Here is a 112710-nt window from a genome sequence, read left to right as displayed (position 1 = left end):
AGTAATTTCATGGGGTGCTTAATACAAGTACAATCTTTTATCCAAGTAAGCTTTTGATAATAATTTGGTACGTTACTTTTGGATAAATGCAAATGAGCCTTTAAGCATGGTCATGCTTCAAGCGTTTTGAGACAGTGTCGGAACAATGAAGGGAACAAAAAGCCGACCCGCTCCACCTACCCACCTATAATTATTTTTGTATATTTATAACTACAGTCCTTGCTTTTATTTCTTGTAATTATACATTGTAGATTTTAATTTGCAGTGTTGAAGTTGGCCATCGCAAATCCAGTTAAATTACAAGTCAGCTCACAAGAAACAGGGGATGTACAGTAACAAAGGAATCGGTCTTTCACAGTTCATGTGATTAGCTTGTGAGTTGACTTGATCCTGGATGACTCGTGATGGACTTGTGAGAAATTGTTGGAATTGTGAGGACTCGCAATGGACTCTACTTAATCACTCTCAACTTGTTGGAATGTCCTATCCCACAGACATGGGAAAATCCTGAAATTTGAAGCTACAATGTATCAGGAAAAGTCATGGAATTTTGTGATTGTACAAGGAGTCATGGAAAGTTGATATTGCAAGGGAAAAATCATTGGGAAAAGTCATGTAATAACTGCAACTGCCTACTTACTGGCCTCCCAGACAAAGAAATTGACAAACTCCAACGCATCCAAAACTCCGCTGCCCGTCTGGTATCCCTTTCCAAGAAATGCAACCACATCACTCCAACCCTCAAATCCCTCCACTGGCTGCCCATCCGGCAGCGCATTCGCTACAAAACCCTTCTGCTTACTTTCAAGGCCCTAAACGGAACTGCTCCAAGCTACATTACTGAGCTGCTACAACCACACCATCCTCCCAGATCTCTCCGTTCATCTTCCCAGGGATTCCTCACAACAACTATACCAAGGACCAAATCATACGGCTCAAAGGCATTCTCACACGTCTCTCCCAAGTTGTGGAATGCCCTTCCATCCCCACTTCGAACAGCTCCAACCATAGACAACTTCAAATCTAACCTCAAATCCCATCTGTTTCAATTGGCCTACTCTCATTCACTGTAATTTTTGCTTACCTATGTTTGCTTTGTTAAGCGCATTGAGATTTCCCTCGGTTATGTTTTGCGCTATATAAGACTGTCTTATTATTATTATTATTATTATTTTGTGATTGTACAAGGAGTCATGGAAAGTTGATATTGCAAGGGAAAAATTCATGGGAAAAGTCATGTAATATTTTGTGATTTTACAAGGAGTCATGGAAAGTTGATATTACAAGGAAAAAAGTAATGGAAAAGTCATGGAATCCTGCACAACCCATAGTGATGATGCGTAATATTTGGCAATGACAGTCTTCCAGTTTGCATTCCACTTTACTATACTTCCTCTTCATAATGTCTGCTCTATACTCATTGCATGTTTAATGCACCATTCTGATGCTTTTGTGCTGCGCAGTGGTCTTGTGTCAAAACTGGTAGACTGAAAAGGGAGTGGCGTCCCTTGCCTCATGATGATGACTGGCCAGTGTATAGGCTCCTAGGGTGCCAGTCCAGCTTAGGAATTGGTCATGGAATATCTTTTAATTTAACCCTAAATGGGCCGGGTTATTTTGACCATCTCTCAGCCGGGGGGATTCCGCCCCCCCCCCCCCCCCGCCCCCCCCCCTAAGATCTCGGCCATCGAGTGACGAAAAATGTTGAAACTCAGCACATGCATAGAGCAACTCTTCCTAAACAAACCCAAGAAATTTCATTACTATAGGTCAAAGGGTTTTGGAATTATGGCTAATTAATTATTCATATGGACAAATGGCAATTCTGCTCAGTGTACACGACGTATATGCGAAAATTCAGTTTTCACGGCGCGTAGCGCCGGAAAATGTTTCGCTACGCGGCAACCTGTGGTCTGATTATTATGTTTTTGGTATCAAAAGATGCGCAAAGCTCGAGGCTAAAAAGTCATAACAGCTTGGGTCACGAAAAAAAATTTTTTAGAGGCTATCGCGGAAAATGTTGAAGGGGGGGGGGGATTCCGCCCCCCCCCCGGCCCCTTTAGGGTTAAAGATTTCTGTGGGAATCCTGCCTATTGTTTGTGCACAGGTCAGTAACCAGAACCATAGGGCTGGGGTCAAACATACATTCAATCATGCAATCGGTCATACCGGGTGTAGTCAGTCACAAAGTCGGGGAGTCAGTCAGTCATATAGTCAGTCAGTCGGGAGTCAGTCAATCAGACGACAATAGGCTAGCACATTGGGTATAGGAAAATGACCATGAAATTGAATGAAAGTAAAGAAATTCAATTGAAATAATCGTAAAGCATGGATTGTCTAAGAAATTAGCTATGCTCTAAAAATGTGAGTTTGCAATCAGAGGTTAGTTTAAAGTTCTTACGAATCACGTCCTGATAATTTACCCCAAGAAATGTACTTCCAAAAAAAAAAAAAAATTTAAAGAAAAAATGTTTGTATTCTTTTCAGATGAATGAAAATTCCACCGGCATATTTAAATTATATTTATATAAACAGCATTAAAGTTGGCTGCAACTATTCTTGTATATTTGTATTCAAAAACTTTTATTTTTTAAATTCCATTTTTTTTTATTACAAGATATATACAAAAAAGCAGCGTGTACGTTATTATTATTATTTACAATCCTAATCTTTTGTAATGCAAAGCGTCTATTTTATATGCGAGTGACTATTATAAATAATATGTATTCAGTGTACAGGCTTTTAGGAAATATTGTGAATTCCTATATTTATGGTATAGTTGTGAGTATAGCTTATTCCTTTTGGAAGAGAAGTATGAAAATATATACTTGAAATAAAGCAGCGGATGCTGTTTAAAAATGCATTGAACATTTCTTGCTATTTTTGTTAGTTTGTCTTTGTCACATATAGAGTAGCTCTAGATAACCAAATATGCAGAAATTCTACAATAATATAAAGGGTTTTCCAACAAGTAAATCTTTACTGAAAATAGGCTTAGGTCTTTTACAATCTTGATAAAGTATCACAAAAAGGCAACAAAATAGTTATTCAGTATTATACAAGATTCAGTGAACTTATTCATCGCCCCTCCCCTTAAAAATGGAGAGATATCTTACGCCTCGACAATTAAATTTCAATCTTTGCAGTCCCGAACCAGAATAGTATTCTTTTAATAAATTATATGTCTCAAATCTATTTCTCGAAATCAACCAACCTCTCCCAAAACAGTATGCACGAGTATTAGAAGGAAACCGTTAGTTCCTTGTGCAGTATGCGCAGGCGGTCCGAGCATGGAGGAGTTTTCATCTTATGAAGAACTCTCATCCAAGATGAAAGGAAACAGTCGTCGAATGCGCTTTCAATGGCCACACCTTCGTCTCAAACGTTATGTACACAATGTTTAGTATCCAAAAATGTCAAAGCAATTTTCTCAACCTGTGCTTCGTCTGCGTTCGGCTTCGGTTCGTCTCCGGTTCTTGAATTATTCAGGAGCATTTATTCCTCGAACCGAATGAACATTATTATGTTTGGCGACAGACTATTAGATTCTATGATCAGTGACAGAAAATAGATCCAATCTTGAACATAAATCTCCAGGTCAAGGGCCAAACATCGTAAAACTGTATTCTCAAGCCGAACCGGAGACAAGGTCTATGTTTTCAAAACCTTCCATGCCTTTTGCAAAAACACGTATACAAGGTCGTTATTAAATATCCATACAGTAAAAGTACATGGTTCTCTTGGATGGTATGCATAAGGCAGACTTCCTCCTTCAGCTTGATGTGGTTTTCCGCTACACCGCCAAATAACGGAAACCTCTCCATCTGCTCCCGATCTAACGGACGTTACCATATTCCGTCCGGTTGCTGACAATTATCTTGTTAACCTTATTTTATCCTAACTCTTACTCCAAACGCTACAAAGAGTTCAAGTTATGATACAGGCATTTTCTAGAAAAGTATAGTTAAACAATGAGATCGGATGGTGTAGAGTCCTCTTTTTCATAAGCCCTGATAGTCCGGTTAAAAAAATTCTTCAAGACATATTGGATTCCCTCAAAAGAGGCTAGTCTTTTTCCAACGCATAGGCACTATACCTTATCTTGAAACCTTTCCCTATACAGGTATATACCTCAAAGTGTTTATCGTATTCGTATAAGTTATTGTATTTTATGTTAAGTTCTTAAAATAATGTCTGGATTATGGGTAGAGTATAATTATTAAAATATCCAAAGTCAAAAGGAAGTTGTTTAAACCACGCCACTCATCTTTCTGTGGGGAAAGTATTCATACGCACGGTTACTTTGAAATTTGATGGAATGCTTAAGTACGAAAATTATCACAAAAGATGGAGCTCCTGACGTTTCAATTTCGCCCGGAATCTGTCTCAGAAAGAGGATTTTTCTTAATATAAAAAATACTTAAAGTATAACTTGTTTAAATTTGGTGTCAGTGTTAAAATGACAAATGGTTTTGAGCTCTTGCCCACCACACCACTTCACTCGCCACCCTCTCGCTTAGCAAAGCTCTACTGAGCAGTGAGAATTTGTTTGCTTCATTAAACCACCGCGCGAGCATTGTTACTGTCCCTACCAATCACCAGGGTAGGGCAGAGTTGCCGTCGATGATGGGCAGTCAAAATCCATCTCCGCTGGCGATTTTTTGCCCAGCTTGCCCTTGATACTCCAGCGAGATTTCTTCCGTGGTTCCGTCACGTTAGGCGGTTTGGTTCTCCGGGGCCCGAGGCGTGGGTGCAGTTCGGCAGGCACCCATTCTCCCGCTTCGCAATCCACGGCCGACGCCGATCCGCTCACGTTTTGATGACTCTTAACCATCGCTGACCTGCTACGCTGGGGAAGCTTCCCGTACGGGCCATCGGTGGTGTTACGGGCGGGAATTTTGGCCGAGTAGCTACGCTGCAGCCTACCGTAGGTACTCATGTCCAGGTCCGCTACTCCACGCGGAGCGGTCGGTAGCTCCATCCGTTGGGATGGGGTCCTGTTCAACCTGGAGTAGATCCCATCGTCCGCCGGTGTGGAGGACGTCTTGGGAGGCCCGCAGGACGCGTACACGTTGCTGGACACAAGTCGCCGCGGCAGATCCGGCCTGATGGGTGTCTCCGGTCTGCGGTCTAACACCGCGAACATCTCGGCATCGCGCGGGCTAGAGCCGAAGGAAGACGCTAAGGTGGGGGAGTTGGCGGAGAGGGAGCCTCGAGACGAAGCATGAGATGACGCCCTGGAGCGCTCGCTGCTTGTACGAGATGATGCAGACCGGCCGTCGAATGGTAACCCTCCTGCTGGAGAGTTGATGGGTGACTGTGGCTCCAGCTCATCGTAATCATCATCAGGACCCTTGGGGCTGTCTGGCTTGGCTCCCTGCTCGAGGGTAAAGTAAAATGGATCGAAGCTTGGGGATCCGGATGCACTCTGTCTCTGAGGAGAGCTGGATGGACTTCCCATGAATCCCTTACGGAGATCTACAGAAGAGTTACTGGGATGGAAGTTCATGTTGGAGTCAGTCTGCTGGAGATGCAAATTGGGTTCACTTTGGTGAACAGTCATGGGGGAGGCAGACCTTTGTTGGACGTTCATGAGAGACGAGCTTCGCTGGGTAGACATCGGGGACTCGCAGCGTTGAACCGTCATCGGGGAATCGGATCGTTGAACCGTCATCGGGGAATCAGATCGTTGTACCGCCATTGGAGAATCGCATCGTTGAACCCCCATGGGAGAGTCACTCCTAGGTACTGTCACAGGAGAACTTCCCCGTGAGAGGTTTGGCGGTGTCCTGCTCCTCGGAACCGGGGATTGGCTCCGTCTTTGGTCTTGTCCTAGAATCATCGGTAAGTAGCCAGCTGGTCGGTTCCCCGTGTTACCGGTCGGTGCGATCGTATCAAAAGGATCTGCGTAATCATCCTCGATCATAATACCACCGTTGTAGATACAGCTCAGCGCTTTGCCACTGCGATTCTGGGTCTTGGGGTCATCTATAAGATTTGATTGCGAGTCCCGCACTCCGTGGGGACGCCACTCGGCCATGAGACTCCGGCGCGATGTACCGCCCGGTACCGGCGGGCCACCACCGTAGTTGCACACCATGGCCGCCACGCTGGCCGGCAGTGGGGCGTCCATGGTCGGCAGTGGTGAATGCACGGATAACGGCCTGTGGTGGTAGCTGTGCACGCTAGATCTCGTGCTGCCTCCTCGTTGAAACATGTCTGGTAGCGGTGGAGGTGTCTTGATAACTTTTGAAACAAACAATAGAAGAAATGGCACTTTTAACTAGTTATTTCTCCAAACTAAGTGCGGAAGTGTTCTGAAACGATTAATGTTGATAATGCATGAACTGCTCATGTAAGGCACAGACTATATACTATCCCGATTCTATTTTTAAAGCATTCAGCAAAACCCCACGAACTGTGCTGACAAATCGAACATCCTGTTGGATTCTACTGAGAATCATCAGCGTTAAAAGTCACGTCAGCGACCAAGCCACAGACTGTTCGCGTGGTTGGCATCTTGCTCTAAAGTCGGTCTTTTCAGGTCGATAGTCCTGCGGTTTGCGCACGAAGGTCTAGTGACACGAACGTTTTGGGCTTACAGGATCATTTGCTTTTCATGCCTGTTCTTCGTTTCCAACAATAACACCACTCAAAATCCAAAAAAGAATGTTCCAAAACTATTCCACTGTTCAAGTTTCAGCTCATGGATATTACATATTTTGAGGAAACCACGCACATGCTTTTGATTTCATTAATTCCTGTGAATGAGTACCCTTAACGAGATATTTTTTCGTCATAATGTTATACCTTATAGGGCGACTGGTAGATTAAGGACACATTTTAATGTCTCCCAATGCCACACTCCTATTTAGAGGCAACATTTTAAATGTCGCAAATAGGCTAGATCGATTGCTGGTGGTCCAAAACACAAATGTACCCAAACTGGTGGGGGTAGGATAAGGTAAAATAGGGGTTATAGGAGTCATGAAAGTTTGAAAACGTTTGTGCACAACGTACCATTCTCGGCAATATAAATATAACTCTTTATTTCCAACGATCGGTCAGCTGACTGATCTTTGGAAATCATGATACATTTCTTGATTTCTTATAAAGGACAGAGAGCTAGATGGAAGAATGTGACGGGGTGTTTATACCAGTGCGATCTTTAATCCAAGTACACTTTTTGATAGTAAATCGTATCGCCAGCTTACTTTTGGGATAAATGCAAATGATATTATATGCCTTTAATTCGAATGTTGCATAATGTACAGTATATCGCCTTTTTGTTCTGATATTACTGCTGACGATGGAAAAAAACACCATTCATCGTTCGAAGAGAAAGTTGATCGGTGTCAATTTCAATGCATAAACATCCATACCGAAATTGATAAATATTTTGTCAAAGTTCTTCCTCTTTTGAAAGGTATTGCTGTGGTAACATGACACATCAGACACAGAAATAAACATTTTTGTGAGTACATTTTTCCTTCTTTGAAAGAGAACTCCGATGGAATATCGGTGTTTTTCTTTTCAGAAATTATCATAACATCCGCCGCCACATTCATCTAAAAATTGCACGGGGGTTTTTTTTGGTGACACTGAACATTGATAAAAGAACATTACTGCAACGTGGCATTCAAGTTACGAACCTTGTGCTCCTAAAAAAAAACGGGAATATTTCCTCCTAACGAATGTTCAATTTTGACTGTTTGTTTAGTTTTTTTAATTCAAATAAAGCTATATTATTTTGATTTTGGGCGTCTGCAACCCTCTGAAAAAGGACTTTCATTTTGCGCAAAAAATGAACCCGCCCTGCTAGAGCCGAATCATTGTCTGGCAGTCAATCATTCGAATCTGTAGGAAGAATTAATTCCATGACTATGAGTCGGTGGAATGTTTCGTTCGATGCCTCATTCAAAAGTGAATAACTTTTAATTTGCTAAGGAAACAACAGTTTGAAAGAAAAAAAATCAACTTTTCGACGTGAAACTCGAAAATAACGCCACGGAGAACCATCTTTGATCTTTAACCACTGTAGTGCAACAAAGCCCACCATTGTGAGTCTCTTCTGTCATTATTGAATCAGTAGAGATGGTTTTCATTGAACCAACTTTTGGCAGTGTTGTAATCACTGTCTTGCAATTGCATTGGTCCCCTTTTTTCGAGCTTGAGGACTTTTTTTATTTTTGCAAACGAAATCTTGCAGACTACAATCTTAAGTCGACTGTGGGTTTTAAAGGCATCTATATAGGATCATTTGCATTTATCACAAATGTAACAGCCTGTCAAAAAAAAAATGGTACAATCAGAAAAAAAAATGGTTAAATATGAAATTTCAAAATAAGTCATTCTTACTTGGCATAATATTAAAGAACAAAGACTGGGCTTTCCAATAGCGTTTGTTTGATCTTATTTGCTTTTGTAAATTCAGAGATATAATCAATTTAGTGCGATACACCAAAATCGATTTTGTGCCACTTTTATGCATGGGCAGAGTTGTTTCGAGTACTGTGCTATGCTGTCTTGAAGCTCACAAAAGATTGCAACTTGGCAAAAGAAACAAACTCGATTTTTGTGTTCCGCAGTAAACTGGAGTTATCTCTGGATTGACAAAAGCAAATGAGATGAAACAAAAAGTATTGGAAAGCCTGGTCTTTTTTCTTTAATGTGATGCTCAAAACGACTTACTTATGTTGAGATTTAATATTGAAAAAAACTCGTTTTCGATTGTACCATTTTTTTTAGACAGGCTGTATACCGAATTATTATCAAATTATTAATGGATTAAAGATCGCACTGGTACTAAACACCCCGTGAAATAATTCCGTCTGGCTTGCTGTCATTTAGGAGAAATCAAGAAATGTAGGTGATTTCCAACGATCAGTCAATAATTGAATGGAACTAAAGAGTGCTATGGACGAAGTTCGTGCTCAAAAGGTTGTGCGTGGTTTTTATCTGGATCTCTCATATCATTTTTGTTTTTCTTTAAATAGATTCTTGTGAATTATGTTCGATGATATGAAAAATAAACCAATGAACCAATAAACTGTTTTCTAGAAAAAGTGTCATATCCACTGAGCTGAAACTTTAACAGGTTAGGTTTTCAACACTCTTCAATGGATTTTGAGTGGCGCAATTAGTGGACACGCAAAATTTATGAAAACAAACGATCCTATCTGCTTTTAAGCGACCACTCAAATTCGCCCGATGAGCCTGCACGTCAGGTCATGAAATCATATACAGCTCAATTTTGAACAGACTGCAAAAGTGGCGTCTGAATGTATACCTACCCATAAAAGACAATGCTTTTGAAATGATATAGGTGAAAGTGATTTAAAACAAAAGCTGTTTAATGCGTACTTTTAAATCCAACAGAACACCCTTCACACAATGGAGTCAGATTTACAGTCATATTTTGCATATTCTCTTCACAATTGAAATTTATTATACCTTGCTATCTTGTTTGTTTTCCCAAATGAAATATGATCCAAAAATGTCCAGCTTACCTTGTTCGATAGCTGCGCCTTTGCCCAGATCCTCCACTGTTTCGTAAACGTTGTCTTGCCGGCAAATCTTCGGTTGCCTATTGAAAAATGAAAGCAAAGCGGTGGCGTTTTTATAAGCAGGACAAGTTGCATTGTTATGTGTGTCAACCAGGAAACCGATTAAGCGATTGATACTGGGTATTCGATACCGGCAATATGGTGAGATGGGGTATCGAGTATTCGGTTATTCGTGCATGTAAGCGTGATACGGTATATATTTTCCTCATGTAAATTAACAGTCTTTCAAATGGACGGTCGATCTTGGAAAAACCTTTTTTTTTGACATGACTTTGAAAGTGTGCGTGTGTGGTGTGCACATGTTTATGGTGTAAATCGAGGACACACAAAAAGTCATGTGAAGCATCATCGAGTAATTGAGGACAGGAACCAAATCGAGGACGACCTCGATTAGAAAACGTGTACAAAACCGATGAGAACTGTTGCAAAAAAAGTATAAACAAAAGACCGATGATGAGGAATAGTAGAAAATCCTCGATTTACACCATAAACAAAATGTGCGTGTTGGTGCGTGTTAGTGGGTTTTTTTGGGGGGGGGGGGTTCTCGATATTCGATACTTCGATTGTCGAATATCCGATTGATGTACGATTGAAACTCGTTATCGCACTGCCCTTATAACCCTCGTACACTGTACTAAAATAACATTTCCTGAACAATTTATTTCCTTGTGTAAGTGTTCGGCTGATTAGTGTCACATTTCACAATCGTTGCCAGAGTTATATAAAACAAAATTCCCCAGGATTTTCCTTCAATGTTTTGGTCAAGGAAATTTGGCCTATTTCTACAAATGTTGTGCGGTTTATCATGTGGCCAAACTGCAAGTCATTGTAAATACCACATTACCTCAAAAAGGGATCTCTGAAGACCCAATTTTGATAATCTATAAAGTCCAATAATTCAATTTCTTAACAATAGGGGGCCTATACTTTTTATCTCAGAACTTCTCCTATCACGTGTCCGAGTGGGAAATCTTCAAAGTTTTGACAATCGAGATGAAGGAAAAAAAATTCACGTAAAAGTCTGCATGTATTGTGTAGAACGTATTCATGTATTTAAAGGATGAAACAAAGGTTCAATAAACAAACACAAATACCGGTAAAATAAATTATCAATTATTATGCAGTTGCGCACGAGTCCAATTAGCACGAGGAACACGGTGGGTCCTCAAATTCGGTCGTAGTTTCAATAAACACAAAACTCATCTACCTCCCCCCCCCCTCCCCAAAATGTAAGCTTTGAAGTATGCCATGATCTATCATGTTTGTCAAATTTTGATGCGAAACGGAAAGTGATGAGATTGTGAAGCAAAAATGAATCATGACCTCGTCAGAAGAATTCAATACATCTGAAAGAAATTATGACCTATAATCAACACGTTCGGGCACTATACAGAATAGAAGAGCGTCGCCCGATAATGAATTAAAGAGTATCATCCTGAAAAACAGATTTCCTTTCTAAATTGCTATTTTTCTAGCAATGCAGAAGTTATTCACTTTGAATGAGACATCGACCCCCCCCCAAAAAAAAAAATTCAGCCAGTGTTTAGTTATTGAATTATTATCAATTTTGTTTTATTGGCTGCCGGACAATAATTCCGTTCTCTGAAGTAGGCTGGTCCCCCTCCCCCACAACAGGTATCGACAATGTATGGACTGGAAGCCAGATCTGTTTTGGTCCCCCCCCCCCCCCCCCCCCCCCCCCCAACTAAGGGGGAAAACAGAGGATTTCTTTTGGCATAAAACATACACAAGTTGAAAAATGTTTCAACAGAAAGGGAAAAAAATCGAATTTGTTGAAGAGCACGGGAAACGCAACTTTAATATTAAAAAAGTACCGAAATTGAAAGTTGGGTGACATCACCTATATATTTCAAATTTGAATGATATAAATGACGTCTGACTTGTACAGAAAAAAAATGAGTTGATTAAATAAACATGCATGAACAGTCTGCCATTTTATATAGACGTGTTGACTTTGTTGCGTTTCCTGTATATGGGATTCAAAACCGATGCTACAGAAGATCATAACACCTGTAATTGTTGATGTGACATGTGTTTCTCGAATCAAGCCATATTGACCGGCGCCACAGTTTGTATTTAACGGGAAGTATTTGTTTAAAAAAATTTATAACAAATAAAACAGGGGTTGTATTGAGGGTAGCATTTGTTTAACTGTCATTGCTTCCTCAACCTTTTTAAAGGCTTTGATGAACAATGAATCAACATGTGCAGAAAAGAAATGCATAGAACAAGATTTCAAATTCAGGTTCAGAATATGTTCTCAATTTGCTACATTATATGAATATGTTGTCTTTATTGAACGATTAAATACCAACATTTTTTAGTGTTCTAAATATTCAGGCAAAAGTATTTGATGACGCACGCTACGAAACTGAATAGAAGTCAAGGATAGCCTTTCACTTTCTGTGCATTGTATGCTTGTTTTAACACTCCATATGCCTAGGCCTATTGACAGAAACAAGATTTTTCTTTGTAACCCAGGGAACAAAGAAACAATGCAAAAATTGTGGCGCGGATCAATTAACACTGTGTATCTGTAATGAACCAATATGGCACAATATGCCGCATTATGTGGTTTGATAAAACAGAAACAGTGAACATCTTCGTATCTGACGTATTCATTTTTCATAACCTTTTCTGTTGACGTACTTTTCGAAACGTCAGTTAACTGGTTCTTCTCAGAACTACACAACTCACAAAGAGATATCATTCACACGGTGTTACCGCAAACCTCCGATTCACTTTTCTAGCATGTTTTTCCCTTATTTCTTTAAACCATTTCCTTTTTCTGTAAACCTTTGTAAACCAGTTATTTAAAAAAAAAAATAATGTGGGACTTACCGTGTCAATGCCAATCGGGACGATGACACTTGTCGCTTTAGTATGAGTAACAGCAATACGACGACGACCAGGAGCAACACCGCGATGGTACCCACCACACCCCAAAACGGCGCCGTCGGATAGAACCCATTTCCCGCTGGCTTGGCTGCGTCATCGTCGCTCCGCTGCGGCGACCCATCCGCTACCGGGCCGGTCTCGCCCGTCGCCGCCGGCCGGTCGTCGCTTTTCCCGGCCGCGTGTCGTGTCGTTGACCCGTCGGTTGATGTGGGGATGACCGTTGTTTTCTGCTTGGTGTGAAGTGAAGACAGGGCGGTGGTTGAAGTGGGTGGGGGAAGCGTACCAGTTGTGGCGTTAGTCTCTAGTGGCGTAGGTTGGGTCGTACGTGGTGTGGTGACAGTAGCTGTGCTTATATCTAGGCCTTTTGGTGACAAAACAATACAAATATATGATTCAGTTTGGTGACTTATATGTACGTCTAGACGCATTTTATAAAGCTATAACGGCATTTTTTAAGAGACTTAAATTCTAAAAATATTCTGGTTAGATTTGACTAAAAGCAGTTAAACTTGCACTCAGCTGACTCGTTTGTGAACATTGTTTTTCTAATCTCACTCGTTTTATACGAGGGCCCAATTAGGGCTCTGGAAACTCATTGCTTTACTGACTTTTCCTGCAGGTTTAATTAAAAAAAATAATTAAAAAAAAGGAAGGAAGACGATGTCAAGAAACAACAAGCAAGCAGAGAAAAGGTGTCTGATTGTCCTGAGTTGTGTTAATTTGGAAGGAAAAGATCATTTATAGTTGGTAATTAAGGTGCAATCATATAACATATTCAGTTTTAGGGACAGTGGAACAATTGAAAGCATTCTTTGTTCAATAAGCTATACTCGCTCTATTATAACACCACCTTTTGATTCGACCAGTCTTGCCAACGACCACAATCACGTGACCCATCCCCAGATCTTTTCTTTACCCCTGTCCCCGGACGTCCCGTACAATTATACACCCCCCCCCCCCCTCCCCACCGTCTGGCTCTACAGCTGTTGAGGTTGTTCTGCCTCATCAGCTTCCCCGGCATGTTTGGGGAAAGCCCTGGCTTTTCAGGATCTGACCTTTACTTAAAAAAAGTAATGAATCATTGAACTGCGCCCCAAGCCATGTAGGCCTACGCTACTTGTGAATATGTGGTGTCATCTTAAAAAGAGGTCCTTATCTTATACAAACAAGTATCAAATGTGATTTGAAGCTTTGCATGGTGGACAGGCACAATAAAGTATATGTATGCGGGTACACCATGAAATACATGTATCTTTCCCTTGAAAAACTTGTAGTTCTGAAGAAAATAAACGGAGGTGTGAATTATTCTCAGAGAACAATTCTGACTTTCACAGACGAGAATGCACGGTGCAACCGCAACCTTATGTCATATACAAACTAAAAGGTTTTTCTTTCTCTCAAATCGATCTTCTGCACTTCAAAAAATATCACCATCACTATATTCTTTTAGGCATCTGATGTATTCATTTATCTGTTCACTCGTACAATAATTATTATTTACATATAGTCTGAGGATCCGATAGTTACGTGTGCAGAGCCACTGTCCAACTCTGATATACCTAACATGGACATTTTATGCGACCCCGAAACTGTGACGTCATTTCGATCAGAAATGTGGACTAAGCTGTTGATTGGTCAGTTTTTCTTTAGGACGCCATGTCAATACAACAACGGGTTACCAAATGCACCCGCTGAATGGTCAGAATCTCCAGGCCAAGACGCAGTCTTGTTTTGCATAATTTACCGCCGAATCTGGTCGCATAAAATTATCACAGACCCAAGGGGATATTCCATAGACTACAATTTGCATGGATCCGTGTACACTTTCTTGGAAAATCAAGTGTTGTTAAATTTCAGTCGATAATTATTAAAACAGATACTTCGAAAGCAAGCATAGAGTTGTACGGTTTTCTATATACTGTAGTTGTTATTAAACGTTCAGCGGACGCCCATGGCTTCCGTATAGGATAAGCGGTCAACCTAGTTCAGGGACGTGCTTAACACACAAGTTCGCTATACACCTTTATACAAAGCAAAACCAGGCAACCAGCGAAAAATCTGTTCTCGAAGCCTTGTTGTCAGTAAATTTCATAGAACATATATAGACTTACTTCAGTTTCATGAAAATTGGCTCGGTTGGGCGAGGACAAAAACTAACAAAGTGGCCAAAAAATGCTGTCCATTTTTTTTTGCGACGATGCTATACCAACTACCGCCTTTCCCCACTATAATCATTCACGAAAAACTTAGCTGATATAAGGTGTTACTTGTAATTAGTTTTCGTTTTGAAAGCAACGGGTCAAATCGATATATAAATGAATATTTATCCAAGACCATTGCAGAATCTCACCATGGAAGACATAAGTTTCCATTTTAGTTGGCACTAAGAAATATTGTAAACATCAGTCATCATGCACAAACAAAAGGTGCTACATGGACATGTTTAGCAAAAAAATACCAATTAATCACATAATAGATATACATTGCTATTCTTAATAGGCCTAGTCCTTAAGCGGAATAGAAACTACAAGTCATGCAAATTATTAGCAGGAGCGATCATTGGATGATGTAGGCCAACTCTTAACCATAATTACTTGCAAATTTTGATTTAATTGGGGCTCTGATATCAAACTTTTTGTTGTAATATGCAGGGTCCGACACAGATACTTTCCGCTTAACATGATTCGTTCTGGCCTCGTTCTCACGATCGATTTCTCACGCACCAAGCCAGCCACTTCCTCTATTCGTTTTTGTTGGACACATTGTTGTTTTGTTTCTAGAGTTCGCACTTTCCGTTTCGTCAACTCACCGAGAGTTTAATGAACCTCTAAAAATGCGTTCACATAAGGGACATCGATCTTTCAAAACTTAGTCAAGGTCTATGGGAGTTTCCAGGCGGTGTGCATTACTTTGTAACATTTTAATGTTTATTATTTTGGCGACGATATATGTTTTAAATTTTTTTGTACCTCCATGGAAATAGTTTTCGATGAAAAAAAGAAGCCATAGGCTAATGGAAGCCAGTGTTTCTGATAATGTAATTCTCTTTGCTTGGTAATAAAATATATGACTTATATTTTATTTTTCACTGGCACCGGACACAAATGAAGGGCCATTCGGAACCGTGGAAAACAGGTACTCAGCAAAAAGTTATGTTTAGCAATTTCCGAACACTTTCTTGCTATCACTTTGTAAATATGTTCAAATACTAAATAGTAACATGTTTTGAGTATTGATGGATTGGATGGTGTTTAGCAATAGACCGAAGACATGATGACGTCACGCTTTGTTCACATGTGCGCTTTCCTATGGGAGCCAGGTGGAGACGATTGGCTCTCCATATGGCTCTCATAGGAAAGCGCACATGTAAACAAAGCGTGACGTCATCATGTCTTCGGTCTATTGAACATTGATCTTTAGGAATTGGACGCGTAATGTTTAGCGTCTACAAAAATGATAGCAAGACTGTGTTTAATTGCTAAACACAATTTTTTGGAGTGTATAATTCACACTTCACCCCACACACCTTCACAGTGCATCAGCAGCAACGGTCACGACTGTTTCATGCACTGATATCTCATGTCAAATACGTGTATAACACATAAGTGAAACATGATTATTGGGGCGCTATATATTCAGCCCAATCAATAGCGCAGGAAATATCCGTCTGTTTGTATCGTTTTCTAATCGGAAGCTTCATTGAACCGCGAGGGGGCGCTATATCCGGGAGTTAAGAGGTTGCTCGTTTTCTCGGAGTTGAGGGACCTTTATAAGGAGATTTTGCAGTTTGAGCTTCTGGAATTTTTCTAGCGATGACCAACGCTGCATGGGAAATCGCCAAACAGTCACGACATTCCCCCTAGGAATTAAACAGAAAGTGATGGATGGAGCAGCCAGCCATGGTAACTTTTTATCGTAAAGTTGCAAACCCCGTTTTCGACAAGAAATGGATTAGGCCTATTTTTCCCCTAACGAAATTTTGAATTTACATGTTTTGTTTTAACGGAAAAACTACTTTATTCCGAATTTGGGCAGTTTTTACAATTGCTGCCTTTTTGTCTTGTAGCCAATAATTCGGGGGGGGGGGGGGGGAGGGGGTTTGAAGAAATAATTCAATAACCAAAATAGCACGGAAAATCCATGCTATAGCATCATTAAACATCTCAGAGATCTGGGTCTATCATTTGATGTTTTCTTTTACTTAATTTCCGTTATTTTGGGTTTGTAGGTCACTTTATCTACCAGTCTGCAACACTATAAGACCTTCAACTATTTATCACCCAGTGTACCTGTTGCTGCTCCAATCAGATTGTTGGTGCAATCGCCTGTCCGACATTCGCAATCTCCCGTCCACTGGTGACACACCAGACCGGCCGGGCATCTGCATTCGTCCCAGCACCGCGGACCGCACAGTCCCTCCGGACACCGGCCCACACACGAGTACCTGGGGAAAATAGTGAAAGTTTAAGAAATTTCACTTCCATCATTTTCATTGGGGTATTTCAGGGACGAAATTCAAAGAGATTTCACTTATGTCAAGTCACGATGATTCAAATTCCTGTGGTAGATAACATCGTTGCAGTATTTCAAAAAGAGTGACAAGTCGTTGGATTGGGTCGGAAACAGTCTCATGAAGAAACCAAACGAACGGCACGCTTCGGGGGATGAACTCTCACTACTATAAATAACTGGAGACTGGAGTTGTCATGATGACTTTCTCTTATTTCGTCGCTTTATGACAATGTTGCCACTTCCAATTGCGGCATAATGGGACAACATGACTGTGGAGTGCCGTGGTCCATTGGTCCTGGTTCAAACCCAGCCTGGTAACGTGATGCTTGTGTTCTTGAGCAAGATATTTTACTACAATTTCCTCTCTCCACCAAGGGGTACATTATAAATGGGTATATGTGAGAGTAGAAACCAGATTGTGCTGATCTCGAGCTGCTGCAGAAAAAAAAAGTGGTTTCGTCGCCTGATGAATAGGGCCAGGGGTAATACTTAAGAGTAAAGCAATATAATAATCGCCATAATATTACTTTTTTTTACTTCCCATATTACTCCACTCCTTAAAATTGTAGGGTCAATAGGCCTACACGTGCGGAGAGTTGCGCCCCTGATTTCCACAGGCTCCACCCCTCCCCTATACTTCAAACAATTCCACTTCATCAGTAATGCCATTGATCTGTTCTTACTTGTTTCCAGTCGTACATTCACACAGCCCGGTCGACCGGCTGCAAGTCGAGTTGTCTCCGCACTCACACTGAATCGAGCAGTCATCTCCGTAGTATCCCGACGGGCAAGGAACGTCGCAAAGACGGCCCGTCCAAGCGGCCGGGCACCGGCACGGCTTACCGTGAGATCGGCAGGTTCCGCCGTTCAAACAGCCGCAGCTCGACGGTGAGCCATCTATTCGCAGTGGACGAAATCGAAGAAAAAAAATTGTGCATTTGATCTTTGTTTTCCAAGAGATGAGAATCCATCTCATTCGGCATTTCTTTTTCCTTTTGCTTTTAAAGAAAATAAAGTCATGTTCTTCACTCTGATTTCCGTCCGATTTTGGACACAACAGCTAAGATATTTGATTGAGGATTTTTCTCTTTATGTCCTTCTTTTTCACAAATTTTTGCACCTTTTGCAGTTGGACTCCATCAGCCGCTTTGTTCCACACCAATGCCGAATTTTTCACTGCACTCACTGACTTTGCAATATTTCATTATTTTTTTACAGATTCTTGTTTGGATTTTCTTCGGAGAAGAATCAGAAATCGGAGAGATTATATTCTTAGGATTGATTAAAATCAATCCTAAGTCAGTAGTAATATCAATGCTGTTGAATGGACACGCTTCTCCCAATCCCTTTTTTTCGAGCATTAAACTCCTACACAGGTATTAACCCATCCACACCCTCCCACCAGGATCCGCCCACAAGTTGGAATCGGACATACCTGTCACGATACATGCCCCGGTCACTTGATCACACTCGCCCGTCTTCTTACATCGGCACTTTTGACGACATGTTGGACCATAACGATTTCTAGAGCAACGCGCTGTACAACTGCCACCGTCAAAAAAATATATATAGCAAAAAGTTATTCCTGTACGAAAACAGAACATCAGCGATTCGTTCAGTTATTTTTGCCTTCCGTGCGTATTGACTATTGATTGATATTGTTTTAAAACAGTTGATATAAATAAAACAGAAGATATCGATAAAGATAGGATAGATGCATGATATAAATAAATGAACCAATACATTACTATTTAAAGAAATAATTAAGAAAATGCGGGGGAAAGGTATCAGAAAACTATCGTAACTGATATTGTAACGAAGAATAAACAAATATTTCAATGACGGGCTGAACAAAACACACTCAGTGACTGAGCACCGCCCTCAAAGATGGCTGCCGTGCATAATGTCTATACTGGACGACAAATCACGTGACCACATTGGAACTCACTTTTCAGGATGGACGCATTCGCAGACGCCGGTTATCGGTTCGCACGTAGCGTCCGGACCACAGCGGCAGCTCCGCTTACAGCCCGGACCGTATGTGTGATTATCACTGTCCCGACATGACCTTTGACACTGGGGGCCGACCCATCCCGGTTTGCAGGCGCAGGTTCGGTTGTTCGGCGAGCATTCGGCCCCGTTTCGGCACGGACAAGCTGACGAAAAACGAGGAGTGAAAAATCACCCAAAAGAATTGGTCATTCAATTTCTGCAAATTTTTACCAGTAATTCGAATTATAACAGTTAGACTGGGGACAAAGTCCTCCTCGAGAATAGAAAAACATTTATTATGTATGCGTAATTTGAAACCACCTAAATTCTACGAAAAGAAAATCAATCAAGCGACCGAAGGACTGAGCAATAGGGTTGAAGAAACACAAATAAGACAGAAGAGAATTTGCCCTCATAAAAAGTTTTCAAAGAATCGGATGTTGTTGCTTCAAAAATGCATATTGTAAACTTTCATGAACATTACAATTTTAGCCAAAATACAAACTGAGGACACAAAGTACCAAGGTTGAGTTAACACGACAACTTCTTTAGATCAGACGCAGCTGTATTTACAACGACGTCACGATGACGCTGGCAATTCAAGTTCCCTATTTCCCCTCAAAAGCATAATGTAACATGTTTATTGCATTAAACCACGGGGTGTGGATTGTAATGCAGTTCGTTGATCGGGAAGTGACGGGTGCTTGCCGTGGCGAATTTCCACCGAGTCTTTTTCATGCTTCCACGAAGTTTTGAATTAAGAAACCTCACTGAAATTGTTTCATCCATACAAAGATCTCACACAATTTAAAATGCATCGGGGATCGGGATGGTGCTGACATCTTTGACTCATTCGGTTGAATCACCCGATTTGGGAATTCCTATTTTTCTATTTTAGCATCCATCATTCAATGCGGATATGCTTGGTTTGACCTCGCAGTAAACCACCCAGAGGACGGAACGGAACTTTATTTCTTGGGTTCAGCTCACTCAACAATGTCTTACTCTACAATCACAAAGGAGACGTGTTCAGCTCAGTTGGTTTAGATGTTTAGCCGGGGCCGGAGAAACTTTAATCGCTAGCTCATTGCACACTGGTCCACCCGCCATTGAATGAAACTACGCCATTTTTGGGTGTATACAAACACTATACAAAAATCCCAATCCTGTTTATTGAAGCAGTTAAGTACTTAATTTAAAATTAAGCCTACGTTTTAACTGTTGCAAAATGTGTTTATTCCTCACTAAATACCTTGGATTCACGTATGTTTATATCCCAAATGGCGTCATTTAAAGCGCCCTCTTACGCTCGACAATCAGGCCTATTTCATTTCACGTCTGTACTCTCTAAACTCCAAAGAGTGAAATTAGGGACTAGACGTTTTAGAGTGAAAATCACTCTCATTTTCGATTTAAATAGCCTGAAAAAGAACCACTTCGGACGAAGCTCGAGTGAAAACTCGATCTTTACGATTGAAGACATTTCACTCTTAAACGTCTAGTCCCTAGTTTTCGATTGTGGGAGTGAATCTTCACTCGACTGGAGTGAATTTTCACTCTTCTGAATTTAGAGAGTAGGACGTTATTATGGATATGCAGCAGAAGAGAACTTTTTTCGCTAGCTATTCACCCAGTACACATGAAAGGGAAATAACGCTTAATTTTAGATCTGGATGCATCATGATAAGGGGAGAACATTATCCATTAGCTCACCAATATGTCCGAATGTTAACTCACCTATGGGACATGTTTGGTTGGGATATAGCGCCTTGCAACAGGAAGTGAATGTGTCCCAGTCTTGCTTTAGATAGACCTCTGCATCACTGAAAAAAAAAACAGAAATAGGAACATTAAAATTTGAGTCTTGTTAATTTTACAGCTTTCTCCATACTCGTGCTGTTACCTGCATCCGTTTTTTTTACCACGATCCAACAATAATGATTGTTTCCGACACAAAATTCACCATTCTCGGCTCATTTAGCACCCAAATCTTATTACATGCTGTACGATTTTCTTTGAACCGATCGTGAAATCCATGGCCGCATAATAGAAAAAACAATTTAATATTCATTTCGCATCAGCATTTGATTATTTAGATGAGCTTATTTTCCCAGATTTGTATTTAATGTTTCTGAACTGGAGATTTTTCAGGTGCAATTCACTCGAGAAAAAAAATCGTCCGAGTCCAGTTTTTAAAACTTTTGATTGGAAGTTTAAGTTGAAACCCTTCCGATTTAGCATCCAGCTATCATTCTTCAAAGAAACTTAACAAAAAAATCCTGAAAAATTATATACAAACAAATCACAATAATCCGGCTTATCAATTATGTGTAGCACCTTTATAAGGGTCTAGGTGCTGCAGCGCATATTGTAACCATTGCCAGAAACACCAGGACAAACCCCTTCTCTTAGCGATCAGTGTTAATGGGTTCTTTAACGTGCATTACATGCACAGCATACGGGACCTACGGCTTGACGTCCCATCTGAAGGACGAAGCAATAATGGTAAAATGCCTTGCTCAAGAGCTCAAGCACCATATTCCCCGTCAGTATTCATTAACCCATGTACTAAGGCACACGAGTGGAACACCGTATTCCAACCATTGACCCACAGCACCCCACCACAGCACCCAACTTACCCCTCCCCCACACATACTCTAACTGACCCACATGCTGTCCCTTCACCTCGATCACGTTGAGTTCGCTTGTGATCCCCTTCCCCCAAAGCGCAGGAGGAAACCACAAAGACCGTCATCTTCCGGCAACCCTACATGTTGGAAGGCAACTTAAAGGTCGCGCGGGGGTTGGTAAAGTTCAACATGTTTAGGGTGAAGTTTAAACTCAAGTTTCGTTTTTAGACGTAAAAGGTTTATCCTTGGATGCAATTTGGCCATCTATCCACAAAAAGAAAAGGCAAAACCATTTGCCACACCATTTCAGTTGAATGCGGTTTTTTTTGGCAAACATATTTCATGTTGAGACGGGGTATTTGTTAATACATGTACAATTTTAAGATTACACCTAAAACCTTACACCAAAAACCTAGGAGAGTATGAAGCCCAACAGTTTGTTATGTAAAAATTGATTCTTGGTAATGACCAACGCAAGTCAGGCCCTACGTTCCTAATAAGCAGGTCTAGGCAGCCACATTTTGGACAGCAATTCATTTAAGTAGTAAAAACTTAAAGATTGTTCTGTTCTGCTGAGCAAAAACAAATATAATTTATGTCATGTCGTCATTGAAGGTGGCATTCTCTCTCAAGAAATGAGCCCTTCCCCCTCTTCCTGCAAATCATGAGACCCCAGTTACGCCAATTGAAATAAATATTCAACATATTGAACATGTCAACCAATACCGGTATCAATTGCCCCGCTTAGTTGATTTATTCCGAACCAAAACAATATTGAAGTTAACTTCAATAATTGGGTTTTGCTCTTTTTAAATAGATTTTAGTTTAGGTTTAAAAATACCATCATTATACAGCCATATGCTATTAAGACCACGTGAGGATCATTCAGCTCTGCGAACAAAGCGCCCATCCCACATAAAAAAAATATTATTGGTTATGAAAGCCATCATGAAACAGTCGTCTACTACACCAAGACCACGTGATGTACATTACACTCTTCGAACAAAGCGTCCCTCACACTATCTAATTGTCTACAGCGGATGCAGGTTGTTTAGCAACGTTCTCATTTACTAAACGAGGATTTCCCTTTCAGGTACATTTCGGTTTACCATTTCAACTTGTGAATGACAGATAAATAAACACAATATTCTGTAGGCCCCATGTCTTTGTTTTGACAAAATAACAGACTGTAAATGTGCGTCTCTTCCGTGAGTCTGGCTGTGTTTTCAATAAAAGCAATTAAGTGACTCCCTTTGTTTTGATAGATGGGAACATTATTTTTCTTTTTTCTTCGCGAAGTATTTTTCCCTATGCAGGCCTGACTGTTTCGGTGGCTACTGTTATTAGAATGTGTGTAAACATTGTGATCATGCAGAATGCATCAAGAAAGTGTGAATTTGGATGATTTTTAGACGCGCAACCCAGTGTTACACAATTTTACATGTCATGCCCGATTTTCACAGAAAATAGCAAAATTCATAAATCAGTAACTTTTTTCCTTATCATTGGATTGCTTGAAGTCTGGATATCATGTCTATTCGTTGTTACCGATAGACAGCTTTATCTCTCGCCCCCTTCACAATTTAAAAGCTATTAATTTGTTTTCCCTTGCGAATGACCAGATTTATGATTCAGACGATGTCATTTTGCTGATAAGGCGTTCGTTCTTACCCGTTACTATAGGGGATTTGGCTAAATATAAACCATCCCAACTCCCAATCCCCACCCTCTCTTGAGACCTGACAGATGTACTATATCTGCTATTTAACTCTCTTTTTTTTAACCGAACACATTTTTAATTTTATACTTTATTTTTTATTTTACGAAAAATGCTTTTTTTTTTACTTCTTTGGGTGTCAACCGTCTCAAAAAGCTTTTAAGTGGGGTTGCTTTTGCGACTCTTATGGTATACACAAAAGATACAACTGAATTAATTCGTTTGCAAATAATTTTAAATTTGTAAAAGTAAAATTATTTGCAAATTGTTCGATGTCTCTTATAAAGGTGAATAGGCCTAACTTTTGTATTGCTAGAAAAATACACAGCAACATGAACCAAATCTGGTCGGCCTATTACCGTTAATAATGGAACGTTATTCTCTACGCATTTTTGTATTTGAGATAATAATACACGACGTCTTTCTCGGGTGATCCTGTACGTTATTTCAAATGGAGTTGTCGAAAAACACATCCGTCGAGAAAATAATAGGGCGGATTCTCACGATCAATCTTAATTATTTAATAGAAAACGGAAATATTTTGAAACTTATCTTAAATTTTGTTATCTGAAGTGGGAAGTACCATGACCGACTTATCAAGACAAAACTCTTTCTCATATTGTTCTCCGATGAAAGCAACGACTTCAGAAGTTATCTCGTAATTGTTATCTTAATTGAAAAGAAGGAAATCCATCGCGATATCTGGATTTGGAATGAAATATTACGATGGCACTGCCAAAAACACTGGAATAGTGTACAGTGCCTTTACATGATTACCCCTGACCATTGGGCTAATTTCTTCATGGTGTGACCAGTGTGATGTGTCATTGGACTTATATGAAATGCACACTCGTTGATTATTGTGTTTGAATAGCAAAAGTCAGGCCCTTCCCTGCCTGACGAGCAGTTCTCGGCGCAGGCGCGAATCAAGGGGGGGGGGGGGGGGGGTGTTTGGGGGTCAACCCCCCCCCCCCCCCAGCTCTGTCAAAAAAAATCTTAGACATTCATTTAAAAAAAATAATGTGTCACGTGAGTGGGTTTGAGTCCATATAAGGTAAAAGAGACCAGATTTTATGGGAGTTCAAGTTTCATTATGACACCGCTTCGATGTGGACTTCCTGGGAAGCCTATATACATCAAAACAGGCTAAATGACAAACAAATTTTGCTAACTCACGAACAGAAGACAAGGAAGGAAATATCATTGCCTTCTAAGCCTTGAGAGGAAAACCCGGAGTTTCACCCGCTGGGTTGGAAAACAAAGTGATCAAATGACTGACAGACCAATCTTCTTTTGTTTCATGCAGTTCGATTATCATTCCGTGACAATTTGGAAAACTGAGTGATGTGGGCGTTACCATCTGAACCGATATCATCGTCTAGCTAGCGAGTGTTTAGCCATCTCATTGCCTATCAGTAACCCCCCCCCCACACGCCCCCCCCCCCCTCCCCGTCTGGGGACTAAGGAAATGAGAGGTTCTGGATGGAGCGCTGCCTCCTGACTGATAGTGTAAGTACAACGGGCAGAAGAGCGAATAGGTCGCATAATTAAGACAGAACCTTTGTTTTCATACAGTGGATCCTATAGGGGGCAATGTAAACAATTCTGTATTGTTTTCATTCATTTTCCCGTATTTTTTTTACTTTTTAAGGTATACAAAATGCTGTATTTTGACTCATTGTTAACACGCAGAGTGTAATTTTTTTCACAGTGTCGCGCATGTTTTCCAATGTATTTTATATTTCTTTGCCGATTCGGCTTTTCTTTCTTTTTTTAAAGTGAATTAAACAAATAATTTCATGAAAAATCTTATCATGGCCTGCAACATGTCGATTTTATTGCAGATTTTAATTTACATTTTCCTATTTTATTAACTAATCATGAATCATATCGGTTTCTGTACCAAAATATGGTAATGTGTTCCTACATCGCCTATATATTTGTATTGGTTTTTACGTTATTGTTACACATAAGAAAATTAAACAAAGTCTTCTGAGACAATTATTTTATGTATAAGAACATGCTTCTCATCGTCACAGTAAATATTTTTGTAAGAGGAATGGAAACGATTTTATCCAATTTTAAAGTTACATTTTGAATTCGGGGTTCAAGGCAAATGATGTTTTCGTCTCGAAGTCCTCGCCTGAATGTCATCAACCGGCAACATAAATCAGCGGATGTTCACCTCGAGTTGACTGATAAACATGATTGTTGGAAGTTGGCAATCTCAAAATATCCGGCATAGACGTCAACGTCATGGTGTTTGCTACACAAAACATGACATTACCTTAACGATGTTTCTAATAAATATATTGCGCTTGCAGACACTGTTATGGAGTTTCTATAACAATTACGTTTCCTCTTGTTTTGATTTGTTTAGACGGATCCAATAAAATTCTATTTATAGCTGTTTATGTGTGTAGAATCGTTTGTTTGTTGTTTTGTTTTTAGAATTTTCATTTTGTTTATTTTCATTTCATTTCTTATTTATTTAGGATATCTCTACTTCTATTCTATTTTATTTTATTTATATATTTCCTTAAGGACTAGACAAATATTTCAAAGTTTTAAATTCAATACATTTTTTTATTTCTTGCGCATGATACCAATCAACCTAAGTCAATGCCATTAGTGGGTTTGGGGCTTTTTTGGGCTAAAAACGTATACAAGTGTCAAATAATACACATTTGTATTTAATTTATAATTCCTGTCAACAGATGATATTGATATTGTACCCAAACTGACGATCAAATCAAAGTTGTTAATTACGATATAAAATCGAAATGGGTTGATCTTTTTTTTTGAAAACTAAAGATTTCTTTTCCTTCCAGCAGTTCCGAAACGAAATACTCACTTTAACGATCGTTACCAAGCAGTTTCTGGGTTTAATTGGTGTTATTAGGAACTTCCAACCGGGGAAGAAAATGTTACGTCAGTGGAGAACATTCCTACCTGCAACCAACGGCTGTACTCTGAGACGAAGTAGGACTACTTGGTTCCAGCGATCCCCGCACGCAACACGTCCAAGTAGACGACACGAACAGTAAAAGTATCCAATTGAATCCCGCCATTTCTTGTGACAATCCACCAATCTTCTCAACTTAGCACATTTTCCCATCAATTGCAAAGCGCAAGAGAATCCCAGTCGCTGTCTATATCGGTATTCGTTGACAGTGAGCAAACTTCCTTAGAACTCAAAATTCTGTCGAAGCGTCCGTCTTCATAACTTGAACTGACCGCCAGTGTTGCGAGTGTGTTGAAAAATATTTGAAGTACGTCATGTTCTGGTTCACGTCAGAACCCACAACCACCTTCCGCGATCCGCTGCGGTCACTTCCTCGTACTAAACTGGTACCAACTCAAGGATGTTTGATAAAAGAAAACAACATGAATTGGTTTTAAATGATGGATCACGTCGTGGTTAAATTCCGTGTAAATTCTGAAGTTGTCCACCGCGCGTGCCGGCGAAACAATATCGCACTGAAAAGATCTAACTTTTGCATTCAGGACGACCAACTACTGCTCGGTCAATGTCAACGGCTATTTCATGTCATCGGCTAATCGATGCTTTGAGTCATTGAGCCAAGGGAAGAGGTGCTATTTTCCCTTCAAACGGTTTTTAAATGCGTCTGTGAAGTTTTAAATATAGAGTCTTGCTTTTTCTGGGTCGTCCCAAAGGGAACATAGACTGTGAATCATATGTCATGCTTCGCGTCAAGGTGGGAAAGACACTGAATGTCAACCGCGTGGTGTTAAAAAAAAATGCACGTGTAGCTCCGATCTCTATATGGAAATCGATGGTTAGTTGACATTGGTGTGAATCATAACCGATTGAGCGCATTAAAGGTAAACATCTTCTAGGCAAGTATACAAATTGCCTGTACACTTCATACCAAACATCAGTCAGTGTTAGTAAAAGGTTGCATTTGTAGGGAAGTTGATATGACCTTTATAATATAAGCTACGACATAACTATCTGCAAAAGTCTAGATTTTCCTTATTAAAAGTCTTAGGACGAAATTCCCAAGTTTAGTACAACCCAGCTCTGCATCATTTTGGTCAGCATAAATGTTGGTCTAGGTGAAAATATTGACAATTTTGTTGAGGAGCAGTTTTCGATTTCGAGTCTGGGGATTCCTGATACTTAAATGTTTATTTTTGGAGAATTTTTTTTTTGATTAAAACAAAATGGTTGATAAATGAAACACAAATCCCTCCCCCACCTTCACTCTAATATACCTAAACCCAAGGACGCCGCTAACGACAACTCTCTTTCACACATTAAAGGAAACGCAAAGCATTGCGGGTATTATCTTCCACCATGATTGATGCATTACATGCAGACCCGTCGAGTGTTGACCCCAGGTCACGGGTTGAGCAAGATCTGACCAATGAGATGTCGAATATTTTTTGCAGACACCATAACGCCCTCAGCACAGCGCCCTCACTCGCCCAGAGTCAACCTAATAAGTCAGTAACGGCGCATCAGCTCTGAGAAATCTTCATTTCCGACAATTTGATCCACTCTATCAAATCAGGCTTTAGAACATTTCCGCTGATTGCTAAAAATTCAAGAAAGAGCGTCGTGTGAAGTCCACATGGCTGGGGGCTCACAACTCAAAACCCCTCTCCCGACAGACAATTAATCTTGAACTTGAGTTTTATCTTGAGTTCCTCTGAGCGATTTGCTGCCAAGGCTACTGGTCCAAAGATAGGACGGCCCCTTGTGTGCAACGCGAATTCGAGATTGATGGACCAATATAGGGATTGCTTGCAAGAAGATAGTGGCTTATTAGATTGGAAGTGTATCCGGGGGACTTGTGTTCTTAGTGTTTTGTCAACATGAAGCAGACGACGTCTTCACATTTGTTTCCTGTCGAGATTACAAGGTTAAGAAAAAGTCTCGTCTGCCGCGAGTGTGCAAATTGGTTGGGCCATGGTTGGGCCAACGGTATATGGTGGACCACATTGGGCTATATGGACTTCAAGTTTTATTGCAACGTACAACAAGCTTATTTTGAGAAGTTTTGGAACTTGTTATTCTACCGGCATTTAGCACGATATTACCTTAACTGATTAAATTGTAATTATACCAATTTTTGAAGATTTTTTGGGGGTGAAGATTAAATTTTGAAAAGTTTTAGCAACCTTGTCCCAATTTTTCTCGGGTAACTGACGACTTGATTTTTCAGCCGCAGAACAATGTTCTGATGGGCCAGAGATACTGACACCTGGGTCAAGACGAGCAGTGGTAGGGGGGCACGGGCCTAGCACCTCCCCGCCGAAATGTAGACATGGTTTTTTTTTTCTCCGGACAGTTAGCCTCCGTAAAATCAAAAAGCGGGGGAAGGGGGGGGGGGGCTGGTATTCATCTTCCAAGTGCGAGCACTCTTCAAAACTGACCATTATTATGCATACTATTATGCATGGGGACTGGACGCCATCTTCCCATGGGGGCGCTGTTCAAAACGTATATCATGCGTACATCGCATAGGTTCTTTATGTCTATGGTACATCGACAATTATTACCGCTTTTCGCTTTCCAAGGGACGTTACAAAAAAACGAGTTTTGGTGACAAATACGCACAAAATCACGGGGAAAAGGGACATTATGTTTTTCCAGCTAATTATGGTAACTCATATAGCTGTGCTTTTCTCTGAATGCCAAATTTTCAGTGGGAAGCGACTAGGGGCGAACTTTTTACGGGGGACATGCGCCCCTTTTTAAGGGGAACATGCGCCATGCAGGACATAAAACTTTATGTCCTGCATGGGAGTAATGGGAGTAAATCATTCTTTTTTGACCGGACTAGATTTTTTGTTTCCTTTGAAAATCCTATGGAAGCAGCTTTTATAAGATGCCTACACATTTCCAGATAAAAGCAGAAAAAAATTATGGGTAAATTGTGTGATTCTCGAGTAAAAAAAAAAAATAATATTTTGCCCCTGTAATTTATCTGTCGTCTGTCAAAAATCAATTGTTTTATGTGGAACATTACTAAGAATACTAAGCAGTGGGAAGCCTATTGTATCCATTTGGGGAGGATGCGCAACTCTACGACTTCTCCTAATATGTGCCCTGCAATGGCGCCCTCTCTGTATCAAACTTTTACTGCAAAATACAACTGGCGCGTGGCACACAGCGCCCTCTCGATCTCAGTGACAAATTATCGATCGCACTGGATGTACAGGACAAACCTTTATCATATCATTGTCATATAATCAACGTAATCTGTATATATATAAATCCCTATATGTGTAAACACATTATATGCCTTCTTTAAAATAACCAGTGTTTGGGGGTCCACTGTCATTTTTTTAATGTAATAATTTTAGTTTTGCCGCCCGTTAAAAAGCATCTAGCTTTTTCTTGTTGGATAAGCTGAAACGACTACGACGGACGGACGCTGATGATCACAGACGAGGTTTTCCGCCATCCAGGGACTCAGAAATTAAGTACTCGGCACTATTCGTCAGCTAGACACTTTCCAGGAATCCAGCTGAATGATGTAATGCGAGACATGCAAAAAGGGTAAAATACATCATAACACCTGCCGACGCCCAGTATTGAGCTGTTAACGCTGTCGTTTTTATTTGACAGTTGCAATAAATGACCTAAATGACTGAAGGTCGATATTGATATGAAGGGTGTGGTAGTGGTGGAGTGGATCTAGAGCAAGCAATGTCATGAGCAATATTTAGATTCTTTGACGATGAAATAACTGCTATTAAAGTGCTAGATTATTGACCGCCTATTCGTAAAATTTGTCGAATTCATCATATGCCATGGGCGTGGGCCTTATAAAGGGCAACACAAATAGTGGTATGAATTAGACAGAAATATAAATTACATGCATGTGTACATATATACTTATATTCCCTTTTGCAATTCATGATGAAGCCGCTAGTGGACACCTAATCACGCCCCAACTCACGGCATTCATGATATGTAAAGAGAAAAGCTTTGTGATGTGAGAAACAACGAGCAAGCTGAGCAATAGATTAATCTATCAATGTCAAGCAAGCAGGCGGACGAAGAAGCAGACAAAAGCCTGCCCGATGAATAATAAGGCTAAAAACTGGCCTACCTCTCAAAAATTAAATTGATCGTCTTTTGAAATTATTTTGTTGTACGAGTATCTTGATTTAGGCCCGGAGAGGCATTGGGGGATCCGGTTTTTTTTCAGAAATAAATTTCTCTGGTCCTCGAAATTTTAATACATTAATTAAACATTCATATTGGCAAATATCTTTTTGGTTTTTTGTTTTATTCCTTTGTAAGAAATCGGGTAAGAGTTAGTTATCGCGGTATTGTTTCCTTTTAATATCCATTCCCAATATTATTTGTGCCTATCCACTCGAAAAACCGCGACCTTAAAACAAGAGGAAGAAAAATATAGAATTTCGGTTTAGTGGTCGGAAACATTTTGTTTTTGACATCATTGGTGACGCTCAGGAAGTTTTAGGGAAGCATTTGCGTACGTGCTTTCTGGCATGGTGGCAGTAATGGGCCTCCAAACTTTTTGCCCTAATAATTTTAGAGCGTTAAACATGTATGTATTTTGGAAATATCGTTGGTAATCGGCCACATTCCCGTGGTATCACTTTCCGACAATTTACACAGCGTGAATTTGTGCGGGTGCCAGGGGTTTCACTGGAAGAGCTCGCTTTGTGTAATGATAGTCTTTGCTCAAAACGTTCACTTCAATATCATTATCCGGATGCACGCACGTACGTACGCCGGATGTTACGACTAGCGTCTTGAGTCAAGACTATGAAGATGATTCATTTTCTAGATCATTGCGTTTGGATGATCATTGGTGCGTAAAGAAAACAAGACCGCGAAGATCCTGCATCGCGAATCGCACGAGTGATTTATTTCAGAGGTGACGTTGGTCTTGCCCGAGAAGAGAATATCATTCACTGATTCAGAGTTTCTCAGTGTTAAGTCTTTAGTGTTTTTAGAGCATAACCTGTTCGATTTAATGTTGTCAGCAAAGAGGGAGTACACCTTCATAACCTTGGAATTCAACTCCTGTACCGTATTGAACATGGTGTAGGCTTCTGGTGTAGCACCCGTTGATACACACGACAGCGTGCGCCATGGGGAATGCCTACCGTGTGATGCTGCTGGTGTACGGCGTGGGTCTCATGGCGGTGACCGCTAGTAAGGGTGGTGCTGGCCCTCCGAGACCCGTGGCACCGCTCAACGACCAGCACGATTATATCTGCTCATTGTGAGTTTCAGAGGAAAGAATGTAGTATCCAGACGCCACTTATAATGGTTGTTTACAAAGTCTATGTAGAGTCAAGAACATTAAAAAGTACTATTCCTATCAAAATTGGGGTAATCCTTACTTTTAGGACACCTCTATTTTTTACGAGTTCTGTTCAAAACTGACTTTTGCAGATGTCTGTCCAGTACCAAAGTGACTTTTGCAGGCTAAAGCAGTCTTTAGAAGTCAAGAAGGTGTCATTGCAAATTGTTCAGATGTGCCACGAAGTATCAGAATGTCAATTTTGAGTGTCATTTGGTCAACTGTTTTGGTGAGTCTTTCCCTTCCTATATAGGAACGGGGTCCTAAAAGTAAGGATTACCAAAATGGGAAATGTTTCTCAGTCCCAGACATGCCAGATTCATGTTTCTTTTCAACATTTTTGCAATGACTGACCTTCATTCAGATGATAGGGAGTGATAGGGGTTTCACATGCACAGATGTGTGTAACCTCTGCTCTGTGCGTGTAAAATTGTCTGTTTATCAGCCCATTTTCAAGGAAAATTTCAGTTGTACATGTTACTTTTATTTTCTAAATCGACCCCTGAAACATGAAGGTCTAGGGGCCTACATGTATATGAAGAAAATTGACGTCAACATTATTTTGCGTATAAGAAAGGACTTCCCAACCCAGTTCTTCATGTGAAATGAATTTATATATTTGGAAATTGATTTTTTGCTTATTCATCTGTTTGATTTTAATTTTATTGGTGCTGTTGTGAACTGGAACTGTTTTTCATGTTGTTTTAAATAGTCAAGCATCTTGTTGCAATGAACATTGTTATGCTACATATAAAGATCATGTTCCCGATTTCTTAACCATGTCAACTAGTGGCATAACATTTTTTCTAATTTGAATGTCGACAGAGTTAATTAAAATGTTTGTAATTCAAGCTGCACAAACAGTTGAAATCTGACGTCAAATACTACAGGAAGTCACTAAGTGGAAAAGAAAACATGTTAGGGTGCTATTTGATGGTAGTAACAAGTGGGTTATTATCAGTAGTAATAAATATCATACACAATTTGGATTATTTGTTATTTTGTTTTAATGGGTATTACAGGATATAATTATTACAATGTTAGCACTTGCCATGACTTTAAATGGTAAATTGGAAAGTCTGAAGACTTCCAAAAATGTTTTGATTTAGTTTTTCTCTTAAAATTACGTACGTGTTGTTCAAGTGAATCTTTGATTTTAAAAGCAACTTCACGACAAGTCTTTGACACAAAATTGAAGATATTGACCCGATGCTGTCAGATTCTGAAACATTTATATAGAAAATGAATTTCTGAACTTAATAGTATCCTTCTATAGTAAACTGATATTTGCCGCAAGAATGAAAAAAAAAAATGGACGAACTTAATATTAAAAAAAATCATCACTTCATAAATAACTTGTTATTTGATACAGTTTACATATATTGTGTTAAAATAATAAAATATGCAGAAACACCAGATATAAAATTAAAACAAAACACACCTTAAAATTAAAGAGGATCATATGAAAAACAAATATCTAATTTTTAAATCTGAATTTGCAACCCCTAGAATGTCAACAGAAGACTGTATTGTGTTGAGTGACTTAATCACATCTACACATCTCTTTCCAGTATTTCAACTCAATTTCTTGCGTGCACATGCCTTATCACTCAAGACAAATTCCAACGCCAAGTCGACTCCTGAAGCAAATTGATGAAATTTACAAGATGCTTTTGCATGCCCTAGACTAGTCTCAAAAGTTGGGACTCTCAATACTGTCCCCAGACAGTCACAAAAACATGAGAGCTATCGCACTTGTCATGATGCAGTCACAGAGTCCACACTGACTAACTCTTAGTATTCTCAAGACTTCAAGTCTCATCTTCATTCCGGGAACATTCTGGAGATCTGTTGACTTTAGTTCCTTGGGGGTTTATAATTAATAACCGTGACCAGGGTTCTCCCCAGGATTTTTTCAAACCTGTGGGGGAAGTTTTGTTGTGATTCACCAACCTGCGAAGCCATGGCGTGGGGTTCGGGGCCCGCTTAAGGGCCCCGAAAACTTCTGAACTTTAGAGGCTCTCTGGTGCATTTTAGAGCAAATCTGGGGAGTCTTTGAGGAAGATTTTCCCTTAAAATTTAGAGGAGATCATGTGATATTTTTTGTAATTAAAGAAAAAAATATATCAAAATTTTTAACTTAAAAAAAAAAATCAACATTTCAAAACCTGTGTTAAAACTTCCTGATCTAGAAAGTATGAATTATATTAACAAGCAAGTTTCAAATTAAGAAATTAAGGTGAAGAAAAATATCACTTTTGCTTCCGATTAGATGCCTTTCAAAATAGCGTCGGTAAGTCGGAAAAATTATTTCGCCAATTTTTTGGGCTGCTGATTGAATCATGGAGGAATAAAACACTTGATTGAATGGAGCATATTGAACAAGGAATCATGTAGTTTTGTGCCTGGATTATTTTCCTTTGCACCACGAAAATTATCAAGACTGACCATCAAAAGTGATTAAAACTTGCCTCACCTAATTAAAAATATATTTGAGGTAGTTGATTCCACAATATGTTTAACGTACATCATGGCCCCTGGCGCCGTCAACATTCAGTCTGGCCGGCTGTACATCGCGCTGTGCTCACCGACACGGCGCAGCATCAGTGTGCATTACTGAACTGTGTACGGCCCATCCCATGTGGCTGAAAATTTTGCACCACTGCTTCTAAGAAGCATGCTACGCATACGATGTTTCGCCATACGTTCGAGCTTTGCAATCTCGTCATTTTAATGGAAAATACATACACAGAAAATAGAGATCACGTTCTGTGAATTAATTTGCAGAAATTCTCTTTCTTCATCGATGTTTGTTTGGTGTTTTTACGATCCACCTTCGGCCGAAATCATCATGTATGCACGTACAAGGCAGTAGTCACTGGTTCCGGTCCTTCATCATAGCAGTGATACTGTTAGCACGCGAAGGGAACCAGTGTACCATGCTGAATGCGCTAATATATCTGGGTGCTGGCGGTCGTCGCGAAAGACCCGTCATCGTGTGCATTTTGATCACACATGCAGCATCAGAAATACGGGATTTTTGTCAAGATTTTGAATGTCAAGATGAAATAATGGCGTATGAAACGATAATGTTGTGCATTTTAATGGCTTGTGTAATAAATTATATTGTGCGTATCGGGGGCTGAAAAATGTGATCGGCATTTTTGTCGGCGTATCGGGCCACAATTCCAGCGTATCGGGCCGATACGCACGTTTGTACGTGGGGAGAACCCTGCCCGTGACTATCCAAGCCTGCTGAAGTATCTGTATCATCAAAACACAGCTTTCATGATGCTGTCACCGCATGTTTGAACATTTTGAAACGATAAATTTCATGACTAAGGCTTACAAATTTCCAAGACTCATGTTGTTGATCAATGCCAAATTCTAGAGATGCACTTCGGTTTCTGGTAAGGCAGAGTCCTTACAGTTAAAAGAGCAACATACCGCAATGTAATTCATGTGCCGCGAGAGGACTGTACCAGTACCTCCATCTAAACACATCTTTTTTTCATGATGTGGTCATACATGAACCTGAAGTCCTTTTAAAATGTCAACTTTCCTGACTAATTTTGACAATGCTCGGGATGCCTTACGGCAAAAATTCTGGAAATGCTCTCGGCTGGCAAGAAGGGGGATTGACCATTAACCGACATTTGGAAATGGTGACAGAGGGATCAGTCATGATTTACGAGGCTCTTACCGTGAAGCCCTAAGATTAACTTGCAAACTTGCACAGAATGCAGAGAGGGGTTGATTCTATGGAAACATTGGTCTTTGCAGGAGATTTTTTGTCCCTTGATTCCGAGTGACAAATCCAAAGACATTTATGTTGAAAGCCATCAATGTGTGAATGTCAATCGTTATGAGTATGTAAGTTAATACCGTAGAGAGGGAAAGTGTAGCGCCGGGGAAACCTTTGTTGTAGATGATATTTACTTTTTTTCATTAATGATGGGTGATAAATTCAAGTTAATTCATGCGGAAAGCCATCCATGTGGGAATTTCATTTGTACATTGTAGGAAAAAAATATATATTTATACACTAGCACGTATTATCACATGGACTCCCTAGACTGTTTTAACTGTTAATGGCAATTTCTACACGACAGATGTGCCGTGTTTGTGAACCCTTTTAAAAAATTTAAAGGTGATGAATGACACGTACATACATACATAAATTACCGTATTCTATTCCCTCAATAGATTGGAAAGAAAATAAAAAGATTTGGCTTTATGGAATATTCATGGACTTTGGAACAAGAGTGTATGATTGGGGGGGTTTGTGAAATGCAATAGACAGTATAATGAGCAATTTGGTACAGTGTATGTGTTCACAAGTGAATGTATTATTGACTGAGTGTCGTGTAGTCTGTCATTCATTAATAATCACACATTCACTAATCGCATATTAATCACAAAACACTGTTTTGAAAACCTTTGGTTTTAATAGGAAACGACAGGATTTATTTACTGTCAAAGAGTATAAAGGGTAATGGACACTTGACATTTTCTGACTGTCATATTGTCTGAGCAAAAATGACATACATGTACCAAGTGCTCAAACTGTCAAAAATGTTTTTGTCTATATGGTAGCGGCTGCGGCCACTTCTCATAGACTAGTGTGTAATTTCAAGCCGTATCCAAGTAATTCGGACACAGCCGAAGTTAGTGAAGCAGTTTCAAACCCTGCATGTGATAGCTAAAAATTAGTTCATTTTTTTGGTACAAGCATGGAGGAATAAAAACATATTCCTCCATGGTACAAGTTATTTTGTCATCTTTTTCCATGCAGGTTTTTGGTAAAAGTTTGGCCACTGCAAGATAGTACCGGTAGAATGCAGGTTAAAAAAAACCTGTTGACCCTATTGTGTTCATTTTAATGTTGTTCTGTCAAAGGCTCTTTTAAGTTTTAGACACTTCAAGGATAAAAAAAAATAAGAAATGGCAAAACCCTTGCCTTGCACCTGCCTTGTATCCACTGCTAGCTATCATCATGCTTTGGGATGCTAATACAGGTGTACATTGTACCCATTATTATTATAATTAAAGCTTACCCCAGGCCAGAGAAAAAGGCATGGGAAGAAATGAATGCTAGATGGTAAGGGGCGGGCTTTATCTGTTGTCATGCTTGCTAATGGGTGAGCTGTTGTGCATTTTTATGTGCATGTACATGATGAAAGTGTTGACATAAGGGCATTCTACATGTAAATGTCGACTGAAATCAAATCAATCACTTGTTAAATTTTAGACTTTCTTATGTGTACATATTTCTTTACGTTAAGACTATGTACATAGTACATGTATCAAGGTGTATCAATAGTCTTGAGTGAAGTCATGAATATTTGATTAAGAACATAAATTTGCTATTTTCTGCATTTTTTTTTCGTTTGAAGCATCAAAATTCCTCAAAATCTTAAGAAGGCTGCATGACAATGTATTACTTGTTAAACTACTATTTTTTTTTTTTTACATATTTCCGGCGATTACAAAAAAATAGGATACTATTTTATGTTGAGAAAACAGAGAATACGGACAAGTATGCAAAATTGTTTGGTTTCACACTTAAAAACTGCACAGACTGGTACATTTTCTTAAATACATATAATGTACATGTACATATGTTTCCTTCCGAATGATAACATTTCAGGCGGTATAATTTCACAGGGTATTTAGTACCATGCATCTTCGCTTTGAGCAAGGATTTTCCTGATAAATCGGTAGTAGGATGTATGTTTCTGTGAAATTGCAAATTATGCCAATTCTTAACAATAAGGTTCCTTGCAGGGCATGCCACATGATGCAAAACAAATGGAACATGATACAGTATCATACATGCCAGGGCCAGTGTAACAAGTCAATATCAATAAAACCACATCACGTGCAAATCAAAATACCACACTGTAGGCATCAAATGATATGGTCTAACCCTCCTTAGAATGAGATTGGCATTTTAATATTCCTGCTGTGTAGACTAGTAGGCTTTGATGTCTCCCTTGTGACATACGATCTGCCATTATATTATAATGACCTGTAATGTGCTCAAGTATAACTGCATTTGGGAAGTGGAATTTAGAGCACTTCTGACAGGAATCTCTGACAGGGGGAATTGAATTGAGTTATTGTTCGCATTTCCAAGTCAACATTAACGCTGGGAAGGAAATGATGTCTGTCCTCTTTCATTTCGCAAAGTGATGGGTTTACCAGGCATCTAGTAATTTGCCATACTCAGAGTTCTAGTCAGGCATGGAACAGCACATATTGGCGTAATTGGTTTTCATGGTTTTTTAAAGTCGCTCTACGTTCGTGCTCTTAAAGATATTGGCAGTTACAGGAAATTTCATGTCCGTGGTTATCCAATTAATGATTCAGAGAAATGATCCCAAACTCCCTGTAATCTCTTTGTCCATTAGGCCAAATAAAAAAACAAACATGTTTTGCATCCTGGACGCGGGAGGCCCTTTGTTTTTCCCCTCCAAAAAAGGAGGCGGCGGCCTCCAAAAAGGAAGCGGGCAGGGACGCTTAACATGTTTCTTTTTTATTATTTGGCCTTACTAAAAAATGTATAAGATTTGAAAAATACAAATATTCAGGTTTATTCACTGAGCTCTTAAAAACTCTGTCACTGACATAACTCTGTAATGCCCATAATATGTATTTTCAATCTGTAATATTTTATATAAATCTTTTCTATTTTGGAAAATTTTGGGTTGCTTTTGGTGCCCATAGCGCACAAATAGACCTTTTTTTAATCACTGGAAAAATGTAAAAAAATAATAATATTTTATGTTTCTTTCGGGGTGAAACTTAAAAATTGCATGGGGAGAGGAACTATTACAACAAACATTGGGACATCAGACTTGTACATTCCATGGCATTAATTTACATGTACAAAAAATGTTTTGTGAAGCATTTGCAATGTTATGAAAATATATAGATATGTAATGAAATAACTTTGCGTAATATCTGCCCCTACATGACGTCTACAACTTACAAGAAAATCACCCTACGTGACACTCCATGCTAAATTGAAGTTTTGAACAGAAAAGGGAAAGTGTGTACAGTATGTACATGTACAGTACGTACATACTTGTTGTACTGTTGATGTATGTCTTTCCAGGAATAAACTGCTCCATCTGTATGTTGTGCATTGCATCCTGACGTTCTGTTTTTTCTCTGCTTGAGAAATGTTATTGGAATGTCGGCCCAGAAGTGGCAGAACATTCACTTGACAAATGTAAACAGCTGCTTGGACATGATTTTCTCTGGAATCCGAGCTTTCATCAGCTTGTAATGTCCTCCCTAACTTCTTTTGTGGTTTGTTTTACACACTCCACTTTTCCAGTATCATCAAAAGACAAACAAAATGCCTTTTTTTTTAAGGCATTTAAAAGGTTAAACTTTGGAAGCAAACCCTGTTTTTTTCTTTGAAGAGAAATCAAATTCCTAATCAAATTTTGATTAGGATTTCCTAATTAAACACAAATGAAATATCTGATGCTTAATTTATTCGGCCATTTTGTTTTATAGCACATGATGAAACTTAAAAAAAATGTTTTGTAAAAAAAAATTCCAAACGTGAAAATTTAGAAATGTAATGAAACAACATTGCACCTTTAATGCATGCCCCTTCATGGAAAAAAAGGGCAATAACACTTGATGAGGCTTTGCTCTCTGGCATACCACGCTGAATTAAATCGGAAAGGAAAGCAATTTATTATATTTTGTTGGGAAGCAAACATTTCTGTGGAAACTGTCATGTCGAATCTTGCGAAACCAGCGGTGCTTGAAACTGCCAGAGGACAGTACTTGTTGTCATACTACTGTTACATTCGTGCTGTGTGGCCTTCACTGAATATGAATCAGGCAGTGCATAAGTTGATTACGGGCCGTTGTACGGTATTCCTAGAAAACAGGGTGCAATGCCATGGTGTGATAATAAGACTGATAGAGCAATTTTGTTGTGAGGGCTGCATCTGACTGAATTGACAATTTCCTGATAAGGAAAGATTGCATTTGTAATTATTTTATTTTGAGTATGCGCTTGAACATTGTGAAGTAAAAGAAATACATACACTGTATCGGTACATGCATGAGCAGGTAGACGTTACAAAAATAATAAATGTGTGGTTTTATGTATGTACACATTCTTGTTTCGTAGTTGTGGGGGCATACATGTACACTCATAGCCACGAGGTATTTGTGAGGACTGAAATAAACAGGCAGTTGAAGGGGAGGCGGCAGGCTTTGAAAATTAACTGATAAGAATCGAGAACGAAATACGCAACCATCCAGCAAGTCTGCTCTGACAAAAGTGAATTTGTCTTACAATAATAAACTTCCCTATAACCCGGTGTACCGTAGGCCTACCCATTGCTACATGTACATTATCTAATGTGCGTGTGTATGAACTTTGCTGTTGGTGCACATTTTTCTGTGTTTGTGTATACAGACAAGGTTTTTACCCCTTAAAATCTACCAAAAGAAGTTTGGACTACATTGCATCAACAACAGGTTTTATTTACTCAGGGCTGGAACTCAGGAATATTTACAATAATATTGTTTCTTGAGTTGGTTCCACGTTGGTAAATTGTATTTGAAATGCTTAATTGTGTCGAGTGATTTATGATGAAATGTCAGGACTGGGCACTGTATTTTCCAATGTAGTGTGGTTTACTATTGTGCAAACCACAAACAGAGAAAAACAGGAAAACACAGTCAGTTTGACCCCAAACAGTCACACGTAATTATTTATAGGTTAATTTCGCAAGCCTCTTCAGGTAGATAGTACGACCATGATATACGAGCCCATCTGGAAGTCAGACTTACTCACTGTATCCTCCCCAAATGACGCAGTAAATGACTGCGTGACATTTATTTGGAAGATGAAAACTTCATCTTCCTTGACTTGACCGAGGGTGAACCCTTCTATGGCTAGACAACCCCCTGAGAGGAGTGTGGGCTCGGATGCTGCAGTCTTTCCTAGAAAATCTCAGCTCTGGGTTTGAACTCTCACAGCTGGCAGCAATTTGTTTTGTAACTTTGTTCCTTCTTCCTTCATGACTCTGTTCCCCTTTGGCAGCTGTGCGTAGGAGGAAACCTTCCTGATAAATGCCATTAAAATGAGGATGACAGTAGCATGACGCTAAAATTGACCCCAAACACTAAAGTGAAAGACTAAAAGTGAAGTTTTGGAATTACATGTAGGTGGTTTTTTTTGTAAAGAGAGTTGTAGTGTGTAATTTGTGTAATTTGTTCTGGTAAATGTACCGGGTAATTGATGTAATGGTGTTGATGTAATTGATTGATAAATATATAGGCCTACCATTTTGTAACTTCAGTGAATGCTGAATCTCTTTGAACATCACGATCACCTGTTGAGTAATGAGGCCACCTGTCCATCGTGGCCACCTGTCTATTCTGGCCACAAAGACAATTTGAAGTATGTTTACTCTACAGTACATCATCAGTTTTAACCTAACTCCCTAGGGGGTGTGCAAAATCGTATTGAAATTGGAGGATTCAGGACTGTTAGGGATAGCTATTGCCTGTTCACTGTATCTGTGGCCTCCTACATTGTACATGTATAATTGTACGTTACTACTGGTACATGTACATATGTACGTGTATGGCTGACTTTGTTACATATTTGTATCAGGGGTGAGATTTGTCAAGATTTTTTTTCTGAATTCAGGAGTTTTGGTCAGGATTTTTTTGAAAGAATTCCTTGTGTCAGTTGTGAAATATGAGATTTTTAAGGTTTTACCGATACCTTAATTAAAAGTGTTTTTACCTTTTAGAATTACATGTAAGACCAAAAGAAGACCCTACAATGCACTGTATCCCTCGGTGACCCTCAAATCCACTTCCGATTTATCTCATGGATTTTTCCTTCCCGGCCTCCATGATCTACCCGTCCCCCCCCCCCCCCAGCTCCCTCACTCAATCTTAGTTATAAATAGTCTCCACTTCTACCCGTATGTACCGGGTATGTGTGTGTTTTCTTTAGTTGTCTCCGTTTGGGATCCATTTTTGACCATATTGTGACTCATACATGTACATGTATTATCGTCTTTCAGTCATACGGTACCTTCAGAATCATTCCAAACTCTTAAATAATCCCACATCTCTGCAACTCATCCAACCAACTCAAATGGTGCTCCAAGTACACAGACATCTGTAACAATTCTCCCCCCCCCCCCAAAAAAAAATGTGTCTATGGTATCCATTACATATAGTCCTGGACAATTTCAGTAATTCAGGAATATTGTGCCAGGAGCCAGCACAGATCACCTTTCCTAGAAATGGCCAGTTTGTCATCTATCACGGATCCGATGATCGAACCCATCCACCGTGACGGTTGTCATACTTTTTATTCAGACACAGTGCAATTTACACAAATGAGAAGGAATGGCCTTGCTATCCCGATGGCGCCCATTCGCTCGGACAGCAAAATCTCCACAGCTCCATTATCATTACAAAAACAGCAGGAAGGCCCCTTCAGTTATTCCTTTTAGGCAGTGTAGATGAATAATTCATATGTCGGAGTTCTCGCTTCTGTAAGGCCATGCTGCCACTGGTTCAGGAAATTACCATTCTTTCCCTTCATCCTTGACCTGCTGTAGTTTGAATATTGATTAAGGATATTCACGCCTCGGGGCTAACAAAATCTGCTCTTTAGGCTTTTTGGACTTTGACTTATTTAAACCACAAACTGTTCAAAGTTAACCCAGGTTAAGAAATTACTTGTTTTGGGGTGGTTTTTTTTTGCATTTTGTGATTGTTACAGTCTAAAAGGACACCACAGAAAGTAAAAATGAAAAAAAATAATAAAAGACAAAAAAAAAAACAAATGAAAGATTGTGACAAAATAAAAGACAAAACAAAAAATGAGTCAGAGCTCTGCTTTTCTTGCACAGCGGAACTCAGTCAACAATTTCACCAACATCGCAAACTATCTGTGCATGAAATATCAAAGTGATTAGCAAAAAAATCATCTTTTTAACTGCATATGAAAAACTGATGAGTGAAAAAAAACAAATGTCTTCAGGGCTAATTTCTTAGAATTTTGTCAATTACTTTTACACACACTCGTAAATGGTATTCTCCAAATGAATTTAACGCATGTGCATATTGATATTATTTGTAAATTAAAAAAAGAGTCAAATTGTGTCTTCCGCCAAAACTCCGTTTGAAAGGTAAAACAGATTTAATATGCTGTAGGACAAGCAAATTTTACTTGAACTATATTGATGTTTATGTGTACCCGGTGAGAAACGTTATATTCGGACAGTATACACACCCCAATGACCCCATGTGCTGTCGGTAGTATTTGACATCGGCTACACGTACTTGACATTTTTGAGGTTCAGCTTGCGTAATTTTATCACAATGGAATTTCGTTCTTTCTTTGAATCTGTGAAATGTACGTGGAACTGCCTACAATACATTACATGTGGGTGTCCAACGTGGCTGTGTATTAGTTTGGACTTTGGACTACATGTACATGTAGGCCGGTGTTCAACTTCAAGTACAAATTTAAACATGGTTAGGGTTTTACTACATGTGTAGATTTCACTTGAAAGAACTTGGAAATGTGAAAATTAAATGTTGTAAAGTTGGAATGAAATTCAGGAATTACTTAATATTACCATGCATTGTAAGTGAAAGCTTGACTTTCCTTACTTTATGAAATAAGCAAATAAAAAAATATCATTATCATTTTCTTGTTAATACTGGTAACTTTTTCTCACTTCAGATTACCAAATTGCACAACGTGGTGTTCTGACTGCGTAGACCGTGTGGCAAATAATCTCTTCGACTTTCTGGACACTTGCGATGAGTGGAGAAACGCCCCAGCAATGGGTTACCAATGTAAGCTAAGAAGACTGGTTACCAGTTGTTTTGAACATATACATGTAGGCTACCTAGACTCAAAATACATAGCTAATTGGCCAGCGAGCAACAAGTTTTGACGGTCCAGTAAGATTTTTATCAATTAATTGTTCTCAGTTACATGTACCGGTAGTTTGCACTGATAATACCGAGAAGTTGACTCTCGTAATATAGTTGACTCTCGTAATACATTGGTAACCATGAACATGAAGCTTCGGTGCATTTATGTGCACAATGAATGGGAGCAGTGTTTTAGTACAAAATCTGGGTGTACAAATGTAACAGACAATTTGGTAGGTCAGGCTGAGTTTGTATTAATATAACGTGAGATGATCGAATCAAACTGCATACATGTATGTAGCAGTTTGTTGGCACATAAATCCTCAACTTTCTCAGTTTACTCCAATACTAGATGCTCTCTAGCAGTTTAAATTTTTGAAATTGTTAAGGTGATTTGATCTTCAGTACCGGTACATTTCTTGAGCTTGAAGTGCTGTGCCTTGGTCCAATGGTTAGGGTGTTGGACTCATGTGCCATGGTACATGTACGTGGGTTCGAACCCTGACAGGGCACATGGTGCTGGTGTTCTTGGGCAAGACACCTTATTAAAACTGCCTCTCTCCACCCAGGAGTATAAATGGGTACCAGTGAATTAGAGACCAGATTGCACCGATCTCGAGCTGCTGAACGGTCTCATGGCATGATGAACAGGGGTAATAATTGTGAAGTGCTTTGATACCATTATTATAAGCACCACATTACTATTATTATTATCAAATCCTTCTTATTTTTAATTATTTTTTGACCCAGATGTGTATCGCTGCCGTCCCAATCAATCTTCCTACGTGGCTTGTGTCTGCACCAATGACGACAGCGAGTGTAGAAAGTGCGAACATACGGAGGAGAATAACCTGGTGTGTTTCTCCCAAGAGAACGGCGATGTGCACATCTGGCCTGGCAATACTGATTCATCAATGCTGCTTGAGGATATGTGCCCCACTTGCTCCTGCTCAACGTAAATTCATTTTCCATTGTAAAAAAAGCCCATGATAACACAGAATAAACTTTGTTTCTTAAAACTAGTCAGGTTGTGACAATAACCCATTTTGGTATTTCGACTGGCAAGCATGCAGCAGTCCTTCTGTTTTGAGGCGTGCGATCACACCCTCACGCCATCACACACCTAAATGCTTCCTGAGAAGTGCGAATAATTGCACGCCTGAATCCCTCAGTACCGCACACCTCGGCATACATTTACAGCATAATTATACTTCATAATTTGTGGAAAATAAAGTATGTCTGTGAAGAGAATATGGCTTTATTGTAAACCAAGATGAATATTTTGAAAAACAATTCCAGATTGTTCAGTCCCAGGCTTGGACCACAGAATCACACGCCTAGAAAAATCACACGCCTAGAAAAATCACACGCCTGGAAAAATCACACGCCTAGAAAAATCACACTCCTAGAAAAATCACACGCCTAGAAAAATCACACTCCTAGAAAAATCACACTCCTAGAAAAATCACACGCCTAGAAAAATCACCTTCCTAGAAAAATCACACGCCTAGAAAAATCACACGCCTGGAAAAATCACACGCCTAGAAAAATCACACTCCTAGAAAAATCCAGGTGTGCGTTTTTCCACACACCTGTGATTTTCAAATCAGTGATGTTGGTCGCAGGTCATTCGGAATAATGGAACATTCATCGAAGGCACATGAATGTGCAAGGAGACGATCGCATGATGCTCTTGCATTGATTATGAGCACAATGGGCGTCCGCGTATCGTCGGATTTACAAGACGCTTCCATTTTATCCCGAATATCCTTTGAACTGGACTACTTCATCAAGCTACTGAGCTGGCTGACTTAGAAGAAATAACAGTCATGGCAGTCTTTCAAGAATGTTGCATGTGTGCATACGTTTTGGCTAGTCAAAAGCGATTAGCTAAAGATTATCTAGAGTGAGGAAAAAAAAATCTAACTGAAGCGTTGTGCTGAATATACCACATGTTTAAATATTCAATCAAAACCAAATATCACAATAGCATATTTTCGAGTCAAATATTCAAAAAATACGGGTGGTCTCCAGGTTGTGTGGTTTATTGATTGTGTGGTTTTATTGTAGCGGCGTCCTTCGCAATTCAGCATACCAGCTGCGAGTAAGGATGATTAGCCTCCCAAATTATTATTATTATTATTATTATAAATGCCACAGTTTTGTTCAGTGCCACTTTTGGCATGATTTGGAAGTTTCCATGAGGAATATTACCTCTAATTTCTTCTTCAAATTGGTCAATTATGAGGCCATTTGGCAACCTGTTCATTATATTATATTAACAAGTTCTTCAGAAATCTTTGACAAACGCAAAGAATACAAATCCCAATCGGTGGCAGTTTAGGCCTTCCACATTTTAACTTATCAGTGCATTTCAAAATCTAATATATGAGTATTTGATCAAGTCCAAGTTGGAATAAAAATCGAATATATGCACAGCCATATTGCATTGGCTCATTTAGCTAAGAACTAATGTTGTGCTTCAGGTCAGGTTGGCCGCATTTGGACGTACCGGACACAGTGACTCTGCAGTAAATTTTGCACCGTGTGAATTTCCAAACTGTTTCGGTTTATTACGGTTTATTTTCGGGTTTTTCCAAAATAGCTTAACCAACCCGACCCAAATTTCGCAAACGCAAAACTGAAACCGACCCGACCCAACTGAAATGATGGACAAACCGACCCGAAGTCGGTTTTGAGTCTGGTCGGGCTTGCACAACATTACTAAAATCAGCAAAACATGGAGGACCTCTTTTCTTTCAAGTATCTCGGTAAACATATCGAAATTAGTAAAAGTAGTAAGAACTGACACCACAAAGTTTGACGGCAATTCAAGTTTGAGTGCTGCTCAGCCCTTATTATTGACGGCTGCAATGTTAAATGTACCGCCACCCGAGTAGGTGGTTTGTGATTTATGCAAATAATTTTCAGTTTTAATTTTTTTTTCTCAGTAACAAGCCAACCACACCAAGGCCACCAACAACCCCCATGCCAATACCAACCATTCATTTTGAAGCGGGGATCAAGCCAAAACCTAGTGAGAAGAGCCTGACAACAGACGCAGGTACATGTAGTGAATTTATGGATGTCTGTTTAGCCTCGCCTTCTTGGCGATCTTTCAGTGAAGTTTCCCCTGTCATTCAATCTCCATGCAGCACTTGGCATAAAACTACGTGAACATGCTTAGCCAATAGTAGTTTTGGACAGTTTTAACCCTAACCTCACCTAAGGACAAAAAAAAAAGTCTCCGGTTTCTGGTATGGAGCTTGTCCACAAAGTGGTGCGGCGACGCGGCTTTTTTGTTTTGATGACTGATGACTGCAAATGGTGCCCAACTAAGCTTAGTGCAAATATATGGGAGTCCAGAGAGGCCACATAAAGCTTATTCTCGACCATAACCCAATCTAAAAACACGTTATAATTGTGCAGCAGCAGGATTCCAGTCAAACCAGTGAGTTTGGCGGTTTGAGACATCATCTTTCATTGAAAAAAAAACTGTTTCATTTTGCCAACGCGCATGGCTACGGCGACGTGCGCGCATACCAGAAACCGGAGACTTTTTTGGGGGGCCTAAAGCTACAAAATGCCAAGTACTAGTAAACTAGTATGAAATACTTCAGCAAATAAGTGTGCACAACACTCATAGGATTCTGTAATACTCAGTTGTTTATCCCAAGTACAATTGTGATGGCTAGGACTTTAGGGTTAATGATTAAAAAAAAAATCTTGTTTCAAGGAATATTCACTGTTTTCCCAAAAAACAATATGGAGAGTTACTGGTAAATAAAAAAAATGCTTGAAATATGAAATAACTAGTAAGCTTTTTAAAGTAAACCTTAAGTGTAATGAATTTGAGCGACTGATTGTTACGAAGTTAAATGCGTATTGTCACTTTTTGTCCATTTTTCACAATGTTTATAGGCAACACGGATGGGCCAGATTTAGTCGTCATTATTGCAGCTGCGGTGGGCGGGGGCGCTCTTCTGATTGCCGTCATCGTGGGATGCGTCTGCTATCAGAAAAAATGCCGGAAAAAGGACAACAAGTAAGTGAAAGGAATCTGTGGTTACTTTCAAAATTGATCCAAGCCCGCGATACTTGATCAGGATCCGTGATTAGAAGGAAATATGAGGCCACTTTCGATTTGGCTAAACTGTTTCCAAGCTTGTTATATATAAATCTTGAATATATCGTAGCTTCCCCCATGGTGTTTGAAGTTCAAAACACCACTTCCTTGTATATTATTACCTTGTGGTTTCGATTGATATGGGAATTATTGTAGAAGACCTGTAGGCTAATAGGAAAAATATTGGAAGTGCAAATGGTGGTGTCTTTTCTTTCAGAATATGACTTTCGGTTGATGATATGGGGTTTATGGACTAACTGTGTGATTTGAACAGGAAAAACGCTCAATTGAAAACTTGCTTTAGTTTTATAGTTTTTGAGTGGCGTTTTCGATCAAGGATATGGAGTGTAGAATTTTGAAGATTAACATGAAATGTGTCTGAAGTGAAAATGGTGTTGGCTGTACTTTCAGAGTGTCAGTTGTCAATCTGTAACATGAACTGAAAACAATTACTACCGGTATGAGCGAGGATGCCATTGAAGATAAATAAAGAAAGAAACGGCACAGTTTAACTGCTTTGGATGGAGTTGGGATAAAGCGGGCTTCCCCCCCCCCCCCCCCCCCCCCGAAACCTTTCTGTTTAGTTTGAGAAAATGTTTCTGTTTCTACTTTGAAATAACCCAGTGCCCTAGTAAACTCTCCAAAAACAAGATTCAATCCAGGGTGAGCAAGGCCCATGTGGTTTGTGAGTTGGTTGGGTGGTTGGTAACTTATAAAAACAGGAAAACCTCACAGGAAATAGGATGGGGATGTCTTGTTGCTGTACCTCATAAATATTCATGATGTAGCTGTTACATGTACATGTAGCTCTTTACATGCGTGTTTTTATCAGTCAGTCACAACTAGACTGGAGGATAGTTTTTTGTAAAAATAGGTTATTACATCCTTCATTTCAAGTATGTTTATACAAAAATGTTTTTCGCTGGGTTTCACAGATTCTTAGTTTTTATGGGATTATTTCTCGGTATTTTATTGAAATTTGGGTCTTTTCTGATCCAGTGTAAATGAAAAGTGTAAATTCAGTGCTGTCGGAGCGCCAGATGTTAAAAAAAAAAAAAAAAACGACCTTCAATTATTCAATTGTACATGTACAGAAAAGATCATGAATATTCATTTGGGCCCTGACGTGAACATTGTACTCCAGGGCGTCCATTGGGCATCATTCATGAACTTCTGAAATGTCATGTCGTGTGAACAGTTCACAACCGGGCAAGTCCAAGAAAAGATCCCTTTTTGTCCCACATTCATGTACCTAACGCCATGTTTTCTTTAACTACATAATCATCGCAAAGACTAATAACATGAAAAATCCTTTTGCTTTTTTCCTTGCAGATGCCCAACAGTAGAATAAAAAAAAACCCACTGAAATCCACGAATACCTCGAAGGGTCAAACTGTTGTTACCTATGGGACATAGCCTGCCTGAATTCTTTGACTTGCCAAACCACAATAATTTTACAATCTAATTCCATCATAAGTAGTCTGATACCATAGTATAACAAGATAATTCTTGTGCACAGTGTCTTGTGGCCATTTCCTAATCTTGATGGCAAATCTTACTGTCTTTGCAGGAATGGAAGGGAACAGGAGTATGCTTACATCGACACAGAAGAGATGAGGACTCTCCGAAGCCAAGGTATGAGAGATCATTCACTAATTGGAGATGACAGGCTGATCTGCATGAAAGAACTAGGGCGTTGGAGTTGTATCCTGTCTATGCACAGACCATAGAGGGCACACCTCTGTGCTTTAGACTAAATGTTAGGAATGGAAGTCTTTAACATATTCTGTGGAAGATGAAATTTTATGTTTTGTATTATAAGAATGAACTAGGGCGTTGGAGGTTTATCCTGTCTATGCACAGACCATAGAGGGCACACCTCTGTGCTTTAGACTACATGTTAGGAATTTAAGTCAAATTTGCATTAAGAAAGGATGACTGTTGATGGACAGTTGCTAAGGTGAAAAGTTGGCACAAATTTTGCTTAATTTTAAACTCGCACTTTCAGTGTTTTGAAGTATTGGTATTTTCTGACCGCAAGCAAACTAGAAAGATGTCTGACCCAAGAGAGGAAGCCTTGTGCAAAAAGTTTGATAAAATGTATGCCAATACTAACGGATCATTTGGATTCTGTTTCTGTTCAGCATCTATGATGACTAGTCAGCAGTTAGTCTCCAATGATGGAATACGCCTGAGCTGTGGTCATCGCAACGTCAACAATGAGATGTACGGGCTGAACGGCGTGGGTAACGGGTCTACCCTACCAGCACAGCCTCCAAAGTTGCCCGGGAACCACCCATCACCAGCCAACCCACCCCCGGCACCGTACCAGGAGCTGAACAGGGGGCGAGTAAGGCCAGCCGATTTGAATGCGGCAGCGGCCGCAGCAGCATGTGGACAGTGTCCACGCTGCGGTCAGATGGCTGCCGAGAAGAGTGCCACTGCACCTCTCCTTGATCGCCCCGCAACGGCCGCTGTTGATGGTGCCACGAACCCCTACATGGCCTTAATCAAGACTAACACTTGCCCAACGCCCGGGACCCCGTCAGGAGAGCCCATGTGTAGATGCCATGCCAGGCCGTTAAGCGAATGCAGCAGTGTCACTGGGAGCGTTTTGTCCGAGCCACAGAGTAGTCATGCAGGGGCGGTTGGTACGCTGGATTCCACTGGCCAGGGTAGTGATCAGAGGCCACTCAGTGGCACATCGGACATTCAGGAGAGTCCGTACTACTTCAAGGTCAGTGTACCTGGAGATAAGAACGCTGCACTTTCTCCGAAGAGCGAGCAGTACTTCAAGCTGGAGGATGCCGAGACTTTGCCCCTGGATGGTAGACTCGAGGTCAGCCCGATGTTGCCTGAAGCTGATAACAATGGGAACAATGTTGCCTTGAAGCCGGACTTGAGTGAACAACCGCCTGTGGGCCAGGGAAAGGATGGGTACATGTCACTTCCGAACAAAAGCAGTGAGAAACTAGACGGTGTGCTGCCCTCTAGTGATGTACGGGCACAGACTCTCGGTGGGACAGTCAGACCAGAGGCTGTCCCAGAGGAAGCTAGCCCGATCGGCAAAGGTTCCAAATTGGGATCTGTGGAAGGTCTCCCGAACGGGGACTACATGCAACTTATTGAAGGGCAAAAGAGAAACGACAAGGTTTGTGGTGTGGCTTTAGAGAGCACGGTTTGAGAGCACAAAGTCTAAATTGACTTTGGTCAGGAGTTCACATCCTCCCTGATAATCAAACAGTGCTCATTGACCAATAAGCTCACTACTTTTTGTCAGGTGACCTCAGTAGCTCAGTCTAAATTGGTTACAGGCAATGTGGGAAAAGTACACAATCCAAACTTAGGTGGAGCTAATGGCCTAATCCTGAATGGTACATGGCTTCTTTCCATTCAAAGCCATACCAGTACCTGTGGCCCTTCCGCAGTGAAAAAATGATGAGACTCAAAAGCTATGTGTTGCGTGCTTATGGACAAATGCATTTCAGATGCAATGGGTTTGTGTGCATTCAACTGAAATTTGGTGGTGTGCGCTCCACGCCATGTGTGTACCTAAACCAGTATGCACATGCCATGTGACCTTTACTGGTACACGATTAGTAGACCAAGGAGTTTATCTACAGTTCATATACAGTAAATCCTTACTAAGTCAAACCTCAAGGGAACAGGTTCAAAATTGACTCAAGCAGAGTTTTGAGTTAAGCAGGGTTGTATATCATTGCTGTACTACTAAAGGCAATGGATTTCTTTGTTTGACTAAACAGTTGTTGTCAGTTATCAGAGTTTGACTTATCGAAATTTCACTGTATGGGGGTGATGCCAGAAATCTTGTACATTGTATGTTCCCAAAGGAACCGGGGTGATAGTGGTGTTTGTTGGTAAAAAAAAGGTCAGGGTAATAAAATATGTAATTTTTTGTGGCAAGCAAAGTTGTAAATATGTCGGTGACTCGTTGTTCATGATGAATATGATGTACAGTGTAGAAAACTTTGTTCATGTTTTAGATGAAGTTTGTGAACTGACAACTGTTTTCCAGTTGTCTGAAATGTAGATAAGAAAAATTCCTACGTAGCAGAAAATTGATCTTTTTGGATGCTCCCACTAATAAAGGGCAAGTGTTGAAGCGATAAACTTTGGGTCTTTATGTTTTCACTCAAAACACAGGTTAAGATACGTCAGAGATAGTTTCCATGATGAGCCATTGCCTGCAGTCGGAAAAGTATCCTTAAATACTCAGTGACAATGGAGTTACTTTAAAAAAGTGAACATGATTCTGGAAGGCGATTTTTCAGACTTTTGTCTGAAATCAGACCTTTTTGAATCTGAGAGAAAGACATTATTTGTATAGAAAGGAATGCACATGAACAAAAATGAGAAATTGCTCTTGCCAAAACAAAGACTGTCTTGACTACCGAGTAGGTTGCTAAGCTTCATGTATTAGGTAAGAAAATATTCAAATAGTCGAAGCTCGCCCGTGTAATCTCTCTTCAACCATACCTGTAAAGCCAAGGGCCCATTACATGTTGGTTTTGCAATGCTGCTGTAAATTAATATACACATGCAAATTCAATAAAAAATTCTTTCAAGGCATTTCATATAGTATTCACTCAGCATTCGAGCAATGTATTACGAGAATAATGTAAGGGGCCAACCATTTTTCCATCATTTTCACGAGCATACAAAGAGTCCTTTTTTTCTGGACCCCTTCCCCCTCCTAGGGAATGCCAACTGAAACGAAAAAATGATGAATTCTCTGCTATTTGGCAGGAAGAGTGTTATATTTTAAAGTTATTTTGTGAAAAGCTTACATGGCCCCCTTAAACCCCCTTCCCCAGCGTTCAGTTTGTATGCTCATGAAAATGATGAAAATATACAGTCGAGTTTCGTTATAACAAACTCGTTCGGACCTAGCCAAATTGTTTGTTATATCAGAATTTTGTATTAAGAGGAACATCAGTCCCATTCATTGTGCACATCAATGCACAGTCGGGACCAAGGCTTTATGTCTGTTATAACCAGAATTTTGTATTAACAGAGTTTGTACTAACAAGAGTCGACTGTACACGGATGGCCCCTAAGGCAGTTGTGGCAGGTCTCGGTTGTACATATGCATATTTTGTTTTGGTACATGCCGTGTTGTAGTCACATACCGGTACATTCCCATGAATGCAAGTACTTTGCCATGGGTACAAATATGAGTACGAGCATTTTTCTTGTGAGTATGAGTATGAGTTCTACAGCATTGCATACATGTATCTTTGGGACTTTTATGGTCTGAATGTCAACAATAGCTTTCAGTGAAGCGCTGTATGAGTAGGTTACTGGCAAAAAAAACTTTGGTTACTTTGTATATTCTGCATGTAGTGTACATGTATTCACTGTAGAAATTCCCTTGATTAGTCTAGCTGTAACTCTTTAGTATTGCAATATAGATAAAAGATTGCCATCTCTCTGTTGACATGCATATATTATTGCAGTGAAATTGTGGAAAAATACTAACGCCTGTAAAGCCCGGTTCATACTCGGCGCGAAAGCGAATGCGAATTTGTGACGACATGACAAGTATTCGCGCTGCGAATTCGCAGTTGAACACATTTCAACTCGGACGAATTTCGCAGCAAATTCATGACGTCAACTTCGCTTCGCATTCGCTTTCGCATGAAGTATGAACCGGGCTTAACTGGTGAATTTATGCCTTGTAAATTGAAGCATATTTTATTTTGTAAATAGTTTATGTAAATACTGTAATACCCTGATATATGGACATTATCACCCAATATTATTTTGTTTTAATAGATTTTGTAATTTTGGGGTAAGCTTTGAAATGATTGAATTGGTAAAATTGAAAATACTTTTTATTTTAATTTTGATTTTAAAATGCATTTATCTGTGCAGCAAATTGTTCGACATAAATCAATTTTTAAGCAGTGAATCCTTTGCAATTGGAATATTTCAAATGAATTTTTTAAGAACTTGTTTCTTTCACATCAAATGACAAGAAATTATCCTGAGAAATACATGAATTTATAACAAAATAGTATTTTAATACACACCTTTATTGAAATGCATGAATGACATGCATGATACATGTACTTGAAAACAAAATAAGTTATTAAACTGAAAGATAAGAAATATTAAAAGTGTAAATATCTGCCTTGTGATATCGTTCATTCAGGTTGTGGCATGCACATGGCATTTACGTTTTCACAGGTTTTTTTTTACGTAATATTGATGTGGCTGGGATTTTTATTTTTTAATATAATCTCGTTTTGTTTTATTTTGAAGGAATTCAGGTATGGGTATAAACAATATGGTATTGTAGTGTGCAACACAAAAGTGCTGTTTTATTTATTAAAAAAAAGGAGATGAGTCAAGTAAAGCTGCTTCTCAAGCAGTGTGGATGTCCAGTGTAGATGCAGTAATCAGACAGAATGGTTTATTTTGTCTCGAAAATGACTTTTTCCTTGCTCGATAAGGTTAAGCTTCCTGTTCTTGCATTTTAAGGATAAAGGCATTAGTGTGAATGTTCATTGTTAAAGTTTTGTTATTAAAAAAAAATGTATATACATCAAGCTTATGTATTTTAAAACCTGTGTTTACCTATATTAAAAAAAAAAATGATGAAAATCTTAAAATCAATCTAAATATGTTTTAACAAAAAAAGTTTCTTTAGAAAGGGCACAAACAAAATTCTCATTTGGGCAACTTGATGTATTATGAATGTGTCTTGTTTAAAGGAAAAAAATATATATTTCTGCTCTGCTGTTTTGCATGACATTCATGAAAGTACAAATTGTTCAGTAATAAAAAAAAAATTAAAGTTTCACTTGAATGCTTGTGAATTTGTGCATAATTGCTGAAAATAGATGTCAGACTTATGTCCAACTTGTAATGCCTGTTCCTCGATGCAGATGTTTTCAGGATAATTTTTGTTCAGTGGTGAAACTAGAAAGAACTACTGTACTTTACATGAGCACCGAGTTTTATAAACAATTTTGCTTTTGAATATTCTGTTACAAAAGGGATCTCTTAAAACCTTTTTGTTTTTAAACTAGCTGAAAACGATGGGAATTGAAGAGTTTTTGATTTGATGTAAACTAAACAGAGAAATATGCTAAAAGAAGGCGATGTTTTCGTTTTGTAATGCAAGACTTCAAATTTCCTGTCTGTCTTGAACTCGTACCTGTCGTAACGCAGTTATTTTCCTCGAATTGTGCTTGATAAAGAAAAAGGGACTTTCCCAGGAGCTTAATAAGTTAATACATAAAATTACCAGCATGCATTTTTTCCTCAGGAACTTCACAGATCTATTTTCTGTTGTCTGAAAGGTTTCCTTCCGTGACGTCACATCCCAATCCGGGTATAACTACAAGTGTAGTAAACCCCGTAAGCAACAGCCGAGAAAATGAAACTGAAAACGAACTTCAACCCACGCAGTACAGGTTTCTACTCCAAAGTCATCAAAAACACCATGCGCAGCAATTATGAAACCGCAATAACTACTCAATTAAATAATGATACGATGCAAACCTAGACTAGATTAGCGCCGCGGAGCACTGCCTTTTTTTTCTAGGAAAGGGCAAACGCTTTTACCGACAAAACGAGATGTGAAATTAATAACTGGAATGCTAAAGTTCCTGACCTTATTCTCGAATTGCCTTAGAATGCTTAAGAAATTTTCTGGGGGCATGCTCTGGACCCGTAGTATAGGCGCACCCCCGTTCGTGGTCCCCCCCCCCCCCGGTTTCCTGAAAGCTAGATCCGCCCATGCTTTGCAGGAGAGTCAACCAGCTCAGTTAAAAACAAAAACTTGTCAATGGTGGTGTGGCTATTCTCTGTCACAAAGTATTTGTAGGCACCTACATGTAAGTTCGAAAAAGGCTTTTTCGACGACGGTGTTGACTGTTGTGAACTTGCCATTTGTGGGCGGTTTTAATTTTTATCACGCGCGCCGGGCCCGCCGAGCGGGCAGGCCCCACCCAGCCCCTTGTTAACTCGGTGGTCATCGTTGTCATTTGAGTGCAAGAAAATATTGATTTTCGTCCAAAAACCACATATACTCTTCCGATGTCACCTGAACCTACATTTAGTAACAACAGATCGATGGCAGCTAATCGGGGGTTTGTCAACTCTTTTCATAATTCAGCGGACTACGATTGAGTACTTAGCAACCAGTGGTCACGTGATCAATCAATTAGGAAGTAACAAAATGGCCGCCGCCAGTGCGCCAATGCAGTGATAAATACCGGTGGTAAACATCAACTGTTTGGGATGTAAAGTTGCTGTTTTCTGTGGTTTTCGATCAAGAATGACGTTGGGTAATTACTGATACTGCACTTTGACTTGAAAGTGGTTTATCGAATGATATAATTAACTTAAAAGACGGTACTATCATCAGTCGGTTGGCTAATTCCGTTTGATGTTTTTAATGCTGTGTCGGTCACTTCGCCCCAATTCTACTTTTCTAGTTGCCCCATCATGCCCATTGGCATTGCAACTCCCGCAGTGTTTATTTCACCATGACCCAGACTCTGAGATTTTTGCTCTGGTTCGCCTGGTTCTTCCATCACATGCGCAGCGCGCAGTGAATGTTGGTGTGACTTAAAATAATAAAAAGATAGTGGATATTTTGCCGGAGGTAATGACGGCAAACTAACGTTTACTAAAGGTTTGCCAGCGGCAATCCATATCAACAGAGGGCGCTGTACTCTTTATAAGATATATAAGAGGGCGCTGTACTCTATATAATTATAAGATGTATTAAATTCCCACCAAATTTTGTGTAGCACGTTTGGTGTAGTGGTTAAGCAAAAGCTGAGCTCTAGAGAGCGGGATGACTCTGGTTCGGTCCCGATCGCCGCCACATTTTAATTTTTTTTCCCCATCCCCAAATAAATAAGAATATTCTTCTTTTATTATTTTAACATGTCTCAAACATTTTATTGCAGAATATTACATTTTCTTTTTCAGATTTGTGGCTCTGGAGGATTTTTTTAAAAAGGGAAATAGGCCTAAAGTCCGAAATTATAAAATGGTCTGAATCCCATCTTGTGAATACGAGGTTACAACGATAATATTGGCATGGAGCCAGACTAAAATTTGTCACCGGAAAATGATTAAGTACAAAAAAACAGTAACTGCGCATGTTCAGTGCATATCCGGCAAACTAACGTTTACTAAAGGTTTGCCGTCTCCGGCAAAATATCCACTGCCTAATAAAAAATTATCAAAATAATGCGCAAGATCAAACTCAAAAATCATGAAAATGTTTCGGACCATCTGCAAGCAACCAAGGAAAATTTAATTCCTTTTCTAAATTCAAGTTCTAGACTAGGCGTAATCTTAGTGTAACTAGGACTCTACGAAACACCTTTCTTAACATTTGGACATGGTCGCCCGGCCTTATCCAAATGTTAAAAAAGGTGATTCATATAGTCCTAGTTAGGTTACTCGGACTAGCCTATCTAATCTAAACCTAAACAAGCTAGGCCTAGGCCTATTTCTAAAACTGTTTGCAAAATTATTCATCCTTATTTAACGTTATTTGTTACATACATCGGTTGTCAGCAAATTCTTAGATTTTTGCTGCTAAACAATGCCCTGATATTGATAATCAGTGATATTATGCCTACTGATGATATTCAATTTTTTTTTTACTATTTCAGTTTAAAGTTATCCCCCGCAAGCATCATAATGGAGGTGGTGGATAACAACAGTGACATCAGCCCTAGCAGAGAGGGGGCCGGGGGTGCCTCACGGTGGGGCTCCGTTACCTCTGTCATGGACCGTGGGGATGCCCCTGCGCAGGTGGTCATTGAGAAGAACCTGAAGGCCCGATCTGAACGGCGCGTGGAAGAGACTAAGGAACAGCTAGAGAAGATCACAACCAGAGTTGAGCAGGTAGGACAAAGCTTGGATGATTGCAAGCTATTAAGGGTCTATGAAATGTATGAAAACTATGACATCCCTATTTGAATAAAAAAAATTGTAAAGTGCAATAGTTGAAACGTTTTATGCTTTTCCAAACAACAGAGGGTGCTGGTACTGTGATGTCACTTTAGACACACCTTTCTGTTTAAATTGGGAACCCAAAATTTTGCTCATTTAAAACATTTTCGCATAAGGTTTTGGTGATTGACTTTGTCGTGTTATGAAACAACAATGAACCACCAAAAACAGAAAATTTGCAACAGCAAAAACACCCAAATTTCTGGCAACTTGTGATGTTGAAGCGGCTGTAACACTGAGGTTTCTGCCTTGAATGGCATTACAGTTTTTGTCATGAATATGGAAAGTTCGCATTAACATAAGGCACCAGAACGCCCTTGAAAATGAGCGTGAAAATTAAAATACAGTAAGATTGGACCAAAAAGATGCATTTCAAGGATTGTATTAAAACAGATAATATTACAGAGGGCCTTTTATAAAATGTTTTGTCCTTATGTTGCCTGTAGCAGGTGAAGTTTAGCCTGGTGCTGAAATTGACAACTCTCACCGTAGAGACTAAAGAACAAACTTAGAAGATCACAAGTTACTGTGAGACACAGGAGATATTGGTTTGGAAGCTGGCAGATGCAGATTAATAAGCAATTAGTCTGTGTGTTTGTTTTGACAGGCTATGGCAGCATTTGAACTAGACGAGAAGCTGATGAGTGACAACAAAGCTGCCTTCTTTGTCCCTGATTTGGTAAGAACTGTGTATTTTGAAAGATCGAAGTCTTTGACAACAAGAATTTTCTCACTTTGGGGAAAAAAATCTGTAGTGTTGAGATCCAAAATTATGACAGTTATTTGGATCCAAAAAACAACACCGGTGAACTTAGAGCTTAAATATAGCTTTAAAAGTTTGCTTTAATTTTCCCATTAACACTTGTTTTACATTATACTGCAGTATATTTACTCCTTGAAAGAATCAATAAAACTATAAGAGTACAAGGGCAGTTAGGGTGTTATAAGAAGTAACATGCAAGGTCCTTTGGGGAGGTACAGAGACAAATGGGTGAAAGTATTTCAACCGAATGTGTAACAAGATTTTGATGAAGGATTTATGCAACTAAGTGAAATTCAGATGTGTGAAAACAATTTGTTTGACCTTCAAATTGTAGGGTAATAGTGCAGTATGATGAGATAATCATAAAGGAATCAAAAACAATAAAAAGATCCAAAAGGTAACAGAAAATACTCCAAAAATAAAAGAAAAGTCTGATAAAGTGTTCAACCGGCAGTACAGCTGAATTGTCACAAGGTGGCAACCATTAATTTGAAGCTGCAAAAAAAAAGTAAGACATTTTCAAGGCACCATACAGTTTTTAAGTAGAAAGTAACGCCCATAATTAATTGTTAGGATAGGTCCATTGAGTTAAGATAGTAAGAGTAAGTTTCGAGTTGCACCATGTGACAAATTACTTGTGTGAGATTCCACAATCACATAGTGAAACTGCAAACTTGCTCTTTTTGCTCACTTCACCCTTTAAACCTTCAAATCTTATCTGAGTTAGAAAAGGTGCTATTTTCTCATTTTCCATATTTGTTACAATCGTTCTCCATTTTCTTTGGTAGATCGAGCTTGAGAAGATCATCAAGGATACGATACAGAAGAGGAAATACCAACAGGAGGTGACCATCTTCATCGTGGGTTATGAGAGCAAGTCTGGACAGAGACTCAAACTGCTGTCTCAGATTAATGATGTAAGTATAGACCTCTCCTTAAACCCTCTAAAATAACTGAAAATTCTTGTTGGGAAAAGAAATGTCTGAAATTCACACATTACTACTAATTCAAAGGCATCCCTGAAGTAAAACATCTTTAGTTCAAATTTCAGACATTTTGTAACAAATTTCAGACATTTTGCCACAATTCTTAGGAACAAAGAAATTCCACATATTTTGGGGTTCAAGGTGTCCCGTCACTGTAACCTGTTCGACAATTACCGGCCATTTATACAAGTCACCATTTAAACAACAAATTCTTCAAAATTTCCCTGTAACAAAGGTGAGGTCCCGAGTATTCCCCAAGCTGAATTTGAGGTCTCACGTAGAGGTTTTGTTCAACCTTGTGCAGAAATAACCAATCTAAATGATTTAAAGATAAAGCAAACACAGCAAAACTTAAAATTGCATTGGTTGTTGTGTGCCATTACAATTCTATGGACTGTGTGTGTGAACAATAGAGGGCGCTTTATGACTATTTCCGAGAGCTCCATTTGGAGGAACACATTGTTCCACGAACTGATTCATGTACAGGGTGAGTAAAAAAAAGCGAAACCCAAATGTCGGGACTATTGTTTTAGTGAAATTTTGGCATGTAGCACTTTGAAAATCTAGAATATGAAAGCCCAATTCATAATCTTTTAGTACAAGAATAAGTTACGGAATTTTAAACACAACCAACATTTTAAAGTTCTGTCCTCGGATCACAAAAAAGGTGTGCGTTCCTTCAGCAAATCAAAAGCAATTCACACTCATCCCTATGTGATTCGTTTTCGTTTCGCTGAAAGAACACTGACCTTCTTGTGATCCGTGGACAGAACATTAAAACGGTGGTTGTGTTTAAAATTCTGTAACTTGAAAAGTACTTAAGTGATTTGAATGATTCTAGTACTAAAAGAAAGCCTATAGATGTATTGGGCTTTCGTATCCTAGATTTTGAAAGGGCTACATGCACAACTTCACTAAAACAATGGTCCCGACATTTGGGTTTCGCTTTTTTTGACTCGCCCTGTATATGGCACAAAGTACACACAAGTAATTTTATTCTGACTAATGTGTCATTACATACTAAAGTCAAAATATTTCAACAGTGTCTAGACTAGATTTGCTTTGCCATCTTTTTTCATTCTCCACAATACGTCTGTTTCCCAGTTCTTTTCTGCGTATATCAACACCATTGAAGAGGAAGAGTTAATACACAAACCAGCCAACGAGAATGAAATGGACGAGATCTCCAGCAGAGTCCAAGAAGCGTTGGACACTGCCGCCAGCGCTGCTCAGAGGCTGAACGATATCGGCCACGATATGTTCAACATCGTGGAGAAGCTACACGGAGGCAAGGCCGCATCCAAGTAAGTTCTGCTTCTCTGAATCTCGCTAACCTTCCCCGCCACTATTACGATGGAATTTTCCATCAAGAAATCAATATTGACTTTTGACGGAATGTCGTAAACACTGTATACTTGGTGTTGACTGAAGGCTTACGAAAAAAATCACAGGCTTTCTCGAGTGGGGCTCGAACCCACAACGTCCTGCTTACTAGTGCACAACCACTCAACCAGGATAAGCTGGCAGGTTGCAATCTGATAAACATATAGCAACAGGTACCACTCCCATCACTGTTATGATAGCATTTTTACATTAGGGAGATGTAGATTCAAAATTAGGTTTTGCCCTTCTCCGACGAAAGTTTCAGACATACAACTTTTCCTCGGATCTGCTGATTTCCTCTTTTTTTACTTCTCATGAATGCCATTACAAATTGAAAAACACTGTACAAAGTCTTGTGTGGTTTGGAATTTCCTTGTTTTTCCTAAAAACAACTTCAACTTGGGAGTTACATGCCTGAAGTTTGTAAATGCTCTACTCAGCGTTGTCTGTTAGCTTGCAAGAAAAAAATTCACAATCTTACTCACGTGGGGCTCGAACCCTGAACCTTCTGCCTACTGGTACAGATGTGTTACCACTCGGCCACCGAGCTTTGAAGTCAACGTTAAATTGTGTGAAGTGTCATCAAATAAATACAACAGAGTTCATTTTGCGTTGGGAGTCGTCAAATTAGCCAGCACCTCAGGACCAGCGATGCTTCTTCCAAACCATGTTGCATTTGTTTGATATCTGTTTGTTGGTTTTCGTTTTCACTCTAGGAGCAAGAAGAAGTTGGAGAAGGCCCTGATGCAAGCCAAGGATGACATTATGAACCTAACGGAGAAGCTGATGGGAGCACAGACAGGTTAGATCTCACAGTAACGATGGATCACAAGTCAATCCTAAGTTGTCATAAGTCAATCACAATTCGTCGTAACTCAATCACAAGCCATCCAGACTCAATTCATGTGACAAGCTAATAAAAATGAAATAGGCATTCCTTTGACATCCCCTGTTACTCGTGACCCGACTTGTGATTTGACTTGTGAAAATTTGTGATGCATGTTGTAAATATTTGCTAACGTTCAAAACATTGGCACATCAGACAAGCTGTGCTCAATCGATCGACAATGTTTGCTGTTGTGGCAGATAACTTTCAGTGTATAAAAACCCAGCTAATTTGAAGTTTCTGTCTAGGGCTATAGGAGTGTGGCACTGGGGAAAAAAACACAAACGAGTAGCCTAAACTGTATGCTTTAGACACAGCCTTAACGCTGATTTGTTCTCATTGGTAAAGCAAACACATGATGTCACACAAATGATGTGCTGTCACAAAGGGAACTTGCTTTGCGAATTTGTATTAAATTTCATGCAAATTGCGTGGTGAATAGTTTCTGACGTCAAATTTTATTTTATTTTATTAGTGTATTTTTCTACATAATCTTGGATGAAAATGACCATAAAGAACTTATACATTTAATACAAAACGAGTCTGTAAAGGGGCCCAAATGAAGCAAAAGATTATAAGAATGGGTCCCAGTACTTGCACGTACGGGAAGTAATTTAAATAACCTTTTAATATTCCATTGGATTTTGGAGGAAAAATCAGAAGTGGCACTTTCAAAGATGCCTCAAATCTTGATGTCAAATTTGTGGCCTGTACAAGTTTTGAAAATGTAGATCTTTCAAGTGTCATTGATATATGCCTACGTGAAGATTGTGAACGTTCAACCAATAAAACGGTAAAAGGCACTGGATTTCATAGGAGTCCAAATTTCATGTGACACTGGAAAAGTGTTTAAGACCAGCTAGCCATGTCTTTTTCATCCGTTTAAGACCGGCCACGTGACAGGCTCTCGACCAATGGGAATGGATAAACTATATGAGGTATTTGTGAATACCATTTAAAGCATAATTCATGCTGTCTTTTCTTTTTTCTTCTTAGAAATTGAAGAGAAAGAGGATCAGATGACGAGGCTGTACAAGCAGATTGATGTCAAGAACCTGGAAGTCATGAAATACAAGAATAATGCTGAAACAGCCAAGGTAATCAAATCAAGGCTCCAAGAAACTAGATTCTGTTTCCATCTTGAATAAATTTTCATTCATTAACAATGGTACGTTCATCAGTCGAACTGCTTATACCAACACACGTACAACTGCAGTTTGAATGGTCAACCCTAGTATAGCACGAATTGCATATTTTTCAGTTTTTCCCATTGTTGCATTTTTGCTAATCTTATTCATAATAGTCCATCCAATGTGCCACCCTCCCCACTAAATTAATGAATTCTCAGCATTTGAAAAATCCCCATTTTTTGTTTCCAGTAAAATCTTTGGCAAACTTAGGGTCCATCCATTGTCCAGTGAAATTCTCTCCCAACTAAATTTGTTACAATACCATTGACTTCCTAGCATTTGAAACAGCCCATGTGTTTTTGCTAAGCCCTGAGGGGCCAGCCTAGCGCCCTCTTTGTGTTTGACTGACTGACTGATGGACTCACTCCCCGACTCACTGTCACTTGTGGGGTGCTGTGGTCCAATGGTTAAGTTGTTCGACTCGTGTGCCATGGTACATGGGTTCGAATCCTGACGGGGAACATGGTGCTTGTGCTCTTGAGCAAGGCACTTTACCATTATTGCTTCGTCCTTCAGATGGGACATAAAGCTGTAGATCCCGTGTGTTGTGTAATGCACGTTAAAGAACCCAGTAACACTTATCGCTAAGAGAAGGGGTTTGCCCCGGTGTTTTCTGGCAGTGGCTGCAATATGCGCCGCAGCACCTTGTAAACCCTTATAAGGTGCTACATAATGGGTCTCACATTTCTAATAAACTTCATTGACCTGTCTTTTAAAATAGACATAATTACTAGCGCCTTGAGTACCTAATTGTTGGTAGATACGTGCGCTATATAAGACTCCAGTATTATATTATTATGTGAGCCGGGCAGTGCTGTCCTATAGGATGACCCCGTAATTCCAATGAACGGGCTAAATTTGGCCCATTGTACACAAGAAGTATGAAAAGGAGCTTCCAGTGAATTGCCATGTGAATAAATTGAATAGAATTGTGTGTGTTCTAGGACCAGCTTTACTAGGCTTGCCTTGTCTTGTTTCATTCCACAGAAAAATCTTGGGCAAGTGGACGATCTCAAGCTGCAAATCCGGGAGAAAGAAGAAGAGATAGAGAAACTGCATCGCACGATGGCAGATCGCGATCTCACCAACCAACAGATGGAACAGTCCAGAGAGGCTACGGTGGTCAAACTACGAGCCGCTAACGAAGACAATGAGGTAAGCCCAAAATTTAGGTCAAGTATTTCTAAAACTTCCATGGGAAGAGAGACTGTGTAAAGTTTTGAACTTTTGAGTTATACTTGGAACTGCTGCAGCTAAGGGACTCAGTTGCAGGAGCCACAGGCGTACATGTAAATCCTGGGGGGGGGGGGGATATGGTGGATCTATCCTCCACCTTACTTTTTGACCAGAGGGGATGGGCCATGCGATAGATCCTCCCATTTTTTCGTGCTGAATAAAAACAATTTCTACTTGTGGTAAAAATTGAGAATAAAAACAAGAGGAACATCCAAGCTACCCATGAATTAAAGTTACTTTAATGATAACAGTAAAACTGCCTTTGGTTGAAAAGTGTGCATATGCTTGTATGTACACATGTTTTCTTACAAGATTCTATTATGAACAGTGCAACGTATCTTCAACTTGTGTCCAGCCCCCTACCCCTCCCCCTGCCTCCTGCTTTCAAATTTTGCAATGTCTTTGGAAGTTTCTGGATCTTTCCAGCATTTTTTCCAGTCCCGACCAGTAGTCAACACGGATTTAAACCACTGCAAGAAACAGTAGATGGTGCTCTATGAACCATGAGATTCAGTGTGTTTTGAACAGGGAGCCTACACATTTTTCATGCATATTGTATAAAGTACATACAATCAATTTTGTCTGAATGTATAACAACTCAAAGTGTCTTTGCTGAGGAATGCACCCCTGTGTGGGCATGTGGCAGCAGTACACTAAAACGTCCATAATCTCTCTATTTTGCGATACATCAGAGTCCTTAATCTACATCTACTCAAGTCTTGTGTTTGCCACCAAAAGCTGTCTGTATCTGTATCGTTTTCCTCCAGCAAAATGGCTACAGCCGCATCCCGCTAGAGTTAAAAAGACCTAGAAATTGTTGCTTGTCAAGAATGGAGTAAAATTTGGCAAAATTATAGGAATCTCTTAAAACTTTCAGAAATTTTGGGAACACTTTGAAACAGAAATGTAAACATTTTTTTTTTCTTAAAAAAAAAATTGATAAATTTTCTTTGGGTTAAAATTGTCTGATACAGTCATACATAAACAAATTATGCAAAACCTCTGTTTCTAGATTGACGGATAAGAACAGAGCTAATTAATAACAGATGTGGGTTCAGTAACAATATAAGTTTAGTTGAACTTCAAACATACATGTACATGTGACTTGTCTGAATACATGTACATGTACAAAGACACTGTCACAAATGACAGGCAGCCATAAAGTTGAATCCTATTTGACCTGTTCTTAAATTCTTTGCTTTGTATCTTTTTTTATTAGAAGTTCTCATTTTGCCACGAAATTTGTTACATTGTATAATGGTGAATCATAGGCTATTTCTAATCATTTTGCAACTACATGTAGGCCTATTAATAAATTATGCATATGATCCACCCCAAAAAAGTGAGAGACTTGCAGAATCTCCTGATATTTTTAAGACCTTTCTTTAAACTCCTGGTCATGAACAAAAATTTTATACCTGTTGGCAGCTGCTTTGTTGTACAGTGTGAAAGAAATTTCCTTTGCATTGATTTCAAAAATCCACTTGCTTTTCAATAATTAACCAATGACTGATGTTGTTGGGTACCTGGAGTATATTTTCCTCCAATGTCTGTCGAGCTGAACTCAATTTTAACAACTTTACCCTCATTGAAAGGCTCAGATGACTCATAAGAAATCGTGTCCAGTCCATAAATGAGGCGTCGTCTGGCGTTCTTATCTTAATTGTCATTCTGCTGCGTGTCCAAATTGCTCCATGTAACGCGCCGCTCGTTCAAAGGTTATCAGCGCTTCAGTGCAGTTAGCTTTGTAACGTTCTTGACAATTGACATTTATTTTTGGTGATTAAAAAATATCTGGCTGTTCATTATTCTATACAGGGGAGAATTTCTGTTTTCATCTTTGTCTTTTTTTTTTTTTTTTTTACAAATATGCAGTTGAAACTCTAGACTGTCTTTTGAACTGTGTTTTGTTTTTTTGGGGGGGTCGGTGGTTTGTTAGGGTGTTTGTATGTTTGGTTGTTTTTTCAACAAGTCTTTTTTTTTTTAATTCAAAATGCCTTGTAACTCTTCCCCATAAAAAAACAATTTGAAGTGGAAATAATCAATGAAAAAGTTAAGAATAATGATGAAAATAGTACAATACTGAGTACCATATGAAAAGAAACAACTGAATATGGCACAGTATTAAAACAGAAAAGACGGAATTAAGGTTAAAAACTTTATAAATAAATACAGATTTAATCTTTAATCTACGGCAAGACAGCAACTGCCACTGTTAGTTGCACCAAACACCATATTTTGAAGATGCCTTTAAAAAGGTGGCATTAATATTTGCCAATAACTTGATACTATTCAGTCCCATACTACATTCAACTTACATGTATGGGACTCACTTTTCACAATGCAGCTAAATGGCCCAATATCTCACAATCATAGGTTTACAATTTGACAGGTTCCAAACAAACGTGAAAGGGACCAAACAAATGTTAATTTCATCCCTGAGGATTTTTCAAGATAACTTGTTTTGGTTCAGTGCCTCTTATTTTGAATTCAAAATTGTACCTCTGCTGATTATAACATTTTGATATTCTTTTCCCCAAATTTCTACAAACACCATGCAAAAAAGGCCCCTATCTGAAAACCACACATTTACTGACAATAACCTTGTCCAATTCATACAAAAGTCACAATCTGTAGGCAAAACTTGCATACAATGCATTAGTGTAACCCCCAAATAAATTCAAATAATAATCTCCTAAAAATTACTTCTTTTATGTTCCACCTGTTGCCCCAGTCCAATTATCTTTTTGACCTCATCTGGTCTGAATTGTTGTTGTACTTTCACAATAACTAAGAAAGAATTTTGTATTATAAATCTGTCATGAGATTTCTCTGGGGTTCTGACCTCCCCCCCTCGATGAAGGTTAATCTTATCAGAAAGGGTAATGTTTAAACTCTGGCGGCACTGGCATCGAGTAGCGTGTAGTTACCATGGCGTTTGTCAACACATGGGACCAAAGGGGTCTACCTGGTGCCCTGTCATTATTCACTGGCTCCCATACCAGGAACTTTTTTCCCCTTTTGTTGGAGCATCGTGGTGTCTTGTGGCAGTTAGGGATCATGTCAGTTGAATGCTAATGTTGATGCTCAAGGTCGTGTTACAAGTGCAGAGTACTGTCTTGGAATGTGAGGGATATTTTGCAGTCTGGGCTAAGTGTTTTGAAACCAAATTGGAAAATTACGTGTACGTAAAATTCTTCTTGAGGTGAGTTGTTAGTATAAAATTGTTTGTGAGGACTTGTGGAGTACTTTACCAATTGTACTTTTTCGTACTTTGAGACATTGCAAAGATTGCAAAAAATGTTTCATTGATGCTTGTTGATCATGTTGCTGCATTACTTACTCCATGCTTTAACATATCCCCCAAATATCCGTTCTTTAATCTTTTTTTCTTCGGAAGAATGGTTTCACTTATTTTTGGTTCTTTAAAGTATTCCTGGTGTATTTAAATTTGTTTTTGTTAGATGAATTTAAGTGTTGTGGGTTTTTTTTCCCTCAATTTTTTTGGCATTGCATGCAAAGTTGTTTGATTTCTTAACTCTCGTTGAAATGTTTGCTTATCTACTTATTTTTGTTTTACAAATCTTGAATGGGGATTAAAAGTATTTGAATTTAGATAAAGTTACCTTTTCTTGTGAGAATCCTCAACAGTTTTGGTAACTTGTTAGTTTCCATTATGTAAATTTGGATTTTCCCATTGTTAAAGTTGCATGGACTGATTTTGTATGTTCGCCTGACATCCTATCTGCCTAGTATAAATTTGATTAAGCACAGCGAGAGTTTTAGGGTTATAAGGTCTTCCATGTGAAGATCAAGTGCAACAGGTGTAGAGTTCCTAGCAGAAAGAAACACACTTTTTAAAGGGGCATGAACCTCATGATCATCACTTGATTCTTGTTTTATAATGGAATTAATTATGCTTGTCACAGCCGAAAACTAGAACAAATTGGACTGTTATAAAATATGAAACGGACAAAATATCTGATCCTTGAAAGTAGACTACAATGTATTTTAATTTTGGCTGTGCTTCAAGATCTACTAAAATGCACTTGTACTTTCTTTACATTTGATGATGTTGGTTCTCCCCCCATACCAGAATTTCTTTAATTGTGTGAAATCAAATTCAAGTTGTTCAAATTAAGCAAGCATGAATTTGATGCTTGCTGTCATGATTTGTTCCGATGCTGGGTTTAATTTGCTCAGATCGTTGGCTTGCCTTGAATCATTCTAAATCTCTAGAGACTGTTCTAGCATTTTAGATTTTGATACTTGTAATGCAAAATGCTGGTTAAATATGTATACATGGTCATTCTATATAAATTTAGGGTCCAAGGTGTGACATGTTTCCTCCGAACTTTGTAATTTGCCATTTGAGTATCATTAAGAATGGTTTTACACATATTTTTATTTAGTTGGATATGAAGTACATGTGCTGGTACGCTACTCGTAATTAATCCTGGAGGACAACTGCATTAAGGAGTGCTTCCAGAATTATAAAACCAAGACGTCTGAAGCAACAGGGGCAGGAAAAAAATTGACCCCAAATTTATATGACCCATACTTAAGTGGTCCTTTTGTCATTCAACAAAAAGTTACATGAAACTTGATCTTTTACTAAGTTAAAGTATGACCTAAGATTGAAATATTCATACTGGAAAATTTTCATTTGAATTTGGATACAAAAATTAACAAATTGTAACTCTTCATTTTAATAAGCCTTGGCATTTCTTTCCTAGAAAATCACTGACAGAGTAGCAACACTTAAAATACTAACAAAGTATTATGCATAATCAAATTCCCAGTAACATGCAACCTAACTAATTTCCCTTTTTCTCCCTTCCTATCCCGCCTGCCCGGAACAATCCGATTGGTCGATTTCACAGAGGAAACAAGTAACGTTTCTAACAATCCATCCCTCCATCCACACCCACCCACCCATCGACTCGGTTTATGTTGTGTTCATGTGTCAACCCATTCATTCACAATGTTCACTTCATCAGTTTTTTATTTAGTTTTCTGCACGGAGTGAGTATTTTTTTATTTTTTTATTCATTTTGTATACATTCATTTGTATACATTTCATTTTGTAAGTACCGATACCTGATGTTTTATTTTTGCTATATTTCAATATTGAAAATATAGTATTGTGTACATGTATGTAAGTGTTTAATTGGTGATTTTATGTTGGTGTGTAAAATTCTGTCAGTTGAAACGAATGTAACAAAATGCAACTAGTGATTCTGTTGTCTTGTTCAATGGATTGTTGCGAAAACTTCTGTTTATTTTGGATAACTTATTGTAAATTAAAGAACCAAACCGTTTTTCATAAAAACAAGGATTGCACTTAATTAAACCGTTGTAGTTCTGTTGATGAATATCATCACAAGCACCATATTACTTTTCTTTAATTGTGCACAATCAACAGTTAAGAAAATATGCACATTTTGTTGCACTTCTGGCATTTTCACAAAGTGGAAAAGTTTGTGAAAAGACCTTGTGTCTGTCTGCACTTTGAGTTGCAATAGTTGAACTTGCACCAATTGTTTTAATGTGTACATATATATGTCCTTGTAGTTTTTTTATGTGATGTTGACAAAATACTTTTTATGGAGTATGAATAGCTTGTGAATGATTTGGTGTTCCTTTCATTGAAACGATGCCAGCACTTGTGATAGATTCTTCAAAGCTTCTGTGTTTTTGACCTTAAGTTTGTTTTCATGACACTTAATGTTTGTTCTATGGATAATTTCTCAGATGAATGTGCAGTGAAATTTGTGTAGATGCATGTGTCATTTTGGGATATGGGATTATGTTTGGGGAGGGGGGGGGGGGTGTTTTGCTTTTGATTTTGGACGATGAGCTTGGCGATACTGTTCAATCACATCTTGCACAACTTCTTCATCAACGACACCAACAAGTTTGAGACGAGTCTTTCGCAATCATCCACAGCGCCCTCTCTTGGCACAAATTGAATAAACCAACACTAAGGTCGCTCGAGCACAGCACACTTTACAAAAAAAAAACAACCTTGTATTTGTTGTGCACCCCTTGTACGATTTCATCTGCTCCAGCTTGTAAAACTCATGCAAAATTAATTACTCTCCGAACCCTTTGATTCTGTCAAAACATCTTTCCAGGCCGGAAAAAAATCAATAGCATCTCTGAGCCTTCTGTAATCTCTATGACCTATTGATTAGTCGGTTGTCTGGTTCCTTTGAAGCATTAGACTCCATGGTTCCCATTGTAACCAGACCTCCATGCCTTCAATAGAAAAACAAAGCCACTATTGAATATTGATTAGAAATTGATTTGCATAAGCCTTGTGGACCAATGACTGGGTAGCCGACGATAATAAGAACTCACTGCAGACACACTTTGCTGTGACTCAGTAACTGTTAAATTCCCCCCAAGCTTGGATATATTATATTTATGGTGTGATGGACTGAAGTTGTGAGTAAATTCTCTTCTTTTTTTAAGTACTGATTTTGTGACTTTTGTTGTTTTGCAGCAAAGTATTGACAAACTCCAGTCCAAGATTACAACGCTACAGGTGCAACTTGATGAATCTAGAAACGGTAATGAAATTATTAATTCATGAGACAAGAACACAGCTTTCTTTTGTTGTTCAACTGTGCTTTGGTGATTTTATATATGTTATCAGAGTCTCAAGAATTTCAGAGAAGGCATTTGGGAATTTTGTATGCGGTATCACATTTTTATGCTTCTAGTTATTTTGCCATTCTAAAAATTTGTTGTTGGTTTTATCAGGGTTTTCAAATTCTGAAATGTGTTAAAGCATTTAGCCTCTCACTTATAAGCAATCCGATTTAAATATTTATCTTACAAACTGAACCATTAAAATTGCATGGGGCCATCATCAAATCAATCATGCCCCTTGAAATGGTAGTACACTACCGATATGTAATTAAAGTAATAATGAATTAATTTATTCCCCCCAAAAATAGTCAAATGGGCTTTACATAAGGTGGATGTTATAAAAAATAACATATATAACAATTCAAAAGTATGTCAACATGGTTTTGGTTCATAGTCTAAGATTAGTTGCAGTTATTTTCTTTAAGATTCAATTTTATTGCTTACAGATTCCCATTAACTCTAAAAAGTTGTATGTCCCAAATCTTACCTGAAAAAGATTGTGCATAGAGCTTCAAATAAAAGAACCACTGATAAGAAAGATAAGTGCACAATGCGTTTGCTGACCTAAGCACTCAACGGTTATGATAAATGTGCTTGACTTCAGTCACGTCTATTATTTTCGGGACAAAAAGATTGCCCGTGTTATCACTTTGTTGGTATTCATGCCCACTTTTGTTACTTCCCGGTTCAAGTCTTGGCACTCCAAAATGCGTGACAAGAACCTGGTGCTTTTCTTTTTTGTTTTTTGGTGGGGGGGGGGGAGTATTTTGATTGCAAAGAAAGCTGTCAGAGTTTTGTGAATGGTTTGAAAATTGCCAATTAAAGTAAAAGATGCACAACTTTTTGTTTAAAATTGTAAAATCAAGTACTTAAATTCAATTGATCTTCTGTGTATATTGTTTACATGTAGTTCCATCAAGTTTTGTGTGCAGAATATGAACTAGTATCTTTAGACTTTATAAGTTATAACAAGTTTCTTTCTGATGTTAATATGTTTCATGCCAAATAATATTGACGCCTAATTTTTTGTATGCTAACTATATTTTCCTATCTGGGTATTTTCTTTTATTTTTGTTGGGCATTTTTTTGTGTCATCAGTCTCATGCAATTCCTTAAGTACATGAAAGTAATACTCTCCAAGTCATCAAGTCTGTGTTACAAATTTTTTTCCTATAATATTTGGTTTCCTAATTTTTCTCTGCTAACAGATTTGCAAAGGCATCATGAGTCGACTATTGTCTCCCTCAAACATCAGCACAATGCAGAGATTGAAGCAGTGAAGGCAGAGTATCAGGAAAAAATTGACAAATTAGAGGTAAGCTGACAGATTTCTCTCATTTGTTGGTTGGTTAGTTGGTTGGTCGGTTACCTTGTTTGGGGTTGGTTTATTGGTAAAAATGGTTTTCAGTACGCTGAACCAGTCTGTAAAATGTGTTCCTTTTTTACAAAGTGTGATTTTGAGAACAATGTAAAGTTAATTTTTAATACATAGTAAAAGTTCATGTATTTCTATTCTTTTCTTATAAATGATGTCAAATCTGAGATAAACATTAATCGAAAATTATTGGCACATCAAATGATTTATTGTGCAACTGTTAGGATGCATTGTAAACATAATGAGGAGATCCACGCTAGCTTGAACTATAGGTGGTCCATGACATAAACAGATTTGACATTGAATGAGCATATGTTCTTGTATTACACGGATTGGATGAACTTTTCATGTCATGTCTACTGATGCTGTGTCAAAAATCAAAGGTTTTGCCCTTTGGATGATCCGTGATGTAAACACCTGTAACATTATATGAAGACATTTTTTTTAAGGATACAGCTTTGTGTACGTGTACATGTAGACTGCTGCTGTGTGAACGATCAGTAATCATATAGAGATGCAACCTTGAATTTATGTTTTGTCGATTTGCGAGTCATGATGAATTCATCCCTGCAAAGCATATACATTTAAAGGGAATGTACATCATTGGTTTTTGCCGTTAGTTTCAGAAATGAACTATTTGAGGGGTTAGTATAATAGAACAACTATTGTTACACTGACATGTTTGAAGTTTTGTCTTCGAAAATGCTGGAATAACCAAGAAAACCAACAATTTTTAAGAAAACTGGCTCCCTGACTCCACTAAAGATGAAATGGATCAATTTATAGATGCCGGAAAATTGTAAGGTAAGGAAACCAGTCTAGCTGGCCTGCACCCGTTCATGAACATGTAACCGATAGCAAACACAATTTGGACTGAAAAAAATATGGTAAATTTGTAGCAGTAGTTGAAAAATAGTTAGGTTTTTCCAACGCTGGTCGGCCGACCAGCGTTGGAAATTGATACAAAATACTACTTTTCTTGAAAATGACTTCACACCAGGTGCTATAATTTTACAGGATGCTTTAGACTGTCAATTACCAACATCCTAGGAAGGTATTTCGTAAAAATTTGGTAGTTTTGTTTTTCGATGTTTGCAAATGTTGTATATTCCCTATAAGCCAGACTGTGCTTTCCTAGTTCAGCTGGACCTGAAAGCCTCAGTTTAGGACATTGTTTATAAGTCAGCCAGCCAGCCAGTCGGGGAGTCGGTTAGTCAGGCAGTGGCTCAGTCAGAAGACAATAGACTGTGCAAAAAAAACCCACAATACCCGTTTTAAACAGAGTTTGAGTTTGACACATGTACCCCGAAACTAATCTTTGTTTCTCAACAGCTGTAAGTCCTAGAAAATATAGTCTTACTCCTGTTGAGCTGAAGGTCATTGTGTTGTACACATTTCTTTTTTCTAATGTTTCAGGAGGAGTTGCAGAACAAAGTCAAGCACTGGGCACCAGACTCGGACGACGAATCAGAGAAACCGAGCATTAGCCGGAAATCCAGCCAACTGGACTTGGCCAGCCGGAAATCCAACCGGGTAGGACTGGGTTTTTCAGTTATAGCATTTCAGTATTTGTGGAAAAGGGCTGATTTTTAAGGAGCTGTAAAACAGAGACATTTGCTCAGCATAGCTAGAAACAGTTGCTTAGCTGGTACAGGTTACCAGGCAACATGAAATGCAATGTTAATTGCTAACGACTGGTTCTCGTCTGATATTTGTTGAGCACAAAAGTCCATGTAAAAAAAATAAACCAGTTTCTCGTCCCCGCCTGCTCCTTTTTTTTCCCGCCGCCTTTTTTTTTTTTAATTCATACAATTGCAAAACATTTTGCACATATATTGTCGATATATTGTTTATTTTATGTGTTTCCAACAAAATTGTAGCTATGTAGAAAGGGTTATGGCCCCTTCTGCCACAATTTTTGTATCAGCAAAATAGTCAAGAAAACTGAAGAATCTATCCACCATCTTGAGACATTTGCCATCTTGTGGGAAAAAAGAAAGAAATGAAAAGAAAAAAACGCCTGCCTCCTTCATTTTTTAAAAAAGGCCAGATGAGAATCTGCTAATTTTTGTGTACTCGGTCTAAATTTGCTAAACATTGTTTTCTGCTCACCAGTGTTTAATTGACATAAAAATTCTTACTGCTTGAGTCTTGAGATCAATTTTAGTTCTATTTACTAAATTTTACAAATGGGTTAAAGTGGAGTTGAAGACAGACAATTTAAAGTTGTTATATATAAGTAATTTGAATCACTCTGCAAAAAAATGAAAGTTATAAAAAGTCCCCCAAAAATTGAAATGGGACATTATTTTGTTGTAACGCTAACCACATTTCCTTCCCTGCAAATACTTCCCTTCTCCGCCCTCTTGGTAAGTATAGCCGGAGTACGAGAGTAAAATGTCGCAGACAGAGGGTCTAGAATTGCCTGCGCCCTCCAGGGGAGTATCATCACTATCAGATACGGAGTCTATCGTGAGTCTCGCTTTGATGAAAAAAAGTCACATCTGTTTGCTGATTTGGAGTGATACCCATGTCTTCACCATCGGTTTGACACTGAATGAAATACATCAAATCACCATAACCAGTAACTTGATGCACACCTAATGAAAACGTGCTTTTAATTGTTTTTTTTATTTACTTGATTTTGATGTGGAAATGATTTCTGGCTGTTTTGCTATTACATTTACACCATTGCAGTTTAATTTTTGTCATGAAAATGTTGACTGTTTGCCCAGTATTAAGAAAAGAACCAAATTTAGGTTTTAGAAGGTGATGAGAAATGTAACATTCAAGCCTTTTGAAAATATGCAGATTTTCCTCAGCGCTTCATGACAGTTTTAATACAATGTAAACTGGAGGCCTTACCTAATAGTATGAGTATGGGAACTCCCTCATAGCTTCTGAGATTTCATTGGTTGCTCTTTGCCTTCATGATGCCCTGATTGGCTGCATTCACTGGTGTGCATGTGGATGCTGCATGTGTGCGCATGTAAATTATTTAAATTATCTTGACCTCGCATCAGAGGTCATAAAGACAATCATGAACTGGCTGTTATCTGACCCACTTAGTTTACATGTATTTCAACAAAATACATGTTAAGTGCTGAATAGATTTTAAGTGTAAATTCGGGTGTTTTTTTTTCAAGATTTCATTTCATTTCAAAATACATCGTAATCACTTAAAATATGACAAGTAGAACAAAGGAAGTTCAGTTTGAAGAGAGAAAAGAGAATATCAAGATTTTGGCCGTTACCAATTCTCTTTCAACATCTTCATTTTTTGGTCAAGTCTTGGCAAAAATGAACTCAGAGTTTACACCAAGTGCTTTGTCATTGAGTTCGCACTCCTCATTTTTTTGTTTTTTTTTACTTGAGAGTCCTAGGTGAAGATGATCAGAATGAAATTGCTGATTGAAATGTTGAGTGTTAACCATCCATGTCTCTGAACTTTTAAAAGTGATTGCTTTCATGGGTGCCAACATATATCATCCACAGTTTATACTCTTTCACAGTCTGTGAATGAATTCATCATTAAGGATTGAGCATGTAATGTCTAGCCAAAAATCTGATAAGGAATCAGCGAAAAACCACAACCCCCCCCCCATAAAAAAAGACAAAGCAATCGAAGCTGGTACCAGATCACACAAAATTATATTCAATTGATTTAAAATGGCTTTTCACTTGTAGTCTTTTAAAACAGTGGTCTGCACAATAGGCCAGATTGACCAAATTACCGGGTAATCCTATACAATAGCACTGCCCGGCTCCCTTCACAAGCCAACATTGAGGCTGAGTTGCAAGTGACAGTCAGTGAATCAATTAGTCAGTCAGGTACCGAAAGCTGGCCCTCTGGGGCCAGCAAAAAAAATATGTTCCCCACCAGCCTCGCCATGGAATCCATGGTCCCAGTATTTGATTTCTGCTTCAGCATTTAATACACTGATAACTGAATATTGCTATGAATGACTATCCACCACATATTGCTGTGCTTTGTTTTTTATTTAATTAAAATACTACTTGAACTTGATCAGGATTTTGCAGTTGCGTTTAATTTGCTTTATTTTGCAAGCTTGCATGAATCGCACATGCACTTTGATTTATATTAATTTTCAAGGGAAACACAAAGGACACCTTTGAACGTGCATTTTTTAATTGTACGAAATGAAGAAAAGACACTTTCAATTTCAATGTCTATTTTATGAATTCTCCTACCAACTTTGTTAAATTCTGATTTTTGTCACAGTTTTTAAAAAATAAATTGTCAAAACTTAATGCAATGTGCCAAAATGAAGGATGAATTTATTCCACTGGAAAAAAAAATATATTAAAAGCCAAAGCTATTAAACACAATATTGTGTGTGAAAGAAGATATTGTTAATGACTTTTTTACCTTGTTTTTGCTATCTTTTGTTTCTCAGAGCGTGCCACCAAGCCGACAGGTATCTAATGTACAGAAGAAACTGGTAAGCAATTTCTGTTCATATTGGATTGCAATTTTTTTGCAATCTTGGCAGACCTCTGAAAATGAACCACACATCCAAAATAACAAAATATGTGTTACATACGTACATGGTGGGATCCTTATCCCAGGAAATTATTTGCTTTACATCACATTCCAGAGAGCAACAAAAACAATAGTTATGTACCTTGGCATTTGTAGTTTTTGTAACCTATTATGTTTCTTCTTTTTTTTTTGGTTGAGAAGGAGTCCTTAAGTCGGCAGAGCAGTACATCGGCAGCTACCCCAACCCAAGAAACACCCAAACCAGCCCCTAAGCAGACTCCAGAAACTCCCAAAATACAGAAAGCTGAGACACCCAAGACATCCAAACCAAACAATACAAAAGGTGAGTAAAGTAACAACTCACTCAAGATGATTTGTTTTTATGGGATGAGGAGATTTAATAATAATAATAGTAGTGGCTTCTTGTATAGCACTCATGTCCGTCACGAAGTGACGCTCCTGGTGCTCCAATATTACCCTGGCTTTAGCACAGCTGCCATTACAGCGCTCCAGCATTGAAGGGATTTCTTCCTACCAGGTACTCATTTACTACACCTGGGTGGAGAGAGGCAATCATAGTAAAGTGCCTTGCCCAAGTGCACAAGCACCATGTTCCCTGTCGGGATTCAAAACCATGTACCACGGCACACGAGTCGAACACCGTAACCATTGGTCCACAGCACCCCATTTAATTTACGTATTTTGGGTTAGGGCATCCCTTTTTATTTCTTTGGTTCTCATTTCCAGCCAACCCTATTTGGGCTCCCGACCAAAGAAAAAAAAAGAGTTTATTACTGCCAACTTTGTCTGGAATCCAAGGCGAAGAGGATATAACATAATTGATTCTAGTGGCATCTTTCTGAAATGTAAAGTTCCTGCCTTTCTCAAAGATTCTGCTCAAGTTGAGATGTAGACCTTCTGACTGAAAATGGTTTATATATTCTTATTCATGTGACTCCAGCAACAATCAGTACAAACAGTTTGCAGCAGTTATTTTTATTTCCGATGTTATCAACATATTGAAGTGTATCATTCCAGACATTTAATAAAGTCTTGTTTTGACATTTTATTTCATGCATGAAGGTGTTAAATATTGACCCATTTTTTAACATTTAATCTTATTTTATCCCCCCCCCCCTCCCGACCATGTCTCAGCCCTGTCGTCGGATAGCACAGACTCTGCCTCCAACGTGGCCACCCCGAAGCGAGGCCCTCGCAACAAGTCCAACCTGGAACCGGTCCATGAGGTGCCATTCGAGGAGAAGATTCCCATCGAGGATGAGGCGAGATGGGACAAGGTGCCGCAGGAGAAACTGCCGTCTGCCTTCAAGCAGTATAGGAAAGAGGTAGGAAGGAGATAGCAAGAGTATAGGGAAATGAAAAGATAGGTCATTGATGAAAAAGTGGGTGGGGGCAGTGGAGGGGTACTAGCCATTTGCTTTAGGCCTGTTCCCTTATTGTGCCCCCCCCCCCTCAGAATTGAGTTTTTGCCATAAACCCATTGAGTTCCCCCTCCCCTCCAGAAAATGTGCCCCCTATGTGCCCCCCCCCTTGTAAATTGCACCCTATTTACACCACTGTTTTTTATCTTCGACTTCTATTTGTAGATTAATGAATTCTTTCCAACTCCTATGGCTAATTGTTTGTTATCATGCTTTGGCCCTGTAGGCGCTGTTCGTCGTTCAAGGCCTTCAGAACGAGGTCAAGACGGTCAAGGAAGACAGCCACAAGAAGGTGACCCTGCTGACGTCACAGGTCAAGGAGACCGAGGAGCGATTGGAAGCGGTAAGTCAGGCCACGTCAAGTCAAGTTACTTGGTTACAGATTGCGACTACACACAAGCTCGTTTTGTTAATGCATACAATCTCCTGCTGCTCCCACAAAAGAGAATAGGTGTAGTTGGGGCATGTCTTCTCATATTGTATGCTTTCATTCAAGATTTTCCTCATTTTACAAAAGCAAAACTGTTTTCTCTTTTCCACTTGAAGGAGAAACATCTGTTGGTCCAGAAAGTTGAGCTGGTGGAGAAACAGAAGACGGAGGCGGAGAAAGAGGCGGACGAAGCCATGGCTCAGCTGGAGAACTTCGTCAAGGAGCAAGGCCAAATGGTAGGAACTAGAGTTTACAACTAGAGATTTGGGACCTGAATCAAGCTGAATCTCTTGTCTAGAGCTGTATGGGTATCAGGTTGCAGGCAGCAGCGCTTTCCTCGCCTTCCACTACTGTGACGCAGTATAGTGTAAAATTTTGGACTATGAAATACGGACTCATTGGATCGGTCTTTTGCTTCTCCCCAACCAGGAGTAGCATTGGAACTTGTGAGGGGAGAGATACGATTTTTTAGAATGGTAGAATCAAGCTCTGCACTCCCAAGGGAACTGAGATGGTCTCAGGAATGTTGCATTGGCATGATGATCAGGGGTAACAATGATGTATCACCTTGTGGTCTGGTTTCCTGAATCCAGCACTTTGTTTATTTTTGAAACAAAGTAATGTGCAGCATCCACATTTTTCTATCCAGGCAAAAATTAAAGAGGAAGAAAACAAAGAAAAGAAACTGAAGAAACTGACACCAGAGCAACGTCTCAAGTACTTTGGGCCAGAGAAGTCCATCCTGTCAGTAGACAACAAGGAGACGTCGAAAGGAGCTACACAGAACGGCTCGTCGGGAGACTCAAGTAACCAGGTTAGACAGAAACATTCTGCTTTTGTACACAGTATGACAGAAAGATTTGTACAGTACAGGGTGAGTAAAAAAAACGAAACCCCAACGTCAGGACTACTGTTTTATTGAAGTTCTGCATGTAGCACTTTCAAATCTAGGATATGAAAGCCCGATTCATAAGCTTTCTTTTAGTACAAGAATCATTCAAATCACTCGTGTACTTTTCAAGTTACGAAATTTTAAACACAAACACCGTTTTAAGGTTCTGTCCACGGATCACAAAAAAGGTGTGCGTTCTTTCAGCAAAACGAAAACAATTCACACACATCCTTATGTGATTTCTTTTCGTTTTGTTGAAAGAACACTGATCTTTTTTGTGATCCGTGGACAGAACCTTAAAACGGTGGTTGTGTTTAAAAACTTGAAAAGTACATGAGTGATTTGAATGATTTTTGTACTAAAAGAAAGCTTAAGAATTGGGCTTTCATATCCTTCATTTTGAAAATGCTACATGCAGAACTTACCAAAAACAATGGTCCCAACATTTGAGTTTCATTTTTTTTACTCGCCCTGTATGACAGAAAGAATTGTACAATCCTTAGGTTTCTGGTCTAAGCATCACAAGTCAATCACAAGTGCTTCATTCTCAAACAAGTTACAAGCTTTTCAAATGAAAGGTGACAAAGACATTAATTCACTTTATATTCATTTCTTGTTACTCAGAAAAGTAAATTTTCCTCAGATCAGCTGATATCCTCGTTTTTCACTTTGCACTTGCGCCGTTATGAGGACTTGTAACTGACTCGTGAGTGAACTGTGATTGACTTAATTATGTCTCCGAGGTTATGTCACAAGTTTTTAAGTGTAGGTTGTAATATTCACTGTAGGTTGCATCAAAGTGATTAGTTTTGGAAAATTAGTTTAAGTTGAATTAAAAAAGAAAGGTTTGAAGTTTACATAAATCTTTACTAAATTTTACTATTTACTTAAGTAAATAACTGTTTCAACTAGATTATGCAAACATTTGTAAGTCAAAGTCGTCACCTAACAAACTAAGTAGAGTTGAAGGAAACATTTGCGACAAATTCCCAACAGGAGCCACAACAGCAGCATGTCCAAGAAGGGGAGGAGCCTCAGAAAGAGGCCCCTCCCACAAGCGACGAGGGCCTGGCCTCCGAGGCCATCGATCACGAAATGCAGACCACCCCGGTCGTCCAAGTGGGACGCTCCCAGCAGACTTCTCGCGTGGAGTCGCGCGGGGTAAGACAAGCGTGTCGATTGAACCACGTGGGGTGGGATTGTGTCGCTTCTGCATCAGTCATGCACATTCACACACACACACGCTTGTCTATTGAACAGTTATGCTGTGATGTTTTGATCGCTTGATGTTTTGGTTGCTTAAAAATTGTTGTGTGCTTATTGAAACGTCAACATTACATTATTTTTTTTGTTCGTCATTTGGCCGAAATAAATAATGCTGTGTTTCTGGTAACCCGACCAACCCTAAAAATCTGGGTGTACATATGGTTAACAGTTAATTTTTTATTGATTTATTCATTTTTAATTAGTTGATCATTATTTTCTTTTAAAATTTTATTAATATGTATGTATGCAAGTGAAAAATGCCCCAGATAAAAGTCTGGAGTACTACAGTATGCATTAAAGTAGCTTCTTACAAGTAGGTCTACTTGTCTAGTTGTCCCCCAATATGTGTATCATGCACATACATGCCCATCCTTTTTGAGGGAAATGTTACCGGAAACACAACAGTAACTTTTTTGGTCTGTACGCCTAAGTCTTTTGTTACTCATATTGGCTTATGTTGTTCTCAATTTGTTTGACTAATTCACGCTTTTTGTGACATTTGTGGGAACATTTTTGTTGCATACAACCGTTCATTTGGATTTCACGACATGAAGGACATTGTGACCATATTTCATAAAACCACTGAGTTCATAGAACTTTTACAGATAGATTTGGGAAACATTTTAGTGCTGCCTACAAATTGTTCTTGTGACATTGAACTTCCCAATTTGTTGCAAAAATATTTCGGAGGGGAAATTTTTTTAACAGCTGTTTTCTTACAGTGTTGTGTTATAGATATAACAGACTGGAATAACTAATGTGTTTTGCCCGCAGTGGTTTGTAATTCAACATATACCTCACGGTGACACTTTGAAATATTTGTGACATTTATGTCTGGATTTTTCTCATTTTTCTATGTTATTCTGAAGGGGATATTTGTTGTAAGTTATAATTCACAATAATTTTAAGGTTCTACGATTTTACTTTTTCCTCCTGCACACTTTTCCTCCCTTCCTTCTCAGCACCAAGATTTAGTTGACCGCTTGATGTCCACCGGTCGTCTTAAGAGTCGTCAGAAAGTCGAAAAGCCTCCCGCAGATCTCGACGCAGACCCAAAAGTAGAGGAGGTAAAACACGGAGAGGGTTTAGCCTCAAGAGCGGAGCACTAACAGTAACACACTACTCATCGCAATCACTGCCTAAAGGCAATGCTTTATTAACCCTGTATTAATGCTATATTTTGTATCATCAGCAGGGGCTGCTGTCAAGATATTTTTAACGTAAAGACTACTCCGATCACAGAATGACTGTTCAGTCATAGGCCACCTCAGTTATGGCAGAAGCTGTTGTACATATTAATACCTTTTGAGAGTTATTCTGGATATGCTGTAGCATGCAAAATTGTTCTGCCATTATTGGGATACCCCTTGTGTGTACAATCAATCTGTGCCGGTGCCATATGAAATTTGGACTCCTATGAAATCTGGTCTCTTTTCACCTTATATGGACTCTAACCCTCACACGTATTTTGTCCTTGTTCTATGTACACCGAGGCATGTGCAGTACAACCAATGAGTCTGTTTTTCATAGAGTCCAAATTTCACACTACACCAAATTTGTGTTTAGCTTCACTTGCGCAAAAATAAATTTAAAAAAAAAGGAGAAAGCTGTTGGTACTACCAAGGGACCTCGACTAATTTTCAAAAATTGAAAAAAATCAGTGGTTTTTCTTGCATTTAAACCCCTTTTCTTGCCTTTAAACTTAACATGGGATGAAACCAAGATTCAGGTGTTGTTGCTTCTTTCCAGAAAGCACAATTTAAGGCCAACGTATCACCTTACAATGCAAATTATTTAGTTGTTTGTGCTCGTCAGTCCCATAAAGAAGACAGCCAACATGTATGTATGCTACTGCTTCATATACCAAAGGAAAAACCAAAATAAAATATCCTGAAGTGAATTACCGCAGGCTTACTAATACCACATGCTTCCTAACATAAACCCAAGCCTCAAATTAACTTTGAAAATTCCAATCAATTGAAAATAAAGTGCAGAACTTGTAATCCACTTTCTCAGTACCCCCCTCCCCCACACACTAACTGAACTGACAACGTAAAATTGGAGCAAGTGGAATTTTTATGAAGGAAGTTTTACAATTCTCATAATGAAGCCAACATATGCATTCATTTTGGCACAGTGAAGGACAAGAATTCTTTTTACACAAGCAGGCACCTATTAAATCCATAATTGAGATAAGCATTGAGGTAAACTACTTTGCTTATGGACACAGTCACTGCTATTAACCATCACACTGCAGACTACAAGCACAGAGGTATCCCAATACAACTCGATACTGCACACTTCACTTATAGACCTTTCCAAACAGCCATACACTCGCGTCACCGAGGCCCCCTTCAATGGTGAAAGCATTGTGCTAGCTATTGTCCAGATAATCAGTCGTGGGGCAGTTGCAGCAACTGAACAATAACTGGCACAATGCCTTCGCCACTGATGGGGGGCTCCGTGAGTTTACACAATAATAACATGCTCAGAATGATCTCTAGTTGTCCTCAACTATATTTATCACAACTTTGATCAAGTTCTGCGATTCAGCAATAACTGATTAAGACTTTATTTCTTAAATTTGAGATTTTTCCAGATGCACATGGCACTGTGCACCAACGTAAAATCAAGCATTTTAATTTGTATATTAAAAAGGAGAATATCTGGTTTCATTAACATAATCATAAATGTTTAATGTTGCAAATGGGATGCTTAATCCTTGTTCATTGTTTCTGTAACAGATTTACATGTACTTAACCAACATATGAGCTGAAGCTAACAACAGAATTCATCCAATTCATTCAAATGCATAATTTATTGATATTGCTCTTAATAATCATCAATAATCATTATTTCATGGACGGCTTTTAAATGTACATCATGTGTGTATTAATAAGTTTAATTTGTATTTGTTGGACAGGAGAAAAGATGACATTAATTGCTTTCTAACACTTCTTTTTTTTTAAAGGTTGGAGAAATTTAACCATAGCAACCATAGTCATGGAAACCATTGCAGCCTAATTGTATATTTATTCAAATCTGGAAGCTTAACGCATGGTCATGTGGTTGACAGATTTAATTCATTTGTCTCGGCAGATCACATCAGTGAAAGTCAAACAGCTAACTCACTCAACAACCTCCATGTGTGCTGCTAACATCAAGAAATCGCCAAATATTGTATATTGTGTATTAAGCGTTGTAAAATGAATCTCAGTTCTACACGCAATCTTAGCTCATTTTTGCCTAAACTCCCTCGTTAGAATTTGTTGTGTTCATATGCATGCATTTTTTCTCCTTCTTAGATTTTGTTGAACGAGTAATGTATACAATTCATGATTTGTTCTCAACCATGGGCCTACCTTAATTATCTTGATTGGAGAATGAAAAAAAAAATATTTTCAAAGGTTTCAAACATATTTCAAAACAAATTTTTTTGTTCATTTTGAAACTATAATTTCAAAATTACTGCTCAAAATGTCAAAAGGATTGTGTATATTTGGATGTAAACCGCGAGGTTCATTTTACAAACCAGAAATATTGAAACCCAATTCCAATGGGTTGACGGACTTTCCTCCAACAGGTAACTAACCATTGCACCTCTCCCCAACAGCAGAGGGATCTTGTTGATACCACGACCCAAACAGATCCCTGGGTACCAGACCCAAAACCCTCCCCTCTCCCCAAATCCATCCCTCGTCAAACCCACGCCACTTCCCCTGAAGAAGGAGTCGAGGAGAGGGAGGATTCGCGACAGAGTGCCCCGCCCCTCAGTAGGGAGTCGGACTTTGATGCCGACGTGGAGTCGGACGCGTTCAGCGAGCGCTCGCTGGCCAATCATTTGAGCCGCGTCTTGGCTGATCTGACTCTGGTAAGGACAGTTTATGATTGGCCTGGTCTGCAGCCCGCATGTAACCAAGATTGCTTGCTGCTTGCATGGTGATGGGTGCTTTCTGTAAATACAATTTACATACATTTGTGAGTTAATATAACTCATTAAAAACCTGTAAAGGGAGTACAAAATTAAATTGTTGAGTAAAAAGTGGCTGCTGATTTTTGTCTTAAAATCAACAACTCGTGACTAAAGCCTGGTTTCCATATCGACGTTCAGCTTACGCAGACTACACAGTCTCCACAGACAGTTCGCGGAACTGTCGGCAAAGTTGAACCGGGTTCAACTTTGCTGATCATCTGCCAGGCCTGTTTGCGTCTGTCTGAGTTGTCGGTGACACTTCCGGATGAAATGTTTCCATTGTCTGCGTTGCAGTTTGGGTCCTGTTTGCGTTTCCCTTTGCGTTTCCTACGTCAATATGGAAACGAGGCCTTACATAAATGAAATTATACATTGCATGTGCATTTCCTTATCCAGTGGAATACAGAATATTAATGTCATTGAAATTAATTTGCTTTGTAAATCGATGCATAGGTATTGAACAACTTTGTGACAATTTTCAGGCTCCGTTTTTTTGCTTTGACGTCTTACAGCACAGCTTGCAGGAATGTTAATGTTGCTAACAATTGTTATTGCATTACAGATTGAGAATGCTGAGTTTGGGTGTTTTGCCCTACCCTGACAACATCTTTATTTATTTTTATTACTCATAAAATTAACCAGTATGTAACAAATTTACAAACACTTTTTCCTAACAGAAATATTTATTAATGGTGTTGGGGTTGATGGTATCTAACTTTCTCAGATTATGCATGCTTATACTGAACACATAATTGTTCAATAACATGAACATATTTTTTTAATGCTTTTATTAAATAACTGTAGGATCAAGGTGCTATTCTCCAAAATGGAGATTTAAGGAGAATGAGAAATATACCAATTGCTTGCAGTGAAAGAATCTCAACGATCGTTTTGTATATTTTTTTTTGGGGGGGGGGGGTGTCTTTGTTTCACCCTCATGCTTATGGAGTTAACTAACATTGTTCCTCAGTAACTCAAGTTCAGATGTGGTGGTTTTTGTGGTGGGTTGCAATGTATCTGTTTGTGGTATTTTTATTTGTTATATTGTTTTATTGTTATTATTTATTTATTAATTTTTTTTTTTTTTTACACAACTTTCAAAAGTTTCAGTCACACCCACCAACACTCAAATTTTCGGACACTTTTGATATTTTCACCCGACCACCTTCACATTATGAGGATCCACAACTATCACGAATCACTTGCACATGTTCCAAAGGAGACAACACGTTTGAAGACAACATTTTGACAAAAGGGGATGTTTTCATATATCAGTGTTACATTTATCAATCCATGCACTGGATCACTGGAATCAATTTGGTAAAAAAACCAACAAAACTTTATAATTTATGTGTCCCTTGGTTAATCTGTTGTTAATTGTTCTAACAAATTTCAATATAATATTGCATTTATTGACGATTGTGGCAGCAACCCAGGCCCAATGTCAAGGCTCTGCTTACCGTTAGCGAAACATCCCTGCTTACGGTAGCAGCAAATTCCGCACTTACGGTAAGCATTTTTAACGTGTGAGCGAGGAATTTTGGCTTATGTGCATTGCGTACAACCGGTTACAGAGGATTCTGTGCTTACAGGGTTAGTGCAGAATTTTGTCTGCTAGCGCTGTTATCACGGAATGGTGATCGTAAGCACGGAATTCTGCGGTTAGCAGAGCCGTGAAATTGGGCCCCAATCTTAAACTCACATGTAGGAGATAATCGCTTGGCTCTTTTATCAATGAAAAAAGAAAAAGAGAAAACTGCCCCGAATCAAGTTGTGAAATTTGACTGATGCGACATGAGATCTAAAACTCTGACTGACTACACTAATAAAATCATTGACCACAAGAAACATACACCATTTCTTTGATTTCTCTAATGCACGTCTTTCGTCCCGTCTCCCCCCGATAGTCCGATGAAGGCGAGGATGATGAAGAGCGCCCTCAATCCTCCGCAAGTCAGCGTTCACTGTACGAGAAGTATCGCGCCCAGCTGGAGCAGAAGAAAGCGGAGATTGTGGTGAGACGGTCCCGGGCCACCTCCATGCATGGTTCCCTATTGAGTGCCAAGAGCGAGAGACAGGGTATAAGACCGAGGAGCAATCTGACCACTCCAAATGGGGATATTCCATTTCCTGATGAGGGTGAGAAACTTTTACGCCTGTTTTTTAAATTGATAAAAAGATGACTTGATGACAATTTACCTTCTTGATGTTGAACATTTAGCACCATTTAAACACTATTCAGTAGAAGTATTCCCTGGTGTTCTTATTACCTGCTGGGGCATTGCTTGGCAGTTTTTGGTGGTATAAGGACTTTTGGGAATTTTTTCCATTGCTATCTCTCCCCATGTAACTTTTGAGTTTCACCCCATAAAATGTAAATCTATTTTTGAAATAGCTCTTCTTCTTTTTTGCAATATGAAAAGTTATTAACTTTTGAATAAAACATCAAATATTGTCCTCCCATATTTAGTTATACATTTAGAATATTGACTTTAATAAGCAGTTTAATAATTAGTTTTGATGCCGCCCAAAAATAATTCAGACACAAATAAAGCCCAAAATGACAGCCTTTTTGTAGAGGGTCGCAGATGCCAAAATGTGTACAAATGAAAAGGTTGTGTGGAGAAAAATTTGAAGAATCACAGGGATAGCAACTTTAACAAAAATAAGTGTGAAGATTTTGAGCCAGAATTTCCAGATTTTGTGCCAGAATTCCCCCAAATCAGGGACCTACATGTAATATTACCTCCAGCTGAAGTTACAGACAAAACTGGGGTTTCATAAAAATCATAATTTACCTCCATTACATGCAAACTTGTACATTCTGCATTTCCCCACAAATTGCTTACCTTTCTGGAGCAGCCTCAAAGCACCGCAGCTCCATGAGCTATTACCGCGAGCGCAGCTCGCTGCAGTTTCACAGCATAGCGCCCTCGTTGTCCAACGAGTCCGGCGTGACATCCATGCACGAAGACGAAGACGAGGGACGGGAGGTGATGGAGGATGAGGCCACGGTCTTGGTTTCTGTGCCGGCCAGTAGGGCTAGAGAGTTCCTGCATGGTATGATGGGAGTGAAGAGTGATGATGGCACAGTGACTTGGTGTGACGCACTCACTTAATGACATTGATTTTTTTTCTTACAGGAAATTTAACTTTGGAAAAAAAGTTGAAACGTTCTTCACAATTTTTACACATATCTGTGAGGTTTTATGTCAAAATCAGGTGAAAGTGGGCTTCTCCTTGTAATTCATTTTAATATTTGAGGAAATTCATCATGCCAGTTCTCTACACAATTTTATGAGAATGTTTTTGGATGACAACATTTCATTTGTAAGGTCTTTTTTTAGCATGTAAAGAGACTTTTTATTTTGGAAAATGGTGCTATGTTAATGATTGCCTGTGACAAAAGTGGTTTAAAAATCTGATACTCATCAACAAATCTCATTCTGTATTATGTAGCAAAAGTATAGAAGCTGTCTGGTTTGTTAAAATTGTAGCCCACATATGCCTGATTTTGACAACCGCGTCAAACACTTGCAATGTTTTTCCTTCTTAGATCGCTAAACGTCAGACACTCATCAGTTGGTTTTGTTTCTCTTGCAGAACAGTGATGACAATGCGCATTAATTTGACGTAAAACATAACATGAATATAACCATCTTTTTAGAACCAGCATTTGAGATTTATCAACAACAAAAATTTGCACACTTGTCATCAATTGACCTATCGTCGTTTGCGAGTTAGCCAGACCCCTTAGACAACCCTATGGAATTTGTGTACGTAAAGTTTTGTTTGTCTCAAATTTTGCCCGTTCCGCGTCCAATTGTATATCATATAATTGGACAATGTTTTCACAAGCTGCATCAACGCGATTCTACCCTGATTAATTGTGTTAAGCACTGTGTTTAGCGTTATTTTGTCTTAGAGTGTATTATTAATGAACTCTTACCTTCCGAGATCCTCCAAACTCCTCTAGGAATCCTCCTCTAGGAGTTTTTTGCAGATTAAAAAAGGAAAAGCTGGGCCTCTATTTTATTACACACATCCTGATGACCCTCCAGAAATTCATACAAAGAACAGTGGAAGGATTTGGAGGATTCAAAGTTTCTAGCAAAGATGCCTGATGAAGTTATAACACGTCTTGGTTTGTAGTGAGGCACCATAATCAGTTTCTTTCAGGACTCTGAAACCTGCAGGATTGTCTTCAAATAATGGACTTTTTTTACTTTGATTGGTTCAGTTGACAAAATGGACACAGCTACGTCGCCTGTTGCCTTCTCTATCTCCAGCAAAACATCAAAGTAAGATCACCTGGATTGTTTTTTTTAGTAATGAAACTAGGGGTTCTTCAAAATTGACTAACAATGAATGAACAAAGGTTTATTCGTGACATCCTAGCGAAACAAAACCATTGCCCAGTAAGGACCTTACGCTTTAACACATCAGGTCTATTGGAATGAGGATTCTAATCAAATATACATGAAAATATGGTGGATGGGGAGAACAACTCGAGAAGTTTGCACCGAGAAATAATGATCTTAACTCAAGTCAACAATTACAGTGAAATCTGATTCTTTTCAGAACCGCCTCTTTTTCAAAAGTAGTCACTTCACATGGTTTATCTTTAAACATCTCTTAAAATATACTGCACTACAAGCTGGCAAACTATAAATAACAAACTTCTCTTTAGCTACTACTGCAGAAACAACTATTAATCCTGATGATAATTCATGTATGTGAGTGATAATCCATTCCTACTGTGTCCTCTCTCTTTCCCAGGCTGTCCGTTGAGTCTATAGCTGATCATCCTGTGGTGCAGGATTACCTCCGTGCCTATCAGATTGTCATGGACTTCAAAGACTCTCTCATCACCGTACTCCGAGATAAAGGTACTGCCCAACTCCAGACACGCTGTCAACTGTACTGTCATGGAAGCCCCCTTCAATGGCAAAAGCATTGTGCTAGCTATTGTTCAGAAGTCATCCTGAGGCAGAAGCTTTATACAATAGCTTGCACAAGGCTTTCGCCATTGAAGAGGGCCTCGTGTGTGTCTATAGCATAGTGTCTTAGAATAGACCAATCTGGACACCTTGTCACTTCTATCACGGTGGCCCCCTTCAATGGCGAAAGCATTGTGCTAGCTATTGTCCAGATATTCTGTCATGGGGCAATTGCTTTGCAAATAGCATGCGCAGTGCTTTCACCATTGAAGGGGCCTTCCACTGTATAGTGATAGCGTGTTCAGATTGGTATATGAAGGGTGTACTGAAAACCATCACAAGACAAATCATAATTCAATATTGGGTTTTGCCCTTCACCGACATATTTTATGAACATTGTATACTCGGTGTTGTCCCAAGTGATTGTGAGAAAGAAATTACAAACAACTCGGGTGGGACTCGAATCAAGACCTCCTGCTTACTAGTGCTGACATCTTACCACTCGACCATCGAGCTTGCCATCACAAGACATAATGCCATGACATGTCGGGTCACTAGTAACAGGGGATGAACAGTGACACATGAATGCCTTGTTCAGGATTACTTATGAGTGACTTGAGATGAATTGACTGCAACTCTGAAGATGTAGCAAACCAAATTTTAAAAAAGTGATGTGAAAAGTTGATTACAAGTCCCGTTGTTCCTGTGTGAAATTTACCAAAATATTCCTTATAGTGTTAAGATGGAAATGGGCAGTGCACAGAATAAAGCACAGTTTGAATTGTCTTTTTATATTGTCTTTTTATATTGATAACTGGGGTGCTGTGGTCCAATGGTTATGGTGTTCGACTCGTGTGCCGTGGTGCATGGGTTCGAATCCTGACCGTGGGAACATGGTGCTTGTGCTCTTAAGCAAGGCGCTTTACCATTATTGCTTCGTCCTTCGGATGGGACGTGAAGCCGTAGGTCTCGTGTGTTGTGTAATGCACGTTAAAGAACCCAGTAACACTTATCGCTAAGAGAAGGGGTTTGCCCCGGTGTTTTCTGGCAGTGGCTGCTTAATGCGCCGCAGCACCTTGTAAACCATTATAAAGGTGCTACATAATGGTTCTCATATTTCCCATGTACTTCATTTACCTGTCTCTAGTAATAGACATAATTTCCAGCGCCTTGAGTACCTAATTGTTGGTAGATACATGCGCTATATAAGACTTCGGTATTATTATTATAACATTGCAATGTAAGGAATGCTAGACAAACATTAAGAGCATTTATTTGAAATTTTGTCAAGTCGTGAAAGATAAATACCAGCCTGATGGGCCATATTGGCTTGTGACAGACTTTGTACTTTATTTCATGTCAAAGAGTTGACAAGTCCTGTTTCCATGTTCCTACAGAATTAATGTCAGCTGCAGAGAGGCTTGCCGACATCGGTCAGTTGACCTTTGACCGCAACTTGAATGTCCAGAACCAGGTGTACGAGATGACCACCAATGTGATGAGCTGTGAGTCAGGAATCCTTTTACATTACTCTAATAGTGTACTTTGAATTTATAGATGTATTTGTTCATGATTTTCTTTGTTTCATCACAGAGGGCTAGCCTAAAGTCCTCTTTGTTCCCGACTGACTAACTGACTGAATTACTGACTGTCTGCCTCAGTCACTTCTGACTTAAACTAGTTGTAGGCTGTTGAAGAAATCTGGGCAGTGCTATCGTGTAGGATTACCTTGTAACGCCAACGAGTGGGCTATATCCAGCCACTTACTTAGACCAGATGCATGGAAAGACTTCTAGTGAATAGCCACTCTGAATCTACTGAATAGGATTTACTTTACTAGGTTTGCCTTGTTGTTTGTAGTTGACACTTTGAGCAAGTAGGTTAATTGAACCAGAGTCCAAGTTTATGGAACTTCGATGCAGGACAAAATTGCTTAACATGTTTATGTTCTAAGCAAAACCAGTCATAAGCAATTAACATTAGATGAAACTTTAGCCGGTAAACTGTTATTCCTTAATAGCAAATATATTCGGAGCTTATATAAGTCCCAGGCATTCATCATTGCAATTAAATAAAAATTACCATTCTTGTTTTAAATATTGGCTTGCTGTATGCAGACTTTATAAACGAGCTCAGTAATGCAGCTCATTGCCACACAGGTATAGCAGTTTTGTTATTTGTATCATTAGTTTAATTGATTTTTGTCAATGTCTGCATTTCAGTTCTGAAGGAGGCGGCTAGCATCATCAACAGCTACTTGTACAATGACATGGTAAGTAGAAACGTTTCCGAGGTTTCCATGATTTTCACAAAAGCTGAAATATTTTGCTCAGGGAACTTTCGGTCTTTTGGCAACGTGTTGCTGGTGTGAAACGGGTTCCTGAAATCTCCATATAGGACCCAGGTCCAACACAGAGATTTTGTGGATAGTTTGAAAGGCTGTCTAGCACATGTAGCTTTAACGATCCACACTCTTCAACTCCCCACTCCCCCCCCCCTCTCTCTCCAGGAGCCTGCAGTATCCTCCTTGATCGTCAACCAGGGCGACGCCTCCAAGACAGCCAGCCTGATGAAAGAAGCCACTGAAGATAAGCTCATGACGGAGCCAGCGTCTACCGTCGAGATGACGGCAGTCACGGATCCAGAAATCAGGGAACTCAGAGAAAACTATGAAAATATGTAAGCACGGTGCAGATACCTTCGTTTCTTTTGTAAACATAAATATTTTGTGACCCTCCAGCACAACACCAGTTGGAAGTCCCACGGTCATATTTTGAGATACAGCCTATAATACACTGGACAGGCAAAACTTATCGAAATTCAGATGTAGGCATTAGAAGCTAGAATGATGAATATTTTTCATTTTCAGCGAAGTTAATTTATAAATTTCCTAAGGAGTTTATTTTGGAACCTTTTACGACAAATTTCTCAAATTTATAAAACTTTCCGAGGCATAAGAATTTGGAACTAAAAATACCTATAACTGTGTCTGATTTTGTCCGATAGCCATATTCTATGACATCATTGGAAAACTTACTCAATGTCCTTTCCAATGAACCCCAAATCTCAGATTTCTCAAATTTTCTCCAAGTGACTGGTTGTGTGAAGCAGGGTCACATTTTGTCTTGATACTCCAAATGTGTTTTTCTCACTTTTTTTTATTTCTTTTCCTTCTTTTTTTCACAGGAAATTTAGTCTTGAACGGCAGAAGAAAGATTATGAGGATAAACTAAAGTAAGTAAACCGTTCACATCATCTGATTGTTAACAACCTGTCCATGTTGTTTTTAACTATTTACATGCAAAAGAAATACAATACTCAGACAGCTTTAAAGTTTTCATTTTTAAAATCATGTGCATAGGTCTATTCCTCCTAAAATAAATGCATTCACTGTCACATATGTAAAAGACATCCGGAAAATACACATAATTCTTTGAGTCATTGTGTGGTTGACTCTCCGAAACTGATGAAGAACATTCTTTTCCAACTTGAAAATACTTTCATTTGAGGTTTAGCAAAAATTTTGTATTAGATAAGGTTTTAAAACAACCTTCTCCCTGTAACATTGAAGATTTCTTCTGCATTGCATAATTTTTCTTTTGTCATGCGCAAAAAAAATATAGATATTTTAATCAAATGCAGGCTTCCCCAAAGACATGTGCCTTGAAATTTCGCGTTCATTTAATTTCCCAATTCTTTCCTGTTTTAATTTTCCTCCTAAAGCAACAATGCTGTTATGATGATGGACTTGCAAGACACGATACAAGAGCTTCAACACGAGCTCTCAGCCTTCGGAGGCTCCCCTACAAAACCCTTCTCAGCCGTGTCCGGCATGTCCGGCGGTTACGGCCAGAACACAGAGCCAACAGTCATCTTCTCAAGGACGGACTCAGAACGCAACCAGAAGGCGCTGAAGAGAGCTGTCAACGCACGCAAGGTAAGACACAGGCGGGCAATATTCTGACCCATTAAACTCCACCCCATTCCATTTGGACCAATCGTGGCCACGTGAAAGGTACATAGGATCATTTGCTCAAAGTTGCTCAAAATCTTGTGTCCACGGGCAAGCTATTTTACAGTGATTCGTTATCTGTTTACAGTTGGAGCAGCAGCGATATAGTGAAGTTGTGCATGCCATGGATGAGTACACTGTCCTGCCAGCTAAACGTCTAGTCCACCTGGCCAAGAAATATACGCATCATATGCATATGAAGGAGATTGAAGGTAAAATAGCATTAGTCTTTCAAGGCCCTTTCTTCTTTGTGCTACTCCGTGCACAGTTTTCTGCCAACAACCTTTGCCCATTTCAAAGAGACTGTATGAACAGCATCTAAACCAAACCAACATTTCTTACTTCAGAAATTAAAGTTACTTTTCTCGACCCGGTTTCGGGATGATGGGCACATTTGCTAGAGTGGTTAATGTTTTGTGTCGCTGTTTCATGTGGGAGTGCGCAGATAAGGCTTGTGTCCCCAGGCAAGATATTTTACATTGATTTCTTACCTCCATTCCGGGAAATGTCCTAGTGGCTTTGAATTTCTCCACAGCCAGATCTTTTTTTTAATTCCAATTTATTATTTCATTTTTTTTCATTTTTCAGTGATTCCTATGCTTATATTTTTTCATTTATATATTTGTTTTCAGAGAATGTGAGACAGAGCAACTCATTAGACGAGGAAGTCTATGCGTTACTGGAGAGGATGGAGGCATTGCAGAGCCTGGTCAGTCAAACATTCAATCTTGCAAATAATGCAGTAAAAGTATGACTGATACATGTATTTATAGCCGCTTGAGTGCTGTTGTTATGCCCAACTAAAGCAATGGCCCAATTATAGTTGGAACAGTCCCAACTATACAGCCTGTCTAAAAAAAAAATGGTACAATCGAAAACGATTTTTTTTTCAATATTAAATTTCAATATAAGTAAGTTGTTTTGAGCATTACATTAAAGAAAAAAGACCAGGCTTTCCAATACTTTTTGTTTCATCTCATTTGCTTTTGTCAATCCAGAGATAACTCCAGTTTACTGCGGAACACAAAAATCGAGTTTGTGCCACTTTCTGGGTGTGAGCTTCAAGACAGCATGGCACAGTACTCGAAACAACTCTGCCCATGCATAAAAGTGGCACAAAATCGATTTTGGTGTATTGCACTAAATTGATTATATCTCTGAATTGACAAAAGCAAATAAGATCAAACAAACACTATTGGAAAGCCCAGTCTTTGTTCTTTAATATTATGCCAAGTAAGAATGACTTATTTTGAAATTTCATATTTAACCAATTTTTTTTCTGATTGTACAATTTTTTTTGAGACAGGCTGTAGTTAGATTCTCCCAACTGTAGTTAGGATCTGGTTTGTCAGGTACAGATATTTTCAAAGCTACAGGCATGCAACTTTTCCTCGGATCCACTGATTTCCTCGTTTTTTACTTCTCATGAATGCCATTACAAATTGAAAAACACTGTACAAAGTCTTGTGTGGTTTGGATTTTCCTCGTTTTTTTCTAAAATGGCAGTTGTATGCCTGAAGCTAATGTTTTTCTTTTTTTTCCTTTTTGTAGAGAGCTCAGCGTTGGGGAGAGCAGATGGATAATTTATCCTCGGAGCGCCTCCACCTAGCCCACATGTTGATGGAGGCGTTACAGAGAGTAGAGGAAGAATCAGGCATCTTCATGATCAAGCCGATACTGTCATGGAAAGGAAGGTAAGCCGCATTCAAATTACTTGGCTTGCAATAACACACGCGCCTATGGAAGTGACTAAGTTATGACTAAGCATATATTATTAAGCTGCTAAGCACACATATTTATTTATCATAGAAAATAAATGCTTAATCCAAAAGCCAAAGCTTGCTGGTAGAATGTCTGTTCTAAGCCTTTAGGAGTTTGAGTTTGTATTTGTGAATGTTAATATCGAGGGTTCTTTGCTCATTGCAGTGGATGAAATAAATCAACGAAAATCTGGGTATTTTTTTTTTTTTTTAAGTATACTGCCCTTAAATTTGACACCTCACAACCTGAAGTTCTGTCATGGTACAATGAATTTTTCTTGAGTTCTGTGCCACAACATGTGGCGGTTATTTCTGTTGCCCTTGAACAAAGATTAGGAACAATTGGGAATCCGCCAACATGGGGTTGGATAGCTCAGTTGGTAGAACACCGGAACGGTAATCCAGAGGTCACAGGTTCAAACCCTGTCAGTTTCTTTGTAGAACTTCATAATAAGTGTGTATGTATGCACCTAGTCAGTTTCCCCCGTCCGGTATTAGTTTTTTCGAAAATCTTTTTTGCTATAGTCCAATAATCTCTTCTGAATGTGGCCAATTTCAGGAACCAGATTCCACACTACCAGCAGAGCCGGATCAGCGACAACTACCGGCCCAAGCCCTACCTGAAACCCATCACCCCGCTGCGTGACGGTACCCCGCTCAACATGGTGCCTGCACCCACCCCTGCCTCACAACACCCAGTCAAGAGTGCTCTGATGAGACCCCCAACACAGGTATGAAAAAAAAAAACGAGCCATGTGTCACATAACATTATATCCATTAATTTTTTTTCATAAAATGTATAAACTGTACTACATAGTAATTATTAGTCTTGGTCCAAGTCTGAATTTGGAAGAGCGGTAAAGCCACTGTGGTGGTAGAGGTTGCTGTCAACAGGATGAATCAAATCCATGGGAACATCGAGTCTTGGGAACATCGACAGCGCTATCCAGAAAATTCCAAGCACACCTCATGCGCACTGTTTCTAGCTAAATTACGCATATGTATTAGGTATGTACGCATTAGTCAGTTTCCCTTCCTGGTTTATTTGTTTATAATTATTATTATTTTCAATTGACTGGTCTTGTTCCTTGACTTCAGGAGGCCAGCGCTACCAACGAGCCCATCCCCCAGGACCAGCCCAGCGAGGTCCCTGTCCAGGGCTCCAGTGTGCACCTCGTGGGTCCCCAGTCCCAGCCCATGTGGGCCATGTCCACGTCGTTTGCCCCACTGGGCGGGGCCGGGGACACGGCCAGGGATCGGTTATCCATGGTGACCACGCCCAGGATCTTAGAACTGGACGTGAACCGGATGCTGATTGGTCAGAATACTGTCAGGTGGGCAGGACTTCATTTGGTCAATAATTTTAAATCAGTCCGACGGCTAGCTTGAGCTAGTTTGAGAGTTTCAAGACTACACTTTTAATGGAATTTCCTCAAGATATCTTTTTTTTTTTATATAGTAGATATGTTCAGTTAACAGAGATAATTAATCTTTTTAGACTTGGAATGATACTGTATAAAGGCTGGTCCATTCTCTGCATGTAAACGGACGCGAATGTGAATTTGTGACGTCGTGGCAAATTTCACGATACGAATTTCGCACAGAATTTTTTGTGATGTCAAATTTTTGCTCACTGTAAGCGAAAAAAATATATATCTGTGCTTATTTACATCCCATAACAAAAGCTTTTGCGCTTACTGGTTCAACCAACATATTTACGCTTAAGCCATAAGCACATAATGATGATCATAAGCGCAGACTAACTGGGTTAGCAGAGCCATGAAATTGGGCCAAGATTGCTTAATGTGCTTCAGGATTTAGTATTTGTTGCATCTTAGAACCTTGACCCGCCCGTTTTGGCCCATAAATTCAAACCTGCACTCAACCAGGAATACACCTTCACGTAACAATTTTCATTTTCTGCTTCCTCTTTGTATATCCGTCCGTGTTTCAGTGCCCTGACGAAGCCGTTTCCACCCAGCAACGACCGGTTAGTCAACGCATCCAATGCCAGCGTACGATCCTACATGAGTATAGACCGGCCCTCGGCCCATCCTGGTCAAATCAACAGACAAGGCAGACCCAACTCAACAGGTGGGCAGTCAGAAAATGTGATGTATTCTGTCAAAAGCAGACTCTTCTGTGGCAACTGGCCAAAAATAGGGTTTTCAATATTAAGTAAATTATTATCATTGTTTTGAAGAACTCAAAATTGATCCTGTTTTTGTCTCCTTGCAGGCACGGAAGGCTCCCGGTCCTCCCCAGCCGTCCTAGCCGTCAAGACCCCGAACAGCGCCGGCTCCCGTCACAGCCGAGCTCTGAGCGAGGGCGCCCTTTCCCTCAGCCAGCCCCTCCCCCCAATCAAGGTACCTCCTAACAACACCCCCGAGGATGGGCTCCGGGGTCAGAGTTCAGAGGTCAACAGCAGACCGGGAACAACAGGGTCAAGAAAAGGTGAGCTGTAGTACCAGAAATCCCAGAAAATCCTGGAGTATAAAGCTATTATGGAATGACATGGGAAAAGTCATGGAATTTTATTATTTTACAAGGAGTCATGGAAAGGCAATATTCAAGGGAAAAAAAGTCATACATGCTAATATTTGGCTGTGGCAGTCTTCCAGTTTGCATTCCAGTTTGCTATACTTCCTCTTTATGCATTTAATAATGTGTACATACATGTACTTTTTGCATGTTCAGTGCAGCATTCAAATGCCTGTGTCGTGCTCAGTGGTCTTGGGTCAAACTGGAAGGCTGAAAGCAATATCTAAAATAGGCTCCTCGGATGGAATAAAACAGGATAAGAATTGGTCATGGAAAGCCTTTATTTTGTCCTGGAAAAGTCATGGAAAAGTCATAGTTTTTAATTTTAAGAATTTTGTGGGAAACCTGGCCTTGAAAAATTGGGAAAGTAAGTTGACCAAAGCTGGATTCATCACAGATTATTGCAACAAGATGCTCATTCTTTTCTCTGCTTTGCCTTGTTTTTCTCGGATTGTGTTCCCTGCCACAGATGTTTCGCGTCCAGTCACCCACCCCTCCCCACCCCGCACCCCTCCCGGTTCCTCCATCCGGCAATCCCCGCCCCTCATGAACACCATCGAGGTGGAAGACGAGGACGATGACGCGACATCACTCGGTCACGTGACCAAGATCTCCATGCGCTCTGTGTCACGGTCAACGGAACGCAGCTTCACACCGGAGAGGGAAACTTGAAGGTTTACGTCCGTTTCAGACTAGTGATCCAGAGCTGCATGGAAGCAAATCATATTAGGAGTGTCTCAAGTCTAACCAGAGTGATTTGGGTTGCTGACAGAGGTATTTATTTTTTGTCAGTGACAGATCTCGAGGAGTCATCCGAAAAGTTGCTGTTTTGCCCGTAGTTGCTCCAAATTGTTTCAAACGTTGACCTTAATTCAAATTTAAGAAATAGTTTGGTTCCCTGCGACTCTGGAACACTAGTCTGAAAGAGGTCTTGCTTGCCTTCTCTGAAGGTGGTACGCTCTGGTTTTGTCTTTGGGAAATTGTTAAGCCCAAACTTCGGAAACTTGCACTATATGAGCTCCATGTAATGAGTCACTTTAGCCCTTCATTCATTCAATGGTAAAGATGCATCACCCGTGCTCTTCAAAAAAAGGATATTTTTTTCTCTTAAATCAATTTTTAAGTGCCTCATTTTTTTTCCAGTCGATTTCTTATTCAAACATGAATAACTTGCTAAAAAAATATCAATTTAGAAAATGAATCAACTTTTCAGGAGAAAACTTGGAAAATAGCACGGGGAATGCATCTATTAAAGTCTGCAAAAGGCAAACACATCAATAAACTTAAACAAAATGACCTAATACCTTAAGAAGTCATGACTCTGACAGGCTTCGTTTTGGTCAAGCTTTTTATTGTCATTCTCTGAGTAGATAATTTTACTTAATTAATAAACAGATGTAAATTTGCATGTTCGTTGCTTACACACATCCACTTTTATAAGCCAGTGATGTTATTTTTTTTGCCCAAGACGTCAAATCAAGTGTTTAAAACAGGAGATTGTGGTTTCGAGTCTTTGCAAGGCAGACCTTTTTTTTCCGAAGATAAGATAAGCAACGAGCATGCTGCAAAAATGAACTGCATAAATGGAGAGCGAATGCTTGATTATATAGTTTATATATCATCCAGACGGAATATGATAGAATTTGTTCGGTGAGTTTGGGTCATTGGTGCCGTTCAAAAGATGTCTTTGTGTATTTTAGAATTTAACGATTTATCCAGGGTCCCTAGGGAGAGAAGTTTTATATTCATTCATATTTATTTCCACTTAATCATTTTGAAGGGAAACAGTTTAAACAATAATTTAGATAACAGGATAAGATTAAGCGGTGGGCTTCTCCAAAAAGCAAGCTTGTCAAGTGGAGAAGTCCATTATGCGTAGAAAAAAATATATATTAAATACATTTGTTCCTTTAACTTAACTACACAATGAAGTACACTTTAAGTTACACAAACACACATATACAAGGGACCAACACAAACAGGACAAGACAAAACAAATCAAGTACAATCAGAGCCTACATGGGAAATCATAAGAAGAATATGTTCACAGCAAATAATAAGTAAAACTAAAATTAAGCATTAAATTCTTAGATAACTGATGGGGCTACCCTGGTTAAAAAAAAAAGGAACGTCAATCATTCAATGTCTATTAAGTTGGATTGAACACCAAATTGCAACTCAGTTCTCTGCAGTATTGTTCTCGTCAAAGTGGGTATTTCTTGTACCATGATTATAAAACCTACTTGGTTTGAAAACTTACTTGTTAATATTGTACTATAACTCAAGAAAGCTTTAAAAAAACCACCTTATTTCCGTCCATTTAATAATATTCTATTCCACTCACTGTGTATAAGCAACACTTATTTTTTTATAATGCAAAATAATTTACTGGAACATTCTTGTATATAAATTCTGTCATCTTAAAACCTCCTGATACATATTGTGAAATATTTTATATCTATGTATATTTTGTTTGGATCGATGACACGTTGTAATTAAAGTGAACAGAAACTAAGTTTGTCGTTCTGGACTGAAAAATAAATTTGATAGTTCTGTACTTCTCATTCTATAAAAGCAAAGTCTGGTTGGTACCATTCCTTAAAGGTAAGTAGGTCATTTGTCAATTGTGCATTTGTTTCGTTTGAAGCAATCAAAGTGCTCAAAATCTAAAGATGGGTGCTTAACAACTTACTTGATGAAGTTTTAGCGCAGTGAATGCTGTATGTTCCAAGAAAACAATTTGAAAGTTCCCGAGACATGTTTTGAATTGTGGCCGAAATCAGCACCCGTAACACGTTCTCAATCAGCCAATTGCAGCTACTTGTAAACTGAACCGTGAATAGTAGCAACTGCGTGTGGTGTGTGTCGTGTCAACGCTTGCACCCAATTACAAACCAACTACATGCACTGACAAAAATTTCCAAAAATGTGTGACTTGACTCATCTTTGGAAATGACCATCTTTTATTGTTTTCTTCAAAATGACAGCATGCCAGAAGGAATAATTTCACAGGGATTTTTAATGCCATTAATATCTTTAAACCAAGTAAGCTTTTTTAGCAATAATTTGGACATTTACTTTTTGGATAGTTGCAAATGATCTACTCTACCTTTAATTCCATTTCCCAGTGTTTTTTTTTTTAACTGTCTACAATATATTTAAATATCATGCAAATGCCTCTGTAAATTCAGTTATTGGTCTAGAAGGTTTGTTAAAAACGTTTGTTTTTTTTTTTTTTTACATGCAAGGTCATCAGTACTTACACTGTTACTGTATATGATTTTTTTTTCTGGCTACATAAAAACAATTAAACCCAAAAACTTGGAGCATGCAAAATGTCTATTTCATAAGAACCCAATGCATAGATACGCTTTAGGCCTGCATATTTCCATGGCCAACTGACCACATTCAGGAACTTTAATACACGAAAACTATCAAATAAGTCTGGTCTACATCTTAATCTTTCCTGTTTCCTTATTTTGGAGGCCAGGTTTGGAGACTAGTTCCTTCTCTCTTGGCATACTTTCTAGCCACAACATTTTGAAATACAACAACTCTGATCCAAAGATTAAGAATTACTTCACACTGTATATACTTCCTTTACGTGACTGTAACAGTTTTTTTGATTGATTTAAAATGATTTTTCCAAAATTGACTCTTAAAATATCAATTGAAAATCAACTAGACTCAATTTGCACTCGACGATGTGACATTTTAAAACACACCATAAACTTGTTTTCTCCCAAACACTATAAAAGCTCCGGATGTAATTGAACAATAGTGGAATGTGGTCTTATAAATCCCCACAATCATAGGGTTATTTCAAAATCAGTTTCACAGGTTCAGATCACAAGCCCATCAAAAGTTGAATAAGGTTGACATGTGACTGGCTTGTGATTGACTTGTGATTGACTTATGGTTGACATGTGACTGACTTCTGACTGACTTGTGATTGACATGTGACTGACTTGCACAGTTCTGAGTTGTTTGGAGAAAAGTCAATTTTTGGCCAAATTTGATCAAAAAGTAAGGCTAACCCCTTGCATTTTTTTAAAAATTTTGGCAGAAAAATGAAATTGCTTGAAACTTGCAGCAAAGGTGCCTGAGGGTCCCTAGAGCACATTCGAACTGGAATTTTGGACAGATTGGGCATTTTAAAGAAAGATTGCCTCGATAATTTAGGTCAAAATTAGTGAAAATTATTAATTTTTGTCTCAATAAGTCGGTGATTTTTGCCCAAATCTTCAATACCTTTAGTGTTTGAAGACCGATTGATGTTCCTCTTCCAAAGACATTTCTGAGTTGTTTGGAGAAAAGTCAATTTTTGGCCAAATTTGATCAAAAAGTAAGGCTAACCCCTTGCAATTTTTTCAATTTTGGCCGAAAAATTAAATTGCTTGAAACTTGCAGGGAAGATGCCTGAAGGTCCCTAGAGCACATTCGAACTGGAATTTTGGACAGATCGGGCATTTAAAAGAAAGATTGCGTTGATAATTTAGGTCAAAATTAGTAAAATTGTTAATTTTTGTCTCAATAAGTCGGTGATTTTTGCCAAAATCTTCAATACCTTTAGTGTTTGAAGGCCGATTGATGTTCCTCTTCCAAAGACATTTCTGATTTGTTTGGAGAAAAGTCAATTTTTGGCCAAACTTGATCAAAAAGTAAGGCTAACCCCTTGCAATTTTTTCAATTTTGGCCGAAACATGAAATTGCCTGAAACTTGCAGGGAAGATGCCTGAGGGTCCTAGAGCACATTCGAACTGGAATTTTGGACAGATATCGGGCATTGAAAAGAAAGATTGCGTTGATAATTTAGGTCAAAATTAGTGAAAATTATTAATTTTTGTCTCAATAAGTCGGTGATTTTTGCCCAAATCTTCAATATGTTTAGTGTTTGAAGGCCGATTGATGTTCCTCTTGCATCCAAAGACATTTCTGATTTGTTTGGGGAAAAGTCAATATTTGGCCAAATTTGATCAAAAAGTAAGGCTAACCCCTTGCAATATTTTCAATTTTGGCCGAAAAATGAACATTTGTATTGTCATAAGATTGATTTGTGATGGACTTATGATGGATTTGTGAGAGCTTGACCACAAATCTGCACTGAGACATACCTCTTACACCTGCTGAGGTCGTGGTATGTCATAGAGAGTCTCCTCCCCATCGACAGGTCCCTGGTTAGCCCTTGTCCCCCGATGCTGCACCTGCATATTCACAAGCTCGTACCAGCACTCCTTGTCTGGCAACTCGGGAGGGACGTCACCTCTGATCTAAGATGTGGGGACTTCGTAGGCCGCTTCTGTCGGGTCCACAACACGCCTGCTCACAGCTGGTTCTCTGTGGCTAGCCAGAGGCTTCATTGGAACGCCCTGGTAGCGTTGCCCATCAGCATTGTTCTGCTGCGGCATGTCCAGTCTACGCTTCAGTCTCTTCCTCAGGATGTAATACATCAGGGCAATTGCCGCCACGGAGAGGCAAACACTCACCAGGATTCCAAGAACCACAGGGACAACATGACTGTGGTTTGTCGCAGTGTTGTCTTCATCCAACTTCTCTCCTGCGCTGGTGTTGGTCAGTACTGACAACAACCCCCAGTGGCTGTGCTCTGTTTCCTGCAGGCCGTTGGAAGCTGTACACTTCACCCTCACATCATTATCTTTGTCAGCTCCTACCTCAGGAATCTGAAGCACCTTGCCCCCTTCTACAACCTTGTAGCGGCAATATGAGCAGTGAGGGTCCACTGCGCTGATTTTTCCCCCCGACAGGACGTACCAACGGTAGCGCTTGATAGCAGACACTGACTGGGTCACGCAAGTGAAATTAGCCAGTTGGCCCTGGCGGATCCAGGCGACGTGCGGGGCAACAGCGACTACGAAGTGAAGTTGGAGTGGAGTGAGGGAACATTGGGGGCCAGTAAAGTCAATGGTACTCTCACTAGTGGTGACAAGGCACACAAACTCCTTGAAGTTGTCATTTTCTTGGAGCGTTTTGGTTATGTTCAGGAAACTGTCTGATTTAGTGAGTTGAGGGCCTTGGATGATTCCGTAGTCCTTAGCGTACCAGATCAAGAGAGCATGATAGGAATCCTCAGGAGGGCTACACATCATGGAAATGGTCTGTCCCACACGATCAGCATGCACACGCTTGCATACTGGGGGAGTTTCTGTGACATTAAGCACTATCAGTGTTGCTGAACCCTCCTCGTACTCCTGGGATGGGGAGTAGCCGGAGCCAGAAGTTTCGGAATCAGTCATGTTATCTTCATCTCTTAACAGCCCACAGGAGTACTCGCCACTGTCTGTAGGACTTGCTCTTTGGATCCTCAACCGAAACGAGTTCCGGTTAGCATTGTAGTTAATTACTGAGATATGACTGTCGTTACTAGTAATTTGGTCACAGTGGGACAGCATGGTGGGTCCGCAGTACCAGTACAGGTCGCGACAGTCTACCCTACCAGAGAATCGGCATTTGAGAACCACATTTGTACCAGCTTCCACTATCTGGCTCGGAGTGGTAATTGAAAAACTCAGAACAGAACTTGAGCTGGCACTTAATGATAGGGAGCTAGAAAAAAGTGTTTTGCTCATTGCTGTCCCAATACAAAAGGAACCGATTAGCAGACAAAAAAGCTTCAGTGTTGCCATGATTGTTGCTCGGTCTGCGAATGAAACTTTTAAAATGCTGTGCAAAGGCCGTCAGTTTGTTAATAAGGAACTACAATGTTTGTTTTTTTCCAAACAAAAGCATCATTGTTTTTACTTGGCAAATTTCTCTCATTTCCTTCCTCAACAGATGTCAATAAATCACTTCAGGATGAAGAAACAAAAGCTGGAAAATCAGATAAAGATTTGCTCTCAAATTTGTTGGCAAAATCTTCAAGTAAAAACACTTGCAACTCGCGTTAAGACATTACACGCGACACTTTAAAGCAGAATGCAGGAAAATTTGACAAAACAATTGACATCTCCATCCACGCCGTGCAATAGTACTTAAGGTTTAAGCAAAATTGTCTGCAATGGTTAACACAAGTTGTTTCTTCTTTTAAGCAGTGAAATACCACATCAAAAAAAAAAACCCTGCTCGGCCTGGAGGAAAGGGGATGATTTGTTACTATTCAGAATCTTGGGTTGAGACTGACAGCATGCCAGAAAAGAAATGTCACAGGGAGTTTTATGCCATTAATAACTTTAAACCAAGTAAGTTATTAGCAATCATTTGGACATTTACTTTTTGGATAGCTGCAAATGATCTACTCTACCTTTAATTCCATTTCCTAGTGTTTTCTTTAATTGTCTACAATAAATTTAAATGTCATATAACTGCCTCAGTAAATTCACCTATTGGTCCAGGTTTGTAAAAATTGGGTGTTTTTATTTACATGCGAGGACATCAGCACTTGCAATTTCACTGTATATGAACTTTTTCTGGCCACATAAAACAATTAAACCCAAAAACTTGGAGCATGCAAAATTTCTATTCCATATGAACTCTGCATATGTACGCTAATATGCCTGGGTATTTCCATGGCCAACTGACCACATTCAGGAACTTTAATACACAAAAACTTTCAAATAAGTCTGGTCTACATCTTAATCTTTCCTGTTTCCTTATTTTGGAGACGAGTTCCCTCTCTCTCTTGGCATACTTTCTAGCCACAACATTTTGAAATACAACTACTCAGATCCAGGGATTAAGAATTACTTCACACTGTATATACTTCCTTTTTGTTACTGTAACAGTTTTTTTGATAGATTTAAAATGATTTTTCCAAAATTGACTCTTAAAATATCAATTGAAAATCAACTAGACTCAATTTGCACTCGACGATGTGACATTTTAAAACACACCATAAACTTGTTTTCTCCCAAACACTATAAAAGCTCCGGATGTAATTGAACAATAGTGGAATGTGGTCTTATAAATCCCCACAATCATAGGGTTATTTCAAAATCAGTTTCACAGGTTCAGATCACAAGCCCATCAAAAGTTGAATAAGGTTGACATGTGACTGGCTTGTGATTGACTTGTGATTGACTTATGGTTGACATGTGACTGACTTCTGACTGACTTGTGATTGACATGTGACTGACTTGCACAGTTCTGAGTTGTTTGGAGAAAAGTCAATTTTTGGCCAAATTTGATCAAAAAGTAAGGCTAACCCCTTGCATTTTTTTAAAAATTTTGGCAGAAAAATGAAATTGCTTGAAACTTGCAGCAAAGGTGCCTGAGGGTCCCTAGAGCACATTCGAACTGGAATTTTGGACAGATTGGGCATTTTAAAGAAAGATTGCCTCGATAATTTAGGTCAAAATTAGTGAAAATTATTAATTTTTGTCTCAATAAGTCGGTGATTTTTGCCCAAATCTTCAATACCTTTAGTGTTTGAAGACCGATTGATGTTCCTCTTCCAAAGACATTTCTGAGTTGTTTGGAGAAAAGTCAATTTTTGGCCAAATTTGATCAAAAAGTAAGGCTAACCCCTTGCAATTTTTTCAATTTTGGCCGAAAAATTAAATTGCTTGAAACTTGCAGGGAAGATGCCTGAAGGTCCCTAGAGCACATTCGAACTGGAATTTTGGACAGATCGGGCATTTAAAAGAAAGATTGCGTTGATAATTTAGGTCAAAATTAGTAAAATTGTTAATTTTTGTCTCAATAAGTCGGTGATTTTTGCCAAAATCTTCAATACCTTTAGTGTTTGAAGGCCGATTGATGTTCCTCTTCCAAAGACATTTCTGATTTGTTTGGAGAAAAGTCAATTTTTGGCCAAACTTGATCAAAAAGTAAGGCTAACCTCTTGCAATTTTTTCAATTTTGGCCGAAACATGAAATTGCCTGAAACTTGCAGGGAAGATGCCTGAGGGTCCTAGAGCACATTCGAACTGGAATTTTGGACAGATATCGGGCATTGAAAAGAAAGATTGCGTTGATAATTTAGGTCAAAATTAGTGAAAATTATTAATTTTTGTCTCAATAAGTCGGTGATTTTTGCCCAAATCTTCAGTATGTTTAGTGTTTGAAGGCCGATTGATGTTCCTCTTGCATCCAAAGACATTTCTGATTTGTTTGGGGAAAAGTCAATTTTTGGCCAAATTTGATCAAAAAGTAAGGCTAACCCCTTGCAATATTTTCAATTTTGGCCGAAAAATGAACATTTGTATTGTCATAAGATTGATTTGTGATGGACTTATGATGGATTTGTGAGAGCTTGACCACAAATCTGCACTGAGACATACCTCTTACACCTGCTGAGGTCGTGGTATGTCATACTCATAGAGAGTCTCCTCCCCATCGACAGGTTCCTGGTTAGCCCTTGTCCCCCGATGCTGCACCTGCATATTCACAAGCTCGTACCGGCACTCCTTGTCTGGCAACTCGGGAGGGACGTCACCTCTGATCAAAGATGTGGGGACTTCGTAGGCCGCTTCTGTCGGGTCCACAACACGCCTGCTCACAGCTGGTTCTCCGTGGCTAGCCAGAGGCTTCATTTGAACGCCCTGGTAGCGTTGCCCATCAGCATTGTTCTGCTGCGGCATGTCCAGTCTACGCTTCAGTCTCTTCCTCAGGATGCAATACATCAGGGCAATTGCCGCCACGGAGAGGCAAACACTCACCAGGATTCCAAGAACCACAGGGACAGCATGACTGTGGTTTGTCGCAGTGTTGTCTTCATCCAACTTCTCTCCTGCGCTGGTGTTGGTCAGTACTGACAACAACCCCCAGTGGCTGTGCTCCGTTTCCTGCAGGGCGTTGGAAGCCGTACACTTCACCCCGATGCCATTATCTTTGTCAGCTCCTACCTCAGGAATCTGAAGCACCTTGCCCCCTTCTACAACCTTGTAGCGGCAATATGAGCAGTGAGGGTCCACTGCGCTGATTTTTCCCCCCGACAGGACGTACCAACGGTAGCGCTTGATAGCAGACACTGACTGGGTCACGCAAGTGAAATTAGCCAGTTGGCCCTGGCGGATCCAGGCAACATGCGGGGCAACAGCGACTACGAAGTGAAGTTGGAGTGGAGTGAGGGAACATTGGGGGCCAGTAAAGTCAATGGTACTCTCACTAGTGGTGACAAGGCACACAAACTCCTTGAAGTTGTCATTTTCTTGGAGCGTTTTGGTTATGTTCAGGAAACCGTCTGATTTAGTGAGTTGAGGGCCCTGGATGATTCCGTAGTCCTTAGCGTACCAGATCAAGAGAGCATGATAGGAATCCTCAGGAGGGCTACACATCAAGGAAACGGTCTGTCCCACACGATCAGCATGTACATGCTTGCATACTGGGGGAGTTTCTGTCACGTTCAGCACTATCAGTGTTGCTGAACCCTCCTTGTAGTCCAGGGATGGGGAGTAGCCAAAGCCGGAAGTTTCGGAATCAGTCATGTTATCTTCATCTCTTAACAGCCCACAGGAGTACTCGCCACTGTCTGTAGGACTTGCTCTTTGGATCCTCAACCGAAACGAGTACCGGTAACCATTGTACCGGTAGTTAAATACTGAGATATGGCTGTCGTTACTAGTAATTTGGTCACAGTGGGACAGCATGGTGGGTCCATGGTACCAGTATAGGTCGCGACAGTCTACCCTATCAGGGAATCGGCATTTGAGAACCACATTTGTACCAGCTTCCACTATCTGGCTCGGAGTGCTAATTGAAAAACTCAGAACAGAACTTGAGCTGGAACTCTTTGCTGTCCCAATACAAAAGGAACCGATTAGCAGACAAAATAGCTTCAGTGTTGCCATGATTGTTGCTCGGTCTGCGAATGAAACTTTTAAAATGCTCTGCAAAGGCCGTCAGTTTGTTAATAAGGAACTACAATGTTTTTTTTTTCCAAACAAAAGCATCATTGTTTTAACTTTGCGAATTTCTCTCATTTCCTTCCTCAACAGATGTCAATAAATCACTTAAGGATGAAGAAACAAAAGCTGGAAAATCAGATAAAGATTTGCTCTCAAATTTGTTGGCAAAATCTTCAAGTAAAAACACTTGCAACTCGCGTTAAGACATTACACGCGACACTTTCAAGCAGAATGCAGGAAAATTTGACAAAACAATTGACATCTCCATCCACGCCGTGCAATAGTACTTAAGGTTTAAGCAAAATTGTCTGCAATGGTTAACACAAGTTGTTTCTTCTTTTAAGCAGTGAAATACCACATCAAAAAAAAAAACCTGCTCGGCCTGGAGGAAAGGGGATGATTTGTTACTATTCAGAATCTTGGGTTGAGACTGACAGCATGCCAGAAAAGAAATGTCACAGGGAGTTTTATGCCATTAATAACTTTAAACCAAGTAAGTTATTAGCAATCATTTGGACATTTACTTTTTGGATAGCTGCAAATGATCTACTCTACCTTTAATTCCATTTCCCAGTGTTTTCTTTAATTGTCTACAATATATTTAAATGTCATATAACTGCCTCAGTAAGTTCACCTATTGGTCCAGAAGGTTTGTAAAAATTGGGTGTTTTTTTTTACATGCGAGGACATCAGCACTTGCAATTTCACTGTATATGAACTTTTTCTGGCCACATAAAACAATTAAACCCAAAAACTTGGAGCATGCAAAATTTCTATTCCATATGAACTCTGCATATGTACGCTAATATGCCTGGGTATTTCCATGGCCAACTGACCACATTCAGGAACTTTAATACACGAAAACTTTCAAATAAGTCTGGTCTACATCTTAATCTTTCCTGTTTCCTTATTTTAGAGGCCTGGTTTGGAGACGAGTTCCTTCTCTCTTGGCATACTTTCTAGCCACAACATTTTGAAAAAAACCACTCAGATCCAGGGATTAAGAATTACTTCACACTGTATATACTTCCTTTTTGTTACTGTAACAGGTTTTTTGATAGATTTGAAATGATTTTTCCAAAATTGACTTTTACATTTTAATTGAAGATCAACCAAACATGACATTTTATAACACCAAAATATGGTTTTCAGGGAATAGTGGGATGTGGTCTTATAAATCCACACAATCATAGCATTGCAATCACATTCGTATAAATTCCTCTTTTTTTTTATCTGGAGTAGAAAATCACATCTACGATGGAGGAGCTATTTATAACACTAGCCACTGGGATGGAGTCGTTGGTTGAGCTTGTCACAGGTTCAGATCACAAGCCCATCAAAAGTCAAGTAAGGTTGACACGTGACTAACATGTGACTGACTTGTGGTTGACATGTGACTGACTTGTGGTTGACATGTGACTGACTTGTGGTTGAAATGTGATTGACTTGTGGTTGACTTGTGATGGACTTATGATTGACTTGTGATTGACATAGGATTGACTTGTGAATGACAAGTGTTTGACTTGTAATAAGCTTAAGGTTGTCATATGATTGATTTATGATTGACTCGTGATGGACTTGTGATGGACTTGTGGAGGCTTGACCACAAATCTGCACCGAGACATACCTCTTACACCTGCTGAGGTCGTGGTATGTCATAGGGATTCTCCTCCCCATCGACAGGTCCCTGGTTAGCCCTTGTCCCCCGATGCTGCACCTGCATATTCACAAGCTCGTACCGGCACTCCTTGTCTGGCAACTCTGGAGGGACGTCACCTCTTATCCGCAATGTGGGAATGTCGTAGGCCACCTCTGTCGGATCTACAACACGCCTGCTCGCAGGTGGTTCTCCGTGGCTAGCCAGAGGCTTCATTTGAAAGACCTGGTAACGTTGCCTATCAGCACTGTTCTGCTGCGGAATCTCCAGTCTACGCTTCAGTCTCTTCCTCAGGATGCGATACATCAGGGCAACTGCCGCCACGGAGAGGCAAACACTCACCAGGATTCCAAGAACCACAGGGACAGCATGACTGTGGTTTGTCGCAGTGTTGTCTTCATCCAACTTCTCTCCTGCGCTGGTGTTGGTCAGTACTGACAACAACCCCCAGTGGCTGTGCTCTGTTTCCTGCAGGGCGTTGGAAGCCGTACACTTCACCCTGACGCCATTATCTTTGGTAGCTACTACCTCAGGAATCTGAAGCGCCCTGCCCTCGTCCAGTATCTTGTAGCGGCAAGATGAGCAGTCAGGCTCCACTGCGCTGATTTTGCCCCCCGACAGGACGTACCACCGATAGTGCTCGATATCAGACACTGACTGGGTCACGCAAGTGAAATTAGCCAGTTGGCCCTGGCGGACTTGGGCGACATGCGGGGCAACAGCGACTATGAAGTGAAGTTGGAGTGGAGCGAGGGAACAACTGGGCCAAGTTAAGTCAAGGGTCTCCTCCCCATTGGTGACAAGGCAGACGAACTCCTTGAAGTTGTCGTTTTCTTGGAGCGTAGTGGTAAAGGTCAGGAAACCGTCTGATTCGGTAAGTTCAGGGCCTTGGATGGTTCCGTAGTCCTCAGCGTACCAGATCAAGAGAGCATGATAGGAATCCTCAGGAGGGCTACACATCATGGAAACGGTCTGTCCCACATGATCAGCATGTACATGCTTGCATACTGGGGGAGTTTGTGTCACGTTAAGCACCATCAGTGTCGCTGAACCCTCCTCGTACTCCTGGGATAAGAAGTTGTCCTGGTATGAGTAGCCGGAAGTTTCGGTATCAGTCATGTTATCTTCATCTCTTAACAGCCCACAGGAGTACTCGCCACTGTCTGTAGGACTTGCTCTTTGGATCCTCAACCGAAACGAGTTTCCGTTGTAGTAAAATACTGAGATATGACTGTCGTTACTAGTAATTTGGTCACAGTGGGACAGCATGGTGGGTCCGCGGTACCAGTACAGGTTGCGACAGGCTACCCTACCAGGGAATCGGCATTTGAGAACCACATTTGTACCAGCTTCCACTATCTGGCTCGGAGTGCTTATTGAAAAACTCAGAACAGAGCTTGAGCTGGAACTCTTTGCTGTCCCAATACAAAAGGAACCGATTAGCAGACAAAAAAGCTTCAGTGTTGCCATGATTGTTGCTCGCCAGCAAATGAAACTTTTAAAAGGTTGTGCAAGACCAGCAGCTTATTTATAAGGAACTTCAACGCTATATTTCCAAACAAAAGCATTATTATTTTAACTTTGTGAATTTCTCTCATTTCCTTCCTGAACAGTGCACGTTCAATTAATTAAGGATGAAAAAAAAAATGCTGGAAAATCAGATAAAGATTTGAGGTCAAATTTGTTAGCAAAATCTTCAGTGAAACACTTGCAACTCATGTTAAGAGTCAACATTACACACGACACTTTCATGCAAAACTTTCATGGCGAAAAGGGTGGAGATTTTTTTATCAAAAAGGCAATTTACCACAACTTACAAACGACATACTGAAAAACCAGAGGTTTTTGTTCTGTTTTGTTCTTTTTCAGTATGTGGGTTTTGAAAATTATTTTCTTATTTACTTGGGTTTTTTTATACTATCCAGAATCTTGGGTTGAGACTTGGGCCCAGTTTCGGTTTTTTTTTTTTTTCAATTTATTTATTTAGTTGTTATTGTTTTACATTTTTTTTTACGCTCTATCCACAATCTTGGGTTGAGACTTGAGGCCAAATAACGGCTTAAGTTGCAAAAACAGTTTTGAAATTGACGACCAATATTTACTGCAGATTTTGATTGCTTGTGACTGTGTTTTGCATTTTTAACGCACCTAGGAGAACTGGCAATTTCCCAGGAAAAGTAACTTACCGGCTTAATAAAAAAAAAACTTCCTTAGAGTGAAGAAAGGACTAGTCCCAGATACCCAGTGAAATCAATCCACCTGAAATGCTTTT

The 112710-nt window shown here is 39.3% G+C and overlaps 3 protein-coding genes across 14 annotated transcripts; 2 read left to right on the top strand and 1 right to left on the bottom strand.

Annotated features, from left to right (window-relative positions):
* Nucleotides 1–2455: 2455 nt before the first annotated feature.
* On the bottom strand, nucleotides 2456–26814 carry LOC119729553. The gene is made up of 9 exons (XM_038202161.1): nucleotides 26289–26814; nucleotides 20727–20812; nucleotides 18946–19153; nucleotides 18433–18542; nucleotides 17681–17894; nucleotides 16775–16929; nucleotides 12429–12846; nucleotides 9510–9586; nucleotides 2456–6246 (listed from the first exon to the last, which is right to left on the bottom strand). The coding sequence occupies exons 1-9, from the start codon at nucleotides 26405–26407 to the stop codon at nucleotides 4589–4591; spliced, it is 3045 nt and encodes a 1014-aa protein (XP_038058089.1). The 5' UTR covers nucleotides 26408–26814; the 3' UTR covers nucleotides 2456–4588.
* Nucleotides 26815–31130: 4316 nt separating this feature from the next.
* LOC119729570 lies at nucleotides 31131–54567 on the top strand. Its single transcript, XM_038202183.1, has 7 exons — nucleotides 31131–31573; nucleotides 43413–43528; nucleotides 44360–44564; nucleotides 46561–46673; nucleotides 47531–47654; nucleotides 49306–49370; nucleotides 49880–54567. Exons 1-7 carry the CDS (start codon nucleotides 31440–31442, stop codon nucleotides 50917–50919), a joined length of 1797 nt encoding a protein of 598 aa, XP_038058111.1. The 5' UTR covers nucleotides 31131–31439; the 3' UTR covers nucleotides 50920–54567.
* A 1391-nt stretch (nucleotides 54568–55958) lies between these two features.
* Nucleotides 55959–100517, top strand: LOC119729507 (CAP-Gly domain-containing linker protein 1-like). Of its 12 annotated transcripts, none has more exons than XM_038202088.1 (39): nucleotides 55959–56053; nucleotides 57401–57635; nucleotides 58351–58422; nucleotides 59295–59423; nucleotides 60597–60796; nucleotides 61592–61677; nucleotides 62758–62858; nucleotides 63939–64106; nucleotides 69071–69079; nucleotides 70696–70762; nucleotides 72053–72159; nucleotides 73636–73752; nucleotides 74599–74691; nucleotides 76638–76682; nucleotides 76925–77066; nucleotides 77879–78069; nucleotides 78392–78508; nucleotides 78712–78831; nucleotides 79245–79409; nucleotides 80484–80648; nucleotides 81716–81820; nucleotides 84367–84624; nucleotides 86634–86865; nucleotides 87589–87786; nucleotides 88967–89027; nucleotides 89506–89615; nucleotides 91064–91171; nucleotides 91889–91938; nucleotides 92176–92345; nucleotides 92853–92900; nucleotides 93390–93603; nucleotides 93767–93890; nucleotides 94311–94387; nucleotides 95230–95372; nucleotides 95998–96169; nucleotides 96537–96772; nucleotides 97393–97532; nucleotides 97677–97892; nucleotides 98449–100517. In XM_038202088.1, exons 2-39 carry the CDS (start codon nucleotides 57429–57431, stop codon nucleotides 98649–98651), a joined length of 5166 nt encoding a protein of 1721 aa, XP_038058016.1. In that variant the 5' UTR covers nucleotides 55959–56053; nucleotides 57401–57428; the 3' UTR covers nucleotides 98652–100517. The 12 variants fall into 12 exon arrangements, with proteins under 12 accessions (XP_038058016.1, XP_038058014.1, XP_038058015.1 ...); XM_038202086.1 differs by having other exon boundaries at nucleotides 84337–84624; XM_038202087.1 differs by lacking the exon at nucleotides 69071–69079 and having other exon boundaries at nucleotides 84337–84624.
* The last annotated feature ends 12193 nt before the right edge of the window (nucleotides 100518–112710 follow it).

This window comes from Patiria miniata, unplaced genomic scaffold (assembly GCF_015706575.1).
Source record: "Patiria miniata isolate m_02_andy unplaced genomic scaffold, ASM1570657v1 HiC_scaffold_21, whole genome shotgun sequence".
Taxonomy (NCBI): Eukaryota; Metazoa; Echinodermata; class Asteroidea; order Valvatida; family Asterinidae; genus Patiria; species Patiria miniata.
The sequence above is the reverse complement of the archived record's forward strand: the minus strand, read 5'-3'. Positions and strand labels throughout refer to the sequence as shown.

Excerpts from the sequence above, each read along its gene's own strand:
- LOC119729553 (XM_038202161.1), bottom strand. The coding sequence starts at position 26,407 with ATGGCGGGATTCAATTGGATACTTTTACTGTTCGTGTCGTCTACTTGG. Across the intron at positions 20,813-26,288 it reads AGTACAGCCGTTGGTTGCAG|TGATGCAGAGGTCTATCTAA; the intron begins GTAGGAATGTTC and ends TTTTTTTTTCAG. Across the intron at positions 18,543-18,945 it reads GAATGCGTCCATCCTGAAAA|TTGTACAGCGCGTTGCTCTA; the intron begins GTGAGTTCCAAT and ends TGACGGTGGCAG.
- LOC119729570 (XM_038202183.1), top strand. The coding sequence starts at position 31,440 with ATGGGGAATGCCTACCGTGTGATGCTGCTGGTGTACGGCGTGGGTCTC. Across the intron at positions 43,529-44,359 it reads CCCAGCAATGGGTTACCAAT|ATGTGTATCGCTGCCGTCCC; the intron begins GTAAGCTAAGAA and ends TTTTTGACCCAG. Across the intron at positions 49,371-49,879 it reads GAGGACTCTCCGAAGCCAAG|CATCTATGATGACTAGTCAG; the intron begins GTATGAGAGATC and ends GTTTCTGTTCAG.
- LOC119729507 (XM_038202086.1), top strand. The coding sequence starts at position 57,429 with ATGGAGGTGGTGGATAACAACAGTGACATCAGCCCTAGCAGAGAGGGG. Across the intron at positions 73,753-74,598 it reads CCAGCCGGAAATCCAACCGG|CCGGAGTACGAGAGTAAAAT; the intron begins GTAGGACTGGGT and ends TGGTAAGTATAG. Across the intron at positions 92,901-93,389 it reads GATTATGAGGATAAACTAAA|CAACAATGCTGTTATGATGA; the intron begins GTAAGTAAACCG and ends TTCCTCCTAAAG.